This window comes from Triticum urartu, chromosome 5, assembly GCF_003073215.2.
Source record: "Triticum urartu cultivar G1812 chromosome 5, Tu2.1, whole genome shotgun sequence".
Taxonomy (NCBI): Eukaryota; Viridiplantae; Streptophyta; class Magnoliopsida; order Poales; family Poaceae; genus Triticum; species Triticum urartu.
The window spans coordinates 243,775,461-243,919,639 of record NC_053026.1 but is presented as its reverse complement, the minus strand read 5'-3'; the positions used below and the strand labels follow the sequence as shown (position 1 = coordinate 243,919,639).

Here is a 144,179-nt window from a genome sequence, read left to right as displayed (position 1 = left end):
ATTGCTAGTTTGTAGAAAAGAATCAAAAACAATTATACAATCTGAAATTGTGCAAGCACCTATAAATTGTGCAAGCACAAAAAATAAGAATATTGATGCTCAAACTTGCATGCATTTTTAGCACAATTTTTCTTTTGTTTGTATTGAGCTTATCGGATTGCATTTCGCCACCAAATTGTGCAAGATCCTAGAAAATTTAGTCATAATCAAAGCCACTAAGTTTCAGATTTTATAGATTTGGTTTGCTATTTTGTTTTCGAGTTTACTGTTCAGAGTGAGTGCAGTTTGCATGTGTGTAGCCACAACTTTTCCTAAAGGACAGGGTGGTGAATGCCATCGGAATGATGGTGCTGTGAGCTAACATATATCAGCATGTTCAAAATTGTATTTTATGAGTATAATAGGCATGCAAAAAATACAATGAATCGTATAAGAATTTTCATTTACAACATTATCTTCCGGTAGACTTTTTACTCAGAAGATGCAGATCCAGATGCAGATGCAAAATTCTTAGGAAAGGCAGAAAACATGCATGTCTAACTAGTCTCGGTGCGTAGAAAACAGTGCCGTATGTCAGTCATGATTCAACCAAGGTATACGTAACAAGAACTGAAGTAGTAACCGAAAGCACTACACTGTTTAGGATCACGAATCTGAAGCAAAACGCGAGATAAAATATTTTGAATCTGTTGAGAGAGAGAAGGTCAAAGTTGATGCTCACTTGTTGCTCGCTTGAGACAAACGAAACTTTGAATTGTGCTCTCTAAAAATATTTTGTTAATATGTCTAAACATGACCAATTTTTTCATGATTTTTCTGTTGGTATATGTACGAGGTTGAACTGTTTATTTTTTTGAGTGAAGTTTAAACTTTCTACATATGTAGGTTGAGCCAATTTCCTATTTGTACATATGAAGTTGAACATTTTTTCCCGGTTACTGAACCAATCATTTGACAGGGAGTTCAAAAGGGTGAAATTCAAATGTTTGGTACAAGAAAGTGCGCATCCTATATATTTTCACAAAAAAATGTGAATTTCCAGAACTACACTCATGTTCTATATTTTTGGTAGCACTAACATTTAAAAGGAAAAAAGTTTCATCGAGAAGTTCACATAGTACAGTCTCGGACGTAGTGCCTCAGACGTTCGAACGTTTGTTTCTGTGATGTTCATATATTGTCATCTGGTACATGCAATAACTTTGAGAAAAAGTACACATGTTTTTAACAGGAAAAGTTCAGATGGTCAAAACCTCTAGTTTATAGAAAAGAATAAAAAACAATTATACAATCTGAAAATTGTGAAAGCATCTATAAATTGTGCAAGCACAAAACATAACAATATTGATGCTCAAACTTGCGCGCATTTCTTAGCATAATTTTTGTGTTGTTTTTATTGAGCTCATCAGATGTCATTTCGCCACCAAATTGTGCAATCACCTACAAAATTTAGTAATAATCGATGTTGTTGCCCAACCCTAAACCCTAGCTCTACCTCTCTCTCTCTCTGCACCTCGCTCACTCTCTACGCTCGAGAGGGAGGAAGAAGAAGATTGGAGGAGACAGTGGACACAGGAGATTTCCGACGCACGAATGGCCCTTTCCTTTCCCTCGAGCACGAACTCGACGTGTCAATCCATTACAACGTCACCACGCGGCTATATAGCCCTGAGCCGGCGCCCTGGGCACGCACCCACGCCTCCGCTCGCCCGCGATCTCTTCCACGCCCGGCACACTCTGGCCGCGCCCATTACGCGCTCGCACGCGCGCGTCTCGCGGTGAGCACCAACCGAACGAACCCGATCGCCCCGCATGGCTCGCCAACAGACAACACACACACACCTATGGTGTACTAGGTCCACGGACACCCCCGTGCACTCCACACATACGCACACACTCGACCCGCCGCAGACCCGACGCGTCTAACATGTCCGGCGCGCGCCCATACACGCGCCCGGCTCGTTCGATGCATCGTCGCGGATTATTTCCCAACACTTCACCTCCTAAGCCGCGGTTTAGAGTAGGCCGGCATCCTCGACGTCGCCATCCACTAGCAGTGCACGCTCCGCCACTTGCGCTTTCCGCAGCAGCGGACACTCCCGCTTGAAGTGCCCACGTTCGCCACACTTGTAGCAGCGGCCGCGCCAGTTGCCTCCGTTGCCCGACGCCACACTCCGCACGTCGTCGTCATCCTCTGCACCGCCCTGCTGCTTCTCCCGCGCCCGCCACTGCGTGGCCGTGTACATGAGCTGCCCGTCAGCTCGCTCGCCGCCCGCCTGCCGCATCACCGTAACCGCTCGTCGAAGGCCTTCAGGCGACCCAGGGCCTCCTCGAACGCCATGGTGGAGACGTCGCAGAACTGCTTGATTCCGGCCACCGCCGTGTACAGTCGGTCCGGCACGGAGTCGAGCAGCTTCTTCACCAACGTCGTGTCTTCCAGCATTGATCCAATCCCCGCGAAGCGCACCGCCATGCCACCGAGCTTGCCGGCGAACGCGTCCAGTGTGTCACCCTCCGCCATGCTCAGCAGCTCAAACTCGCCGCGGAGAGTGCCCAGCCGCGCCGCCCGAACTCGATCGGCGCTGACGAACCGCACCTTCAGGCTGGCCTAGACCCGTCTTCTTGGACGCCACCTGCAGCAGCAGGTCCTCTGCTAGCGCCCCGAGCTGATACGCCCGCGCCAGCTTGTCCTTCTTCACGATCACCGCCGACGCCGCGTCCTCCGGCAGCACCGCCGCCTCCCACAGCCCAGCCGCGTCGAGGTTGGCCTCAGCCTTGATCGGCCACGCGGTGTAGTTCTCACCGGTGAGCATGGGCACCGGCTGCGGCAACGAGCTGCCCGCTCCGCCGGCATACGACACAAGCGACATCGCCGGCGAGCTCCTCCTGCAACGAGGCTCTGATGCCAATTGTTGTTTCCCAACCCAAAACCCTACCTCTGCCTCTCTCTCTCTCTCTCTCTGCACCTCGCTCACTCTTTGCGCTCGAACGACAAAAGAAGGAGGAAGAAGAAGATCGGAGGAGACAATGGACATAGGAGATTTCCGGTGCACGAACGCCCTTTTCCTTTCCCTCGAGAACGAACGCGGCATGTCAATCCATTACAACATCACCAGGCGGCTATATAGCCCCAAGTCGGCGCCCTGGGCACACACCCATGCCTCCACTCGCCCGTGATCTCTTCCACATCCCGCACGCTCTGGCCGCGCCCGCTACGTGGTCGCACGCACGTGTCTCGCGGTGAGCACCAACGGAACGAGCCCGATCGCCCCGCATAGCTCGCCAACAAACAACACACACACACACACAGACACCTATGGTCACTAGTAGAAAATGGGTCAAATGTGAAGCTCATTAGTGCCGGTTTGATTTTGAGCCGACACTAATGTGTGCGTTAGTGCCGGTTCCAATGGCTAGCCAGCCGCTCTCATTAGTACCGGTTCGTGGCGAACCTTTAGCACCGGTTCATGCCACAAACCGGTACTAAAGTGAGTGGTGGAAGGATGTTGTCAGTCTGGGGGCCCTCCAGCACTTTAGTACCGGTTCGTATCACAAACCGGTACTAAAGGTCGTCCTACATAAACCCTTCGTCCACCCGTGCTCGCTCTGTTCTTCCCCTTTCCCCTCTCCTCTCTGTTCTTTCCCTCTTCCTCTCAAGATCATCACACATTTTTCCCAAAATTTGTCAAGATTCGAAGGCCCCCATCCATTCAAATGATCACAAAGGTTAGCAACTTTGTCCTTTCACCTCTCATTGCTAGATTAGCTCTTGCAATGCTTTATATAGTGATTGATTTGTGAGTTTAGTAATTTGGGAGGAATTATATATATGTGCTAGTATGTGATTTATATGCAATTTGTGGTCAAAATAACACTTAGTTTGCATATGCAAGTGTGGTTTACTTAGTGCCTTCTAAATCTCCGTCGTAACCACCGTCGATCACCCGCAATGTCTCGTCGCCGGCACCACCTTGTGGCGAGCCTCTTGTTCATGGATGTTTAATATAAAAAAATTGATATTTGTGTGATTTGGATATATAGTTGCTCGTATAATTATCTTACCCATACGTTGTTTGTTATACATATTGCCATGGTTTTGATATCTGTCCCCGTCGGCCCTCATCCGGGTTATGATTCGGATGTGGTATATTCTCTTTTAAAACTATTTGTTGCATTTCGTGTTTATGACAAATTATGCCCATCAAGTTGACATAGATATTTGTATGTAGGAGGTAGTTGAACCGGAAATTCCAACCGACCCTATTGTCGAGAGGTTAAATTTAGTTGAAAGAGAAAACGAGGATTTGAAGGAAAAATTGAAAAGAATTGAGGGGGAGAAGATGGAATTGGAGTTGCATGTTGCCGATGTCGTCGACGATCACAAGATTAAGATGGAGAAAATGCGCTTGAAGATTAGAAAGATTATAAAATATGCCATTCATAGTGAGGCTTGGTATCATTATGCTGTTGGATCAATTGTTACCTTAGTTGCGATATTGATCGCATTTGTTGTTGCATTTAAATTCTTTAGCTAGAGAGTTATTTGTTTGTTGCATTTAAGTGTTGTATGAACTTTATGTATGAACTTGTATTAATTTGGTCTTTTTCGGTGTTGTGTAATGAAGATGAGCCAACAATGGATGTACGATGACCGATGCTCTACCAAGTTCATTAATGCCGTGCAAACTTTTCTGCTTGCGGCTGAGGCAAACAAGCGGGCGGATGGTTTTATGCCTTGTCCATGTGCTGGCTGTAAGAATGATCTAAATTACTCTAAGTCAAGAACCATTCACGTCCACCTGTTTAAGTCCAGTTTTGTGCCCCACTATAATGTTTGGACCAAGCACGGAGAAAGAGGGGTTATGATGGAAGACGATGAAGAAGAAGAGGACGACAACAGCTATCTTGGCCATGGGTTCCATGAATACGATGATACAACAATGGGGGAAGAAGCTGAGCCGGTAATGCGGGAAGAAGCTGAGACGGCAATGCGGGAAGAAGCTGAAGAAGAGGCATCAGATGAGCCCGTTGATGATCTAGGTCGGGCCATTGCCGATGCGAAAAGAAACTGCGCAGGTGATTTGGAGAAGAAGAAGTTGCAGCACATGTTAGAGGATCACAAAAAATTGTTGTACCCGAATTGCGTAGGTGACAAGAAAAAGCTGGGCACCACACTGGAATTGCTACAATGGAAGGCAGAGAATGGTGTATCTGGCAAGGGATTTGGAAAGTTGCTGGTAATGATAAAGAATATGCTTCCAAAGGATAATGAATTGCCCGAGAGTACGTACGAAGCAAAGAAGGCTGTCTGCCCTCTAGGGTTAGAGGTGCAAAAAATACATGCATGCCCTAATGAGTGCATCCTCTACCGCGGTGAGTACGAGGATTTGAACGCTTGCCCGGTATGCGGTGCATTGCGCTATAAGATCATCTGCGATGGCCCTGGTGATATCGAGGGCGAGCGGCCCAGGAAGAAGATTCCTGCCAAGGTGATGTGGTATGCTCCTATAATACCACGGTTGAAATGTTTGTTCCAAAACAAAGAGAATGCCAAGGCGATGCGATGGCATAGAGAAGACCGCAAGAAAGACGGAAAGTTGAGAGTACCCACTGACGGGCCGTAGTGGAGAAAAATCAAGAGAAAGTACGGGAAGGAATTTGCAGATGACGCAAGGAATGTATGGTTTGGTCTAAGCGCGGATGGCATTAATCCTTTTAGGGAGCAGAGCAGCAACCATAGCACCTGGCCTGTGACTCTATGTTTGTATAACCTTCCTCCTTGGTTGTGCATGAAGCGGAAGTTCATTATGATGCCAGTGCTCATCCAAGGCCCTAAGCAACCCGGCAACGATATTGATGTGTACCTAAGGCCATTAGTTGAAGAACTCTTATAGCTGTGGAATGGAACAGGTGTACATGTGTGGGATGAGCACATGGGGGAAGAATTTGACCTAAAGGCGTTGCTGTCCATGACCATCAATGATTAGCCTTCTCTCAGTAACCTTTCAGGACAAACAAACAAGGGATATCGCGCATGCACGCACTGTTTGGACGATACCGACAGTATATATTTGGCTAATTGTAAGAAGAATGTGTACCTGGGACATTGTCAATTTCTTCCGAGCAGGCATGCCGTAAGAAAGAAAGGCACGCATTTCAAAGGTGAGGCGGATCACCGGACGAAGCCTCGCCACCGTACTGGTGCTGGTGTACATGATATGGTCAAGGATTTGAAGGTAGTCTTTGGAAAGGGTCCTGGCGGACAATCTGTTCCGAATGATGCTGACGGACGCGCACCCATGTGGAAGAAGAAATCTATATTTTGGGACCTGCCCTATTGGCAAGACCTAGAGGTCCGCTCCGCAATCGACGTGATGCACGTGACGAAGAATCTTTGCGTGACCCTACTTGGCTTCTTGGGCTTGTATGGGAAGACAAAAGATACACCCGAGGCACGGGAGGACCAGCAACGTATGCACTGAAAAGACGGCATATATCAGGGTCATTCCAGCTACGCTCTTACCAAAGAAGAGAAGGAAATATTTTTTGAATGCCTGCTCAGTATTAAGGTACCATCTGGCTTCTCGTCGAATATAAAGGGAATAATAAACATGGCAGAGAAAAAGTTCCAGAACCTAAAGTCTCATGACTGCCACGTGATTATGACGCAGCTGCTTCTGGTTGCATTGAGGGGGCTTCTACCGGAAAACGTTCGATTAGCCATTGTGATGCTATGTGCATTCCTCAATGCAATCTCTCAGAAGGTAATCGACCCAGAAATCATACCAAGGTTAGAGAATGATTTGGTGCAATGTCTTGTCAGTTTCGAGTTGGTGTTCCCACCATCCTTCTTCAACATCATGACGCACCTCCTAGTTCACCTATGCGAAGAGATTATCATTTTGGGTCCTGTATTTCTACACAATATGTTCCCCTTTGAGAGGTTCATGGGACTCTTAAAGAAATATGTTCATAACCGTGCTAGGCCAGAAGGAAGCATCTCCAAGGGCCATGAAAATGAGGAGGTCATTGAGTTTAGTATTGACTTTATTCCTGACCTTAAGCCGATTGGTGTTCCTGAATCGCGGCATAAGGGCAGACTGGATGGAAAAGGCATGATAGGAGGGGATCAAATAATATGTATGGACGGACATTGTCTCACTGAAGCACACTACACAGTTCTACAGAATTCCGCCTTGGTGGCTCCGTATATGGAAGAACACAAGAATTTTCTATGCTCCAAACACCCGGAGCGGTCTGATGACTGGATTACACGTGAACAAACCAGGAGTTTCGCCAGCTGGTTGCAGACACGTACCATGCATGACGCCTCTATTGAAGATGACCTGTACTTGTTGTACCAGTTACCATCTTCGAATATAATGACTTTCAAAGGGTACGAGATAAATGGTAATACATTTTACACGATCGCCCAAGATAAGAAGACCACCAACCAAAACAGTGGTGTCCGCTTTGATGCAGCAACCAAGACGGGAAAGGAAACATATTATGGTTATATACAGGACATATGGGAACTTGACTATGGACGTGGTTTGAAGGTCCCTTTGTTTCGGTGCAAATGGATCAATACGACACGAGGCGGGGTAACGGAAGACCCGCAGTATGGAATGACAACAGTGGATCTCAACAACGGAAGACCCTGATAGTTCTTTCTGGGAAGAGAAACATCATGGGAGTGGATGACAAGACAGACATGTTAGGAGATTATGAAAAGTTTGATGAAATTGCTCCATTCACAGTGAATATTGACCCGAGCATCCCGTTAAATGATGAAGATTTTCCATGGTTACGATGCAAAGGGACACACGCGAAGAAAAAGTTTCACACCCAAAGATCTGGGATTTGATCGGCTTCACTATCATCACTTTCTTCTGTGTTTCAACCCAGGAGGGAATCTCTGTAATAGTTAGGGTAGTTATGTGTTTTGGCATTTGAAACGCGAAGAAATTTTATGTGCAAACAAATTCTTTCATGCATTTATTGATTTTTTCAGCTAAATTGAAAAACACTTCAAATGAACTCCGAAAAGGTTGAAAGTTGGCATGGTATCATAATTTCACCCACATAGCATGTGCAAAAAAGTAGAGAGGGTTATGGCAAAAACTGGATGCACTTCGTGTACAAAATGGACAATCTCTTTCGAACTATCAGGGTTTCAGACGAAAACTCATCTGTTACAAAGGCATTTCATTTTTTAAATAACCTAAGCATTACCAAATTGAATATAATGATAAAACAAACTAATATTAAACATAATAAAAAAGAATCACTGAAAAATGTATTCACAAAGAAACTCTAAATACAGCAAAAAAACAACTAAAAAATAAATAAAACAAAATTAATAATGCAGAAAAGAAAAAAAAGAAGAAAAGAAGTCCGCCTGCTTGGCCACAGCGGCCTACATACGACTAGAAACCCAACCTGTCGTTGGGCCAGGATGCAGGCCCGCAAGCCCAGTAGGCCCCACATGGCAGAGTAGCAGAGGTAGGCCCAGAAGGCCTGCATTTGAGAGGAGCTCAGTGCAGCGCCCGCGCCGGGGCTTATAAATTGGTCCTAGCGCTCCTCGACTAGCGAGGTGGGACTAAACATCTGCGCCCCTCGCCTGCCAGCGCACCCCCAATTAGTACCGGGTCGTGGCACCAACCGGTACTAAAGGGGGGGTCTTTATTACTGGTTGGAGCCACCACCCAGAACTAAAGGCCTGCCCTTCCCGCCGCTTGGCCTGGCCAAAACAGATCTTTAGTACCGGTTAGTGGCTCCAACCGGTACTAAAGGTCCATCCTATATATGAAAACACTTCGAAATTTTGCAGGTTCATCTCCCACTTTCTCTCTACTTCATCGCCGCCGCCCCATCCCGCGTCGTCGCCATCATCGCCGCGTCGTCCCCGTTGACTCCGCACCGCCCCCGTCCTCGTCGCGCCGCCCCCGTCGCGCCGTCCGTGTCATCGGCCCGTGCCCGTGTCCCCGTGCCTGCACCGGCCCGCATCGCCGTCGCCTCGACCTCACCCGTGCTGTGAGCCTCTGTCCCCCCCTCGCCGTCGCGGGCGTCCCCGCGCGTCCCCGCACTGTCGCCCTGCACACACACAACACATACACACACATGCACACACATACAGAATTTTTGATCTGTTTTTAGTTTTTAGTTTTTCTGTTTTTAGTTTTTAGTTTTCTGTTTTTAGTTATTAGTTATTAGTTATATATATAGAAATGTTAGTTTTTAGTTTTCTGTATTAATGTTAGAAATGTTAGTTTTTAGTTATTAGTTATATATAGAAATGTTAGTTTATAGTTATTAGTTTTCTGTATTAATGTTAGAAATGTTAGTTATATATAGAAATGTTAGTTTTTTCTGTATTAATGTTATAGAAATGTTAAAGAAATTTTTTTTATAGAAATGTTAGAAATGTTAGTTTTAGATATGGTCAATGTTTTTTTTGTTTATTATATTTTTAGTTATAAAATTTAGAATTTGCATATATGAAATCACAATCCATCATTTAAAAAATGTTACTTTACTTTTGCGGCATATAGTATTTGTTGTCGACGATGCCCGGCCCGCATCCTCGCCATCGACCCGTTCGCGACGACGTCCTGCTTCAGAGGACCCATGTCCGGGACTGGGCTCCGCCGGGCTGGCACTGGGAGGTGCTACCTTCAGGGGCGCGATGCTTGGTGAGGAACCCGGCCCCGGGTCCCATCGTCGACCCTGATCTCCTTTGGTGACGTTCGCATGGGCCACTTTCGGTGCGGAGGGAGCCGGCCCCGCCGGAGGTGGTACGTCGTCGTGTCAGGGAGGAGGACGAGCACGTCCATCGCTACATGGCTGCTATGGACATCAGGTTCTTCAATACCTGACAGGTTATTTGGGGAGATCACCCGAGCTATGATCTAGTGATGGTTCCTTCACTTTGGTTGTCCACCGCCCGTGCCTCAGGAACCGCGAGTGGCCTAGATTACTCTCTAGTATTCGATCTTTATTAGCTAGCTAGCTAGTGATGTATTCGATATATAATATTCAAGACGATTTATTCGAGATTATATATATTATTCGAGATGACGTATTCGAGATTATATCTATTTTTCGAGACGATGTATTCGAGATTATATTCGATGATGCTTATTATGTACTACGATTGATTCAGTTTTTCCTAATTAATTGATTGCATCCATGCATTGTAATTTGAATACTAGATTGTTTTGTATTTATTTTGGATTAGTTAAATAAAAGCTGTGGCGGACAATACCGGCAGAGAGGGAGAAGAGGCCATGTTCAATATCATACGCCATCCTCGCGAGCTAGATGATGATCAGAATGAAGAAGATTATGACGGCTCCGAATATCTAAACAACACCAGGGAGGGTGATATGATATTCGATCGCGATGACCGAATTGATGAAGTCATGAACTATGATTATGAACATGATAAAGAAAATGTTGATCTTGAAACAACAAAGACCGGCGAGGTATATTTATATAAGCAGGCATCTGGTGATCATCACATGTTTTAAATGACTTGAAGATATATTAACAAATCGATCTTTCTTCTTTCAGCCATCCGGATCGAGAAAATCTTCAGGCAACAGGACAGTACGAGGCCCGAACAAAAAGTTGAAGGAGGGCGTAAAGTACAATATCGAGGCCATCAAACCTAATGGCGAACCATTAGCGCCTAAGAAGATTGTGGACAAGTTCATTTGTTAGTGCGGAGTTCTTGTGAAGGACCAACTCCCGATCTCCCTTCAAGAATGGAGAGAGCCAGCAAAGCCATGTCCAGATCTTAGTTTTGTCGACGATAGAAAAAAAGTTCTGCTTTGGGAAACTCTCATGGAACATTTCACCCTACCAGATCATTTCACAGATGCAGATGTGGAGAAAGTCAAGGACGCTGCTCTTAGGAAGATGGCGGTTGCATTCAATAACCACAAGAAACGTGTATGGGACAAGTACGTCAAGGGAGGAAGGAAGACTCCAGTATTCAAGGGAACACTAGAGAAGCAAAGTGCTCATTGGGACGATTTCGTGAAATTCAAGGAATCGGAATTATCTAAGGAACGGTCGAGAATAAACAAGGCCAATGCCGAAAAAAAAGGATAAGTTCCATAAGCTGGGGCCAGGTGGCTACACGGTGGCAATGCCTCAGTGGGATAAGTCTGAGAAAGAGATGGAGGATACAGGTGTCACTCCAGTTACATTGAGCTGGCCCCCCAGGTGCAGGACTTGGTTCTATGCGCATGGGGGGCATTGGACCCGAAGACAGGCATAGTTTTGAAGAAGGCATGTCTGAACGGAGCCGAAGATAAGATACTTGTTGCAATAGAAGAGGCTCGATCGGGGGTGTTCGAGCCCAACAGAGAGAACGACGAGCTTACGCGTGCCCTGGGAAATCCTGAACACCCGGGAAGAACACGAGGCAAGGGCGTTATTCCGTGGTATGAGGGGTTTTTGGACTGGAACGCCGACTACAGGAGCCGTGCGAGAAGGAAGATTGCGGAGGAGAAGAAGAGGAAGATGGAGGAGGAGCAGAGGAAGCAGGACTATAAACACCTTCAATGCCTAGAATCAGCGCACGTGGACTTGGCAGTCAAATTCCAGCGGCAGCAAGAGCAGATTGACTCACTTAGCCAGCAAAGGTGATCTCAGAAGCGGCAGCAGCTAGCGGATGATCCAGCATTGGATAGCACCGTCCCATCCATGCCGAGAAGCAGCGTGGGTTCCGCCCCGGGCGACGCAATGCTGGATAGATACCCCATGGATGACATCATGGAGAACACTAACTGTGAGCTACACTTCAAAATGAAGAACATATCCATGAAGGTGGCGGACGCCGTTGCTTTTACAAATCCCCCTGAGGCAACCTTCCACTGCAACCCAATTCCAGCGGTCTATGCTCGTGTCTTGGTTGATGAGGTGGTGGACCAATATTCGGGGCTAGAGCTTGACATTCCTGGAGGTGACGAGGAGCACACACTGGGAGAGGCCAAACATCGTATCATCCTATGGAGAAAGGATTGCATCATCTTTCGAAGGCCACCGACACTGCGTCAGCCGACTGCTCGTCGAAGTCCGCCACTGAGTCAGCAGACTCCCGCTCCTCCAAGTCCACCAACGCATTAGGCCTCCTCCTCCTCCAAGTCCGGCAAAGCATCAGGCCACTCCTCCTCCAAGTCCGACACAACGTCAGACCACTCCTCCTCCAAGTCCGGCACAACTTCAGTCCACTCCTCCTCCAAGTCCGGCACAGCTTCAGGCCACTCCTCCTCCTCCAACTCAGCCACGTCAGCCGTCTCCGCCACCTCAGCAATTATGGAAGAGAGCCTCCGCAGCTATGGTGCGTAGCAGTACAAGTCGAGGTAGTACGGGAGGTACAGGCGGAAGCAAGCGATTTCAATATGGTCCAAGCCTCGCGCCTCTTCCGCAAAGGCCTTACGACAAGTCCGAGGAGGAAAACGCAGCCATAGTGAAGGCCCATGTGGAAGCCCATTTTGCACCGAAACCGCCACTGCCACCAACGGAGAAAGTGCCTGAGGAAAAGATTGACCACTTCATTCGTATGGCTAGACACTACTAGAAAAAGGGCTATAGATGGGATTGACACTAATGGCGCACCAGACAAGGAGTGCGCCATTAGTATATACTAATGGCGCACCACCTTCTGATACGCCATTAGAGCTGAAACTACTAATGGCGCACCTGGCCCAGGGTGCGCCATTAGTATCAAATTTTTTTTGAACTAGTGCGCCTGTCCAAACATACTAATGGCGCATCCAGACACAGTGCGCCATTACTAGTTGTAACTAGTAATGGCGCACCTGTCGGAAAGTGCGCCACTAATGTTGTTTTTTTATTATATTTTTTATTCCTTTTTTTGCAAAACTACTAATGGCGCACTGTTCGACCGTGCGCCATTACTAGTTTAAACTAGTAATGGCGCACTGTAGAACAGCGCGCCATTAGTATGTTTTTTTGCAAAACTACTAATGGCGCACCACCAGAAGGTGCGCCATTAGTAACCTGGATTACTAATGGCGCATTTAGAGTTGGTGCGCCATTAGTAAGTAGGCAGCAACAAGATATTTTGGACAGCCTCTCCTACCCACACTCACTTTCTCCCCACTTCATTATCTCCACCTCCTCCTTGTCTCGGGTGCCTCCTCTTTTTCACCTCATTTCCACCATAGATTCATTCAATTTAAGTGGTTAAATTACCTTGTTTTGATAGGTAAGTAAGGGGGAAGCTATATTTATGTTGTTCTCCCTACAACAATGTGCACATGCACTTTTTATGGCCTAGCTAGATCTATGTATGTTCGTGGTGTTGCATATGTTTGTGGTGTTGCATATGTGTTTGTGTTTGGAGGTGTACCGGTATTTGAAATGCGCCAATATTTTGCCGGAATGTTGATTCATTTCCGTTTCGGCGAGAATTTTGGCATTAAGCATTCTTTTTGGTCCTATTTTTAGGGAAAGTCATGACAAATTTTTTCTTGGTTCTAAAATATCATTTTGCTCTACCCCGCAGGCGACCATGGTCCGCATGATGACCGAAGGCATCGTGAATAGGTTTTTGAGGTCCGTGAAGGCCGAGATGCTTCAAAAGAACGAGACGGAGATAAGATGTCCATGTCGAAGATGCAAGCTGAAGAGCCTTATTGCGGACCCGGAATCCGAGCAGGTGCGGGACCACCTGCTCTTGCGTGGTTTCATGGATGGCTATCGGTGGCAAGGTGATGAAGATGACTACGAAGTCATCCATGGGGGCCGGACAAGAAATGAGGAAGGGCAGCAAGACAACCACCGCGGCTCGGGCGGGCGAGAAGACGAAGAATCCCCAGGAGATGATCACGACGGTGATGCTGTACACAGTCATCATGTAGAAGATGCAGGACATGATGATGAGGAAGATGCCAGAGCAGACGACGGGCATGATCATGAAGATGATGATGCCGGCAGAGCAGACGACGCTGGACCATCGATGGGCTGGGTGCAGGACCCTCATATTCAAGAGCTGCTTCTCAAGCAGACGGATAACGCAAGAGCTGCCGCCCGAGAGAAAGCCAAGATGGATCAACTTGAGTTAGACGCGGTTACTCCATTGTATGAAGGATGCAGGCCCGAGGATACCCGCCTGAAAGTAACGCTCATGGCTCTGGAGATGAAGGTAAAACACAAAATGACCGACGCATGCTTCGACGAGAACATGTCATTCTGGCACGAACGTCTTCCCAAGGGGAACAAGTGCACGACCAGTTTGGAGGAGGCGAAGAAAATCGTGTGTCCTCTGGATTTACCGCACGTGAAATACCATGTGTGCATGAACAATTGCATCATTTATCGGGACGAGCACGCGAAGTCTACCATATGTCCGGTGTGCGGCGTCACTCGATACAAGAAGAGGAAGAAAGCTCCTCGAAAAGTGGTGTGGTACTTTCCGATCACTCCTCGTCTGCAGCGGTATTTCGCGGACCCTAAGGTAGCAAAGCTCCTGCGTTGGCACGCGGATAGGGAGGAGAAGAAGCGAGAAGATGACGCAAATGATCCGGAGATAGATAAAAAGACAAGATGCTGAGTCACCCTAAGGATGCGAGCCAGTGGCAAGCGTTGAACTTCGAAGACCTAGAATTTGGGAACGATCCAAGGAACATCGTGCTGGGCGCGAGCACCGATGGAGTCAATCCGTTTGGCAGCCAGAGAAGCACACATAGCACCTGGCCTGTGTTTGTGTGGATGTACAACCTTCCCCCCTGGTTGTGCATGAAGAGGAAGTACATTCACATGAGTATGCTAATTGAAGGACCGAAACAACCAGGGAATGACATCAATCTGTATCTGGGCTGCTGAAAGAGGAGCTTGACACGCTGTGGAAAACGCGAGCCAATACGTGGGACGCCGCAGAGAAAGAATATTTCCCTATGAGAGCCGCGCTGCTCACGACGGTGCACGACTATCTCGGTTACGGATATGTCGCGGGGCAGGTGGTCCACGGATTTTCTGGATGCATCAGGTGCATGGATGACACAACATATTGCCAACTAGATAGAGATCCCGGGTCTTCGAAAACCGTGTTCATGGGACATCGAAGGTGGCTTCGCGACGATGACCCGTGGAGAAAACGCAAGGATCTGTTCGATGGTGAAACCGAACCCCGAGGACGCCCGCGTACGAGGAGCGGCGAGGAAATAGACGAGCTGTTGAAAAATTGGAAAGATTGCCCACTGCCGGGAAAGAAGCAAAAGGCGCCAGAGCCGGGGAAGAAGGGAAAGGCGCCAGAGCCGCTGGTGAAGGTATGGAAAACGAGGTCTGTTTTCTGGGACTTGCCGTACTGGAAGATCCACCGTGTGCCTCACAGCCTTGATGTAATGCATATCACGAAGAACGTGTGCGAGAGTCTGCTTGGTACCATGCTCAACATGCCAGAGAGGACCAAAGATGGGCCGAAAGCAAGGGCAGACTTGAAATCAATGGGCATCAGGCAGGAGCTTCACGCTATATATGATAACGATGAGGCGAAGCAGGACACGGAAAGTCGTCGCAAAGGCAAAAAGGCCAAGAAGACCGGAAATGACTACCCTCCCGCGTGCTTCACTCTAAATCAGGAGGAGATCGAGCAGTTTTTCACCTGCCTCCTAGGAGTAAAACTTCCTTACGGTTACGCGGGGAAGATAAGCAGATACCTAGACCCAGCGAAGCAGAAGTTCAGCGGGATGAAGTCTCACGACTGTTACGTGCTGATGACGCAGATACTTCCAGTTGCAATCCGTGGGATCATGGACGCGCACGTCCGTGAAACGCTATTTGGCCTATGCAACTTTTTCGACGTCATCTCTCGGAAGTCTGTTGGCGTGAGGCAACTCAGAAGGCTATAGGAAGAGATCGTGGTGATACTATGCGAGCTTGAGATGTACTTCCCGCCCGCATTCTTCGACGTTATGGTGCATCTGCTGGTCCATATCGTGGACGATATCATCCAACTCGGGCCGACGTTCCTGCACAGCATGATGCCGTTCGAAAGGATGAGTGGTGTCATCAAAGGATATGTTCGCAACATGTCACGTCCAGAGGGAAGCATAGCCAGGGGCTTTCTGACTGAAGAGTGCATCTCCTACTGCACGAATTATCTAGGCATCGAGAACCCCGTTGGTCTGCCCGTCAACAGGCACCTCGGCAGGCTCGCTGGATGGGGTCACCGTGAGGGTCGCCGCGAAATGCATGTCGACTTCGAGGGTCGACTCGCCAACTTTGAAAGAGCAAACCTAGTCGCGCTACAACACATAGACGTGGTCGATCCTTGGGTGGTAGAGCACAAAACCTTTATTAAGAAGACGTACAATGACCGAGGCCAACAGAGGACGGACGGAGATATACTCAAAGAGCACAACTCATGTTTCACGCGTTGGTTCAAGAAGAAGCTTCTGTCGTACCCTTTACATGAGGATTCTTCCGCGGAAGAACAACTCATATTCCCTTGTCACAGGGTGCCAAGCACAACCTGATGACCTATGAGGCGTACGATATCAACGGCTACACATTCTACACCGAGGCCAAGGACATGAAGAGCGATGGTTATCAGAACTCCAGGGTAACAATGGAATCCTATACCGGTAACGACAAGGACAGATACTACCGGAGGATCGAGGAGATCTGGGAGCTGAGCTACGCTGGAGAGAAGGTCCCGATGTTCCGTGTCAGATGGGCGAAGAGCGTCCTAAAAGAAGACCGGTATTTCACCACCATGGTTATACCCGAAGCCAAATCCAAGACCGCGGGTGCAAACGTCACCGCGAAAAATGAGCCATGGGTACTGGCTTCCCAAGTGGACCAATGCTTCTTCATTACCGACCCGTTAAAGCCCAGTCGTGTTTTCGTGAGGAGAGGCAAAAGGAAGATCATCGGAATGGATGGAGTAGCCAATGAGCAAGACTTCGACAAGTAAGGCGACCCGAGGATCAAACATGACGACGATGATGAAGTAGCAGCATACACCACAAGAAGAAGCAGGACCACCCTACCTAAAGGACGTCCGTTCCACAGAAGAACTCCGTTTGCGAAAAAGAAGGGCAAGAAGATTGTGAACAGATAGCTAGCTAAGATCGATTGTATTTAAATCGTAGCCTTCATTTCTCGATTGTATTTCATGGGCACTTTTTGAACTATCATGAATATTTTTAAATTTCATGGACACTCGATCTCGATCCCCCTCCATCTCGATCGCTATCCCACCTCGCCAGATCCGGTCCACCTCGCCGCTGAGCACCCCCCGGTCCACCGGCCGCCGCCGCTGACCCCCCGCACCCTCGATTGCCCTACTCAACCGCCGCCGCCGACCCCCCGCACCCCTCCCCTACTCAACCTCCGCCGCCGACCCCCCGCACCCCGCGCACCCTCCCCCGCTCCACTGGCATTACTGTTTGATGATATTTTTTAAAAAATTATTACCGTCTTATAAAAAAATATTACTATTATGATTTAAACAAGTTTGAACATATTTAAACACAAATAAGTATCAAACAGCATTTTAAATGCATAAAAAAATTGTGGAGCCTGGGAATCGAACCCAAGACCTCATGGTGTGAGAACTGGCTGCTAACCAGTCGAGCTAGTAGAGGGAACTTGTTGCGGATCAGGTCAGGTGGAAGATAACCTGTTGGCTCGAGCAGAAATCAAAAAAAAATACTAATGGCGCACCAGGGTGAGGTGCGCCATTAGTATGGATGTACTTATGGCGCACCGAGGGGTGGTGCGCCATTAGTATTGTGCCCTCGCCCTCGATCCCCTTCCCCTCTCCTATCCCCGGCCCAACCCTATCCCCTCTCTCGCCCTCGCCCTCGCCCTCGATCCCCTTCCCCTCTCCTCTCCCGACGCTGCTGCCCCACCGCCTCAACGCTGCCCCGACGCCGCGACGCCGCCCTCTCCTCTCCCGACGCCGCCGCCCCGCCGCCCCGTCGTCCTCGTCTCCTCGGCTCCGCTCTCCCCGTCCACACCACCGTCGCCGGAGCACCACCACCACCCGGACCTCGTCGCCTCCCGGACCTCGTCGCACCACCACCACCCGGACCTCGTCGCCCCACCTCGTCGCCCCGTCCACACCACCGCCCCCGTGAGCTCCCCCTCCTCCTCTCCCCCACACCACCGTCCATGATGCATTTATTTTTCTGGAAAACTCCATATATTTCCTTCCATGTAAGAAGTTTAATACAAGTTTCATAGACAAGTTCCTTTATTGGAATTAACTTTGTTGCTTAAGTTGCAAAGAATATGGGTCAATTTGAAGTTGCTAAATTTTGTTGTCCTAGACTTATTTCTGTCCCCAATTTTTGCCCGGTAGATATACATTTCTGGAAGACTTCCCAATTTAAATTGTCTTGACACATCTTGCTGACATGTAAGATCCACATGACGGTTGACTAGGCACCAAACGAAGTCATATTTGTATGTAATATTATCCATAGAAATTGCTAATGGAGCTCGAGCTACATGGAGCCTGAAATTTGATATTTTTCAAAGTTATAATTTTAAGGTTTCAAAAACTTCTAAAAAATGCCACATACCTATGGATTTATACCATTTGGCTGTAAAATACACAAATGTGCGAGCTAGGCAATACTAACAAAATCATGTATTTCTAGCACATGTACTATTCTCTATAGAAGTACATGATTTTTTTTGTACAACTCACATGAAAACTTACTTCATAATGAAATTTTACACACATCTAGTATACATCTATAAGTACTTGTGTATATTCTCAGATGTTTCTGAAACTTAGAAGGTCAATTTTTAATAAAATTCAGGCTTCATGGAGCCCGGGAGCCAAAAAGCCTCACTTTATACTGGCCGATCATTGTATGCTCATATCAGGTTAGGAATGGAGTGTTTAGAGAGCCATTTATCTGTCTTGGTGTAACTGTCAATTTTTTGACAGATGGCTATGGTAGAGTGTGAACGTATCAGGTGCACTGGCTCAATTCATGCACCAAATGCATTTGTGTTGTATGAGCAAAAACTGAGGGATATGGTCACGCTAGTAGATGGATTGTTAAAACAATGCAGAATAGTCCTTTTATTCCATCTCTTGCTGCACATCCTGCTCCAGTAGGGAATTGGCGTCGACAACAAATCCAACTGATACTTTCTTCTTCCTCAGATTTTTGGTTTGATCCTGCAATTCTTGCTCTTGCAGCTCATTTTGTTAGCCATTAAATAAACAATAGTAACAGAAGGAGCATACTATCTAGGGTGAGGATTGTATGAAGTTCCTGATCCATTAGTACCTTATTTCTGAGGTCAAATAGCTCATCAAGGAATACCTTATTCTCCAAAAATATGCGGCTTTGACATAAGCAAGGCAGAACCACTAACAACACTGTCATATATAGTGAACCTAACTCTATAGAATTTTTTTCTAAAAGTTGAGCTAAATCCTAACTACAGTGGATACATCACCATTTAGATGCTCTGGAGTAGGTTTTCACTAAGAGAATTCAAAACTAAGACATGTTCTTAAACTGAAGCAGTATTTGTATCACACAAAAAGTTCTGAAGCTCTTGAACCTTACCTTATGTAACAAGTTTTTTGCCTTCTTTGACCTGATATGCTTGACGATATTTCTGTTTGATTCTCAATTTGATCAAGCTCCTTCATGCTAAGTGGACCCATAAATACACCAAGTATATTGTACTACTATGACTGAGAGCTGATAAATTGGAGAAACATTGCAATATATATACAACAAGTAACTGTTCTGCCCCGTCTCTGTAAACTAGTACAAAGTAATCCTTGATGTTTAGACCCAAAATTTAAGCATCAAGTTTGTTCGACAAAAAAAGGCAAGGAACATCATGAACAACTCTCCATGACTTAATTTTCCTATATGCATTGGCCTGTACAGCAGGTTCACTTTTCCTATATGCATTGGCCAGTACAGCAGGTTCACTTTTCAAAACAAATTAGAGCAGACCTCATACACCCAAGAAAACCTGAAAAAAATGAAGTTCAACCCCTCACTTTTCCTATATGCATTGGCCTGTACAGTTGGATTTGTTTCTGATTTTAGTGTTTTCAGTCTATTTTTCTATTTCTGCTTTAACATAACGGAATAACTAATGGTGGCTGCCTAATGATGACAGACTAAGTTTCTGATTTATTTTCTTATAGAAGTGTAGATTCATTGGTAGCAATTATTTTCAGTGTCTCATGTTGCTTGTAGTGGTTTGTCCAAAATGTTGAATGATACTGCTTGGAGATGCATATATTGTTTCACCTCTTCACATACCAATGTATTTTCCATGTTGTGATGGAGGCCTTTTTTGCCTTGTCCACTCGAGAGGCCCTTGAGTTTGCCGGAATGTCGATTAACTTCCGTTCCGGCAAATTCGGGTACTCCATATGTCCTATTTTCAGCAAAGGTCATGCTGAAATTTTCCGTGAATTTTAGCATGACTTTGCTAAAAATAGGACATATGGGGTACTTGTGACTAATGCATGGGCCGGGGTATCTTAGTAGTTAAGTAAGTAGGATCAAGTGCCCCAGCGTACTTGTGACTAATGCATGGCTTTAAGGGTGCCTCCGTGTCGATAAAAACCGAAATGATGAAAGCTTAGGCTTTTAGGGTGCCTCGGCGTCGAAAAACCCTCAATGATAAAAGCTTAGCTTTTAGGATGCCTCGGTGTCGACAAACCCTAAATGATGAGACCATGATCTTGTTCCTTGACAATAACCAACTTTTTGACCAAACTTTGTTCCTATTTAGAGAGAAACATGGCCAACAACGATGAGGCCGGGGGTTCGGGCGGCAAGGCATTCTGGAAGCTGTCCCAGGAGATGGAGGAACAACCTCACTTGTATGAGGACGCCGCCTTCCCCACCGATCCTGAGACCACTGATGGTACCGCCGAGGATGACCCCACTGATGCCACCACTGATGGTGCCGCCGAGGATGCCACCACTGATGATGGCGGCGCACGCACAGATGGCAGCCAACCGAAGAGGCAACGGAAGGACCGGCGCCCGACCGTGCTCCGCACCCTCAAGGAGGAAGTTACTGAAGTGGACTCCGACGGGAATCCAACGGCGCCCGAACGAATAGTCAAGGGGTACTCGCTTCAGCTCGGGTGCATTCTCCGGAGCACCGTCTCGATCAACACCGAGAACCTGAGGCATCCTGACCGAGGGAATTTGCGCAACCTCCTCTTCACGAAGCTGCACGAACGATACAAGTTCCCCGCTGAATTTGAAAACACAAGCCTCAAAGGGAATAAAGTGAACAATGCTGCCCTCACGAAGATGAGCAAGGCCCTGTCTACTTGGAAAAGCAATGTGAAGAGAATGATCGAGAAAGGTGAGAGTTATGAGAAGATCAAGGAGAAAAATCCTTCGATCACCGAAGATGACTACAACGACTTCAAGATCAATTGCTCGAGCACCGCAAACTCCGAATCAAGTAAGTGGGGGAAAGAAATGCGGGAGCTGAACTTAGGGGAACACACACTTGGTCCCAGCGGTTACAGAGTGGCGGAGCCTATATGGGACAAGGAGGAGGCGGACCGTGCCGAGCAAGGCCTACCGCCCCTCTTCGATAAATACGGTGACAAGCAGACCAGGAACTTTGTCAGGGCCCGGTACAAGAAGGACCCGAAAACAAAGGAGCTTACCACGGATCCGAAGACCAGGGCGCTTGAGCTTGTTCTGGTAAGGAATACACCCCCGCGTAATTAGCTCCATATGGTCGCATTCTAATTAATGAAGCCAAATTTCTAAATGGTTCACATTCCTTCCGCAGGCGACTGAAAGCAGTAGCGCGGGGTCGACTAAGAGCAACCCTTGGGACACTACTCTAAATAGGGCGTTGAATGTAATGAAGAACAAGGATAAGCTCAGTAAGCCGACGTCAGCTGGTCGTGTGGCCGGCAAAGGCTTGTCGACAAAATGGTCGTCATACTATAACACTGGTGGGCGAAAGGAGAAAAAGACCAGCTCGGAAAGCCAGGCGCGCGAGGTTCAAGAACTCAGGGCACAGGTGGCGCGGATTCCGGAGATTGTCCAAGAGAAAGTGCAACAACAACTCGGAGCGACGATCACCGCCATTGTGCCTACCTTGATCTAGGGGATTAGTGCGTGGATTGCGGGCGACCCACAGGGGCCGCCCCCGATTCCTAGCTTCACGGCCAGCAACTCGCAGAACGCGATGGCGGGGCCATTGGTGTCTCTGGCGCCGGCACGGGAGCTTAATGCACCCGGGTGTACGCCGGCCGGCACCTCTGTAGCAAGCGGCCCCTCCGTCAACTGCACGCCCGCCGTTGGCGGTGCATCGACATTAGCCGAGCTCGACGCCATCATCATGGTAACTAATTAAGCCTCTCTCGGCCGAGGACTTCATCTCCTTGCCTTTGACTGGGCATCCCTGACGCCCTACATGTTTTCGCAGGGCGCCGCCGACGTTCCGTGCACTCTCCTGCACTTCGTGAACAACGAGTTGGTCGATGTCGCCAAGGGCAAAATTGTTCAACCAGGCAACCCCTTGTTCCACGGTACCCAGATGTCACCCAACTTGTTTAGGGTTCAACTGGTTCGGGTGCTGCCAGGCTGCGACGAGTTGTTACCTCCGATTCGACCCGTCGGGGCCGACGATGATGACGTGATGACCCTCAGCACCTGCCTGAGCTGGCCCCTGCTTTGGCCGAAGAGCCAGATTCGTTTGGGGGCGGGGGACACCACCCCAAAGACAACACCGCCAGTCATGCCGGCGCCAAGTCGGCCCCATGGCAAGACCGCCGCAACGGTGCCGGACATCCCTATGCCACTGGATCCAAACATGCATATGACACAGGATCAGAACGACGATGACGACGATACATTTGCCAACGTCGATCAGTACTTTGCCGATCATGGGTACGGTGGCGACTTCATGGGGCCTCCTTCTCAAGAACCCAACCCAACAAAAGACGTGCGCGATCTAGCTGGTACCGCGGAGAAGCCAAGTTGCAACAGGCGTCGTCTGCCGTTCAGCTCTCAGGAGACGCCTGCAGCTGCCGACTTCACCGAGCCTCAGATAGGCGAGGTGCGAAATATTATCAGCCCCAACAGACTCAAGAAGGCGGTCTGTGAGCAGAACTCGGTCCCATTACAGGAGAAGAAGAAGGCACGCAAAAGAAAGACTAACAAGGGTGCGGGCCAGCCGGCACCGAGTACGATCCGTGCTCAGGACGGGCCACCTTCACCTGAGGATATCTCGAGGAGGGTGCATGTGGCGGGTAGGCCGATGCTACCGAGAAATATGCTCGATGCTGCAACCGGTGCTATGCGGAGTCTGCATGACAGTGTTCTTTCTTTGGAGAAGCGGCGTCTCGGAGAGAAGGATGTGGCATACCCGGTTTTCGCGGCCAAGGTGCCAGAGGGCATGGGCTTTATGGATAACTCCATCGAGGGTACGATCGTCCTGCGGTTTGATGACATCCACGCTATGTTGAACCTTCATCCACTGCACTACACCTTCGTTCGGCTATTTTCGCTGAGTATGGAGATGCAGATCATTCGCGACAAGACCCCGGACATCGTGATAGTCGACCCCTTCTACATGCGTGTCAAGATCTTGGGCAGCGCTGGGGACCGGCAAGTCGCGACTTCTTACCTCGAAGGCGTCATTCTGGCAAACCAAGATAAGGATAACTTCCTCGTGCCTTACTTTCCTGAGTAAGTCCTCCCCTCAACCGCCCCGTAACATATGAATTCTTAGATTTCGATCATTTTTCTTTTAACATTCTGTGTTTTCTGCAGTGACACACATTGCACGCTCATCCTCCTAAGCCCCAAATATTCCATGGCCACGTATTTTGACGCGGACCGTCAGTCGAACGTAGACTACACAAATGTCAAGAAGGTTCTTGATGATGTTCTCCCCGGCTACGTCAAATCTAGAGGCACCTTCACCAGGCCTATTCATAAGTACGGCAAGCACGTGTTCTCGCACAATACGATGTTCTGCTGCGTCAAGCAGCCGCCTGGCGGTCAGAAGGGTGCCTACTACACCATCCATCACATGCGGGCGAACGTACGGGACCATCATCAACTTCTGCTACCGGGTAAACTCAAAGATTGGGCCGCGAGCGTGTCGGCAATCCAGGACGCGGACATCAGGCAAGAATTCTTTCGCATCCAGTCGGAGTTTGCGGAAATCATCCATCAAGATGTCCTTCGTACCTCGGGGCAGTTCTACCTCAGAAATCAACTGTCCAACAGTGACATCGACACAATGCTACAAATGCAGGCTGACAACGACCGTTATTTCATGACTCCCACGATAGACGGAGGCTTCATCCACGCTCCGATCCCTTGAGTCGAGTCAAAAGCAGTGATGCTGTGTCTAGTTCTGAAACATCGATTGGCTCATGTTGTAATTAAACTTTAATGAACTTGTAGTATGTCTCTTTGGTTTCGAGAGTCGTTCAACTTAGATGTAATCGATGCTACTAATGTCTTGCTTTTCTCTTCCGATCGTTCTGTTGCATACTTATATATTGCTTATGTATTGTCTGTGAATTGGTACTAACGTTTCGTTTGGCTACTGCATAGCGATGCCGTCGTATGTCGTGTACAAGGGTAAGGTTCCCGGAGTCTACGACGACTGGGAGGAGTGTCGGAGACAGGTTCACCGATTCAGCGGTAACAGTTACAAAGGGTACACCACTAGGGCCGAGGCCGAATCTAGATACGCCCGCTATCTAGCGGGAGAGGGGAGGGAGCGCTGGAGGAACCGGATGAAGACGAGTTTCATCGTGATGATGCTCATCGTGATGACCGCAGCTCTCTTCTATGTGATGGTAGTTTAGATGATCGATATCGACTTGTAATGTGAAGACAAACTCGCTACTCGCGGTCTCGAGACTTGTAATATAATGTTCTATCTTTCTTCGGTCTTTTCAATTTGGAGACTAATATGATGAATTGTATTCGGAGACTAATATGATGAATTGTATTCAGAGACTAATCTTCTATTGTATTCGATGAATCTGTTGTTGATGTGTGATGTCTATATTTTGTCCAATTATACATTTTGTAACCTGTGCAAAAAATAGAAAATTAAAAAATAAAAAAACCTAATATTCATACTAATGGCGCATCACATCACAGTGCGCCATTAGTATGCCAAAGGATACTAATGGCGCATCATTAAACAGTGCGCCATTAGTATGCCGAAGTTACTAATGGCGCATCTTGTTGTTGTGCGCCATTAGTATGCCAAAGCACCTGGGTATACATGGCCCCCTGGGAGGCATACTAATGGCGCACTGTTGTATATACTAATGGCGCATCTCATTAGTATACCGAATACTAATGGCGGCACACAGTGGTGCGGCCATTAGTAAAATATACTAATGGCGTGGCCACTAATGGGGCACCACTATGCGGCCATTAATGGCCAAATTAGGTGCGGCCATTAGTTAGGCCCTTTTTTCCTAGTAGTGAGCCCCAAGCCTGTTGACACAGACTATGAGCGCCACCTCAGGAAGTTAAATCGAGCACGTCTACAGAATGAGGCGAGCTCGAGCTCGAGCAAATCAGCTGGCAAAAAATGCGGTAAAACCGTTCCCCAGCTGGGAGAACAGGCGGTGCAATCAATCCCCCCACTTGTTGTGCGAACAACACATGAGAGCACACGCACCCAATATTATTGTGGGCAAACTGTTAACGTTCCCCAGCTGGGCGATGTGGTAATAACCGAGCAGCATATAACGCTCAAGAGCACTGTTGGACAACTCCTCGATATCGAGCCCATGTCTCCGCTTAGAGAGGAGGAAATAAAATGGAAATATGTCCAGGGCCAACCTTTGGTCGAGCCACACGAGGTCAAGAAGCTCCCAACGAGAATGTATGAATTACATCAATGGTACATGAACATTACCAAGATTTCCAATCGAGAGTCCCTCATGGTGAATGTCAAGAAGGATCATTACTTCCATGAGAAAGTTGTGTCCGTTGAATATTCAGAAGTATTTCAGTTATACAATCAAGACGCACTCGGCAAATCTCTCGTCAGTTGCTATTGTCTGTAAGTGATTTCTTTCTGTAATTTAAGTCTCAAGCTAGCTGTAGTGATCATTTTGATCAATCATTACCTGTAATTATCCTCACTATATTCTTTTCTGTGGTATTATGCAGGATGAAGATGTATGAAATGAAAAAAGGTGCACGCTATGGCATTGGGTTCATTGACCCAAATACCATTAATGAATACACATGGAAATTAGATACATATTATCGAGCAAGTGTAGAGGAAAGCATGCTAGAGTTCTTCAAGCACCTCAAATACAATGAAGATATACTACTTCCTTACAACTTCCTGTGAGTCACACTGTCTTGTACTACAAATTCTGTTTTTGCTTACTAGCTAGCTACATGTTTTTGCTTACATATATATGCCCGCTTAATTAAGACATGCAAACGTGTGTGCATGCAGTTTTCACTGGATCTTGTTAATCATTAAAGTTGATGAAGGAACAGTTGAAGTACTGGACTCACTACTTAAGAAAGAAAGTGACTACACCATCATGAAGGGGATAGTCGACAGGTAATTTCAATCATTATTAACTATATCTCAGCCTATTTAATTAGTTCGTCATTTCCTAATAACAACTATTTAATAACCCCTTTATTCATTTTCTTTGTCGGCGGGCAGGGCTTGGGCAAAGTTCATCAACGTCACTCCAGGCCAATGGAAACAAAAGCTGAAATGGTATCGACCCAAGATTAGTAATTAAGTAGTACTAGCTAGCTAGCTAGCTGCCATCTCTTTAATTATCATGCTTGATTAATTATTATCTGATCAAATTCCATTCTCGTAAAGGCCCTGAAGCAGGCGCCGGGGAATGATCTGTGTGGATACTACGTTTGCGGGAACATTCACATGATGGCGTTCGAAAGGAGCAGATCTCAAAGACAGGACTGGGTACGTTTGTTAGAACACTATTCACAATTTTTACACCATTATCGATATCTAGTCACACAACTAATACACATGCATATTGATCTCCTTCTTAATAGTTTAGAGAGGTGCGGGAGAAGCTCCTACCAACGGAGCGCATACAAGCAATTCAAGAGGAAATAGCGGGATTTTTGCTCGACTAGGTCATAGATACGAACGGAGAATACTATTACCTGCTACCGCCCCCATGAACCACTTCCAATTGTCATCGTGCTCCGAAGGCACCAATTAGGCTAATGCCACTGGCTCTGAAGGCACCAATTAGGAGAAATTGTATATAGCTAGCTAATTGTATATATATACATGTGTGTATGTGTGAATTAATGGTGGTTGTGAGACATTCGATGATATATATATATATATGTAACGCCCCGAGACCGATGTGCCAGGTGTCCTCTAGTTATTCGCTGTTGTTGCCTTGTCATTTCTTGCGTGTCATGCATCTCATATCATATCATCATGTGCATTTTATTTGCATACATGTTCGTCTCATGCATCTAAGCATTTTTCCCGTTGTCCGTTTTGCAATCCGGCGCTCCTATCTCCTCCGGTGGTTATTTCTACCTTCTTTTCATGTGTGGGGTTTAAACGTTTCCGGATTGGACCGAGACTTGCCAAGAGGCCTTGGTTTACTACCGGTAGACCGCCTGTCAAGTTTCGTACCATTTGGACTTCGTTTGATACTCCAACAGTTAACCGAGGGACCAAAAAGGCCTCGTGTGTGTTGCAGCCCAACACCCTTCTAAAGTGGCCCAAAACCCACCTAAACCTCCTCCATCATCTTGGTCATTCGATCACGATCGCGTGGCCGAAAACCGCACCTCATTTGGACTCTCCTAGCTCCCTCTACCTATAAATATGTGCTCCCCTCCTGAAATTCGCGGATGAACCCTAGATCTGCTCCTCTCCGCGCCACCGGACAAATTTCACACCGCCCGGACATGTCCAAACTCCGCCTCCGGTGAATCCGCCGCCGCCACTTGTCATCGCGCCGCCTTCCATCGCCGCGGCCCGCTCGGCCCGATGCGGGCCCCCGAGCCCATCGAGGCGCCCCGTGCCTGGAGCACCGCCGCCGCCGCCTGGCTCCCTAGCTGCTTTGCCGCCTTCTTCGCATCCGGTCGGCCGGAGCAGCGCCGGCCACCGCGAGCTCACTGCGCGCACCGCCCGCCGGCCGCCTTCCCTACCGCACCATCCGCGCTCCGCCTTTGCCCTGCGCACCGCCCCCGAAGGAGCTCCGCCGCCGCCCGCCGCCAGATCTGGCCACGGGAGCCCGAGCCCGGCCGGATCCACCGCCCCGCCAGCGATGACCTCGCCAGAGACGCCCCTCGCCGGATCTGGGCAAGGTGGACCAGATCCACCCACTCATCCAACCAAACACGGCCTGCCTCATCCCTGCACCACATCGTCCCGGTTGGAGTTGACTTTTGCGAGGGTATAATTTCGCTAAGTCCCCGAGATTTCCATGTTTCAAATGCCCTTATTCATCATGTCGTAACTTTGCATCCGTAGATCCGTTTTGGGCATATAGCATATCAAAATGTTCGCCTCAGAGAGCACATCATTTCATCTCATTGCATCATTTTCATTTGAGTTCATATTGGTGCCCACAATACTATTGGAAAAATGCTATTTGAGATAATTGCCAGATCTGCTGCCCCAAATAGCTATTTGTCATTTTTGCCATGATTAATGTGTGCATGATATGCCCCTGAGCTCTACATGAGTTTTGTTATATGCTTTGCCATCTTTCCAGAGGTGCAATCCATGTATTTTTTTTCATGTGTGAGGTAACTAGCACAAGCTTGCAAAGTGGTGCATTCGTTAATGCTGATTTCAGGGACTTAGCAATTCCACTAAGTCCTTGATCTGTTTATATCAATATGCCATATGTTCATGTTGTTTCCTAGTGATCCGTGCCTCTTTGAAGGATGATCAGTAAGGATGATTTGTTAATCTTGTAGTGCTCTATCTATCCATTTCTTTGTTTGCAATTATGGAGCACCCTAGCTTGAGTCAATCGAGCTCTACTTTTGCTATTTCGTGAATCTGGGCAGATTGTCTACTTGTTAGCAATTTTGCCGAGGATGTTGTAGTTGATCCGTGCATGCTATGTTATTGATCTTGCCATGTATAGCTTGTATAATGTGTATTCTTGATGGGTGTATGCTTATATTGTCATGACATGCTCTATAGTGAGTGCATCCAGCTCGTAAACATGCCTACTTGATATCTGATTTGCATTTTCCAGTTTTTCACCAAGTCTGAGAGTCTGATTATGTTTTTGCCATGTTCACATGCTTGCAATTGTATTTTGTGATACCTTTTGGCTCAAGGTCACTAAGGGACTTTTGTTAAGCTCTTTGAGTAGCTCCATGACATGCCTTACTTTACCATGTTAAGTTCCTGTAGCATATAGTTTTCATGCTTCAAAGTGTGCTACCTGATCTGAAATTCCAGACAAGTGTTAATTTCACCAAGTCTGAAACCTGTTTACCAATTGCACTTTTGCCATGCTTGTTTGAACCTGTTAATGGATGAATTGGCCATAGCTCAGTGTTCATCTTTTGTCGAGAATTATGATTGGATCCCTTCCATGTATTTTGTTGCCATGTTTGAGTGCTGTAGCATGTACATCTTGTTGCATTTAGATGGCCACTTGCTGTTTATCGCAGACCGGTGCCACATTTGAATTGCTTGCCATTTCCAAACCGTGCATCCGATTCCAGCGTTCTTTATATCGATTTCAACCGAAATCACCTCACCTTTCCGGTGGCACTCTTGGATTTCCAAGTTGAGGCCAGGTTAAATCATTCCTTTACAAATCATGCATATGCATCGCATACCGCATTCCACATATCATACCATGTTCATGTGTTGGTTGTTTACTATGTTATGTGCTTCTTTCTGGTGTTTGCTTCTTCGGGTCGGTTCCGGTAACGTCGCGTTTGTGAGGACCCGTTCGTCTACGTCCGTTTATCTTCTTCATGGACTCGTTCTTCTTCCTTGCGGGATTTCAGGCAAGATGACCATACCCTCGAAATCAGTTCTATCTTTGCTTGCTAGATGCTCGCTCTTTTGCTATGCCTATGCTGCGATACCTACCACTTGCTTATCATGCCTCCTATATTGTTGAACCAAGCCTCTAACCCACCTTGTCCTAGCAAACCGTTGTTTGGCTATGTTATTGCCCTGCTCAGCCCCTCTTATAGCGTTGTTAGTTGCAGGTGAAGATTGAAGTTTGTTCCTTGTTGGAACATGGAGATGTTGTTCCTTGTTGGAACATGTTTTACTGGTTGGGATATCACAATATATCTTATTTAATTAATGCATCTATATACTTGGTAAAGGGTGGAAGGCTCGGCCTGATGCCTGGTGTTTTGTTCCACTCTTGCCGCCCTAGTTTCCGTCATATCGGTGTTATGTTCCCGGATTTTGCGTTCCTTACGCGGTTGGGTAATAATGGGAACCCCTTGACAGTTTGCCTTGAATAAAACTCTTCCAGCAATGCCCAACATTGGTTTTACCATTCGCCACCTAGCCTTTTCTTTTCCCTTGGGGGTCGCGCGCCCAAGGGTCATCATTATTTTAACCCCCCCGGGCCAGTGCTCCTCTGAGTGTTGGTCCAAACCAGAGCCACTTGCAGCGCCACCTCGAGGCAACTCGAGGTTTGGTTTTAGTTGTACGTAGTGTTCATCCGATGTGCCCTGAGAACGAGATATGTGCAGCTCCTATCAGGATTTGTCGGCACATTCGGGCGGTGTTGCTGGACTTGTTTTGTCTTTGTCGAAATGTCTTGTAACCGGGATTCCGAGTCTGATCGGGTCTTCCCGCTAGAAGGAATATCCTTCGTTGACCGTGAGAGCTTGTGATGGTCTAAGTTGGGACACCCCTGCAGGGTTTTGAACTTTCGAAAGCCGTGCCCACGGTTATGGGCAGATGGGAATTTGTTAACGTCCGGTTGTAGAAAACCTGAAGTTGGCCTTAATTAAAATGTATCAACCGTGTGTGTAACCGTGACGGTCTCTTTCCAGCGGAGTCCGGGAAGTGAACACGGTGTTGGAGTAATGTTTGACGTAGGTTGTTCTAGGATCACTTCTTGATCATACTTTTACCGACCGTGCTTTGCCTTCTCTTCTCGCTCTCATTTGCGTATGTTAGCCACCATATATGCTAGTCGCTTGCTGCAGCTCCACCTCATACCTTTACCTTACCCATAAGCTTAAATAGTCTTGATCGTGAGGGTGCGAGATTGCTGAGTCCCCGTGGCTCACAGATACTTCCAAAACCAGCTTGCAGGTGCCGATGAGTCCGTGCAGATGACGCAACCAAGCTCAAGGAGGAGCTCGATGAAGATCTTGTCTTTTGTGTTGTTTCGTTCTAGTTGATCAGTAGTGGAGCCCAGTTGGGGTCGATCGGGGACCTTGTCGCATTTGGGGTTCTTCTTTTATTTTGGTTCCGTAGTCGGACCTTGATTGTATTTGGATGTTGTAATGCTTTATTCATGTATTGTGTGAAGTGGCGATTGTAAGCCAACTATGTATCTTTTTCCCTTATGTATTACATGGGTTGTGTGAAGATTACCTCACTTGCGACATTGCTTTCAATGCGGTTATGCCTCTAAGTCGTGCTTCGACACGTGGGAGATATAGCCGCATCGAGGGCGTTACAATATATATATATATATATATATATATATATATATATATGATCGGTTCTACTAGAAGTTCTATTTATATATATGCATAACGTGTATAATATGCAGTATCGTAAAATACCAGCAAACGAAAAAGAATTAAATGGAAAACACAAAATTAAATGAAAAAGAAATCATAAACCCCCCATCCTTTTAATACCGGTTGGTGTCACCAAGCGGTACTAAAGGGCTCCCTGCCCCCGGAGCTGGCTCGTGCCACGTGGTTGCCCTTTAGCACTGGTTCGTGCGGAACCGGTACTAAAGGGGGGACCTTTAGTCCCCACACTTTAGTGCCAGTTACCGAACCGGCACTAAAGGGCCTTACGAACCGGTGCTATAGCCCAGTTCTGCACTAGTGGGTGTACTAGCCCACGGACACGCCCGTGCACTCCACACACACGCACACACTCGACCCGCCTGTTGAATATATGGTTTTGTGCATGTATATTGTATAGCCTGGCCCACCTCCTAGTCATTGTATAGTTGAGATTGTGGCCCACCTTGTACTCCATATATACGTGTGCTTTGGACCGATCAATACATCGTGAAGCATTTCCAAACTCTCGCTTCCAACATGGTATCATACCTAAGATCCTAACCCTAACCCTGTGCCGCTGCCGCGATCTCATCACCGCCGCCACCCCCCGCCGCCGTCGCCACCGCGTACCACACGCCGCCGCGACCGATGGCCCGTGTGCGCCGCCGCCCCGCTTCCGCCCCCAACCTGCCGCGCCGCCCTTCGGTCGCGCCGCCTCCCATTCGTCGCGCCGCTTCTCGTGTGACGCCGCCTCCCTCGTCTCCCCATGGCCTCCCGTGGCTCCTTCGGCACCACCCGCAGCCGCCGCACCCATTCAAAGGCCCCGATCTCGTCGTCATCCGCGACCTCAACATCCTCGCTCGGGTTCCTGTCGTCCTCGACCAAGTCACCTCCACCTACTATGCATGGAAGACGTACTTCTCCCTTGTGTTCCGGGAGTACAACATCCGTGATCACATCGATGGCACCGTGGATTCCCGCTTCATGGAGGACGATGAGGAGTGGATGTCCATGAACGCCACCCTCATTTGTTGGTTCTACACCACCATCTCGAAGGACCTCTTCCACACGGTGGTCTCCGCCGATGATGATGCTCATGTCGTTTGGACTAAGCTCAACGACCTCTTCACCGACAACGCGCTCCAACGCAAGGTTTTCTTGCACGGCGACTTTTTTGGGTGCCAGCAGCTTGACTCGTGTGTCGATGATTACTGCATGCGCCTCAAGAAGCTTGTTGACGAGCTCCGTGACCTTGGTGAGAAGGTCTCCGATGAGCTCCTCCTCAGCACCCTCATCGCCGGCCTGAGCGACGAGTACGGGAACGCCGCCTCCAACATCCCCCTCATCACCAAACCGACGTTCCCCAAGATCGTCGCCTATCTGAAGTTGGAGGAGAAGCGGATGCGGATGTCACGCGCCCGGGCCACCCACACTGCCCTCACCGCCGGTACTCGCGGCGGTGCGCCGCCCTCCGCCCTGCCAAGGCCCGCCCCGGGCCCCTTCCCGGCGCCATCGCCACCCGGGTTCCCCTACCCGCAGCCGCAGCCGGCTCCTCCGCCGCCTCCTGCCGAGCAGCAGCAGCAGCGCCGTAGGGGCCGTCGTGGCCGCGGCGGCCGCAAACAGCAGCAGCAGGCGGCTGCGCCCGGCGGGGCGCCATGCCAGCAGCAGCCGCATCTCCCCCCGGCGCCCTAGCAGGCTGGCCAGAACCCCTGGACCGGGGTTGTGCACGCATATTCCATGCCTATTCCGCGTGCCACCGCTCCGAGCCTCTTCGACGCCCGCCCGACCGCTCATCAGGCGCTTCACGCGGCCCCTCAGGCATACCAGCCTGTGCCGCTCTATGGCCCCTCTGCGGTTTATGGGCTGCCTCCGGCCCGTTGGGTTTGTGGCGCCCCCGCCTCAGCCGGCGCCGTCCGCCCCGGCTCTCCCACCGGTGCTTTGGGACCCCGCGCTCCTCGCGGCCCTCCACATCACCCCCACGCCGCAGCAGTACACTGGCGGTGGTGACTGGTATATGCACACCGGAGCTACGGCTCACATGGCCGCCAACCCTGGTAACCTTCTCGCCGCTCACCCCATTCACACCGCTTCTTGCATTACCGTGGGTGACGGTCTTCCATGCCTATTACTCATGTCGGCCATGCTTCTTTTCCTTCTAACTCCATGCCATTATATCTTTCTAATGTGCTTGTCTCCCCTGACATCATTAAAAATCTTGTTTCCTTTCGTTCTCTTACATGTGAAAATCCTATTATCGTTGAATTTGACATGTTTGGCTTTTCTTTTAAGGATGACCGTACCCGGATGGTGCTCCACCGATGTGACAGCCCCAAGGAGCTCTACCCGGTCCACTCCTCTACCTCCTCCGTCGCTGCACCCATGGCACTTTCCGCTGGAGTGGACCTTTGGCATGCTCGTCTCGGTCATCCCAACACCGCCACCCTTCGTCATATTCTCCGGAGTTTTTCATTCACGTGTAATAAGATCAACGATCACACTTGTCATGCCTGTCGTCTCGGCAAACATGTACGTCTTCCTTTTAGCACTTCCTCGCATGTTGCATCATACCCGTTTGAGTTAATTCATAGTGATGTTTGGACCTCTCCTGTTGCAAGTAACACGGGCTATCTTTATTACCTTCTCATACTTCATGATTTTTCGCACTATGTGTGGACCTTCCCGTTGCGGCGAAAGTCAGACTCTGTTGCCACTCTCACTGCTTTTTACTCCTATGTCTCCACGCAGTTTGGACGTCCCATTCATGCGTTGCAAACAGAAAACGGGAAGGAGTTCGATAACCTTGCGATCTGCAACCTTCTCGTCTCACACAACACGATCTTTCATCTCACCTGCCCATACACTTCGCAACAAAACGGCCACGCTGAGTGTGTGCTTCGCACTCTCAATGATTGCGTTCGCACCCTCCTCTTTCACGCCAACGTGCCACCACGTTTTTGGCCCCACGCGCTCGCCACCGCATCACTCTTATTAACATTTGTCCTTGTCGCCCTCGCGGGAATTTTGCACCACATCACGTCTTGTTTGGCACGCCACCTTCCTATGCTGAGCTCCGCATTTTCGGTTGCCTGTGCTACCCCAGCATCGCTTCCACTGCTCCTCATAAGCTCGACCCTCAGTCTGTGTCCTGCACCTTTCTAGGCTACCCCCCCCCCCCCAACACCAAAGGCTACCGCTGCTATGATCCTATCTCACATCGGGTGATCACTTCATGACACGTTTACTTTGATGAGATGGTTTTTCTGTTTCAGCAGGTACCTTCGGATGTTGCAGCTTTGGCTGCTCCCGGTGACGGCCGCTCCCGTGCCTCTCTTGGGCCACCTCCCGGCTTTGAGGGTGCCCCCCGCGCCACGGGTCGTGTTTCTCCCCGGTTGGTTGCCCTATGGGCCGCACCTCCCTCGGTGTGACGCCCCAATACCGAAGATTCAGATGCCTTCCAGGGTTTCTGGGTTTCGTCGTGTGTTTTGTTTGGTTCGTTGCATTCATGTTTGCATCATGTGCATTGCATCATGTCATCATGCAACCCGTTTTAAAACTCAACAAAATAAACCGTATGGATCTTCCATCCATTTAAATCGAGGGATTTCACATGGTGCAATTCTCTTTATAACATATAAAAGTATCCTACTATTATTAGGGAGCTATATTAAATATTCCTTTAATTTGGAATTTATCACAACACACTTGCAAAAATAACCACATGCCTTTTCTGCTTCGAGTTGATCTCCAAACCTTGCCCAATATTTCTTTTCCCTTTTACCGGGGCTCCTCCAAAAATCCGAACATTTTTGGACCTTCCTTTTACCAAGTCCCAGTTCAAACAAATTTGAATTAAATTCAAATGAGTTTAAATTTATATCTTTCAATCTTGCCGTTTCTATTTTTCTTGGGTCAAATTCATTTTTGTGAGTCTGGGCAATTTATCCGCGAGTCCAACTTCGTTCCCTAACCCCCCTTCTTTCTTTCTTTTTCTTCTATTGTTTTTTGATAAAGAAAATAAGATGAGAGAGAGGGAGAGAGCCCAGCTGGGCCTCTCAGCAGCCATCTGTGGCCTTCTAAGGCCCAGCCGGCACCCTCCACACCGGGCCTCCAAGGCCCACTCTTTGCTAACCCTAGCCGCAGGACAGGCCTCTGCCCGATCCCATCGGCTCCTCCTGCTTTCCCTTCCGCTGCCACCAACCACGCACGCGCTCGCAGCCCTCTCCCCGACCTCCCTCTCTATCTCCCTCCAGCGCACGCCCCGTGCTCGATCCCTCCTCCCTCGATGTGCCGCTAGAGAGGAAGAGAGAGTAGCGCCGCACCTCCCTCTTCTTCCCCTGCTCCGGTCGACACCGAACCCCGTCCTCGGCTACCCCGTTCCCGCACGCGCCGTGGCGCCCTCCAGCCGAGCTGCGCCCGTCGTTCCTGCACCGCTGCAACGCCATCTTGCTCCCTCCTGCCGCGAGCTCTGCCTCCCATGGCGCCCTCACTCGCGCCACCCACCTCCGAACGCCGTCAAGCTCTAGCACCAGGACCCTCCGTGCTCTTGCCCGTTCCACCCTGCAGCCGCTTGCCAGCAGATGCTCCGCCGCCGTCCAGGACCCATTGCGGCGGCTTCCTGCTCCCTTCATCACCCCACGTTCGCTGGTGTCTTCAACCACCCAAGGTCCTCCTCCTCGCCACCGCTGCTCCGGCGAGCACCACCCGAACGTCGTCGCCCTGCCATCTCTCTTCCCTGCTCTCGCTATCTCTCTGCTTCTCTAACCCACAGATGTCGAGGCCGTCATTTCCCTCTTTTGACAGGAGTCCGTCCATGGCACCGCCCTTTCCCCACACCCGATCTGCTCCAGCCGCCGTCGGTTTATTCACTGATGCTGCTGTTTTGTTTCTATTGCTGCATCTCTGGCCGTCCCCGTCGTCCGTGGTCGACCGCGCCCGTAGAATCCTGCGATGCCTACTGCTGCCGCTGTTTTCCTCTATCAAATGAACAAAAACCTCCACCGGAGACCGCCAAGACTGTCCAGGGTTCGCCCAATACCGGTTCGAGTATGACTACCGCCGATGCCCCGAGGACACCAAGTGTACAACTACTCCCGGCGATGCGACAACTACCTCTGCCGTCAACCCTCGAAGGCATCATGGATGTCAAGTTCCTCGCCATGTACCACTACCATCGATGTGTATGACTACTATGTGAACGTGTACATGACGACCTCGGGGATTGATGTTGCGCCAAGTACGACGATGGCCGGAGCCCTCGGATCCATCAAGTTCGACTACCTTTGGGTGTACCACTATCGTCGCCCCGGAGACGTCGGAGTCATCAAGTACCTCTTCGAACGAACATTAACGACTACCGTCGCAAGAACGGGACCGGAAAGTCCGAAGACCCCAAGTACCACGACATCGATGACATGAACATCTACGGAAACGCGTGCTACGATAAACATGTACCACTACCACTGTCGAGATCGCGAGAACCTCTACCCTCGACCCTAGAGCATGCGAGAACGACTACTTCCACTACGAACGTCCCGAGAACGTCTACTTCCCCTACACCACATCAAACTCGAACCCCTCCGATAACGCACGTTTCGAAGGTATAACCCCGAGACGACCACCCGTGAACGAATGCATGTGTGATGTATGAGATGCTTGTGCTTGCTCCGTGCTTGAATTGTCGGTGCACGTTGCCCCTCTTTTGCCTTGTCACCGTTGTCGACCCGTGGGAAGCCGGTAACCGGGATCACCCCACCATCTTTTACACGCTCCCGCCACACTTTCTTTGGCACCGACGTCTCAATGATTTGTCGGTACCGGAACGTTGCCGTGGCACCGTTTCGTTATCGTCACCGTGGCACCCCTTTTGTTTCCGCCACGATGACAAATGCCTCATATCTTATCATGTCAACTTTTCCTTAAAACTTGCATAAACTTGCACATGTCATCCGCATCATGATAACAACATTTAAAATGGTTTAAATTGTTGTTTCCATTAATTTGCTAAATGTATATGGGGATTTACCGGAATTGTTGTTTGATATTTCCGGCCTCATTTAATATGCCTAACTGTGTAGTTTACTTTTGTTTCACCTCTTTCCATGTTAACCAACATTTAATTTTGTTGAGTACCTAACCGGGAGTGAACTAAACATTCGATGTGGTGTTCCATCAATATGCAACTCGTTGCATATTGGGCTCCACTTAACTTGTAGTTTTGTTTGTGCACTTTGCCATGCCATGCCTCTTTAAACCAGACATGCATCATACTTGGTTGTGCATCATGCCATGTTTATGTGATGGTTGTTTTACTATATTCTTTGCTTCTTTCCGGTGTTGCTTCTTCGGGTTAGTTCCGATAACGTCGTGTTTGTGAGGATCCGTTCATCTACGTCCATTTGTCTTCTTCATGGACTCGTTCTTCTTCCTTGCGGGATTTCAGGCAAGATAACCATACCCTTGAAATCACTTCTATCTTTGCTTGCCAGTTGCTCGCTCTATTGTTATGCTGCGATACCTACCACTTGCTTTATCGTGCCTCCCATATTTCCATGTCAAGCCTCTAAACCACCTTTCCTAGCAAACCATTGTTTGGCTATGTTACGGCTTTGCTCAGCCCCCTCTCTTATAGCGTTGCTAGTTGCAGGTGAAGATGAAGTTTGTTCCTTGTTGGAACATGATGTTTTTGTTGGGATATCACTATATATATTGTTTACTTTAATGCACCTATATAATTCGTAAAGGGTGGAAGGCTCGGCCTTATGCCTGGTGTTTTGTTCCACTCTTGCCGCCCTAGTTTCCGTCATACCGGTGTTATGTTCCTTGATTTTGCGTTCCTTACGCGGTTGGGTTATAATGGGAACCCCTTCATAGTTTGCTTTGAATAAAACTCCTCCAGCAAGGCCCAACCTTGGTTTTACCATTTGTCACCTAAGCCTTTTCCCTTGGGTTCTGCAGACTCAAGGTTCATGTTTATTTAAACCCCCGGTCCAGTGCTCCTCTGAGTGTTGGTCCAAACCAGAGCACCGTGCAGCGCCATCCCTTGGCAACTTGGGTTACGTCGGCTCCTGTATGCTTAGCTTATCCGGTGTGCCCTGAGAATGAGATATGTGCAGCTCCTATCGGGATTTGTCGGCACAGCGGGTGGTCTTGCTGGTCTTGTTTTACCATTTTCGAAATGTCTTGTAACCGGGATTCTGAGTCTGATCGGGTCATCCTGGGAGAAGGAATATCCTTCGTTGACCGTGAGAGATTGTGATGGGCTAAGTTGGGACACCCTGCAGGGTTTTGAACTTTCGAAAGCTGTGCCCATGGTTATGGGCAGATGGGAATTTGTTAATATCTAGTTGTAGAGAACTTGACACTTAACTTAATTAAAATGCATCAACCGCGTGTGTAGCCGTGATGGTCTCTTTCCGGAGGAGTCCAGGAAGTGAACACGGTCTCATGTTATGTTTGAACGTAAGTAGTTTCAGGATCACTTCTTGATCACTTCTAGTTCACGAACGTGCTTTGCCTTCTCTTCTTGCTCTCATTTGCGTAAGTTAGCCACCATATACGCTTAGTGCTTGCTGTAGCTCTACCTCACTACCTTTCCTTACCCATAAGCTTAAATAGTCTTGATCGCGAGGGTGTGAGATTGTTGAGTCCCCGTGACTCATAGATACTTCCAAAACTAGCTTGCAGGTGCCGATGATATCGTGCAGGTGACGCAACCGAGCTCAAGGAGGAGCTCGATGAAGATCATGTTCGTTATATTGTTCCGTTTCCAGTTGATCAGTAGTGGAGCCTAGTTGGGGCGATCGGGGATCTAGCATTAGGGGTGGCCTTCTTTTATTTTGGTTCCGTAGTCGGACCTTGATTGAATTCTGGATGATGTAATGCTATTTTATGTATTGTGTGAAGTGGTGGTTGTAAGCCAACTCTTTATTCTTTTCTTATTCAGTACATGGGATGTGTAAAGATTACCCCTCTTGCGACATGCCTACTATGCGGTTATGCCTCTAAGTCGTCCTCCGACACGTGGGAGATATAGCCGCATCGTGGGTGTTACAAGTTGGTATCAGAGTCTTCCCTGACTTAGGAGCCCCCTGCTTGATCGAATCATTGACGTTGTTGAGTCTAGAAAAAATGTTTCGAGTATTTTAGGATTATAAAAATCGGAGAGTAGGATTCTTTTTACTCCTCAGTCCCTTCATCGCTCTGGTGAGGCTTCCTGACATAGAGTTTTGACTCTTCTCTTCTCAAATTTCATGAATTTTTTTAGGATCATGCGGGTATCTTGGAATTGTTCCGATGGTTTTGTGACGAGAACATTGTTCTTGGTGCCTTCTGACATTTAGGGGTTGTGGCAGTGTCCCGGGGAGTTGAGCTCCGAGGTGTTGTCGTCACAATTTTATCGTTGCAGTTCTGGAATACCTGAGTTCCGCCGACATCGAAAATCTCTTTTATGCAGTTGTTGATGATATAACCTTGACACCACCCAGTACTGGGTCAGGAGTTCGGGAGTATTGCCATAACTCGTATAACGGATGCTTTTCGTGAGGTAAATGATTTCCGAAGGTTTCTTGGTTATGTGTTGAAGGATGGATACAGCTGGATGTAGGATTTGTTAGTTTTGGGTGAGATATTATGCTTCCCCTGTATCCCCAACACCTGATTGCATAACCTAAAAGTTTCAGGAGTTTATAAGTGGGAATTCCAGTAGCTCCTAGGATATCTTTCCGACAGATGTATGATATGAAATTGGGGTTCGACGTCTAGTGGTCCGCCTATCCACAGTTGGTTTTACAGTGGTCTCGTTGTGTCTTAAAGAGTCCTTGGCTATGCTGACTCGGGGACGCTTCGTAAGTCATGTGCACTGCCTTGTACATGATGTTGATGTATGATAGAGCCCGTGTGGGCCCCACCACGAAAACTTCGGAAGAAATCTCTATCATATGTTTGTTCCGGCTTATTCTGTAAGGCAATCCTTTGTTTTGTTTTGAGTTGTGGTATTCGAGTTGCTTCAAAGTCAAATGTTGATTCCATACCTTTCCTAAATGGTGTTCTCATACTTCTATGTGAATACCAATCCTTCTTGATCTTCGAGTTTGCCATCTCAATTTCTTCTGAACCGGTGTGTCTCTCTTCAAGTGGATCCGATCTTTTTCGACATCCGCAAGATCAACTCAAGTCTTCTCAACGTTGTTTGTTTCATCCGTTCCAAGTTGCTTTTGTTTTTCCCGCCCTCCCAACCCTTTTTCTTCAAGGACTCAGATTTCTTTTTCAAGTACCCTATTATTGATGGGAAGTCTCTCCATTCTTTTCTTTCAATGTTCTTATCCGGTGATTCTCATGGAGATTCTCTACAAGTTCATCAGTCTTCGTTTCTTTTATCTTCTCCGGTGGATTCAATGCAATCTTTCGGTGTTGATCATATCCTTTTTCCTTGTTTCAAATGATTTCTCATGTAGTGCACCTCTTTATCTTTCACCTCTCTTTATTCAATTGTTCTGGAGTGCTGAAGATATCTCATAAGATTCAAGTTTCCATTCTCTATTCGCTCAAGTTCTTTCGAGGTTGTTATCTCATTCAAGCTATTTTATTCAACCGGTACAATATCTTTTCAAATCCCTAAAGGGTGTATCTTTTGAGTGGGCCCTAACCCACAGGTCTTTTCCCAGGATCTTACATGACTCTTCTTATTTTCTCGGAGCTATCCTCAAATTTCTTTTCGAAGTTTGATGCAAGAATGAGTTATCATCAGTAATATGTCTTTATCCAAGATCTTTCAAATTCTTTTCACCATTGGTTCAACCTTTAAATTCGGCATCCCGTAGTATCTCAACAATTCTTGGTGGTGCTTTTCATCGTCGTTCTCAACATTTGTAGACCGAAGAAGAGTTTCTCTTAAATCTTGCTCCGTTCTCTTGAAGATTGTTGCCATCCTCTCATAATTGTTTTCGATTTTGAGAATTCTTTTCAACCATCCAGAGCAATTCAGAAGTATTTTTCAGTTTGATTTTTCGGAGGCCATCATCTCAGAATTATTCATTCCAGCTTTCAGCTCTCGTTATCCAAATCTTACCGGTGCATCGTTCAAGTGATCTCTAATCAGCTCGTGATCTCTTCGTTCTCATGTATCTAAATTCTGTCAAGTATCTTCATTCGTTCTCTAATTCTTTCCGTTGTTTCTTTCTCTTTTCTGCGTTCATTTTCAATTCTTATGGTGGTTTGCTCATGATTCTCTTCCATGGTTATCATACTTATTTATTCGTTCTTTCAAATCCTACCGGTGGTTTGGAGAAGACCTTCCCAAGTTGACGCTATATCTATCTTAATCCTTTCTACGAGATTAAGTAGTATGCCAAATCCGTTGCTTGTCATCAATTTAATTGATGAAGGATAAGCATAATGTAATTCTTATTCTTGTTTTCTTTCAAGCGATTAATTCCTTATGTCATGGGTTTGTCATGGCAGATGTCCTTGTGAAAGTACTTAGTCATGGAGCCATCGCAATGGGTTAGCTTAAATGGGTTAAACCGGACAAGGGGACACGGGGAGTTTTATACTAGTTCGGCACCTTCGATGAAGGTAAAAGCCTACGTCTAGTTGTGATTGGTATTGCTAGGGTTTCGAAGGCCAGGGAGTGAATCCGCTTTGTCTGGCTCTCGAGTTATTGTCTGTCCCCTCAACCGCTGCCGGGTAGTCCCTTTATATACATAGGTTGACGCCCGCCGGTTTACAGAGTCCCGAAGCCGGATCATAAACGTGTCCGGTTTGGTCTCTACACTTCCTATCTTACAATGCAAGTTACATAATTAAGTTAGTTTACATCTACATGCCTTAACTCGCCTCTGGGCCTTGGGCCTTCATAAAGCGCCATCATTCTGACGTCTTCATGGGCTTCTAATCTTTATAAAGCTAATCCGGCTACTCCTGGCCGGTTTACGTCCAGTAGTAGTATCCCCAACATTAGGCCCCGGATTGGTTTGAACTGGTTCATGTCGATCTTCAACACTTAGAAAAATTCTTCCTTTGTATTTTCACTTTAATCTTGTAAACCGCCATGACGTCATGCTCCAGGACCATAACAAACCGCCCTGACGTCATCTATTCGTTGAAGCTGAGGATTACCTTCATTAATGCATATCCAGTCATCGAGGCGACACCATTATTAATTATCCATTTTTGAGCTCCTCGATTCCCACACTTGTCGTTTTATCGCTTCGCCTTATAAATAGGGGCAGAGGACCCCTTTCTTTTCTTTCTGTTACCCCTTCATCCCTTCTTCTTCCTCGCGACGTATCCGCACTCGAGCGCCGCCGCCATCGTCCAGCCTCGTCTCTGCCTCACCGTCGGCCGCTGCATCAACCTGTTCGTACCAAAGCCCCGCAGCACACCTCCGCTGCTTCCGCGGCCACAGTAAGTCCTTTACTCCTTCCTTTCCAGATCCATTAGGGTTCCCGCAAGTTCATGGTGTTCCTTTCTCGTTCTTCGCCAGTCTTTTAGACAATAAACCTTAGGCTTGATATACCCCGTGCGATAGTTCTAGAGCTCCCTTTTCTTGTTTGTTTTAAATCATGCCTTTATGCGCATAAAAAAGAACCTTAATCTATGCTGTCATGAACTGCTCCAAGACCAACTTTTTTAGGTCTAAATATTTTTCTTTTCCTGACTTGTGGTAGATCCAAAATGCCCCTGTGATCCCGTGAAACCTGTTTTTACCTTACTTAACCCTCTTCTCCTTAGATATGTATCCTCTTTACCATCTAGGCGGTTTACCTTTGTAAAAACAATCTATCTCATACCATTAGTTCCCTAGTAAACCGACAAACCTTCTTTACGTTGATGGTAATAGTCCGGTTTAACAACACATGTATGCCCTTTATATAACCTTGTCATTCACTATTGTATTAGTCTCTGGTTTACGCAATTTCACATACTTGTATACATTTATTCCATTGCATCTTGCACTCCTCCATGAATGACTCGTAAACCGGCATTTCCTTTTCAGCTTTTCATTTCACAATGGCCAAACAGTTTGCCGCTTGCAACTGGGCTCCCTCCCGGATCACCAAAGAACAATTGAACGAAATGGTTAGTATCGGCACCTTGCCAAAGAAGACGGAGATCCGGTGGCGAGTCCCAGGAACAGAGAATCCTCCTACCCCGAGGCAGGGTGAGGTAGTGATCTTTGTCGACCACATGGGTTGTGGCTTCAAGCCGCCAGGGTCGAAGTTTTTCCGGGATGTTCTTGCCAGTTTCCAACTCCATCCTCAAGATATTGGACCCAATTCGGTATCCAATATCTGCAACTTCCAAGTTTTCTGTGAAGCATACTTACAAGAAGAACCCACTGCTGAGCTATTCCGGGATTTTTTTTCATCTGAACCGGCGTACAGAGTTTGTAAATGGCCCCAATACTGAACTTGGTGGTGTCTCTATTCAAAAGTGGAAGGAAGTTGAATTCCCTCATGCCAAACTGCACAGTCACCCTAAGGAATGGAACCAGACTTGGTTTTACTGCAGAGATACTTCTGAAGATGAGAATCCTCTTCCAGGCTATCGTGATCACCGGCTTTCCAACACCCATCCAATGCCGCAACGCTTAAGTTCTGCAAAACGGGCCAAGTATGCCCCTCAAATCGCCAAGCTCCGGGCCTTTATGCCCAACTTTTTAACAGGCGTTGATTTCGTGCGCTGTTGGATATCTTGGAGCGTCTTGCCGCTAAGCCGCCACCCCGGTTTAATGTGTGAGTATACCGGTGATGTTGAAGACCCCCAACTCCATATCAACATTAAGATGACCGATGAAGAGGTCACTGAAGGCGTAAAGAAAATTTTGAATGAATCGGAATCAGCCTGTCGTCAAACCGGCTTGAACCCCATCTACACTCAGAACAAACCGCCTGCTGTAAGCACTATACTTCCTTTTCATCTTTGATATCTTCAATTTGTTCAACTTGTAATATTTCTTTTGTTTATGTATGAATAGGGTGATGATCCCTTCTGGAAATGGAAATCCACAGATAAAGCGGTAAAGCCAACCGGGGATAAAGCGGTAAAACCATCCCGTCCCAAAACCGAAGTCGTCAAGCGGACCTCAAAGCGGAAAACGGCTGACCGGATCAACATGGAACTTGATGAAGATGTTGATGATCGAGAAGCTGAGGTAGAACTTGACTCACTTGGCTCCCTTTTCATGCACGTCATTAACAATGATCTTTATCAGGAGGACGTAGAAGGCAGCCAAGCTGATGATGTAGAGGTAATTATCCTTCCCTCCGGTTCAGACTCTATGCCAACACAAAAAACCCGTCAAGCTATCCGGAAAGTAAGATTTTCTCATCCTCTTGCTTACTTGGATCCAACATTTATTTTGAAGACACGGTAGCATGAAGCTCTCCGGACAACCCGGCACAGTGGCCAACTGGTCACTTCGGCCGGTTTACCTGATACCCCGGTTCGGAAGCGCCGGTCTAAGGTCTCTCCCACTTCTGACAATTCTTATCCCAAGGCAGGTTATTTCAGATAACCTCTTAATCCGTCCGATTCAAATTATCAGGTGACACCTCCCTCATCCTCTGGCGAGTCGGCAGCAACCCAACTCCCTCCTCTAAAAACTGTGGTTGGGTAAGCTTTCAAACCCTTTCTTCCAATGCGTTACAAACCTTGAATAAGATGCTAATCCTTTTTTAATTTTGTTTTCAGAGCCAAAGCCAGACCCAGCAAGAAATCTCAGGTCAACAATCCGTCAGAGGACCAGGCAGTTTTTAAAGAAGAGCAAAGAGGTGAACCAGACCAAACTCGTGAACCGGAGGGTCCTCATCCTGAAGCCGCCTCTGATGAGCCGCCCCTTCAAGATCGGAATACTGATGAACCACCAGAAGCTGATCCTGTCGTGCCTGACACTGAACCGGCAGCTCCAAACCGGGCTAGTCTGGTGAGAAATACTGAGACTCCGTCATCACCCGCTGAGGGAGTCCTGGATTAGGGAGTCTCCGGACAGCCGGACTACATCCTTTGGCCGGACTGTTGGACTATGAAGATACAAGATTGAAGACTTCATTCCGTGTCCAGATGGGACTCTACTTGGCGTGGAAGGCAAGCTAGGCAGTACGGATATGTATATCTCCTCCTTTGTAACTGACCTTGTGTAACCCTAGCCCCCTCCGGTGTCTATATAAACCGGAGGGTTTTAGTCCGTAGGACAACAAACAATCATACCATAGGCTAGCTTCTAGGGTTTAGCCTCTCCGATATCGTGGTAGATCAACTCTTGTACTACTCATATCATCAAGAATAAATCAAGCAGGACGTAGGGTTTTACCTCCATCAAGAGGGCCCGAACCTGGGTAAAACATCATGTCCCCTTCCTCCTATTACCATCTGCCTTAGATGCACAGTTCGGGATCCCCTACCCGAGCTCCGCCGGTTTTGACACCGACATTGGTGCTTTCATTGAGAGTTCCTCTGTGACGTCGCCGTAAGGAAGGATGCCTCATCTCGTTGTTAAAAACAACATTACCGCCGGGGGAGCCCTGTCTGTCGGCCAAACTCTCCGGCTAGGCAGTTTCATCATGATCGCCTGTTCGGCTGCTGCACCAACGATGACTTCTCGGGTCATCGAAAACAGCCTCCACGTCGGCTCGGAATTCGCCGAGCAGATGGATCCAATGGAGCTCTCTTCCCTAAACGAGCTCTTGGATTGTTGCCGCCTTGGGAGTCGCTACGGAGTATGATCGTATTGGGCTTAAATCCGATCAAAGGGAGATTAACTCTCCACCGGTCACCCATCATGTTGCGGTGGTGGAGGAACAATGCGGCGATTCTTCCTCTATCTTGAGGACTAACTATGTCCGAATTCCTGAGCTCTCCGAGCCGGATACCCGTTTACGGGAGGACATCACCCAAACCCTGAACCTAGAGTCAGGCAGCGGGCCAAACTCATCGGGCAACATACCGGAATCCGAACTTCCAAGATCGGAAACTCCTCGGCCCCTGGGTCTCAGATCGGGTAGGGGTTCGGACTCAAATCCACCCACCCACCTAGACCTAAATGATCTTTCCCACATCAGGCAAGAGCCCCATGAAATAGTACATCATTATTGGGCCAGATTCCTCCTTGTGATGAACAAGGTTAAGGATTGCCGCGAGGAAGACGCAGTCTCACTTTTCTACAATAACTGCACGGACAAGGGAATCCTTAACGCCATAAGTCGCCATGACATATCACGCTTCACTAACTTGGCGTCCATAGTACGAAAGTACTGTGCGATGGAAACTGCCTGGAAAACCGAAACGAAATTTGGAATAATCCGGCAACGAATATGCACCCAGTCCGAGGTAAAAGGGTGCACTATCATAATCACCCGAGTTAATTACAAAGAAGCAAAAACCCTCTATAAGGCACAGAACCGTATTGGAGGGATGGCTTAACGAACCCTGCAAAATTCATAGCATAGCGGATACCATACCAACGCACAGCCTTAGAGCATGTTGGATACTCCGGCAGGTGGCCAAAAGTGGTGAGGATCTTCTTATCCCAAATGCCACAGAGCACCATCCCATGGATAACAATATGGTATTAACAATCTTTGAGACCTTCGCATCAAATAATAGGCGCAAGCGAACACTCCGCAGCATTGCCGAAATCTGCCACGTGGCAGCAATAAATCCATGGAGTGACACGGCTATTAGCTTCAATGCCAGTGAAGAACCTAAATTCCGAACAACCCGAGCACCAGCCGCACTGGTCCTCAGTCCAATCGTGGATGGCTTTTGACTCACCAAAGTACTCATGGACGGCGACAGCGGATTAAACCTCATCTATGAGGAAACTCTTCAAAAAATGGAAATAGACTGGAACCGCATTGAGCAAAGTAGCACAACCTTCAGAGGAATCATCCCAGTCGGGAAGCACGCTGCGCTGGGAAAATCAAACTAGATGTGGTATTCGGCACGCCAGAGAACTATAGGTCCGAAGAAATTACATTTCAAGTGGCCCCGTTCAGTAGTGGATACCACGCCCTTTTAGGACGTGAGGCGTTCACGATCTTCCAAGCCGTACCCCATTATGGGTACATGAAGCTCAAAATGCCTGGGCCCAACGGAATCATCACTCTCGCTAGTGATCCGGACACAGCACTCCGCGCCGAAAACAAAACAGCCGCATTGGCCATCGAGGCATTATCTGAAGCCCTTTTGGCCGAGGAATTAACCACGCTATGCTCCACAGTGGACAGGGACGACGTGATACTCGACAAGAGATCCAAGTCCACCTCTTTTAAACCAGCGGATGAAATAGTCAAATTTCAAGTCCGCCCAACAGACCCTACAAAAACAGCCTCCATCGGAGCATAGTTAAACCCCGTCGTGGACGCCGCACTACGAGAGTTCCTGTGCGAGAATTGGGACATATTCGCCTGGCACCCATCAGACATGCCAGGAATCCCATGCAGGCCGGCCGAGCACAGCCTCAATATCCTAAAGGGATTCAAGCCGGTCAAGCAGGCTCTTTGGCGTTTCTCTGAACCTCAGAGACAGGCCATGGGAAAGGAACTAGCCAAGTTATTGGAGGTCGGATTCATCAGAGAAATAAAACACCTGGACTGGCTAGCAAACCTGGTGATGGTACCAAAGATGGATAAATCCTGGCACCTATGTGTCGATTTCAAGGACCTCAATAAAGCTTGCCCAAAGGATCCCTTCCCCTCCCCCGGATTGATCAAATTATCGATGCTACCGCAGGACACGAGTCATTGTGTTGCCTCGACGCATACTCCGGTTACCACCAAATCAAGATGGCGGAGTCCGACCAAGCCGCAACGGCATTCATCACACCATACGATCACTTCTGTTTCAACACAATGCCTTTTGGGCTCAAAAATGTCGGCGCAACATATCAGCGCATGATTCAGACATGTCTGGAGAAACAAATCGGCAAAACAGTAGAGGCATACGTAGATGATGTGGTCGTCAAAACCAAACACGTCGACTCTATAATAGACAACTTGAGGCTTAGATTTGACAACCTCCAAACATACGACATCAAGCTCAATCCGGAAAAATGCGTTTTCGGCGTACCAGCCGGAAAGCTCCTGGGCTTCATTGTCTCCAGTAGAGGAATTGAAGCTAATCCGGCCAAAATCCGAGCTCTGTCACAGTTGGCTACCCCAACGGACCTCAAACAAATCCAAAAATTAACTGGATGTGTGGCGGCTCTAAGCCGCTTTATCTCCCGCTTAGGAGAAAAGGCATTACCCCTTTATCGCCTCCTTCGGCGCACCGAACACTTCGAGTGGACGAACGCTGCCACAACTGGATTGGAAGAAATAAAAGCCATATTGGCAACCAACCCTATCCTGGCCACGCCAAACGTCGGTGAACCAATGCTATTATACATTGCGGCAACTCATCAAGTTGTAAGAGCAGTGCTCGTCATTGAACGAGAAGCGGACGGACACAAATTCCATCTTCAAAAGCCGGTATACTATGTATCCACCGTCCTCACTCCATGCAAATCACGGTACCCACATTATCAAAAGATAGCCTATGTGGTATTCATGGCATCCCGGAAGCTGCGACACTACTTTCAAGAGTGTTCAATTACAGTAGCCTCGGAAGTACCACTTAATGATATTATAAACAACCGTGACGCCATGGGCCGGATTGCCAAATGGGCCATTGAGCTCCTCCCGTTCGACATAACATACAAACCTCGGCGAGCCATTAAATCACAAGTATTGGCCGACTTTGTCGCCGAATGGATGGAAGCCGAACTCCCTAAAGAGTATGGTGCATACTCCAATTGGATCATGCACTTCGATAGTTCTAAAATGCTGGCTGGACTGGGGGCTGGCTCCGTCCTGACGTCCCCAACCGGAGATACAGTTCAATATGTACTGCAGATACTATATACAGACTCCAACAATGCAGCCGAATACGAAGCCCTGTTACATGGTCTTCGGATGGTAGTTTCCATGGGCATTCAACGCATGGAGGTGCGTGGGGATTCGAACCTCGCAATATCCCAGATAAATGGAGACTTTGATGCCAAGGATCCGAAGATGGAGGCCTATCGTAACGCCTTCCTAAGAGGAAGGGCGGAAACTTTTGGCAGAAATTCATGCCGGACTCGGCGGCCACCACGCCGCAGCCCGGGCTCTTGTAAGCAAGGCCTTTCGTACAGGATTCTATTGGCCGACGGCCCGGGCAGACGCACAGGACTTGGTCCAACGCTGCGCCGGTTGCCAGCTTTTTGCAAATCAAAGCCACATGCCACCCACCGCCCTCCAAACAATCCCCATTACGTGGCCCTTCGCGGTCTGGGGGCTTGACATGGTTGGACACCTTAAAGGGGGAACCCACAAGAAAAAAATACTTACTGGTCATGGTGGATAAATTCACCAAATGGGTAGAAGCCAAACCTGTTAAAACAGCCGAATCCGGACCGGTGATAGACTTCATATCTGGGGTCGTACACTGTTATGGCGTCCCCCACAACATCATCACTGACAACGGCACGAACTTCACGGCCGATGAGGTAAAACTCTGGTGCAGCAACATGGGCATCAAGCTCGATTATGCTTCCGTTAATCACCCACAAACCAACGGCCAAGTTGAGCGAGCAAATGGTCTTATCATGAGCGGCATTAAACCCAGATTAGTGCGGTCCTTAAAGGAGTCTAACACGCACTGGGTAGAGGAGCTCGACTCTGTACTCTGGGGGCTCCGGACCACGCCGAACCGTACTACCGGATACACACCCTTCTTTATGGTGTATGGCGCAGAGGCAGTTCTGCCCTGCGACATAATTCATGACTCACCTCGAGTGCACATGTACGAAGAAAGAGAGGATGAGCTCGATCGGCAGGACAGTCTGGACACCCTGGAGGAGGAGCGCGACGTGGCAAAAGCCCGTTCCGCATTCTATCAGCAGCAAGCTCGCAGATACCAAATGAGAGAAGTACTGGCCCAAACTTATAACATTGGCGAACTAGTTCTGTGCGTGCCGGATAAGAAAAAGAGCAAGCTCGAGCCCAAATGGAAAGGTCCCTTCATTATTGACCAAGTTCTGGCCAGTGGAGCGTACCGTCTGCGGGATGCATCGAATAATCGACTCGAGCCGAACCCATGGAACGCAGCCAGGCTCCAAAGATTCTATGCCTAGCGCCGGACTCTATGTTCGTCTCCTTCCTCTGTCCATTTTTTGCATATACATCATCTGTCTTGTTTTTCTTTCTTTCTTTCTTTTATTCTTTCTCTAGGCCTTCAAGGGCCAACTTGTGCCTCGCTTGCACACTATAGATGCGCTAGCCGCGCTCATCATACCTGGGGGCTTCTTACAAAGAAGCTTAATTGTTTATCTGGGGTTCATGCCCCGCACATGTGTTACTCTTCCGCATGTACCTTTTTTCGCCATTATATGCATCGATATGACTTAAGTTTTGGCCAAGATGGGTTGCCTGGCTCTTGTATTTATGCCCTACATTCCCGTTAATTTGGCTAGGGCATAAGGGGAGCACCTCTGCGATTATTACTGCCGGGTCAGCCGGATGTGTACCTCAGACTAGGTGAAGCCGAAAGCTAGCGTTCTTAAGGGAATATTCGGCCGGTGAACAAAAGATGATTTTTATTTATTTTCCATATGTGCCCCCAGATGTTTTTTCCTGCTTTTCCTCTCACAGTCCAGACATGCACTTTAGGGCATGCATACCCAGGGAAAGGAACCCTTAACGGAACTATTCTCCTTGGAAGATGTTTCTTACTACCCATGTAATATGACATAACTAGTTGGGCACTTGTCTGTTCAAGCACTAATGACCCCTACGCCTGGTCTCCATGCATACCCCGGTTCTTATATAACTGAGCGGGTATTCGGATACACTCCGGACTATCGGGTCCCGAGGTTTAAGTGAAAAGGTCCGCTAAGACAAATGATCTACAATCCGGCTACAAGGCATTATACATGTCACTTTAATTACATAGTCATGCAGACTGACTAAATTCCTCTTCTATACCATCCAATAGGTGGTCTAGCCTACAATCCTGTTGGGAATACTTTGCGGCTAATTCTACTTGCCCATAAACTAAGCTAACGGGGATCTCTTTTTCGTCGGGCCCGACAGGTCCGACCTCGGCCATGTGATTTGGGTCAGCCTTGGTATACCGCGTCTTCACCATGGCCCAGGCTTCCCTGGCACCTTGACGGCAGGCCGATATCTTCCACAATCGGAAGCGCCGCTGTGCTCCCTTGAGCTTCTCCGTAAGCCCTACAATGCCTTCTGGCAGGGAGACGGATGGCCACAAGGCCTGGGCAACACCTTACATCACCTGCCAAACTTGTTTATGCAGTTGTGAGAGCTCGGATAGAAGATCACCCGCAGACCCAGGCATTTCCTCCGCGGGACGACCCGTCAGCATACCTGCAGACATAACACTGTTAGCCGGCTTCTTCGCCGAACTCCTTCAAAAGGATTCGTTCAAGCACTTACTGAAAATGCCACGTCGAAGCCGCTTATTCTCCTTCTCGGAGTCTGCAAGATGGGCTTGAAAATCTTTCAGTTCCATGCTCAGCTTGGTATTGGCATCTTGGAGATTGTTTTTCTCCTGCCTGACCTCAGTCAGCACGCGTTCACCAGCCTTTAGCTGTCGCACGACATGCTGGTCCTCCGGATTTTCTCCGGATTCATCTGCAACATCTATTGTTAGATCTGCAGCCACGCCACACACTATATGGTAACCCTCATTCTTTAAAGCAAATGTTACCAGCGGGGGAATTTTTTTAGGTTCCTTCAGTGCGGCAACAGCGGCCCGGAGTTGGGTCTTGCATTCCTCCAGCTCCTGTGACAGCCGAGTATTCTTCCCTGTAAGAACTTGCACAATAAAGATGATCCTTAAATTAGTTCTGCTAACTGTTTCAAGTCTCAGGGGCTACTGATACATATAATCGTCATATTTACTTACCCGTACATCCTTTACATACTAGTTCGTGGCTCTGGCTAGACCATCTTGAGCAGCACGGAGGTACACCTCTCCAGAATTGAAGGCATCAAATGCCTCTGGTGAGAAGCAAGCGTCACGGAGTACGGCCCGGCGACGCCTATGATTCATGGTGATCTCCACTTCTGAATTTGTAGCGGATAATCTATCTGCATCCTCTGTAGGGGGATTATCCGGCGTCCGCCCCATATCGACTTCCGCCTCCATGTCCGGTCCTGGAGCCCGACTGGTGGAAGCGTGATCGGCAGCATCACCGGACATATTCTGGCGAGCATTTTTTTCTGTTAAAGAAACATGGACGTCATTACATTTCGAGAAAGACGACAACCACGGAGCGGTGTTTCTGTTATACCTTTGTGTCGGCGTCTCTGTCCTGACCGCCTTCCTTTTTGGCCTGCCCGGCCTCGGTGCCTCTTGTTGGCGAGTTGCTGCAGGTTCGGTAGGGCATCCCGAATGCCTTCCCTGTAAAAACACCATATGTATATGGTAGGTGAAGTGTCTAAAAGGGGATCCTAGTTTTTGGAGTTGGGATTTTTGGTTTTTCTTATGTGCGACGCAGGAAGCAGTCTGGGATAATCGGCCGTAATGGCCACCATGGCATCATCACAGCTTAAGTGATAGAACTGTCGGTCTATCAGCTCCACGAATATGTCCAGATCTTCTTCGAGTCCGGAATCGAGGGCCCGGTCAGGGTCCTATGGTTGTGGGGATGGGCTGCTGACCTCCTTTATGGCTTTTTGCAGTTCCTGCCGCAAAATGGCAAGGTGAGTATCTACTGAAGGAAATATGCCCTAGAGGCAATAATAGAGTTATTATTTATTTCCTTATATCATGATAAATGTTTATTATTCATGCTAGAATTGTATTAACCGGAAACATGATACATGTGTGAATACATAGACAAACAGAGTGTCACTAGTATGCATCTACTTGACTAGCTCGTTGATCAAAGATGGTTATGTTTCCTAGCCATAGACAAGGAGTTGTCATTTGATTAACGGGATCACATCATTAGGAGAATGATGTGACTGACTTGACCCATTCCGTTAGCATAGCACTTGATCGTTTAGTTTATTGCTATTGCTTTCTTCATGACTTATACATGTTCCTATGACTATGAGATTATGCAACTCCCGTTTACCGGAGGAACACTTTGTGTGCTACCAAACGTCACAACATAACTGGGTGATTATAAAGGTGCTCTACAGGTGTCTCCGAAGGTACTTGTTGGGTTGGCGTATTTCAAGATTAGGATTTGTCACTCCGATTGTCGGAGAGGTATCTCTAGGGCCACTCGGTAATGCACATCACTGTAAGCCTTGCCAGCATTGCAACTAATGAGTTAGTTGTAGGATGATGTATTACGGAACGAGTAAAAAGACTTGCCGGTAATGAGATTGAACTAGGTATTGAGATACTGATGATCGAATCTCGGGCAAGTAACATACCGATGACAAAGGGAACAACGTATGTTGTTATGCAGTTTGATTGATAAAGATCTTCGTAGAATCTGTAGGAGCCAATACGAGCATCCAGGTTCCGCTATTGGTTATTGACCGGAGACATGTCTCGGTCATGTCTACATAGTTCTCGAACCCGTAGGGTCCGCACGCTTAAAGTTCGATGATGGTTATATTATGAGTTTATGTGTTTTGATGTACCGAAGGAGTTCGGAGTCCCGAATGAGATCGGGGACATGACGAGGAGTCTTGAAATCATCGAGACGTAAAGATCGATATATTGGACGACTATATTCAGACATCGGAAATGTTCCGAGTGATTTGGATATTTTCGGGAGTGCCTGGGAGTTAAGGGAATTCGTATTGGGCCTTAATGGGCCATACGGGAAAGGAGAGAAAGGCCTCAAAGGGTGGCCGCACCCCTCCCCATGGGCTGGTCCGAATTGGACTAGGGAGGGGGGCGCCCCCTTCCTTCCTTCCCCTTTTCCCTTCCCCTTCCTTCCCTCCTACTCCTACTACTTGGAAGGGCTCCTAGTTCTACTAGGAAAGGGGGAATCCTACTCCCGGTGGGAGTAGGACTCCCCTAGAGCGCGCCATAGAGAGGGACGGCCCTCCCCCTCCTCCACTCCTTTATATACGGGGGCAGGGGCACCCCAAATACACACAAGTTGATCTTCGTGATCGTTCCTTAGCCGTGTGCGGTGCCCCCTTCCACCATATTCCACCTCGGTCATATCGTAGCGGTGCTTAGGCGAAACCCTGTGTCGGTAGAACATCATCACCGTCATCATGCCGTCATGCTGACGAAACTCTCCCTCAACACTCGGCTAGATTAGAGTTCGAGGGACGTCACCGAGTTGAACGTGTGCAGAACTCGGAGGTGTCGTACGTTCGGTACTTGGATCGGTCGGATCGGGAAGACGTACAACTACTTCCTCTACGTTGTGTCAATACTTCCGTTGCCGGTCTACGAGGACACGTAGACAACACTTTCCCCTCTCGTTGCTATGCATCACCATGATCTTGCGTGTTCGTAGGAATTTTTTTGAAATTACTACGTTCCCCAACAGTGGCATCCGAGCCTAGGTTTTATGCGTTGATGTTGTGCACGAGTAGAACAGAAGTGAGTTGTGGGCCATATAAGTCATACTGCTTACCAGCATGTCATACTTTGGTTCGGTGATATTGTTGGATGAAGCAGCCCGGACCGACATTACGCGTACACTTACGCGAGACTGGTTCTACCGACATGCTTTGCACACAGGTGGCTGGCGGGTGTCAGTTTCTCCAACTTTAGTTGAACCGAGTGTGGCTACGCCCGGTCCTTGTGAAGGTTAAAACAGCACCAACTTGACAAACTATCATTGTGGTTTTGATGCGTAGGTAAGAACAGTTCTTTCTCAGCCCGTAGCAGCCATGTAAAACTTGCAACAACAAAGTAGAGGACGCCTAACTTGTTTTTGCAGGGCATGTTGTGATGTGATATGGTTAAGACGTGATGAGATATAAGTTGTTGTAGAAGATGATCATGTTTTGTTGAAGTTATCGGCAACTGGCAGAAGCCTTATGGTTGTCCCTTTATTGCATAAGATGCAAGCGCCAAATAATTGCTTTACTTTATCGCTATGTGATAGCAATAGTTGCAAGAGCAATAGTTGGCGAGACGACCATGTGACGACACATTGATATAGATCAAGATGATGGAGATCATGGTGTCATGCCAGTGACGATGAAAATCATGATGATGCTTTGGAGATGGAAATCAAAGGCACAAGATGATGATGGCCATATCATGTCACATATTTTGATTGCATGTGATGTTTATCTTTTATACATCTTATTTTGCTTAGTTCGGCGGTAGCATTATAAGATGATCTCTCACTAAATTTCAAGATAAAAGTGTTCTCCCTGAGTATGCACCGTTGCCAAAGTTCGTCGTGCCCAGACACCACGTGATGATCGGGTGTGATAAGCTCTACGTCCATCTACAACGGGTGCAAGCCAGTTTTGCACACGCAGAATACTCAGGTTAAACTTGACGAGCCTAGCATATGCAGATATGGCCTCGGAACACTGAGACCGAAAGGTCGAGCGTGAATCATATAGTAGATATGATCAACATAATGATGTTCACCATTGAAAGCTACTCCATTTCACGTGATGATCGGTTATGGTTTAGTTGATTTGGATCACGTGATCACTTAGATGATTAGAGGGATGTCTATCTAAGTGGGAGTTCTTAAGTAATATGATTAATTGAACTTTAATTTATCATGAACTTAGTCCTGGTAGTATTAGCATATCTATGTTGTAGATCAATAGCTCGCGATGTTGCTCCCCGTTTAATTTTTATATGTTCCTAGAGAAAACTAAGTTGAAAAATGTTAGTAGCATTGATGCGGATTGGATCCGTGATCTGAGGATTATCCTCATTGCTGCACAGAAGGATTATGTCCTTGATGCACCGCTAGGTGACAGACCTATTGCAGGAGCATATGCAGACATTCTGAACGTTTGGCTAGCTCAATATGATGACTACTTGATAGTTTAGTGCACCATGCTTAACGGCTTAGAATCGGGACTTCAAAGATGATTTGAACGTCATGGAACATATGAGATGTTCCAGGAGTTGAAGATAATATTTCAAGCAAATACCCGAGTTGGGAGATAGGAAGTCTCCAACAAGTTCTATAGCTAAAAGATGGAGGAGAATAGCTCAAGCAGTGAGCATGTGCTCAGATTGTCTGGATACTACAATCGCTTGAATCAAGTGGGAGTTAATCCTCCAGATAAAATAGTGATTGACAGAATTCTCTAGTCACCATCACCAAGTTAGTAGAACTTCGTGATGAACTATAATATGCAAGGGATAACGGAAACGATTCCCAAGCTCTTCGTGATGCTGAAATCGACGAAGGTAGAAATCAAGAAAAGCATCAAGTGTTGATGGTAAACAAAAACCACTAGTTTCAAGTAAAGGGACAAAGGGAAGAAAGGGGAACTTCAAGAAGAACGACAAGCAAGTTGCTGCTCAAGTGAAAAACCCATGTCTGGACCTAAGACTGAAACTGAGTGCTTATACTGCAAAGGAACTGGTCACTGGAAGCGGAACTGCCCCAAGTATTTGGCGGATAAGAAGGATGGCAAAGTGAACAAAGGTATATTTGATATACAGATTATTGATGTGTATTTTACTAGTGTTCGTAGCAACCCCCCGATATTTGATACTGGTTCAGTTGATAAGAGTAGTAACTTGAAACGGGAGTTGCAGAATGAACAAAGACTAGTTAAGGGTGAAGTGACGATGTATGTTGGAAGTGGTTCCAAGATTGATATGATCATCATCGCACACTCCCTATACTTTCGGGATTAGTGTTGAACCTAAATAAGTGTTATTTGGTGTTTGCATTGAGCATGAATATGATTTGATCATGTTTATTGCAATACGGTTATTCATTTAAGTAAGAGAATAAATTGTTGTTCTATTTACATATATGGTTACATACCCAATGAAAATGGTTCGTTGGATCTCGATCGTAGTGATACACATATTCATAATATTGAAACCAAAAGATGCAAAGTTAATAATGATAGTGCAACTTATTTGTGGCACTGCCGTTTAGGTCATATTGGTGTAAAGCGCATGAAGAAACTCCATGCTGATGGACTTTTGGAATCACTTGATTATGAATCAGTTGAAGCTTGCGAACCATGCCTCATGGGCAAGAGGACTAAGACTCCGTTCTCCGGAACAATGCAGCAAGCAACAGATTTGTTGGAAATCATGCATACTGATGTATGTGGTCCGATGAATATTGAAGCTCGTAGCAGGTATCATTATTTTCTGATCTTCACAGATGATTTGAGCAGATATGAGTATATCTACTTGATGAAACACAAGTCTGAAACATTTGAAAAGTTCAAAGAATTTCAGAGTGAAGTGGAGAATCATCGTAACAAAATAAAAGTTTCTACGATATGATCGCAGAAGTAAAATATTTGAGTTACGAGTTTGGCCTTCAGTTAAAACAATGTGAAATAGTTTCACTACTCACGCCACCTGGAACACCACAGTGTAACGGTGTGTCCGAACGTCGTAACCGTGCTTTATTAAATATGGTGCGATCTATGACGTCTCTTACTGATTTACCGCTATCGTTTAGGGGTTATGCATTAGAGACAGCTACATTCACGTTAAATAGGGCACCACTAAATCCGTTGAGACGACACCGTATGAACTATGGTTTGGCAAGAAACCTAAGCTATCGTTTCTTAAAGTTTGAGGTTGCAATGCTTATGTGAAAAAGTTTCAACCTGATAAGCTCAAACCCAAATCGGAGAAGTGCGTCTTCATAGGATACCCAAAATAAAATGTTGGGTACACCTTCTATCGCAGATCCGAAGGCAAGATATTCGTTGCTGAGATGGATCCTTTCTAGAGAAGGAGTTTCTCTCGAAAGAAGTGAGTGGGAGGAAAGTAGAACTTGATGAGGTAACTGTACCTGCTCCCTTATTGGAAAGTAGTTCATCATAGAAATCTGTTCCTGTGACTACTACACCAATTAGTGAGGAAGCTAATGATGATGATCATGTAACTTTAGATCAAGTTACTACCGAACCTCGTAGGTAAACCAGAGTGAGATCCGCACCAGAGTGGTACGGTAATCCTATTCTGGGGGTCATGTTACTTGACCATGATGAGCCTACGAACTATGAGGAAGCGATGATGAGCCCAGATTCCATGAAATGGCTTGAGGCCATGAAATCTGAGATGAGATCCATGTATGAGAACAAAGTATGGACTTTGATTGACTTGCCCATTGATCGGCAAGCCATTGATATCAAATGGATCTTCAAGAGGAAGACGGATGCTGATAGTAGTGTCACTATCTACAAAAGCTAGAATTGTCGCAAAAAGGTTTTCGACAAGTTCAAGGTGTTGACTACGATGAGAGTTTCTCACTCGTATCTATGCTTAAGTCTGTCTGAATCATGTTAGCAATTTCCGCATTTTATGAAATCTGGCAAGTGGATAAAAAACTGCATTCCTTAATGGATTTATTAAAAAAGAGTTGTATATGATGCAACAAGAGAGTTTTGTTAATCCTAAAGGTGCTAACAAAATATGCAAGCTCCAGCGATCCATCTATGGACTGGTGCAAGCATCTCGGAGTTGGAATATATGCTTTGATAAGTTGATCAAAGCATATAGCTTTATACAGACTTGCAGTGAAGCCTATATTTACAAGAAAGTGAGTGGGAGCACTATAGCATTCCTGATAAGTATATGTGAATGACATATTGTTGATCGGAGATAATGTAGAATTATTCTGCAAAGCATAAAGGACTGTTTAAAAGGAGTTTTTCAAAGAAAGACCTCGGTGAAGCTGCTTACATATTGAGCATCAAGATCTATAGAGATAGATCAAGACGCTTGATAAGTTTTTCAATGAGTACATACCTTGACAAGATTTTGAAGTAGTTCAAAATGGAACAGTCAAAGAAAGAGTTCTTGTCTGTGTTACAAGGTGTGAAGTTGAGTAAGACTCAAAACCCGACCATGGCAGAAGATACAGAGAGAATGAAAGTCATTCCCTATGCCTTGGCCATAGGTTCTATAAATATGCCATGCTGTGTACTAGATCTATTGTATACCCTACACTGTTTTTGGCAAGGGAGTACAATAGTGATCTAGGAGTAGATCACTGGACATCGGTCAAATTATCCTTAGTGGAATAAGGATATGTTTCTCGATTATGGAGGTGAAAAAAAGGTTCGTCGTAAAGGGTTACGTCGATGCAAATTTTGACACTGGTGCAGATGACTCTAAATCTCAATCTGGATACATATTGAGAGTGGGGGCAATTAGCTAGAATAGCTCCGTGCAGAGCATTGTTGACATAGAAATTTGCAAAATACTTACGGATCTGAATGTAGCAGACCCTTGACTAAACTTCTCTCACAAGCAAAACATGATCACACCTTAGTACTCTTTGGGTGTTAATAACATAGCGATGTGAACTAGATTATTGACTCTAGTAAACCCTTTGGGTGTTGGTTGCATGACGATGTGAACTATGGGTGTTAATCACATGGTGATGTGAACTATTGGTGTTAAATCACATGGCGATGTGAACTATTTTGTTGACTCTAGTGCAAGTGGGATACTGAAGGAAATATTCCCTAGAGGCAATAATAAAGTTATTATTTATTTCCTTATATCATGATAAATGTTCATTATTCATGCTAGAATTGTATTAGCCGGAAACATGATACATGTGTGAATACATAGACAAACAGAGTGTCACTAGTATGCCTCTACTTAACTAGCTCGTTGATCAAAGATGGTTATGTTTCCTAGCCATAGACAAAGAGTTGTCATTTGATTAACGGGATCACATCATTAGGAGAATGATGTGATTGACTTGACCCATTCCATTAGCATAGCACTTGATCATTTAGTTTATTTCTATTGCTTTCTTCATGACTTATACATGTTCCTATGACTATGAGATTATGCAACTCCTGTTTACCGGAGGAACACTTTGTGTGCTACCAAACGTCACAACATAACTGGGTGATTATAAAGGTGCTCTAGAGGTGTCTCTGAAGGTACTTGTTGGGTTGGCGTATTTCGAGATTAGGATTTGTCACTCCGATTGTCAGAGAGGTATCTCTAGGCCCACTCGGTAATGCACATCACTATAAGCCTTGCAAGCATTGCAACTAATGAGTTAGTTGCGGGATGATGTATTACGGAACGAGTAAAGAGACTTGCCGGTAATGGGATTGAACTAGGTATTGAGATACCGATGATCGAATCTCGGGCAAGTAACATACCGATGACAAAGGGAGTATGTTGTTATGCGGTTTGACCGATAAAGATCTTCGTAGAATATGTAGGAGCCAATATGAGCATCCAGGTTCCGCTATTGGTTATTGACCGGAGACGTGTCTCGGTCATGTCTACATAGTTCTCGAACCCGTAGGGTCCGCACGCTTAAAGTTCGATGATGGTTATATTATGAGTTTATGTGTTTTGATGTACCGAAGGAGTTCGGAGTCCCGAATGAGATCGGGGACATGACGAGGAGTCTCGAAATCATCGAGACGTAAAGATCGATATATTGGACGACTATATTCAGACATCGGAAATGTTCCGAGTGATTGGGATATTTTCGGGAGTACCTGGGAGTTAAGGGAATTCGTATTGGGCCTTAATGGGCCATACGGGAAAGGAGAGAAAGGCCTCAAAGGGTGGCCGCACCGCTCCCCATGGGCTGGTCCGAATTGGACTAGGGAGGGGGGCGCCCCCTTCCTTCCTTCCCCTTTTCTCTTCCCTTTCCTTCCCTCCTACTCCTACTACTTGGAAGGGCTCCTAGTTCTACTAGGAAAGGGGGAATCCTACTCCCGGTGGGAGTAGGACTCCCCTAGGGCGCGCCATAGAGAGGGACGGCCCTCCCCCTCCTCCACTCCTTTATATACGGGGGCAGGGGCACCCCAAAGACACACAAGTTGATCTTCGTGATCGTTCCTTAGCCGTGTGCGGTGCCCCCTTCCACCATATTCCACCTCGGTCATATCGTAGCGGTGCTTAGGCGAAGCCCTGCATCGGTAGAACATCATCACCGTCATCACGCCGTCGTGCTGACGAAACTCTCCCTCAACACTCGGCTGGATCAGAGTTCGAGGGACGTCACCGAGTTGAACGTGTGCAAAACTCGGAGGTGCCGTACGTTCGGTACTTGGACCGGTCGGATCAGGAAGACGTACGACTACTTCCTCTACGTTGTGTCAACACTTCCGTTGCCGGTCTACGAGGGTAAGTAGACAACACTTTGCCCTCTCGTTGCTATGCATCACCATGATCTTGCGTGTGCGTAGGAATTTTTTTGAAATTACTACGTTCCCCAACATCTACGACAAAGAATGCGGGAAGAATGGGAATAAGGAGATATAACTCACCCAGCTTGGAGGGTTGTACATGGAGAATCCACCCCGTGGCTTGATGCATATGAACTCCTCTTCCTCTCCTCTGAATAGTTCGGAGAGAATTTTTGCTAAAGCGGCAGCATTGTCCGGACCCTTACACCCGCAACGGGTGGCATCATCTTCCCCGTTAAAACACCACAGGAGGTGCCCTCGATATTGAAGTGGTTGCACTCCCCGCATTATGTATATCGACATAACCTCGATTACTGTTAATCCTGATTGGGCCAGCGCTTTAATCTGGTTCATCAGGTACAGGACTTATCCGTTGTCTTCCTCTTGGGGGCTCCGTGGGCGCCAACTTCGGTGTTTCTTCTGAGGAGCATTGCTGAACTCAGGAAGACCCCGCCGAACAGGGTCCGGAAGGGGGACGTCCTCCATATAAAACCATTCCGAAGGCCAGTCTTCGGACGTCTTCTTAGGATTACCGGACAGGTATCCGGTTCCGGCGATGCGCCATATTTCGGCTCCGCCCACTTGCTAAAGTGACCCCTTCTGTGTGCATGGGACCAGGCAAAATAACCTTTTCCACAGCTCGAAATGAGCCTCGCAGCCCAGGAATAACTCGCAGAGGGCGACATAGCCAACGATGTGTAAAATGGAAGCAGGGGTAAAATTACGTAGTTGGAGGCCGTAAAACTCCAGGAGCCCGCGGAGGAACGGATGAATTGGAAATCTGAGTCCCCTTAATAAATAAGGAATAAGGCAGACCCGCTCCCCCGTAGAGGGGCTGGGGAAGCTCTCCACTTGCTCCCAGCCAATATAGGTGGCGAGCCCGGCTCGAACGGGCACCATGTATGCTAGAGGGAGAAATCCTTTAGTTTGTTGTTCGACTAATCGACTGTGTGGGACTGAACACATCTCCCAATCACCGGGCTTAGGGCTACGGGGGCGGGAGGAGGAGCTGCGGGGTTCGGCCATGCTGGAGTGGATCTTTCCAAAGCGCGCTCTGATGGATTCTCGCTGGGGGAGGATGGTATGGATCGGATCTAAGAATCCCCATCCCTTTAATAGGCAGTTTATTTATCTGGCTCGGGGGCAAATGTAAAAACCCCCTGGCGCCTCGTATTCATTCGATGCGTGGGAGATAGCCCGTATTGGGCGCAGAAGCCAAGAGGTCCAACATTTATGGGACCAGACACTGCTTAACAAACGTTCGAAATTTGGAGAAGAACCCGCCTTGCAATGCCGAAGACAACACTGCGTGCCGGACTCATCGTCATTGAAGCCTGGTTCGGGGGATACTGAGGGAGTCATGGATTAGGGGGTCTACGGACAACCAGACTATATCCCTTGGCCGGACTGTTGGACTATGAAGATACAAGATTGAAGACTTCGTTCCATGTCCGGATGGGACTCTACTTGGCGTGGAAGGCAAGCTAGGCAGTACGGATATGTATATCTCCTCCTTTGTAACCAACCTTGTGTAACCCTAGCCCCCTCCGGTGTCTATATAAACCGGAGGATTTTAGTCCGTAGGACAACAGACAATCATACCATAGGCTAGCTTCTAGGGTTTAGCCTCTCCGATCTCGTGGTAGGTCAACTCTTGTACTACTCATATCATCAAGAATAAATCAAGTAGGACGTAGGGTTTTACCTCCATCAAGAGGGCCCGAACCTGGGTAAAACATCGTGTCCCCTTCCTCTTGTTACCATCCGCCTTAGACGCACAGTTCGGGACCCCCTACCCGAGATCTTCCGGTTTTGACACCGACACCCTCCAAAACCACTGAAGGCCAAGGAGATGATGTTATCGTTACTGGCATGGGCCACAGCTCTCCTGGCCATCCCGTAATCTTGGTCCAACATAGTGCCAAAGAAGAGCGTGCTGCTAGGGAAAAGGGCAAATGGAGTACTGACTTATCAAGTTATGCCCATCTCAATGTTGAAGAACTTCACTCTAGTTTCTTAAACCTTCTGCACTCAAACCATGACTATGAAGCCGGTTTGGTGAACTTGATGAAGGAACATTATGAGGTATTTTCATCTCCCTTTACTTCTTGATTCCCAAGTTGAAATGCTAGCCCAAGTAGCCCCCAAGGGACGTTTTATGATGTTAGTCGTAAACCGGGTCTTTGTAACACTTTAAGTCTCTCCTACTGACCCTCAAAATGTCAGGTCCTTAGTGAAAACCAAGACCGATACTTTACCAATGTATTTATATAGCTTTCCTCAGTGTAGCCCCCAAAGGCCGGTTTAGCTTGGCAAGGTAATCCGGGTTTTAATCCATGTGTCCGTTTTGAACAGATGTACATTAGCCCCCAAGTGTCAAGGATAATGCTTGCATTGTTCTGGAGACTTATAAACGATGTAGTGAATCAGAGCAAATAGGCATTAGCCCCCAAGTACGAAGTGCATAACTTGTTAAACGCTTTGTACTTTAGAAAATATGTATCCTGTTTTTTGACATTTCTTCACTGTTGTAGGCTGAACTAAGCAATAGAGATGCCCGAACCGCTGATTTGCAAGAGAACGTGAAGTCCCAACAAGCAGAAGCTGCGAAAGCCAAAGAGGAGCTGACCAAAGCCCTGGCAGCGATGGAAAAGCTGAAAGAGCCTTTTAACAAAGATCGTGCTGACTGAGAAACCAAGAAAACTGGTTTAACCAAAAGAGCTGAGGATGCCGAAGCAGCCCTGAAACCAGTTGTAGATGAACTAGCTGGTTTGAAACGGCAAATCAACGCCATGACTTCTGCCGTCTTTGGTAAGTATCTCCTTATGCAGTTTGTCCAATTCATGGAACCTTATCATTGACCAGAATGCTGATTTTAAACCGTGACAGGCACTCGTATTGCTCATCTGGGCATAGATATGCGGATGAAGCTTAAAGCGGCGTATACCTTGATTGAACAGTTGTACTCTGGGTCCCAGCGGGCTATTTGCACTGCGGCTTACAATAAACCGGCGCCATCACTGATAAAGGAAACTCTTGAGAAGCTGGCCATGTTACCAGCCTGGATTACTGAACTGAAGAAGGCAGCTGCAAGAGCAGGAGCATTAACCGCACTAATCCGAGCCAAGGCATGGATTCTAGATCTTGAAGCGGAGGACATCATTAAAGGATATCCATGTGTAAAGGAGGATGGTTCAAACTTCGACAATGATGACCTCCGAAGGCTGACCAAAGAAATGCGGCCAATAGCCAGCAAACTGGCAGAGGACACAGACTTGTCTCATTTCCAACCGGCTTATGACGCAGAAGGGAAGAGACAGCCTGCCGAAATCCATGAAGTCGAAGAACTTGTGCCTCCAATCCATAAGCATACTTACGTTCCTGATATTAACACCTCTAGCCTTATCCATGAAGAAGCCGTGTTTCATGCTTTAACAAGAATTGATTGGTCGACGGTTGATTTCCAGCGTCTGGGGATGAAGAAGAAGTGATCACACCAACTGACCCTCAACCGTCAAACCGTCCAGACGAAGCGTCTTAAATCGGCAGCCGGTTTACTAGCTATTGTGTGCCAATGTTTAAAAACAACTATTCAATTGGAGCCATTTTGGAAGCTTCATGTAATAGGATAGCAAAAACTCCTTTATCTGTCATGCCATCGAGCATGTTTTATGACGCTTTGATAATGTGAAAACTTGCTCCACCTTTTGGGATCTATTTATGCATAACCCATGATGAGTTGTGTTCCTGGATACAAGAACTTGAAAAGTGTCCTAGTGGTTTACCACTGGACGGGTCATGATGCCCAAGAATAGACAATACTTGGATGGATAATCAAAGTTTGTATATAAAAAATAACATGTGCAACATACCTCGTTGGCTGACCAACTGCTTGTATGGTAAAGGTGTAAACACCAATCCGGAGCAGTGATAACTCCGTCCTTAATTTGCTGGATTATGATAATAAACCGTACCGGGATATGATAAACACCGGGTTTTCCTTATAATACTAGCGACTTGTTAGTCAAAACCAGACCGGGGTAATGAACGCCGGTTTATAACTGATCATGTACTAACAACTTGTAGTTGAAAGCCAAGCCGGGTCAAGGACACCGGTTTATCAGAACATATTATAAACCTCAATAAAGGCGAAAAGCTTAGCAAATAGGACTCAAAAAAGAAATATGCGAGGCTTTTTATGAGCTGCTAGGCTCCAAATTGAGGCTTTTCATGGGCTGCCAGGCCTCTGAGTTAAACCATTTAACAAAGCCTTTTAAGATGGGCCTCCAATTAACCAATCGTCGGTTTAATTTTGACAAGTTCAGGGTCTGTATAAGATTGACTTGTCAAACGTTCGGCGGGTCATACCAGGATTTACCTGGACAGGAGTGGCTTACTTGATGAAGGCAGGTTAACCCAGGGTTTTAGGTGAATACACTAGGCTACCAAGCCGTGGCTTGATAGCCAATTACAAGGGTCCTTTTAAACTCTTTGTTGCTTTGCACAAAGAGCCCCCAAGTAACTTTGTGAGCTGTGCTCAGTGGGTGCCCATGTTTGAGTTTGTGCTTTGTGCAACACTCTCTTTGGCCCCACATAATTTCCTTTGTGGCTTAAGGCCTATCAAGAGGTGTATCTATGGTGTGATAACAACCAAGCCCCCTAGTGAAATCCCTTTGTGGTGTTTAAACCGATCAAGAGGTGTAGCTATGGTGTGATAACAACCAAGCCCCCTAGTGATCTCTTTGTATCCGTGCGGCTGCAGAGACCGGTTTAACAAAATTTTGCTTTGTTAGCAGAAACCCTTGTAGGCACACACATGATGTAAAAATAACAGAGACCCCACTTTATTCGAGGCTCCAGTTTATTATATATTATATACATTGTCATAAATATGTACATATGAAGAAGCCTATGGCTTAAGTATAGTAAGGCCGAAGAAGAGCTATATTCCATGGGCCACTTGGTCTCCTCCTCCAATTTACGTGAGTCTTTGTGCTCTCGAACATCAATGAGGTAGTATGACCCGTTGTGCAGATTCTTGCTGACCACAAAAGGTCCTTCCCAAGGTGGGGATAACTTGTGCATATCAGTCTGATCCTGGATGAGCCAAAGCACCAAATCACCCTCTTGAAAGGTTCTGGTCTTAACCCGGCGGCTGTGATAACGTCGGAGATCTTGTTGATAAATCGCCGAACATGCTGTTGCAAGATCATGCTCTTCATCTAACAGGTCCAGGGAATCCTGACATGCCTTCTCATTATCAGTTTCAACATAAGCTATCACACGGGGCGAGTCTTGACGGATCTCACTAGGAAGAACTGCCTCCGCTCCATAAACCATGAAGAAAGATGTGTAACCCGTAGACCTGTTGGGTGTGGTATTGATGCTCCATAACACAGAAGGTAACTCCTCAACCCAACAACCCGGTGTCCGTTTTAAAGGAACCATAAGCCGGGGTTTGGTACCTCATAAAATTTCTTGATTTGCCCTCTCCGCTTGACCATTAGACTGGGGGTGAGCCACTGATGCTATATCAAGCCGGATGTGCTCACGTTGGCAAAATTCCTCCATCTCTCCCTTTGACAGATTAGGACCACTATCAGTTATAATACTGTGTGGAAAGCCAAACCGGAATATCACCTTTTTGATGAATTGAACCGCCGTGGCTGCATCACACTTACTGACCGGCTCTGCTTCCACCCATTTGGTGAATTTATCAACTGCCACTAACAAGTGGGTCTTTTTGTCCTTGGATCGCTTGAAGGGTCCAACCATATCAAGCCCCCAAGTCGCAAACAGCCAAGTTATTGGAATCATCCTCAACTCCTGAGCCGGAATGTGAGCACGGCGTGCGAATTTTTGACAACCGTCACATCTCTTGACTAAATCCTCCGCATCAGCAAGCGCTGTTAACCACTAATAACCGTGGCGAAAAGCTTTAGCAACCAAAGACTTTGAACCGGCGTGGTGACCACAATCCCCTTCATGGATTTCTCGCAAAATCTCACAACCCTCTTGAGGAGAGACACAACGCTGAATTGCTCCTGAGACATTGTAACGATGTAACTCCCCGTTGATTATGGTCATGGACTTGGAACGCCGGATTACCTGTCGGGGCAAGGTTTCACCCTCCGGTAACTCGCCCCGATTCATGTAAGCCAGATATGGGATTGTCCAATCCGGTATGACATGCAAAGCCGCCACCAATTGAGCCTCCGGATCAGGAATAGCCAACTCTTCCTCTGTTGGTACCTTGACTGACAGATTATGCAACACATCAAGAAAGACATTTGGTGGAACTGCTTTACGCCGAGAACCAAGGCGACTTAAAGCGTCCACCGCTTTATTCTTTCGCCGGTCTATATGGTCCACCTGATAACCCTTGAAGTGACCAGCCACTATGTCCACCTCTCGCCGATATCCAGCCATGAGTGGGTCTTTAGAATCCCAAGTGCTAGACACCAGTTGAGTCACCAGATCTGAATCCCCAAAGCACATAACCCAGCTTAAATTCATCTCCTTAGCCATCCGAAGACCGTGGAGCTCCTCATACTCAGCTGCATTGTTAGTACAAGGGAACATTAAATGGAGGACATAAGAAAACTTGTCACCTCTTGGGGAAGTTAGTATGACTCTAGCCCCTGAGCCCTCCAACTGTCTGGATCCATCAAAGTGAATAGTCCAATACGTATTATCTAGCTTTTCCTCTAGTGCCTGCAACTCCGTCCAATCATTGATGAAGTCCACGAGTGCTTGGGATTTGATCGCTGTGCGAGGTATATATTTGAGCCCGTGAGGTCCAAACTCAATAGCCCACTTGGCAATCCGGCCAGTTGCTTCTCTATTTTGAATGATATCTCCCAGAGGGGCTGAAATGACCACTATGATAGGATGGCCCTGGAAATAATGTTTAAGCTTTCGGCTTGCCATAAACACTCCATATACCAGCTTCTGCCAATGTGGATACCTCTGCTTTGATTCAATGAGCACTTCACTGATATAATAAATTGGCCGTTGAACCGGATACTCCTTTCCAACTTCCTTGCGCTCCACTACAATAGCCACGCTAACAGCTCGGGCATTAGCAGCCACATATAGCAATAACGGTTCTTTATTGATCGGGGCTGCAAGCACAGGCGGTTCAACTAACTGCCTCTTCAGATCCTCAAACGCTTTATCAGCCGCCTCGCTCCAGACAAAATCATCTGTTTTCTTCAGCATATGATATAAAGGAATAGCCTTCTCCCCAAGACGACTGATAAACCGGCTCAAAGCCGCAATCCGACTGGCCAAACGTTGAACGTCATTGATACAGGTCGGTTTAGCCAAAGATGTAATTGCTGAGATTCTTTCCGGATTAGCCTCAATGCCTCTGTTCGATACCAGAAATCCCAAGAGTTTGCCTGCCGGGACACCAAAGACACACTTTTCCGGATTGAGCATCTTCTTGTAAACCCGGAGGTTGTCAAAGGTTTCTCTCAAATCATCTATCAATGTTTCCTCCTTCCTGGATTTTATCACAATATCATCCACATATGCATGAACATTACGCCCAATTTGCTTATGAAGACAATTCTGAACACAACGTTGATAAGTCGTCTGGGCAATCTTAAGCCCAAAGGGCATGGAGACATAGCAGAAGGCTCCAAAGGGAGTGATGAAAGCTGTCTTCTCTTGGTCCTTAACTGCCATTTTGATCTGATGATAACCAGAATAAGCATCCAGAAAACACAAACGGTCACAACCCGCCATAGCATCAATGATCTGATCAATACGAGGAAAGGCAAAGGGGTCTGCAGGGCAAGCTTTGTTCAAGTATGTGTAATCTACACACATACACCAAGTGCCGTTTTTCTTAAGAACCAGCACCGGATTAGCCAACCACTCCGGGTGAAAGACCTCCACGATAAACCATGCGGCCAACAACCGAGCTACCTCTTCACTGATAGCCTTGCGCCTTTCTTCATTGAAGCGGCGGAGAAACTTCCGGACCGGTTTAAACTTAGGATCAATGTTAAGTGTGTGCTCAGCGAGTTCCCTCGATACACCTGGCATGTCACAAGGATTCCATGCAAAGATGTCCCGGTTCTCACAAATGAACTTGATGAGCGCGCTTTCCTATTTGGGATCCAGGTTAGCGCTGATACTGAACTGTTTGGACGAATCGCCAGGAATAAAATCAACCATCTTAGTATCTGTGGCCGATTTAAACTTCAACGCCGGATCATGTTCCGTAGTTGGCTTTTTCAAAGAAGTCATATCTGCCGGATCAACTTGGTCTTTATAAATCTTCAGCTCCTCCATGGCACAAACCGACTCAGCATAAGCCGCATCACCTTCCTCACATTCCAAAGCGATCTTCCTTCTCCCGTGTACTGTGATGGTCCCCTTATGACATGGCATTTTCAGCAGTAGATAAACATAACACGGCCTTGCCATGAACTTAGCATAAGCCGGTCGCCAAAACAAAGCGTGATACGGACTTTTGATTTTGACCACCTCAAAAGTCAATGTTTCTGACCTTGAATCATAGTCATCTCCAAAAGCCACCTCCAAGGCTATCTTGCCCACTGGATATGCAGACTTGCCAGGCACCACACCATGGAAAACAGTGTTTGACGGTTTAAGACTCTTATCTGTCAACCCCATACGACGGAAGGTATCATAATATAGAATGTTGATACTACTTCCCCCATCCATGAGTACCTTAGTGAACTTATATCCCCCAACTTGAGGGGCCACCACTAGGGCCAAGTGACCTGGATTGTCAACCCGGGGTGGGTGATCCTCTCTACTCCACAAAATGGGTTGCTCAGACCAGCGCAAATACTGAGGCACCGCCGGTTCAACAGAGTTTACTGCCCTCTTGTGAAGCTTCTGATCATGCTTACACAAGCTAGTGGTGAAGACATGATATTGCCCACTATTTAGCTGCTTAGGATTGCTCTGATAACCCGACTGCTGCTGGTGGTGGTTCCCCTGATGGTTGTAACCTCCCTAGTTGCCTTGGTGCCCTTGATTGATGTGTCTGGTTTGATTTCCCTGAAATCCTGAACCGGAACTGCCACCTCCGTAACCCGGCCCATAGAAACCACCTCATGAACCGCCGGGCGGGCCATTATCATACTAAAACATATTGGAGTTCTTTAAATCTCGCATGATATAACAATCCTTCCAAAGATGTGATGCCGGCTTCTCCTTGGATCCATGCTTTGGAGAGGGTTGATTTAACAGGCGCTCCAAATTGGGGCCTGAACCGCCGCCTCTCTGGGGCTACTTACCCTTACGGCACTGACCATTCTCCTGAGCGTTGGTGTTAGCCACAAAGTCCAAACTGTTGTCAGCCTTGTGCTTACCATTGTTGCCATGGCCTGCCGGATTATGCTGCTGCCCCTTGGTGTTGCCATTCTTTTTCCCTTTCCCCGGTTTGTCCTCCTTTGAGTCAGGGTCTTTGGTAGTATCCGAATCGGCGTATTTAACCAAAGCGGCCATAAGCGTCGACATATCATTGCAGTGACGCTTGAGCCTTCCTAACTTCTGTTTGAGCGGCAAAAACGGCAATTGCCCTCCAATGTTAGTACTACGGTATCTGCATTGATACGATCTGATGAATGCAAAATTGCTGAGACCCGCTTTACCCAATGGGTCTTGGACTCCCCCTCCTCTTGGACACAAGCGGCCAAATCCACAATTGACATGGGCTGCTTACAAGTATCTTTGAAGTTCTGGATAAACCAGTGCTTCAATTCGGCCCATGATCCAACAGAGTTAGTTGGTAAGCTCTTTAACCAAGTACGAGTTATTCCTTCCAACATCATGGTGAAGTATTTAGCACATACTGCTTCATCCACATCCAACATCTCCATTGCCATCTCGTAGCTTTCAACCCACGCCTCTGGTTGCAGATCGGCGGTGTAATTGGGTACCTTACGAGGTCCTTTGAAATCCTTGGGCAGTCTCACATTACGCAAAGCGGGGGTAAGACACGGCACCCCTAAGGAACTGAATACCACCCCTGGTTCGACTAAAGCGGTGGGGTGAACCGGAGTAGTTTGACGGGCTCCGTGCAGAGCTGCTAACTCGGCCTCCCGACGCGCGCGACCATGATCCACCACATCCTGCGCATTGGCACCTCCCCCTGCCGGGTTGTGTCCTCGTGGCGAGTTATGGCAATGTGCACTGCTTGACACGGACGGTTGATCCTCAACGTGCCTGCTGTAGCTCCGGCTTGGACGGGGGTGGAATGAATCCTCTCACGACTGTGCGAATATGCCTGCTGCTAGTTTATAGCTGTTTGAAGGAGATCTCTGGCCCGTCGTGCTTCAACCGCAATGGGTGATTCGCCGTCGGTTGGGAGGGCTTCTAACCGTGAAGCGGCGGCCACAATGTTGTCTAACGGGTTGGAATAATGCCCGGGAGGTGTTGGAACATACTGTGGCACAATGTTGTTCTGACGAGGCAGGTCCATCGTGCGCTGCTGAACCGGCGCTCTTGTTCCTGGCGCCTCCGTCCGCGTCCGGTTTAATATTGGCTGGTTACTAGTTCCTGCTCCTGGCGTATTGAAGAGATTTCGTGGATCATAACTTGACGGGAGATGCAATCGGTACCTTCTTCTCATGACTTCTTCGGAAGCGTTCTGATCCATCCTAATCTGGTAGGCCTGAGCTTCCAACTCGGTCCGTTCTGTAGCCATCCTAGCGTTCTCTGCCGCTAGGTCCGCTTTAGCCTGAGCTATCTGATCCTTCACCTTTGCAATCTCCGTGTGGTGCTGATCCCGGGCTGCTGCATCCACCTCTGCGGCCATCAATGTTGCCAAAGCGTCAAACAAGTCAGACAGGACTTGAGCTGGAGGCGGCGCAGAGCTTCCTGCCCCCGCTGGCGTGGCTGTTATTGAACCGGAGAGTATTGCTGCGGCAGTTGATGAGTGAGTCACCGACTGTGTACCGGCCATGAAGATAGCGGCCCGGTTTGGCAGATCAGGGGAGTCCGGAATACTGTTGCCCTCGGAACCTCCACTAATCCGGACATCCTGCAACTGATAGAGCGATTCGGTCTCTCCAGAAGACTCGTCGTCAGAACAGACAACAGTTTCTCCATCGAATGCCGGTCCGTCCTCGTATTCTGCTCCATGGATGACACCTACGTAAACATGCTTCGCCACGGGCTGAACCGGCGAAGGGCTTGCACGCTGAGCCGTTTCGATGATGTCGGTGCAGGTGTCCGTCTCAGGGCCCGGTTCGCCAATCTTGCCGATGAAGACGTGAATCCCACTAAAGGGGACCCGGTACCCGTATTCGATTGAATCGGCCTCGGGACCCCATCCTGCGTTGTCGATGTAGAGCTTGCCGCGACGACTCTTTGTCATCTAGCCCACAGCGTATCCCTTGAGTCCATCAAAGCTTCCCTTCAAGAACTCAAAACCATCGTGCGATAGCCCCACGGTGGGTGCCAACTGTCATGGGTTTGTCACGGCAGATGTCCTTGTGAAAGGACTTAGTCGTGGAGCCATCGCAATGGGTTAGCTTAAAGGGGTTAAACTGGACAAGGGGACACGGGGAGTTTTATACTAGTTCGACCCCTTCGATGAAGGTAAAAGCCTATGTCTAGTTGTGATTGGTATTGCTAGGGTTTCGAAGGCCAGGGAGCGAATCCGCTTTGTCTGGCTCTCGAGTTATTGTCTGTCCCCTCAACTGCTGCCGGGTCGTCCCTTTATATACATAGGTTGACGCCCGCTGGTTTACAGAGTCCCGAAGCCGGATCATAAACATGTCTGGTTCGGTCTCTACACTTCCTATCTTACAATGCAAGTTACATAATTAAGTCGGTTTACATCTACAGGCCTTAACTCGCCTCTGCGCCTTGGGCCTTCATAAAGTGCCATCATTCTTACGTCTTCATGGGATTCTAATCTTCATAAAGCTAATCCGGCTACTCCTGGCCGGTTTATGTCCAGTAGTAATATCCCCAACACCTTATTCCGGAGGTTCACCAAAATTCTTGATCTCATTTGTTCATCTTTCTTTCCGGAGTTCCAAGTTTTCTCGGTTATGTCTTTGCAGAGCTCCATCTAATCATTGCAGGCTTCTCCCGGAGTTTTTCTCAATTTCTCTTCCTTTTGATCATTCTTTTATTACCGGAGTTCTTCATGGAGGCTACATGATGGTTCATCAAGGATTTAATTCCATCTCGAAGTGTTCATCGAGATTCTTTTCAGAGGAGCTCAAGCATTCTTCATCTTGCAATCCGGAGTGCAATTGTTCTCCCTTGTCTTTTGATGTGGTAATATGTCATTCTTCATTCACAAGAGTGAGGTATTTAAACCATCACTTTCTTCCATAGAGTTATCTTGGTATAAATTTCACCTAAAGCCTTCCATTGGGAATGTTGCTCTTTGTGGTGATTATCTATGATCCAAGTCTTATCCTTATCACCTCGGTGAAAGAAGATTTCTATCTTTTTCTAGCTCCCAATCAAATCTTTTCCGTGAGTGGCAAGTTGTCACCTCATAATTTTGAGATGTCTTCTATAAGTCCATATCAAGCTTATCCTTTTTCATTGTTGGTTTTTCCAACAAATCCGTTTTAACTTGCTTGGAAGGGTGATCTTCAAGCTCACTTGGGGCATAAGTTGACCTTTTCTTCTCCATCCTTTAATTTGAATGATCTATATTCTTTCTTCTTACGGAGGCATTGTGATGTTCCTCTTTTCTCTCATCACCTCGAATGGTGAGGATTGTGTTATTTTCATGCTTATCAATTTAACCGGAGTGTTATCATAATTGATCTTTATTGTTCGTTGTTCATCTTGTTTCAACCGGAGTGCTTGCATGTACTTCTTGTCTATCGTAACCTTTTTATTATGTCTTTCAACCTACAAGGTTCCCGTAATGATTCCTTGTTCCTCTTTCCCTAACGGAGTGTTTTTATACTGTGTGCATCTTCGTTGTAGTCTTTCGTTCAATTTGTTCAATCTCTCAAGGCTCGTGGTTTCACTTGTTTGCCAAAGAAGAAACTTAGTTTTACCTCTTCTCTTCCTCTTCCGTTTCTCTCCGGTGCCATCCTAGATCTCGGGACGAGATCCTCTCATAGTGGTGGAGTGTTGTGACGCCCCAAGACCGGAGCTTCAGATGCCTTCCATGGTTTCTAGGTTTCGTCGTGTGTTTTGTTTGGTTCGTTGCATTCATCTTTGCATCATGTGCATTGCATCATGTCATCATGCAACCCGTTTTAAAACTCAATCAAATAAACCGTATGGATCTTTGATCCATTTAAATCGAGGGAGTTCACATGGTGCAATTCTCTTTATAACATATAAAAGTATCCTACTATTATTAGGGAGCTATATTAAATATTCCTTTAATTTGGAATTTATCACAACACTTGCAAAAATAACCCCATGCCTTTTCTGCTTCGAGTTGATCTCCAAACCTTGTCCAATATTTCTTTTCCCTTTTACCAGGGCTCCTCCAAAAATCCGAACATTTTTGGACCTTCCTTTTACCAAGTCCCAGTTCAAATCCATTTGAATTAAATTCAAATGAGTTTGAATTTATATCTTTCAATCTTGTTGTTTCTATTTTTCTTGGGTCAAACTCATTTTTGTGAGTCCGGGAAATTTATCCGCGAGTCCAACTTCGTTCCCTAACCCCCCCCTTCTTTCTTTCTTTTTCTTCTATTGTTTTTTGATAAAGAAAATAAGATGAGAGAGAGGGAGAGAGCCCAGCTGGGCCTCTCAGCAGCCATCCGTGGCCTTCTAAGGCCTAGCCGGCGCCCTCCACACTGGGCCTCCAAGGCCCACTCTTTGCTAACCCTAGCCGCAGTACAAGCCTCTACTCGATCCCATCGGCTCCTCCTCGTTTCCCTTCCGCCGCCACCAACCACGCACGCGCTCGCAGCCCTCTCCCCGATCTCCCTCTCGATCTCCCTGCAGCGCACGCCCCGTGCTCGATCCCTCCTCCCTCGATGCGCTGCTAGAGAGGAAGAGAGAGCAGCGCCACACCTCCCTCTTCTTCCCCTGCTCCGGTCAACATCGAACCCCGTCCTCGGCTACCCCGTTCCCGCGCGCGTCGTGGCGCCCTCCAGCCGCGCCGCGCCCGTCGTTCCCGCACCACTGTAGCGCCATCTTGCTCCCTCCTGCCGCGAGCTCCGCCTCCCATGGCGCCCTCACCCGTGCCACCCACCTCCGAACGCCGTCAAGCTCTAACACCAGGACCCTCCGTGCTCTTGCCCATTCCACCCCGCAGCCGCTTGCTAGCAGATGCTCCACCACCGTCCAGGACCCATAGAGACTCCTTGCTGCTCCCTGCATCACCCCACGTTCGCTGGCGTCTTCAACCACCCAAGGTCCTCCCCCTCGCCACCGCTGCTCCGGCGAGCACCACCCGAACGCCGTCGCCCTGCCATCTCTCTTCCCTGCTCTCGCTATCTCTCTGCTTCTCTAACCCGCAAATGTCGATGCCGTCATTTCCCTCTTTTGACAGGAGTCCGTCCATGGCGCCTCCCTTTCCCCGCGCCCGATCTGCTCTAGCCGCCGTCGGTTTATTCACTGCTGCTGCTGTTTTGTTTCTATTACTACATCTCTGGCCGTCCCCGTCGTCTGTAGGCGACCGCGCCCGTAGACTCCTGCGATGCCTACTATTGCCGCTGTTTTCCTTTGTCAAATGAACGAACACCTCCACCGAAGACCACCAAGACCGTCCAGGGTTCGCAAATACCGGTTCGAGTACGACTACCGCCAATGCCCCAAGGACACCAAGTGTACGACTACGCCCGGCGATGGGACAACTATCTCTACCATCAACCCTCGAAGGCATCATGGACGTCAAGTTCCTCGCCATGTACCACTACCGTCGATGTGTACGACTACTATGTGAATGTGTAAACGACGACCTCGGGGACCGATGTTGCGCCAAGTACCATGATGGCCGGAGCCCTCGGATCCATCAAGTTCGACTACCTTCGTGTGTACCACTACCGTCGCCCTGAAGACGTTGGATTCATCAAGTACCTCTTCGAACGAACGTGAACGACTACCGTCACAAGAACGGGACCGGAAAGTCCGAAGACCCCAAGTACCACGACACCGATGACATGAACATCTACGGAAACTTGTGCTACAATAAACATGTACCACTACCGTCGTCAAGATCGCGAGAACCTCTATCCTCGACCCTAGAGCATGCGAGAACGACTAATTCCACTACGAACGTCCCGAGAATGTCTACTTCCCCTACACCGCATCAAACTCGAACCCCTCCGATAACACATGCTTTGAAGGTATAACCCCGAGACGACCGCCCGTGAATGAATGCATGTGTGATGTATGAGATGCTTGTGCTTGCGCCGTGCTCAAATTGTCGGTGCACGTTGCCCCTCTTTTGCCTTGTCACCGTCGTCGACCCGTGGGAACCCGGTAACCGGGATCACCCACCATCTTTTGCACGCTCCCGCCACACTTTCTTTGGCACCGATGTCTCAATGAGTTGTCGGAACCGGAACATTGCTGTGGCACCGTTTCGTTATCGTCGTCGTGGCAGACCTTTTGTTTCCGCCACGATGACAAATGCCTCATATCTTATCATGTCAACTTTTCCTTAAAACTTGCATAAACTTGCACATGTCATCCGCATCATGATAACATGTAAAATGGTTTAAATTGTTGTTTGCATTAATTTGCTAAATGTATATGGGGATTTACCAGAATTGTTGTTTGATATTTCCGACCTCATTTAATATGCCTAACTGTGTAGTTTACTTTTGTTTCACCTCTTGCCATGTTAACCATATTTTAATTTTGTTGAGTGCCTAACCAGGAGTGAACTAAATATTCGATGTGGTGTTCCGTCAATATGCAACTCGTTGCATATTGGGCTCCACTTAACTTGTAGTTTTGTTTGTGCACTTTGCCATGCCATGCCTCTTTAAACTGGACATGCATCATACTTGGTTGTGCGTCATGCCATGTTTATGTGATGGTTGTTTTACTATATTGTTTTCTTCTTTCCGGTGTTGCTTGTTCGGGTTAGTTCCGATAACGTCGCGTTTGTGAGGATCCCTTCGTCTACGTCTGTTTGTCTTCTTCATGGACTCGTTCTTCTTCCTTGCAGGATTTCAGGCAAGATGACCATACCCTCGAAATCACTTCTATCTTTGCTTGCTAGTTGCTCGCTCTATTGCTATGCCCAATACCTACCACTTGCTTTATCGTGCCTCCCATATTTCCATGTTAAGCCTCTAACCCACCTTTCCTAGCAAACCGTTGTTTGGCTATGTTACCGCTTTGCTCAGCCCCCTCTCTTATAGCGTTGCTAGTTGCAGGTGAAGATGAAAGTTTGTTCCTTGTTGGAACATGATGTTTTTGTTGGGATATCACTATATATATTGTTTACTTTAATGCACCTATATACTTGGTAAAGGGTGGAAGTCTCGGCCTTATGCCTGGTGTTTTGTTCCACTCTTGCCGCCCTAGTTTCCGTCATACCGGTGTTATGTTCCTTGATTTTGCGTTCATTACGCGATTGGGTTATAATGGGAACCCCTTGACAGTTCGCTTTGAATAAAACTCCTCCAGCAAGGCCCAACCTTGGTTTTACCATTTGTCACCTAAGGCTTTTCCCTTGGGTTCTGCAGACTCAAGGGTCATCTTTATTTAAACCCCCGGGCCAGTGCTCCACTGAGTGTTGGTCCAAACCAGAGCACCGTGTAGGGCCATCCCTTGGCAACTTGGATTATGTCGGCTCATGTACGCTTAGCTTATCCGGTGTGCCCTAAGAACAAGATATGTGCAGCTCCTATCAGGATTTGATGTAGGGTAGAACCCTAGTGGCCCGATATTTCATGAAAGGAGCGGATCCCGCGAAGAACATGAAGAACACGACGGGAATCACGAGGGGAACACATGAGAGAAACAATCAAACCAACAAGTATGATCACACATGTGCTAGATCCTCGAAACACAAAGAGATACACGGTCCAAATCCAACAAAGCACGATACATAGGGTAGCCGGTTCTTCTCCGTAGAGGAGGTCTTGAATCCACAAGGGGATCTTCCCGTAAAGGGGTCTTGAATCCATGGGGGGATCTTCCCTTAGAAAGGGGGCTTGAATCCAAGGGGATCTTTTCCGAAGAGGCCGCGGTCTCTCGCAAGGAGGAGATCCGATATGGATGAGTGTAGCTCTATCTCTCAAATGAGCTATCACAACGCTACCCCTAACTAGGAGGAGGTGGGGGAGTATATATAGTGCTAGCCCACGAAGGGGTAAGTGAGAGGGGGGATACATGGGCCCTTGGCCCGAGTCTTTGCACGCGGGTAGGCCGGAAGTTCTGGGCTCCGGAGTTCCGAGCAGGTTCCGGCCGGGTTCCGGGCTATCCAGAGAGTTGGCGCGCTCGGGGCTGGTCTGGACTCCAGGGCCGGAGGTTCCGAGAAGGTCGGAAGGTCCGGGGGCCGGAAGTTCCGGGCGGAGGCCGGAAGTTCCGGACTTTCCAGAAGCTTGTCCTTGCTTCTTCTTCCTTCTCCTCTTCCATGCTTGGCCTTGGTCCTTGGATCCTCCATGGTCGTCTCGGTTGTACCTGAGTATATGCAAGGTCCATGCATGAGGTAGTAGCCATGTCTCATATGTGGAAAGTGACGGTTCGAAGAGGAGTGAGTTCACCTTGTGTCCAATGGCGTTTGGTCAAGGTCTCATCGTATGTCCTCTTGGGGCTTGGGGAGTAGTCGAAGTGTACATGGGATGATTGTAGGATGCTCCGCATCATCTCCCCTCCCTTGGGAAAGATCCGACATCAGATCGAAAACCTCATCACCATGGAAATGGTTGTGGTGGACGGACTTGTAGTTGGATGGAGTGGAAGACGTTGCGCAATCCAAGTACTCCAAGGTGTCGCCGGAGTGGTATACATGCAAAAAGAGCAAACACAAAGGACACTCAGAAATACAATGGTTAGAGCACACAAAGTGTCCATCATGTAAGAATGAGTCCGTGCAACAAGATTGGGCATGACAAGGTGCATGAAGCTTATCCAAAAGAGATGGAATAGTATGGAAAGCATTCATGGGAGCGAAAACATTCATTATGCACACAATTGTGTTGTGAAAATGATAAATGCAACCACGGTGCAAAATGATGTCATAGAGAGACGGTGTATCAAAAGCATGAACATGGTAATTGGTGCTCAATGTGACTATGTGATCATGCAATTGATGGTGGGCAATATGATCATGATGTATGAATATGCCATCAAGAAAGATCACAACAAATTTGCTAAGGAAATGTACAAGCTCATATATCATGGATGACATATAAAGACAAGATGCAACATGGCAATTATAATATGAGTCAGTCCATGCATAAGGTGCAAATTTTTTATGGGGATTGTTGTACCATAGCTCGATGTCGTGGTAGAAGTGGTGGTCCGGAGGCGCATCCACTAAGTCCAAGCACTCCTCAACTTGAAGGTCCATGGGGTCCATCTCCAATATCGCTCCTCCGTTTGCAAGATGTATCATGTAGACAACAAGAAGGAGACAACAATGAAAGAGTGACCCATCCAATATGAGTAATTGAGGATTGCTCAAAGGGAAGGAGTTCACCGTTAGTAGATTATCGCAAATGTTGGTGTTGCACATCGTGTATGCCTTCACATGACCAAATTGACTCATGACGGTATCGCCTTGTGAATCCTTCAAAAGGAAAGAACATGACAAACACTCGGAAAAACAAATGAGGTTAGCGGAAATGCAAAACCAGTCATTCGTGTGGTAAGATACCCAACAAGTGTATGCATCATGCTCATCATAAGAAAGGACAAGGGAGCATTTCATAGTATGGACGCATATGATGCAAGAACAACCAAATACAATAGGCGCAATCAAGAAAGCATGCATCACAAGTAAAGTGTCTAAGTCTCCAAGATCAATAAGCATATATGCAATAATTGGAGGCAAGCGACAATGAACAAGATGTATCATGTGAGAGGCACGAGCATATATGTCATCAACCCAAGAAAGCATGTAAGAGTTGAACATGGGTGATGCGACAAAGCAAGCAATCATAGTGATCAAGTCAAGCAAGCTAGTAGTGCGAAGATGCAACATACTAGAAGGAATCATGGCAAGCATGTCATGGGTGCAAATAGTGTGCATGAATAATTCACATGACATAGCACAAGCATGAAAGGAGGATATGAGCAAAATAGCATCAATAGCTTGAGGCACATGATAAACATGGCAATAGCAACAAGGATCTCCACCAAGCATGCAAATACACATAGGAGTAGCATAATGGTGAATCATGGGTAGATGCAAGCAAGGGTCACAATTGCATGGCAAAGGCATAGAAGCAAGCATAGAATGCAAAGTGAACACGATAAAATGAGCAAGAAGCCAGAAGCGGTATATAGCCCATAGACGTGTGAGAACCAATTGAGAGAGATGCGCGTAGTCGTTGCGGGAAGAGAGCGGTGGGAAGGGTAGTTCACGGGATCCCAAGTCATCTATGCTCTCAAGAGCTCTTTTCGTCAACTCTTGGGATTGAGAGGTTGACGAGTATACATGAGTACCTACACAAAACAAAGACAAAGGGAAAATTGTGTGTGCGTGATAGATGTACACATCATCCATCATGATGCGCACGTGCTTGTGTTGGTTAGCACAAAATAGCCCATGCTCAAATAAATGAGATGCGTGATATAGAAACATGTCATCCATCATGATAGGTTTGTTGTTATGTATAGCATAATGGAGACTCAAATTGTGTAATGCATCACAAGAAATATGTAGAGCATTGTTATTCATGGAATGCATACGGTGCAAGCAATTATGAGAATCATGCAATGTATGGAATGCATCAAAATCTCTTAATATGTATGAGGAAACTATGGGAGTCTCCTCATGATCTTTAATGGAAACATCACATGGAGAATATTGACAACATCCAAAACAATGCATATTTGGAACAATGTGATCATGGCATGGCATAGTAGATGAATTGCACAAATCATGTAAAGGAAGCATGGCAATATCATCACATGAAAAACAAAAGCCAATGACCATCATCTCGTCATCTATGCCGTAAGTGCAAATGGGATTTATGTGAATGGGGCATGCATAGTCACTATGTTGAGATTGAAAAGATGCAATATGGGATATCTCACGCATAGCATATGTAACGCCCTCGATGCGGCTATATCTCCCACGTGTCGAAGCACGACTTACAGGCATAACCGCATTGAAAGCAATGTCGCAAGTGAGGTAATCTTCACACAACCCATGTAATACATAAGGGAAAGAGATATGTAGTTGTCTTACAATCGCCACTTCACATAATTACATGAATAAAGAATTACATCATCCAAATACAATCAAGGACCGACTACGGAGCCAGAATAAAATAAGACTACCCCAAATGCTACACAGATCCCCGATCGTCCCGACTGGGCTCCACTACTGATCAACTAGCACAAAACAACACAAAGGACAAAATCTTCATCGAGCTCCTCCTTGAGCTTGGTTGCGTCACCTGCTCGGTTACATCGGCACCTGCAAACTGGTTTTGGAAGTAACCGTGAGCCACAGGGACTCAGAAATCTCACACCCTCGCGATCAAGACTATTTAAGCTTATAGGTAAGGATAAAAGGTATGAGGTGGAGCTGCAGCAAGCGACTAGCATATGTGGTGGCTAACCTATTCGCAAAAGAGAGCGAGAAGAGAAGGCAAAGCACGGTCGAGAAATCTATGATCAAGAAGTGATCCTAGAACAACCTACGTCAAGCATAACTCCAACACCGTGTTCACTTCCCAGACTCCGCCGAGAAGAGACCATCACGGTTACACACGCGGTTGGTGCATTTTAATTAAGGTCAACTTCAGGTTTTCTACAACTGGACATTAACAAATTCCCATCTGCCCATAACCGCGGGCACGGCTTTCGAAAGTTCAAAATCCCTGCAGGGGTGTCCCAACTTAGCCCATCACAAGCTCTCACGGTCAACGAAGGATATTCCTTCTAGCGGGAAGACCCGATCAGGCTCGGGATCCCGGTTACAAGACATTTCGACAATGGTAAAACAAGACCAGCAAAGCCACCCAGATGTGCTTACAAATCCCGATAGGAGCTGCACATATCTCGTTCTCAGGGCACACCGGATGAGCCAGACGTCGGGTGGGCCAGCCCAGAGTTGCCCCTGGTACCTCCGGACAACGCTCAGTTTGGACCAACACTCAGAGGAGCACTGGCCCAGGGGTTTAAAATAAAGATGACCCTTGAGTCTGCAGAACCCAAGGGAAAGGAAAGGCTAGGTGGCGAATGGTAAAACCAATGTTGGGCCTTGCTGGAGGAGTTTTATTCAAGGTGAACTGTCAAGGGGTTCCCATTATGACCAACCGCGTAAGGAACGCAAAATCCGGGAACATAACACCGATATGACGGAAACTAGGGCGGCAAGAGTGGAACAAAACACCAGGCATAAGGCCGAGCCTTCGACACTTTACCAAGTATATAGATGCATTAATTAAATAAGAAATATTGTGATATCCCAATAAGTAAACATGTTCCAACAAGGAACAACATCTCCATGTTCCAACAAGGAACAAACTTCAATCTTCACCTGCAACTAACAACGCTATAAGAGGGGCTGAGCGAAGCGGTTACATAGCCAAACAACGGTTTGCTAGGACAAGGTGGGTTAGAGGCTTGGTTCAACAATATGGGAGGCATGATAAGCAAGTGGTAGGTATCGCAGCATAGGCATAGCAAAAGAGCGAGCAACTAGCAAGCAAAGATAGAAGTGATTTCGAGGGTATGGTCATCTTGCCTGAGATCCTGCAAGGAAGAAGAACGAGTCCATGAAGAAGACAAACAGACGTAGTCGAACGGATCCTCACAAACGTGACGTTATCGGAACTAACCCGAAGAAGCAACACCGGAAAGAAGCAAACAACATAGTAACAACCACCACATAAGCATGACATGATGCACAACCAAATATGATGCATGTCCGGATTAATGAGGCTTGGCATGGCAAAGTGCACAAGCAATCCTACAAATTAATTGGAGCTCAATATGCAACTCCGTGGCATATTGACGGAACACCACATCAATTATTTAGTTCACTCTCGGTTAGGTACTCAACAATATTAAAAGTTGGTTAATATGGCAAGAGGTGAAGCATAACAAAATTATACTATCTAAACAATTTAAATGGGGTCGGATATAACAAACAACAAATCCGGTAACTCCCCATATGCATTTAGCAAATTAATGCAAACAACAAATTAAACATTTTAATTGTTGTTATCATGATGCGGATGACATGAACAAGTTTATGCAATTTTTATTAAAAGTTGACAAGAGCATTATGAAGCATTTGTCACCGTGGTGGAAAGGAAAGGGGTGCCACGGCAACGGTAATGAAAACGGTGCCACGGCAACGTTCTGGTTCCGGTAACTCGATTGAGATACCGATGCAAAGGAGAAGTGTGCGGTTGCGTGCAGAAGATGGTGGGGCGCTCCCGGATACCGGGTGTCCCACGAGTTGGCGACAAGGAAACGAGTGACAAATTGGACACAGTGCAATCACAAGCATCTCAAACATCACAAGCATTCGTTCACGGACGTCGTCTCAGGGTTATACCTTCAGAGCGTGCAAAGGGGACGGTTCTCGTTCGTAAAAGGAAGTAGGCGTTCTCGCGACGACGGTAGTGGAAGTAGTCGTTCTCGCTTCGTAGATGTTCACACTCCGTAGGTGTTCGGGGTCAACAAGGAACTTGTCGTCCACGAGTCTTCGAGGGTCGACGGTACATGTTCTGTAAACGTTCGAGCGGCGGTAGTGGTACACATTCACGGAGTAGGTCATACACGTCGACGGTCTTATCAGAACCTCGTCAATGTTCGCGATCCACCCTGGCGATCCGAAGGGGTACTTGGCGTCATGGTACTTGGGTCTTCGGACTTGCCGGTCTCAGTTCTTGCGACGGTAGTTGTACAAGGTCGTCGTGGGAGGTAGAGGTACTCGCGAACTTGTCGGATCCATGGCGACGGTAGTGGAACCTCACGGCTTCGTGGTCTCCGGGCGGTCTCAGTCTTGACGGTGGGGTACTTGACGCATCCCGGATATGTAGTCGTACTTGACGAATCCAAAATACTCCTGCTCGGCATGGGTGCAACGGAGGCATCGTCTTGCGTTTCGAATCTGGGTCATGTTCGTATAACCATTGGCATCAACAAAAAAAGGGATTCGTCTTGAGGTGCTCGGCCATGGGCGATGGAGCACACTGTGGACAAGGAGGCAGGGCGCGTTCATGGCGATGCAGGATGCTCGGCGAGGGGTGCCGGCCACCAGCGGGCAAGGCAGCAGAGCAGCTGCTACAGAAGACGGCGACTCCAGCCGGTTCGGGCACCCACGCCGAAACAGAGGAGGGCCGGCACAGGCAGGAGCTGCATCGGACGGCGAAGGCGCACGGGAGAAGAGCTCCAGTGAAGAAGCGGAACGGGGCTGCTCGGGTTCGAGCCTTTGCTCTCCCGAGCAAGGAGGCGGCGATGGTGGTGGTGCGCTCCGGCGCGACGGGGACGCGGGGAAGGGGTAGAGCACGGCAGGAGCCTCGGCATGACGACGGCGGAGGTAGCCAGCGGTGAAGGATCTGCGGTGGCAGCGTCGCAGGTTTGCTGGCGACCGGGAAGGAGGTGCAGGAGAGGAGAGTCCCGCGAGGAAGACCACTGGCAGGGGCGGCGACCGCCATGGACGAAGGAGGGGAGCTGCTCGCTGGCGACGGCCGGATGCAAAGGCACGTCGAGGAAGGAGGAGAGGCCGGCGTGGTCCTGGTGGTGCTCGGCAGTGGCGTCGCAGGCCGGCATGGCAGAGCCAAGGGGAGGGTGAGGATCCTCTAGAGTCGACCTGCAGGCATGCAAGCTTGAGTATTCTATAGTCTCACCTAAATAGCTTGGCGTAATCATGGTCATAGCGAAACGCGAGGGAGGGAAGATGGGATCGAGGTATATGGCTGCGGGCGCGGGCGCTCCTGGCAGCGCTGGGAAGATGCGAGGGAGGTGGGGGTTGGACCAGGGAGAGGTTTAGGGTTAAGTAGGAGGCTGTTGGGCCTAGGGGAGGTTGGGCCGGCGTGGGAGGTTGGCCTGGGCTCTCTTCTCCCTCTCTCTTTAAAAACTTAAACCTTAACAGAAAAGAAATTTGAGAGAGGAAAAGAAAGAGAGGGTTAGGGAAGGATTTTGAGCATGGGGATAATTTTCCCGAACTCACAAAAATACGCTTGTTTCGAGAAAATATAAAAGGCCAAGATTGGAAGATGTAAATTCAAACTCATTTGAATTTAATTCAAATGGGTTTGAACTAGGACTAGGTTTTGGAAGTGTCCAAAAATGTTGAGAATTTAGGTGGAGCTCCGGAAAATGACGAAAGGATATATGGGCAAAGTTTGGAGACCAAGAATTGAGATAACAAAGGCATGGGATATTTGCAAGTGTGTTGCGGTAATTTCCAAGGGATGGAATATTTATTATAGCCCCCTAATATTGGGAGGATATGTTATAAAGAGAAATCACCACGTGAATTCCCTCGGTTTAAATGGATCAAAGATCCATGCCATTTATTTAGTTGAGTTAAGAAAAAAATGACATGATGGCATGATGACATGATGCAATGCACATGATGCAAAGATGAATGCAACGAACCAAACAAAACACCAACGAAACTCGGAACCCATGGAAGGTATCTGAAGCCCCGGTCTTGGGGCGTTACAACACTCCACCACTATGAGAGGATCTCGTCCCGAGATCTAGAATGGCACCGGAGGGAAAAACGGAAGATAAAGAGAAGAGGTAAAACTAAGTTGCTTCTTTGACAAACGAGTGAAACCACGAGCCTTGAGAGGTTGAACAAATAGAAAAGAATAATACAACGGAGATAAAGAAAGTGGAAAACACTCCGTTAGCCAAGGAGTCAGAAATACGACGAAATAGACGAGCTTAAGTGACAAGATAGACATTGAAGCCACTCGGGTCAAAACAAAATAGAGAGGGAATAAGAATGATATAATTTGGACAGCACTCTGACTGAAAATGGAAGGAATTAACTAGAACTTTACAAGACGAGAGGATACTTGATGAAATCAACAACACACTACCTTCAGAACTAATGAAAGAATGGAACAAGGGGTAAGAAAGATCTCAGACAGTACTCCGGTTGAAAAGAGGTGCAAGGCTTGATAAGGCGAGAAGAACTTGAGCAAAAAGGTCACAACACTCCGGTTAAGTAGGATAAGCATGAAAAGATCATGATCTTGGCACACCAGATGATGGATTGAAGAGAGCAACATCACCATGCCTCTGGAACAAAAGAATAGACGATAAATAATTGAAATACAAGAATGGGGAAGAAAATGCCAAGTTGTGCCGGAATTGAGCTTGAAAAGGCATCCTTAGGAGAATGGTCGAACGGAGTTATTGGAAAGCCAACAACAAAAAGAATAAGCTTGATATGGTCTTATGGAGTACATCTCAAGTTATGAGGTGACAACCTGCCACTCACGAGAAAAAGAATTGGATTGATAAGAACAAGGAGACGAGAAGCTATCTCACCAGGAGGATAAATGAAGAACTTGGATCATTGATAAACACCATAAGAGCGACAATCCTTAGGAAAAGCTTTAGGTTAAATATAACCCAAGGTAACTCCAATGACGAGATTGATGGATTTAGAATACCTCATTCTTAATAATATGTGAATCATGAAACATGAACTCAAATTATCAAGAATGACATAATACCACCTCTGATAATATGGTAGACAGAATTTGCACTCCGGATTGCAAGATGAAGAATCTTAAGCTCCTTAGAAAAGAATCTTGATGAACGCTTCGAGAAGGAAATAAATCCTTGATGAACCATCATGTTGCCCCTTGATGAAGAACTCCGGTAAACAAAAGAATGGTCCAACAAAAGGAAAGAGAAGTTGAAAACACAAGTTGAATCCTTGTAACGATTTAGATGAATCTCCGTGGTGAAATGATTGAGAGAACTTGGGACTCCGGGAAAGAAAAGATGAAACAAATGAAACTGAGAATTTGATAAGCCTCCGGAGTAAGGAATTAATCTCTTGGATGAAACAAGAATAAGAATTACATTATGCTTATCCTTCACTAATTTAAATTGATGACAAGCAGCGGATTTGACATACTACTTATTATCGTAGAGAGCATTAAGATAGATATAGCGCCAACTTGGGAAAATATTGAACGAACCACCGGTAGGATAGAAATAACAAATGAATCGATACAATAACAAAGGAAGAGAAATCTTGAACGAGCCACCGGTAAGAATTGAAAACGAACGAAGTAAAAGGGGTGAATCACCGGTAAGAATTTGAAAATGGAATTGGAAAAAGGCACAAATCGCTGGGAAGAATTATAAAATGAACGAAGATGCTTGAGAGGATTTAGATACATGAGAACGAAGAGATCACGAGCCGATTAGAGATCACTTGAACGAAGCACCGGTAAGAATTAGAGTTGAGAGCTGAAAGCTGGAATGAATAAATCTTAGATGGTGGGCTCCGGATAATCAAACTGAAAAGACTCCTGAATTACTCCGAATAGGTGAAAAGGATTCTCACAATCGAAACAATTATGAGAGCATGGCAATAAGCTAGAATGACGAATCTTTGAGAGAATGGATAAGATATGAAGGAAAAACTCTTCTTCGGTCTTCAATACAGAGAATGACGACGAGAAACAACACCAAGAATTGTAGAGGCACTCCGGAATTAAAATTGGAAAGTTTGAGCCAACGATGAAAAGAATTCGACAGATCTTGGAGAAAAATATGAGACTGATGATAATTCATTCTTACGTTAAACTTTGAAATGAAATTTGAAGATAGCTCCGGGAAAATAAGAAGAGTCAGGTAAGATCCTGGGAAAAGACCTGTGGGTTAGGGCCCACTCAAAAGAAACACCGTAGAACGATAGCTTGGAAGAGAGATTTGCACCCGTTGAATTAAAAGGCTTAAATGATATAACATCCTTACAAGAGTTTGAACGAAAGCAGAGTGGTAACATGAATCTTCGAAATATCTTGAGCACTCTGGAACAATTGAATAGCGAGGAGTAGATGATTAAGAGATGCACCGGTATGAGAAGGTATTGAAATGAGGAAAAGATATGAACAACACCGAAATCTTGAATTGAATCCACCGCAGAAGAAAAAGAATGACGAATGATGAACTTGGAGCTCCATTAGAATCTTCATGAGAATCACCGGATAAAAACATTGACAGAAAAGGAATGGAGAGGCTTCCATCGATAAAATGGATAGTTGATTAAGAAATCCGAGTCCTTGAAGAAAAAGGGTGGGAGGGAAGGAAAACAAAGGCAACTTGGGAAGGATGAAACAAACACTGTTGAGAAGAACTGATACTTGATCTTGCAGGTGTTGAAAAATGGACAGGTCCGCTTGAAGAGAAGCACACCGGTTGAAAAGGTTTGGCATGACAATCTCGATTAATATGAAGGGGTTTGGTATACACATAGGAATATGAGAACACCGTTTAGAAAAGGTATGGAATCAACATTTGACTTCGAAGCAACTCAAATACCACAACTCAAAACAAAACAAAGGATTGGCTTGCAAAATAGCCGGAACAAACATATGATAGAGATTTAGTCCGAAGTTTTCGTGGTGGGGCCTACACGGGCTCGATCGTACAGCACCATCATGTACAAGGCAGTGCACATGACATACGAAGCGTCCCCGAGTCGGCATAGCCAAGGAATCTTTAAGACACAACGAGACCACTGTAAAACCAACCATGGATAGGCGGACCACTAGACGTCGAACCCCCAATTTCATATCATACATGTGTCGCAAAGATATCCTAAGAGCTACTTGAATTCCCACTTATAAACTCCTGAAATTTTCCGGTTATGCAATCAGGTGTTGGGGATACAGGGGAAGCATAATATCTCACCCAAAACTAGCAAATCCTACATCCAGTTGTATCCATCCTTCAACACATAACCAAGAAACCTTCGGAAATCGTCTACCTCAACCTTCGAAAAGCATCCGTTATAAAAGTTATGGCAATACTCCCGAACTCCCGCCCTAGTACTGGGTGGCGTCGAGGTTATCTCATCAACAACTGCACAAAAGAGATTTTTGATGTCGGCGAAACTAAACTCAGGTATTCCAGAACTGCAACGATAAAATTGTGATGACAACACCTCGGAGCTCAACTCCCCGGGACACTGCCACAATCCCTAAATGACAGGAGGCACCAAGAACAATGTTCTCGTCACAAATCGATCAGAATGATTCCAAGATACCCGCGTGATCCTAAAAAAATTTAGTGAAATTTGAGAAGAGAAGAGTCAAAACTCTACGTCAGGATGCCTTACCAGAGCGATGAAGGGACTGGGGAGTAAAAAGAATTCCTAAACTCTCAGATATATAATTCCGAAATGACTCAAAACATTTTTCTAGACTCAACTCGTCAGCTAATTCGATCAAGCAGTGGGGGCTCCTAAGGTCGGGGAAGGCTCTGATACCAACTTGTAATCCCTCGATGCGGCTATATCTCCCACATGTCGAAGCGCGACTTAGAGGCATAACCGCATTGAAAGCAATGTCGCACGTGAGGTAATCTTCACACAACCCATGTAATACATAAGGGAAAGAGATACCTAGTTGTCTTACAATCGCCACTTCACACAATTACATGAATAAAGCATTACATCATCCAAATACAATCAAGGCCCGACTACGGAGCCAAAATAAAAGAAGACTACCCCAAATGCTACACAGATCCCCGATTGTCCCGACTGGGCTCCACTACTGATCAACTAGCACAAAACAACACAAAGGACAAAATCTTCATCGAGCTCCTCCTTGAGCTTGGTTGCGTCACCTGCTCGGTTACATCGGCACCTGCAAACTGGTTTTGGAAGTAACTGTGAGCCACAGGGACTCAGAAATCTCACACCCTCGCGATCAAGACTATTTAAGCTTATAGGTAAGGATAAAAGGTATGAGGTGGAGCTGCAGCAAGCGACTAGCATATGTGGTGGCTAACCTATTCGCAAAAGAGAGCGAGAAGAGAAGGCAAAGCACGGTCGAGAAATCTATGATCAAGAAGTGATCCTAGAACAACCTACGTCAAGCATAACTCCAACACCGTGTTCACTTCCCGGACTCCGCCGAGAAGAGACCATCACGGTTACACACGCGGTTGGTGCATTTTAATTAAGGTCAACTTCAGGTTTTCTACAACCGAACATTAACAAATTCCCACCTACCCATAACCGCGGGCACGGCTTTCGGAAGTTCAAAATCCCTGCAGGGTTGTCCCAACTTAGCCCATCACAAGCTCTCACGGTCAACGAAGGATATTCCTTCTAGCGGCAAGACCCGATCAGGCTCGGAATCCCGGTTACAAGACATTTCGACAATGGTAAAACAAGACCAGCAAAGCCACCCAGATGTGCTGACAAATCCCGATAGGAGCTGCACATATCTCGTTCTCAGGGCACACCGGATGAGCCAGACGTCGGGTGGGCCAGCCCAGAGTTGCCCCTGGTAGCTCCGGAAAACGCTCAGTTTGGACCAACACTCAGAGGAGCACTGGCCCAGGGGTTTAAAATAAAGATGACCCTTGAGTCTGCAAAACCCAAGGGAAAGAAAAGGCTAGGTGGCGAATGGTAAAACCAATGTTGGGCCTTGCTGAAGGTGTTTTATTCAAGGTGAACTGTCAAGGGGTTCCCATTATGACCAACCGCGTAAGGAACGCAAAATCCGGGAACATAACACCGATATGACGGAAACTAGGGCGGCAAGAGTGGAACAAAACACCAGGCATAAGGCCGAGCCTTCGACACTTTACCAAGTATATAGATGCATTAATTAAATAAGAAATATTGTGATATCCCAATAAGTAAACATGTTCCAACAAGGAACAACATCTCCATGTTCCAACAAGGAACAAACTTCAATCTTCACCTGCAACTAACAACGCTATAAGAGGGGCTGAGCAAAGCGGTTACATAGCCAAACAACGGTTTGCTAGGACAAGGTGGGTTAGAGGCTTGGCTCAATAATATGGGAGGCATGATAAGCAAGTGGTAGGTATCGCAGCATAGGCATAGCAAAAGAGCAAGCAACTAGCAAGCAAAGATAGAAGTGATTTCGAGGGTATGGTCATCTTGCCTGAGATCCCGCAAGGAAGAAGAACGAGTCCATGAAGAAGACAAACAGACGTAGTCGAACGGATCCTCACAAACGTGACGTTATCGGAACTAACCCGAAGAAGCAACACCGGAAAGAAGCAAACAACATAGTAACAACCACCACATAAGCATGACATGATGCACAACCAAATATGATGCATGTCCGGATTAATGAGGCCTGGCATGGCAAAGTGCACAAGCAATCCTACAAATTAAGTGGAGCTCAGTATGCAACTCTGTTGCATATTGACGGAACACCACATCAATTATTTAGTTCACTCTCGGTTAGGTACTCAACAATATTAAAAGTTGGTTAACATGGCAAGAGGTGAAGCATAACAAAACTATACTATCTAAACAATTTAAATGGGGCCGGATATAACAAACACAAATCCGGTAAATCCCCATATGCATTTAGCAAATTAATGCAGACAACAAATTAAACATTTTAATTGTTGTTATCATGATGCGGTTGACCTGAACAAGTTTATGCAATTTTTATTAAAAGTTGACAAGAGAATTATGAAGCATTTGTCACCGTGATGGAAAGGAAAGGGGTGCCACGGCAATGGTAACGAAAACGGTGCCACGGCAACGTTCTGGTTCCGGTAACTCGATTGAGATACCGATGCAAAGGAGAAGTGTGCGGTTGCGTGCAGAAGATGGTGGGGCACTCCCAGATACCGGGTGTCCCACGAGTTGGCGACAAGGAAACGAGTGAAAAATTGGACACAGTGCAAACACGAGCATCTCAAACATCGCAAGCATTCATTCACGGACGTCGTCTCAGGGTTATACCTTCGGAGCGTGCAAAGGGGACGGTTCTCGTTCGTAGAGGGAAGTAGGCGTTCTCGCGACGATGGTAGTGGAAGTAGTCGTTCTCGCTTCGTAGATGTTCACACTCCATAGGTGTTCGGGGTCAACAAGGAACTTGCCGTCCACGGGTCTTCGAGGGTCGACAGTACATGTTCTGCAAACGTTCGAGCGGCGGTAGTGGTACACATTCACGGAGTAGGTCGTACACGTCGACGGTCTTATCGGAACCTTGTCAACGTTCGCGATCCACCCTAGCGATCTGAAGGGGTACTTGGCATCATGGTACTTGGGTCTTCGGACTTGCCGGTCTCGGTTCTTGCGACGGTAGTTGTACAAGGTCGTCGTGGGAGGTAGAGGTACTCGCGAACTTGTCGGATCCACGACGACGGTAGTGGAACCTCACGGCTTCGTGGTCTCCGGGCGGTCTCGGTCTTGACGGTGGGGTACTTGACGCATCCCGGATATATAGTCGTGCTTGACGAATCCAAAATACTCCTTCTCGGCATGGGTGCAACGAAGGCATCGTCTTGCGTTTCGAATCTGGGTCATGTTCGTATAACCGTTCGCATCAACGAAAAAAAGGGCTTCGTCTTGAGGTGCTCCGCCGTGGGCGACGGAGCACACTATGGACAAGGAGGCAGGGCGCGTTCATGGCGAGGCAGGATGCTTGGAGAGGGGTGCCGGCCACCAGCGGGCAAGGCAGCAGAGCAGCTGCTGCAGAAGACGGCGACTCCAGCCGGTTCGGGCACCCACGGCGAAACAGAGGAGGGCCAGCGCGGGCAGGAGCTGCATCGGATGGCGAAGGCGCACGGGAGATGAGCTCCAGTGAAGAAGCGGAGCGGGACTGCTCTGGTTCGAGCCTTTGCTCTCCCGAGCAAGGAGGCGGCGATGGTGGTGGTGCACTCCAGCGTGACGGGGACGCGGGGAAGGGGTAGAGCGCGGCAGGAGCCTCGGCATGACGACGGCGGAGGTAGCCAGCGGGGAAGGAGCTGTGGTGGCAGCGTCGCAGGCTTTCCGGTGACCGGGAACGAGGTGTAGGAGAGGAGAGTCCCGCGAGGAAGACCGCTAGCAGGGCGGCGACCTCCATGGACGAAGGAGGGGAGCTGCTCGCTGGCAACGGCCGGATGCAGAGGCACGTCGAGGAAGGAGGAGAGGCCGGCGTGGTCCTGGTGGTGCTCGGCGGTGGCATCATAGGCTGGCATGGCAGAGCCAAGGGGAGGGTGAGGATCGAGGAGAGGGTCTCCTCTGGTGGTGCAAGAGGAGGAGGGGGAGACGTGCGGGATCGAGTGAAAGAGAGAAACGCAAGGGAGGGAAGATGGGATCGAGGTATATGGCTGCGGGCGCGGGCGCTCCTGGCAGCGCTGGGAAGATGCGAGGGAGGTGGGGGTTGGGCCAGGGAGAGGTTTAGGGTTAGGTAGGAGGCTGTTGGGCCTAGGGGAGGTTGGGCCGGCGTGGGAGGTTGGCCTGGGCTCTCTTCTCCCTCTCTCTTTAAAAACTTAAACCTTCACAGAAAAGAAATTTGAGAGAGGAAAAGAAAGAGAGGGTTAGGGAAGGATTTTGAGCATGGGGATAATTTTCCCGAACTCACAAAAATACGCTTATTTCGAGAAAATATAAAAGGCCAAGATTGGAAGATGTAAATTCAAACTCATTTGAATTTAATTCAAATGGGTTTGAACTAGGACTAGGTTTTGGAAGTGTCCAAAAATGTTGAGAATTTAGGTGGAGCTCCGGAAAATGACGAAAGGATATATGGGCAAAGTTTGGAGACCAAGAATTGAGATAACAAAGGCATGGGATATTTGCAAGTGTGTTGCGGTAATTTCCAAGGGATGGAATATTTATTATAGCCCCCTAATATTGGGAGGATATGTTATAAAGAGAAATCACCACGTGAATTCCCTCGGTTTAAATGGATCAAAGATCCATGCCATTTATTTAGTTGAGTTAAGAAAAGAAATGACATGATGACATGATGCAATGCACATGATGCAAAGATGAATGCAACGAACCAAACAAAACACCAACGAAACTCGGAACCCAAGGAAGGTATCTGAAGCTCCGGTCTTGGGGCGTTACAGCATATGACAAGGTTAATGAATTGTCAAACATGATGTGACCAAAAGAATTTTCACATGATATCCTATGGAGCATAGCATCACAACTAGGCAAATCAACATGCTCATCATCATATTTATCATAAATAGGTAAGTCATGACATGAAGAAGTCGCACTAGCATGAAGCATGGGTATAGGTGTGTCAACATCATGCAAGCAATCATTCGTAAAATAGTCCACTAGTGGGACAAGAGAAGCACCATCACCTATGTTACCTTTGGAGCATCGCTCATGTGTTGTAGGTGAGGTGTCGAAGACCGAATCGTGGTCATCTTCATCTTGATGGAACCATGTGGGGGTGCATCATCGTCCACCATGGCCATCATTGTCTCCATTTGAGGTATGGACTCGTCGAGGGTAGGCATGTCGTCATGTAGGAGACCTAGCACCAAAGAAGAAAACACACTAGGAGTAGAGGTTAAGTCGTTAGAAATCAAAGTGGCCTCACATGTCGTGTCAACTACCTCACTCACATGTGGCTCACTCACTCCCTCTCGGATGCTCTCACTCATATGGTTGGTGGAGTCACTCAAATGGCTCTCAACCTCACATAGGATGTGTGGCATGCTCTCAAGTGTGGGGCTAGTGGTGGTCACACTCATCCTCTCATAGGAAATGCTCTCAATGTCACGTGTGGTGGAGTCACTCATGTCACTCATGTGGTGGTGGCTCTCCTCACATGGCAATTGGGGCATCTCGTCACATGTCGTTGTCGGAGAGATGTTGGTGCAAATGTCTCCATGCTCAATCATGTCGTGGTCGTAGCCGTGGATGAAGGCCGAATATGGCACATCATCACTCTCCTCGAAGACCAAAGATAAGGTCTCATGCGCGGTCTCGTAGCTTGACTCGGAGTATGAGTCCAATATGGGCGCCGTCTTCATGTTGTTGAAGCGGTTAGTGCGCGTCGCCGTGGTCGAAGGGGATGGCCCTTGCTCGACCTTCTTGTCATCGTCTTGTTGTTGGAGGTCCATATGATGTGGCACCTCATAGCTCGTCTCCATGACCGAAGGGAAATTCCCATGCTCGGCCCTCTTCCTTGAGGGGCTTCCGAAGATGGAAGTGTCGCCCTCACTTGTAGGTGGTCGCCTTGGACTTCATGAAGTCAATGTAGGTGTACTCGTGGGATGTAGGCGAAGATGCCGTACGTCCAAAGGCGAAGATGCCTTGATAGCACTTGGCGAAGATGCCGAAGTGGTTGTTGTAGCCGTAGCGTGCTCTTGGTGGTGCTTGTCTCGCGGTCTTCTCTTGTGGTCACGAACTTGGCGTGAAGTAGGGCTTGTTGGGACTTTGGACTTGGCGTGCTCTTTGGACTTGGCGTGAAGTAGGGCTTGTTGGGACTTGTAGGTAGGCGCATCTCGAGCATCTTCATGTTGATGGTGGCGTTGTCGCACTTGAGCTCGTAGTAGATGTCGTTCGTCGTCGTCGTGCACATGTTGCTTGGAGGTGACATGCCCTTCATGACGAGATGGATCACGAACGTGATGGTGGTCACCATGGAGTTGTGGACGTGGACAACTTGCGCTTGTGTCGCTTGGGCGCTCCGAAGAGGATCGATGTGCTTGCCGCCGCCTTGAAGATGACGAAAGGGAGGTAGACTTGATCAAGGCCCGAATCTCCTCCATCCTTGCATCTTGCTCCTCCTTTTGTGCGGAAAGCTTGTTGTCGATGTAGTCCCTTTTCCTCGCTTCGGAGTGGCGAATGTCAATGGAGAGGTTCTCGATGCGCTCTCGCAATCTTGATTGTGTGCCTTGCATTTGTCGTTGTAGATCGAAGATTGACGCTTTGGTGATGTCGTTGTTCACACCGTCGTTGTTGTCGAAGACCGGAGATGAAATGCCTTGCCTATCCATCACTCCAAGAGAAAAGTGTGAGTGGTAGAAAGAGAAGAACGAATACCAAATGTACCTTGACCGAAGTTGAAAGTGGATCAATGATCACTCCAATGTGGACAAGGAAATATCACAATTGGTACCAATTCTTGTCGGTTTCTCACACCTACACAAATAAGGCTTATGGCGGAGCTCGGTGAGGATAGTGGCACAAAAACTTTTATGCAAAATGTTAGCAAGAGTCCATAATGTTGAAAGAGATTCACAAATTCGCAAGTGAAACAAGTAGACCAATAGCAATATGTGGCACACGGAAACACACACACGGATAGATAAACGGGGTCGTGCAACCAAGGAATGAGCTCAAAATGTGGAATTCACGAAAAATGCTCTTGTTGCACAACTCTAGAGAGACGCTAGCACGATTTCTCAATAGGCGGATACGACACTTGTGCACAACCTATAGGAGACAAAAATGCAACAACTTCTATCCCAAGTATGCTATGTATATATGGTTCCCGGTGTTATGATCCAAGATGATCTTATATGACAATGTGGTATGATGCTATGGCACTTGCTTACAAGCTCTTTGTTCACTCTTTTTCTTTGCTTAAAAGCTTTATTCTCTTTTTTTGTATGGCCACTTTTGCACAATGCACAAACCAAGATAGCTATTGTGTATATGCGGGAACAAACTTGAGGCACACGAGATGATATGATAACAAGATGATACCTATGGTATGGTATGTATGCAATGGGAGGTGTAGCTCGATGATCACTAATGTGCACAAGTAACATTGCCGGCAATACTCAAATGGCTAGTCTCGATAGGCAAGTGACGCAAAATGGGCTAGGGGTTATCAATGCAATGGCAAAGGAATATACAATGGATGGATACCACGATACCAAGATGATATGGAGGTTACCGTCCGTGTCGATGATGAGTGGCGGTGATCTTGATGGAGATACCAAGATGATGGAGACTCGTCCCTAACTAGCCGAAACACCTTAGGAAACGGAAAAACCGCGAACTCAAAATCTCAAATGTCAAAATGGTGGTAGCGGGATACGGCGGTGGTGTTGCGGAAGCTCAATGGGATTGCGACAATGCAATGATGGGTTAAGCGAGTAGGCAATGCGGAAGTGGAGGGTTATTGGGTTATGTGAGTCGGAGTTGGAAGCACGGTCCCTAAGTAGCCGAAACACCTTAGGAGACACAACTCACAACACAAACAAAATTGGGTTAAGTTGGGGTGTAAGAAGTGTATGGTTGGTAAGCCTATGCGGAAGTTATGGTGGTGGTGGTGGTTGATGAAGAAGCAACCGTCCCTAAGTAGCCTAGACACATTAGGAGACTCAAATCACTCCTCAAGCAACCACATATGCGACGGGGAACAAAATTGGTTAGGTTGCGGAAGTCTGCGGTGGTGTAGCGGATGATGTGGTGGAAGCCCTAGGCAAAGATGCCAAAATGCACAAAATTTGATGGTGTCAAAAGGTGGTGAAACCAAGGTGAGGTCCTCGAGCACATCGATCGCTTCAAAACGAGCCAAAGAACACTCAAATCGGAGTTCGGAGCGAAAAGTTGTGACCAAAACGGTGAAAGAGGCTGATGCTGAAATTTCAGGGAAAGTTTCTGGTTAGGCCGGAAGTTCCGGGGGTCGCGGAAAAAGTGCGGGGAGTCTGGGGTTTTTTGGGGTAAACTTTCTGCTTAGTCCGGAAGTTCCGGGGCTGGGATGGAAGTTTCGGGGAACGGAAGTTCCGGGGTCGTGGAATTTCTTCCGGGACGAACCCTAAATTCCAGATCTAAGAACGGGGGCGGAAAAACTCGATTTCCAAGGTCAAAATTGGGAAGATTTCATGGATAGAAATGGGGGAGAAGATGGTGAATGCTAGATCCACTTATAACACAGCGAATCCATGGATCAAAATCAACAAAACATCATCAAAACCAACAAATCACAAAAAAAAATTGGGGCTATTTTTGGTGGGGATTTTCGAATTTAGGACGAAATCAACAAAATTAGGCTAGCAAACAAAGAGGGGAGGCTCCGAAATCGTGATCAACGTGGCTCATGATACCAAGATGATGTAGGGTAGAACCCTAGAGGCCCGATCTTTCACGAAAGGAGCGGATCCCGCGAAGAACATGAAGAACATGAGGGGGAAAACGAGGGGAATCACGAGGGGAAACACGAGAGAAACACTCAAACCAACAAGTATGATCACACATGTGCTAGATCCTCGAAACACAAAGAGATACACGGTCCAAATCCAACAAAGCACGATACATAGGGTAGCCGGTTCTTCTCCGTAGAGGAGGTCTTGAATCCATAAGGGGATCTTCCCGTAAAGGGTTCTTGAATCCACGGGGGGATCTTCCCTTAGAAAGGGGGCTTGAATCCAAGGGGATCTTCTCCGAAGAGGCCGAGGTCTCTCGCAAGGAGGAGATCCGATATGGATGAGTGTAGCTCTATCTCTCAAATGAGCTATCACAATGCTACCCCTAACTAGGAGGAGGTGGGGGAGTATATATAGTGCTAGCCCACGAAGGGGTAAGTGAGAGGGGGGATACATGGGCCCTTGGCCCGAGTCTTTGCACGCAGGCAGGCCGGAAGTTCCGGGCTCCGGAAGTTCCGGGCAGGTTCTGGCCGGGTTCCGGGCTATCCAGAGAGTTGGCGCGCTCGGGGCTGGTCTGGACTCCGGGGCCAGAGGTTCCGGGAAGGTCGGAAGGTCCGGGGGCCAGAAGTTCCCGGAAGTTCCGGGCTTTCTAGAAGCTTGTCCTTGCTTCTCCTTCCTTCTCCTCTTCCATGCTTGGCCTTGGTCCTTGGATCCTCCATGGTTGTCTCGGTTGTACCTGAGTATATGCAAGGTCCATGCATGAGGTAGTAGCCATGTCTCATATGTGGAAAGTGACGGTTCGAAGAGGAGTGAGTTCACCTTGTGTCCAATGTCGTTTGGTCGAGGTCTCATCGTATGTCCTCTTGGTGCTTGGGGAGTAGTCGAAGTGTACATGGGGATGATCGTAGGATGCTCCGCATCAGGATTTGTCGGCACAGCGGGTGGTCTTGCTGGTCTTGTTTTACCATTGTCGAAATGTCTTGTAACCGAGATTCCGAGTCTGATCGGGTCTTCCTAGGAGAAGGAATATCCTTCGTTGACCGTGAGAGCTTGTGATGGGCTAAGTTGGGACACCCCTGAAGGGTTTTGAATTTTTGAAAGCCGTGCCCGCGGTTATGGGAAGATGGGAATTTGTTAATATCCGGTTGTATAGAACTTAACACTTAACTTAATTAAAATGCATCAACCGCGTGTGTAGCCATGATGGTCTCTTTCCGGCGGAGTCCGGGAAGTGAACACGGTCTCGTGTTATGTTTGAACGTAAGTAGTTTCAGGATCACTTCTAGTTCACGAACATGATTTGCCTTCTCTTCTCGCTCTCATTTGCGTAAGTTAGCCACCATATATGCTTAGTGCTTGCTGCAGCTCTACCTCACTACCTTTCCCTACCCATAAGCTTAAATAGTCTTGATCGCGAGGGTGTGAGATTGCTGAGTCCCCGTGACTCATAGATACTTCCAAAACCAGCTTGCAGGTGCCGATGATATCGTGCAGGTGACGCAACCGAGCTCAAGGAGGAGCTCGATGAAGATCGTGTTCGTTATGTTGTTCCGTTTCCAGTTGATCAGTAGTGGAGCCCAGTTGGGACGATCGGGGATCTAGCATTAGGGGTGGTCTTCTTTTATTTTGGTTCCGTAGTCGGACCTTGATTGAATTCTGGATGATGTAATGCTATTTTATGTATTGTGTGAAGTGGTGGTTGTAAGCCAACTCTTTATTCCTTTCTTATTCAGTACATGGGATGTGTAAAGATTACCCCTCTTGCGACATGCCTACTATGCGGTTATGCCTCTAAGTCGTGCTCTGACACGTGGGAGATATAGCCGCATCGTGGGTGTTACACTCGGCGCCCGCGACGCCCCTGGCGTCCCTGACCTCGACCACTCTGGCAGCTTCGCCCACCTCGCCCGCGACGGCCTCGCCCGCGGAAGTTTCGCCCGCCGCCTCGCCTGCGGCCTCCCCCATCGCGGCCTCGCCCGCCGCGGTCTCGGAGGAGGCGGGCTCTTCTTCGTCGTCGCCCATTTCCACTCCGGACCCGCTGCACCGCCCGATGACTCGCTCTCGGGCTGGCACTCTCCGATCGAGCACGCGGTACCCCAGCGATGAGTACCTTCTCGCTGCTTCTGTCTCTGAGCCGTCTCCTCTCCCATCGTCAGCTTGAGCCGCCCTTTGGGATCCTCATTGGCTCGCTGCGATGCAGGAAGAGTTCGATGCGCTCCAGCGGAACCGTACCTGGCAGCTCGTCCCTCGGCCGCCCCGTGCCAACATCATCACAGGCAGGTGGGTCTTTTGGCACAAGACTCGTCCGGATGGCACTCTCAAGCGCTATAAAGCTCGCTGGGTGGTTCAGGGTTTTCGGCAACGCGCGGGCGTGGACTTCACCGACACATTGCCCCGGTTGTTAAACCGGGCACGATCCACGCCGTGTTCCAGCTAGCCGTGTCCCGAGCTTGGCCTGTGCATCAGTTGGACGTGTCCAACGCCTTCTTGCATGGCCACCTGGCTAAGCAGGTGTTCTGTGAGCAACCCACCGGCTTCGTCGACGCCACGCATCCAGATCATGTGTGCTTGCTCTCCCGTTCTCTCTACGGGTTGAAGCAGGCACCTCGGGCTTGGTACCAGCGCATCGCCGCCTTCCTGCAGACGCTCGGATTTACATCGACTCGCTCTGATGCGTCCCTCTTCGTGTATCATCACGGAGTTGGCACAGCCTACTTGCTGTTGTACGTCGATGACATCATTCTGACGGCATCCATTGTCGCGCTCCTTCAGCGGCTCACTGCTCGTCTTCGTGATGAGTTTGCCCTGAAGGACTTGGGTCCTCTGCATTACTTCCTTGGCATTGAGGTCGTTCGGCGGCCAGATGGGTTCTTCCTGCATCAGCAGCGCTATGCCCATGAGCTTCTCGACCGAGCTGGCATGCTTAACTGCGAGCCCGCTCCCATGCCCGTCGACACCAAGGCCAAGGTTACCGCTTTGGAGGGTTCGCCTGCATCTGATGCAGCATTCTACCGCTCCATTGTCGGCGCCTTGCAATACCTGACCCTGATGCGTCCCGACTTGCAGTATGTTGTTCAGCAGGTCTGTCTTCACATGCATGCTCCGCGTGACTCTCACTAGACTCTGGTGAAGCATATCCTCCGATACATAAGTGACACCAGCCCTTGGGACTTACGCTGACGGCCTCCGCCTCCACCGACCTCGTCACCTACTCTGATGCGGACTGGGCCGGCTGCCCGGACACACGGCGCTCCACCTCGCGGTACTGCGTCTACCTTGGGTCGTCCCTGATCTCTTGGTCCTCCAAGCGACAGCCCACCGTCTCCCACTCGAGTGCCGAGGCTGAGTATCGAGCAGTGGCTAACGCCGTTGCTGAATGCTCTTGGCTCCGTCAGCTGCTCCAGTAGTTGCTTTGTGATGTTCACAAGGCCACGCTCGTCTACTGCGACAACGTCTCCGCCGTCTACCTCTCCGCCAACCCGGTCCACCATCGTCGAACAAAGCATATTGAGCTCGATATACACTTCGTTCGTGAGCAGGTGCCTCTTGGGCGCATCCAGGTCCTCCATGTCCCGACGGCACAGCAGTTCGTCGACGTCATGACCAAAGGACTGCCTACTTCTGTCTTCGAGGAGTTCAGGTCTAGTCTTTGTGTCTCCGGCGACGCTTCGACTGCGGGGGGTGTTGAATATATGATTTTGTGCATGTATATTGTATAGCCTGGCCCACCTCCTAGTCATTGTATAGTTGAGGTTGTGGCCCACCTTGTACTCCATATATATGTGTGTGCTTTGCACCGATCAATACATCGTGAAGCAATGCCAAACTCTCGTTTCCAACACCGCCGCGGACCCGACACGTCCAACTCGTCCGGCGCGCACCCGTACACGCGCCCGACGTGTTCGATGCATCGCCGCGGCTTATTGCCCAACAATCAAAGCCACTAAGTTTCAAACAAAATTAGATTTGGTTTGCTATTTTTTTCTAGTTTACTAGTGGGTGCAGATTGCCTGGGTGTAGCCACAACTTTTCCTAAAGGACGGGGCGGTAAATGCCATCAGAATGATGGTGTTGTGACCTAACATATCAGCATGTCCAAAAATGGATTTTATGAGTATAGTAGGCATACAAAAAATACAGTGAATCGTATAAGAATTTTCATTTACAACATTATCTTCCGGTAGACTTTTTACTCAGAACATGTGGTATATAAAAAACAATCAGGGGGACTGATTAGTGACTATAAATTTCCATATAGTACATACATATGATATATGTCGTTTGATAGATGAGTTGCCATCTTTTGAACATATCAAAAACTTCATATCTTAATTGAACCCGAGAAATTGGTTATAAATGATAGAGCAAAAAGTTAAGTATATGTTATTGGATAAGTGTCTGGTTGTTTATTCGTTTGATGCTCCTGCAGGCTCAGTAATTTGAATGACCGGAAGCTTTTAAAGATAACTAGTCAAAGCATATCTAGAAAATCAGGGATGAACAATCTGCAACGAGGGTGATCTGAATATGGCATGGCATATTTTTGGACTAAAATACGGCTATATTTCATCCACTGCAATATCAGTATGTGAGGTTTGCACCATCTTATTTTTCAAGATATTTTTTACACTACTGAGAGTTTGCAATGAAAATAAAAGGATCTAAAATAGTGGTAAATTCATATGTGGAAGTAAAATGTAAATTACAGCTGTTCTTACATGAACTATAAACCTGCCTAAGGTACAAATAGCATATCCAGAATCCATTTTTAGAAAAAGCATGAAATGGGAGTTACGATCCCTGTGAATGAGTAGTATGAAAAGTAGCTAGGCACACAACACAAGCAATATAACTTGGCACAGTTAGTCCAGGAACACAGAACATCGAAGATGCAGATCCAGATGCACATACAATATTCTTAGGGAAGGCAGAAAACATGCATGTCTAACTAGTCTCGGTGCATAGAAAACAGTGCCGTATCTCAGTCATGATTGAACCAAGGTATACGTAACAGGAACTGAAGCAGTAAACGAAAGCACTGCACTGTTTAGGATCACGAATCTGAAGCAAAACGTGAGATAAAATCATAATACTGCTGATATTTATTAAGTATTCCGAGACACAGACAGTAAAATAGTCGATTGCAATCGGCAGCTTATATATTTGGCTCAGGGACTTGCCGGGGGTGGCGGCACGTCACCTTCCACCCCCTCGGTGTCTATATCTATCTCTTGTGAGGCTTCGGGAGGAGCAGGATCGGCGGCAGGCATAGGCAGCATGGCAAGCTGGTCCAGTGCAGCCAAGATCACTTGGTGGGGCACTGGGGGAACAATCTGCATTTCTATGTCGAGCAGTGCTCCAACAGTTTCCAGCCTTTGCATAAGTGGGTCCGCATAAATTTGACCCTGTCTTAATGCCCAAGCCAATACGTCTGCTGGGTCTGGGTGTTGATCATCAACCGCTGGCACACTGGACAACGGACATTAATTAGGAATCGCAAATACCTGGTAAGTAAGAAAACAATGATGAAGAAGAAACTTGAGCATCCAGGGGCTAACCTGTTGACCTCAACGTTGGCGACATCAGGGAGTACACCCTCTGGATTACCAGCCGCACCAGCAGCACCGAGCTCTGGCTTACTTGGGGAATTATCCATCGCAAAGCTATATAATATGCATGGGATGGATCAAAAAATAAGTAAATCAAGCAGCAGGAATAAATAAGAACAAAAAGAAATCAAGGACACTTTGCGATAGGTAAATAACCTGGACAAGCCCGTGACGGAGACCAAAAGCTGGATGTTGCAGATCAAAGAGAGGAACACCAGTGTTGTAGCAGCTAATGCGCTAACGCTCTGTGGTCTCATGGAACTTTGCAAGGTTAGGGGTTCAGCTGGGTTGAGAAATGAAAGATGGAGATTTATACAGAAAATCAAGGTAGATTGTAAACGCATTTAAATGCAATTTCTAGTAGTACCAAATAAAGCACTTTATTTAGCACATTTAATACTGGTGGCATATATGTTCTAAATCCTCCTCACTGACACTGGGTGCTAGCTAGGCCATTTAATACAAAATATAATTTTCATACTTCATATAGCGATGGAACCTGCAGTTATATTTTCTACAAAGATCGCATGGTGGAGACGACTGTGGCGTTTTGGTGGCCGAGCTACCTGAAGGCCAAAATCTGTGCCATCCACTATAGCATTGCGATGTGTACTTTGTTTTTCTGTGGATATACGCTGGCTGTTAAATTGCAATACAATGGTCCCATGGGCTGCGGCGCTGCGATTGTACATGGGCCTCGGGTACACAGCGCTATGCATGCATGTCATGTGCCTGCTGGGCTGTTTTCAAACTTGGACATGTAGCTCGCGGTAGGTTGGGCTGGTGGGAAATTTTATATTTGTATTATGAACATGTGGCGCTACAGATAGATTTACTTTCACGCAGTGCAAAACTTTTTTTGTCTGGTCAGACCATTCATCGCCTTCGCGTGGTAGCTGGGCGAGCGACCGTTCGCCATGGATGGCCTGGAGTTCTTCTTTGAGGTAGCGGATTTAGGGCAAAATATTGCTGAGTCTCGCAATTTAATTTATGTTTCCCCTTGTAACACTTTCGAACAAAAAATGTGTTTAGCTTGTATTTGCCACCGGATTTTGCTGCCATTTCTTTGCCTGGTTTGTCTGCATCTTGTTGTTGGATCTGATTCTGATGAGATGATAATCTGGGATGTGTTGCAGTTTGGTTCCTAGTCCTAGTGTGGATGCCGCTGACATTTTGGGGGCTGAAATAGCTGTCGTGGAGTCCATTGTTGCTTTTATCCACGAATCTCGTTCGTCCTATGTTGATATTCAGGATCAAGAGATACTAGATTCATGAACCTCTCCAGAACATCATTTTTTTGTTTGAATGGTTCAAAACTAGCAAGTAGTGCGCGGCGGCACGCCGCGCCACTTGAACTAATTAGCTATTTATTATAATATTTGATAAGTCGGTCCAAGACCTTTTTTGGCAAGGTAGTTTATACAAAAAAAGATAGATCTATTTGGTACATAATAGGTAGGAGATTATGATAAAGTAGTTCATAAAAATGAAACAGTTCATCTAGTCGGCACATACATAGAAGAACTACAACACGTAGTAATATAGTAGATACTGGGCATAGAATTGGGAAGGTCTCGTTCTCTTCTTAAAAGAGTGATGTTGATCCTCCGATTGGGTTTGGGTGATGTGCGGCTGGGAGGCCGTGAGTGCGAGATTCGGAGACTCGTGGCAGCTGGGAGGCCCTCTATGAGCGCATTGAGCGGGAAGCGGGGCACAGGATCCTCCCAGAGAGACAAATCTAGAGAACACTATGCAAAATATGTGCAAACCATCATTGTCCAGAAGGCCCGGCTAAAACGGCAACCGACCTGAAAATATAAACGTACAAAGAGGGCCACGGTCAAAGCGCCCACATGTACCTATCCATCACACACGTCATCCAAACATGAGCCGTAAAGCCATTGAGACCCTATGCAACTTGTATCTGGTGATCGTTTGGCTGGTGATAAGGGCATCTCCAGCCGTTGTGCCCCCAGGATTTCGGTCTTTTGGAAAGGCCCCGGCAAAAATTTTACACTGGAAACGAAGATTCTTCCAGCCATTCCTCATTCCAGCACTTCTTTCTCTTCTTTTCCCGTGCGCCATCTCTTCTTCCCCCGTACGCCCCTGCAACTCGCCGCGCCCGCACGCCCCTACAGCTCGTCCCGCGCGCGCCCGCTCGTCCCGTCGCGCCGGCCTGCTCGCCCTCCGCCGCCAAACTGCCTTCGAAGCCTCACGCGAGACCGCCTGGCCTCCACCACCGTCCCATCTTGCCCTGCTACATCCACGACCGTATCCCTGAGTCCCAGCTCGCGTTGACTCGAACGACGGCCGAGGCGTCTTCTGCGTTGAGCTACTTCACCCAGGCGCCACGGCCACGCGCGCCGCCTCTTCGGCGGCTACTCCTCGCCCGGCCACGCGCGCTCCTCCTCCGCCCCGGCCACGCGCGCTCCGGCCAGCGCCCGCCCCGGCCTCGCCAGCTCCCGCCAATGGCCTCCTCGAGCTCGCTGTATGGCGGCTCCAGCCAACGGCCTTCTCGAGCTCGCCCTGTGGCAGCTCCGGCACGCCCGGGCCGGCACGCGACGACCAGGGCGGCAGCGTGCAGTGCGCAGTGAGCAGAGGCCGCGCCTGTCCCGTGGCCGCGCGCGCCCGTGGCCGCCCCGGCCTTGCCTGCTCCAGCCTCGCCCGTCCCGGCCTTGCCAGCTCCGGCCACGGCCCCGCCTCGCCAGCTCCGGCCAGCGCCCGCCCCGACCGCGCACGGCGAGCTCCTGCCTCGCCCGCCCGTAGTACATGGAGAGTAGAACCGGGGAGAGAGGGAGTGTGGGCGTGGAGAAGAGAGAAGGAGTGTGCTGCACGTGGGTGGGCCTGGAGAAGAGAAAGGAGGAGAGAGAGGCTGGCAAGTGGGGCAGCGCCTGCAAAAAGCTAATGCCGGCGTCCCAGCTGCCCCCGGCGGGCTGGGTGCGTGGTGGGCGTGCCGACGCTAACTTTTGTTAAATCCGGCGTAAAACAACGTCTTGAGGCCCTGACTGGGGCATTTTTTACTCACCAGCGTCCAAAAAAGCGCCTGGGGGCTTCTTGGGGGCCTTAGTGGAGATGCCCTAACAGCATGCTATACTGGCAACTGGATATATGATATATTATGTGTCAATAGGAATATGATTGTATTTTAGAGACTGCCTTGGGCTTCATGACACGCACTACTAAAAATAGATACACACACAACCTACAGAAAGCCGAGTTCCACACACAATGCACTTGATATAGGATGAGTTTGCACTCCATACTGGGACCTCCTAATTTACTTTAAGAACTGACATTAAATAAAAATAATATACTTTTCTTCTCAGTACATGAATGCCAAAATAGATATTAATACTGCACCTACGATTGTAACTTCAGTTCCAAAGAAGTGATATCATTCCCACTTCCGGTTTGAAAAATTCACAGAGCAATGCAGCGTGTATAAATTTGCATTGCATTCAGAGCAATAGCTACCTGCAAATGAAATTGATCTGAAGAAAGAACATCATTTCTTCACGACAGTCATTCAGAAAGTGTTTTTCGACAAAATATGTTTAGGGAGAGTGACATTCAAGACTGCTAGATGCTTACATGATCATCGATTCGAGGAGGCTGGTGTAGCTTCACTCAGTAAAAACAAAAAGATATTCCTAACAACTGCGGTTCTCATTCCGGTTACAATCAGCCTACAAAATCGGAACAACACTATGCAAAGAACCAGAGTGCCGACCAGAAGAGAAACAGGGACGGTACAGCACGGACATGTCAGATGCTTCTCTTAGTACATATAAAGGAACGGAGGGAGTAGATTATAAGATCACATTGCACAGGGAGCAGAGATCACCCCAGACCATCAGAACCGGAAACCAAAGACGGAAATAAAAAAATCGTCAGGTCACACTACTCGACTGCACAGCCGGTCAAATACCTGTAAAAAGGATTAAAACAAAATAAGAACCCAAATAAAGAACAGTCACATTTAAATAGAAAATAGCCCGTATTCACCACGAAAGGAACCAGCTGGTCGCTTTCCACGCCGAACTTCTTGCCATCGCCAGCGCGCTTAAATTGGAGGCATATCCAATGAAGAAACTACAAGACCATCCAAGGACAAAACAAAGAATCACCGATGAGGAACCATACTAAAACAGACACCACTAATGAAGCATTTTTCTTCAGAAAATCAGGACAGCATACCAAAAGCAGCAGCAAAATACCCACGAAGAAGGGGCGCCTCAGAGTCCCACGTCCGGAACAATCCCCGGCCACTTCAACGGACCGAAGAACGAACCTATGGTGGCCGACCAGAGCGTCGTTCAGCAGGCGAACCATATGAACTCCAAAAGGAATGAAAGCACAGGATACAAAGACAAGAAAGGCAGCATGCACCTGATTCGCTTCACAAACGCCTGTCAAAGCGGCAACCACCTAAAACAGAAGCAAGCAGCAGCGGCTGAAGCCCTATACAAAATAATATGGAGGGGCTCACCAGTGAGGACTAAAGACCGCACCCAAGGCGTTCGTGTAGCGGAAGGGGAGATGCAGACGGGGTCGGGGCATGATTTGGAAGATGAACTGCGCTCTGCTGATGACCCGCAGCAAACTGCCGGTGCTGCTGGAGCTGCACCTCGATCAGAAGCTGAGGCTGAGCCGGCCCCATGGCGGACGCCGGCGGTGGCCGGAAGGCCTCCCCCTCTCCGTCATGCTTCAACAGGCGCAACTCAGCATCGACCTCTCCCTCAAGGGGCCCTACATCTCCACCGCGTTTGCGCCGATGGCGAACGTCCTGGCCGACGTCGCCGGAGTCGCGATTAGAGAGGAGAGGCGCCGACTGCCCCTGAAAGTCACCGACGGCAACGGTGTGGACGACCCTCTTGAGAGGGCTGGCCTGCTCCTCATCGCCGCCGAGCTGCTCCAACCCTAGCTCGATGAACGACGTCGCGCAGGGGCTGGCCGGCGACCAGGTTGAGGAGGATGGGGGTGCGCGCCCGTGCAGAGATGGAGGAGAGGGAGCAGCGGCCAGCCGGCGACCAGGTTGGGGAGGATGGGGGTGCGCGCCCATGCAGAGATGGAGGAGAGGAGGCAGCGGCGGGGTAGTGCTGGGTTGGGAAAGAGAATGGTCGGATGATTTCTTGCGGGGGCGTGAATGAACACCAGGCAAACAAGTACTTATAGACAGACAAAAGAAAAGAAAAAAATGAAAATGAAGCCGCCCAGAAAAGCCTAGAAGGCAACGTGTCAATTGATGAACTGCTAGTCAATGGCTTGTGAGACAAACATAGGGACGTGTCAATTGGTGAACTGCTAGTCAATGGCTTGTGAGACAAACATGGGGACATGCATGGTCCATGCAGCATGGAGCAGAGCCAACTCAGGAAATCTAGAAGGGCCATGTGAACTGGACCAAGACATGCATGCTGACGCGTCGAATGAAGCAAACCCAAAAAATCTGGAGTGGCCACGTGACTTTGACTATGCAAAAACATGCAGTCAAACAAATATTAATAAGAAAACAAAGAAACTCTTTCATAGGATGCATTGCAGACGCAGAATAGACAAGGCACATACGTGTCGTTCAAACAACATGAGTAAAAAAAATTCCAAAAAAATTAGAAAAATCGAACCCTTACGGGCCTAGTCTTCTTAGTATACTAGCCGAATTATGGATAATTCAAATTGCTCTTGTCATTACTCGGAATAACATTTGCCCTCATCTTTTACGCATGCATCATGCACATGCTTTCCCCATTATTTTTGGATCATATTTTAATATATTTAATATATATTCTTTTTGGTTTGACGGGTTAAAAACTTGCCTTCAAATTGTTTGACTTTACTTTCATATTAGCGATTTATTTGAAAAACAATAGTCTCTAGTAGTAAGAATTCTCGTACGAACTGAAGGGCACATCCTCGTTATGTTCTTCGATATCATATCATCACAGCCTCTCATGACAATGCCATGCCAATGAGTGTACTAATCAGTGTTTTCCAGAGGTGAAAACACCAAGGAACTCTCATAGCTAAAAAAACAATTACCGGAAACTCGCCAGAAACAAGATAAATCATGCATACAAAATGATATATTTTTCTATTTTTTTTACCAAAGGTCGCAATCCGTATTATTATCAAGTATCAATACCCTTCAATTCTTAAACCAGCCACACTTAATATCAAGTATTTCTTAATCAGCATTTTATAATGACATTTTCCAAAAAGAATGTAAAAGGAATAAAGCCCTACCTGATGCCATCCTATTATATTTATTTTTATATAAATCGTTTACATGTATCAGCTAACTAATTGATTTTATTTTATTTTGTTTATGTCAAGCACTGTGTTATGTTGTTCAGAGATTTGCACTGGAACCCGTTTGTGTGCTTCATATCTTCACACTAGCTGTGCAAGAGCATTAGTTAGAGCATCTCCACTAACCTTCCCAAGATGCCCCCAGGACACCTTTTTAGGCTCGGTTTTAGGCTCGGACGGCACTTTTCGCCGAAAAACGGCCCAGCCACGTCCCCAACGCCTCTCAGAACGTCAAAATAGAGCCGGCAAACCCAGGCGAAACCCGGCGCGCTGGGGTCTCTTGGGGACGTCGGCACAAGTTTCGACGAGTCTTGTCTCACCATATATCCTTTTTCTTAGCCCACTTAATCATTCTCCTTACAAATTTTTGCTTGGTGTAGGATGTGACTGGGAAGACACTCTCTTTATTTTGTCGGATTTCGCCAAATGACCTCCAAAACATCAACTTTTTTGGTTCGCATAATGTTCCTGGGATGCTAACGGCTGGAGGATGCTCTTAGCTACTGGCACCTGCATGCATGACCTCACCGGCGTGAACCCTTTCCATCCTTGTTGCGCTAAAAAAACCTGCTTTGACGCACGCCGCAGTCGTACACACGATCGGTCTCTATCATGATAGTACATGTGTGGCCGGTGATGGCAAGTGTGCCCGTACTGTTGTGCCGACTCATGTACGCGTGAGCTGTAGCTGTTTATTTGCCAGCAAATACGGGCACTGTGCTCTTCGCAAAAAATAATATATAAAAAATACTGGCACTGTGCAACGGCCAAAACTGAAAATAGGGTAGCTGCATACCCGCTCGGCGCTGATCATGACGAGTACTGAGGAATGTGATAACGGCCTAGCTCGGAAACCAAAGCGCATTTTGGTGATGGAGACCCTCGAAATACTCTTTTTCTAGGAAGACCGGGAGCATATAGTGAGCAATTTTGGCTGTGCTATTAAGGTTATATATTCCCCCCTCCCGCCGCCGCCCCTTGCGGGCGACTCGGGGCGACCCACCTCTCGCTGGTGTAGCTCCCTCTCCCCTCTCGACGCCACACACGGCTCGCGCTAGGCAAGCCCGTGCCGCAGCCGGGGACTGTGGCGGCGGGGCATGTGCTACCCCGGCCGCTTCGGAGGGTGTTGGATCTGGGGCGGCAGTCCCTCCGGCAAGGGCCCTCTGTGTTCCGCCGCGAGCAGCGGGGTGGGCATGGTTTCATCGATCTGGTTGGGCGACCGACAAATCCATGGTGGATTGGGGCCTGGCGTGGCAGCTCCGGCGGCTAGAGGCACCAGATCTGGCCATTGTCCTTCGTCCCAGCGCGGCGTGCTTCTCTCCTACCGGTTCCTGGCAACGCCAGGGTGGCTAGCCGGTTCCCGAACTGCGGACGGAGCTGGTTGTGGAGATCCAGACTGGGGGAATCCCCTTGGCTGACTCCGGCCGGCCGCGATGACATGACGCCCGCGGCCGCCAATTCCCTTTTCTTCTTGAAGACGTCGGTCAAGGTCTGCTCTTCAATTACCCACCTCCCTGCCGCTCAGGTGAAAACCCTACTCCGATGGGCGGCAGCGGCGTCCTTGACGCCATGACCTTCTTGAAGGCGTCGCCTTGAGGGCTAAGCGGTGGTGGGCGATGTTTGGGTCATTGACAGTTGCTGGCATTGTTGAGGAAATCGTTAACTGGTAGCTGGTCGGTTGGCTAGCGAGTAGGGGATTAATCGGCTAATCGGCATGTTAATCGGCCATTTAATCAATTAATCGGATGATTTTTCGGTTTATCGGCTACTCGGTGACCCTATGAGTAGGGATTAATCGGCAAGTTAACTGGTTAATCGGATGAATTCTTGAACAGGGGTTGCTGGTGGCGTTCTTTTCTCCGTCCAAGCCTTGCTTTTCCTCCTGCGTGTTCTAGTTGTGGTCGGTGCCGCGTGCCTTGCACTGGAAGAGCCTCGGAGGCACAGTTGGTGCATTCTGATCCGCTCCTAGGGACGGTTAGGCGGCTCCCATCCATGGTCATGGTGACTTTCCATTCTTCGACGATGCGGCGCCTGGCAATCCAGGCGAGGAGGTTGTGGCCTTCTTCGGAGATGGAGTTGGATGGGTGTGTCATGCTGAGGTCCTTAGTCTTTGGTGACGGCGTGCCATGTCGGTGCATCTTCACTCCCTCTACTATGCCAGCATCGCTTCCATCTTGGTTTAGTCGCGATGGAGGGTCTCGACTTCTTTAGCTATGTGTTCCATTGTAGATCCTTCCTGTGTGAAGTGTTTGAGGCTTTGTACGCTGCTTTCCAGCATCTCTGTATCTCACCATTTTCTCTTCTTGCTCTCTGTTGTATGTTGCTGTTGTATCCTGGCCGGTTGATGGCTTTGTTAATTCAAAGTTGGACTAGGCTAGAGCCCTACTCGGGCTTAGCTGCGTCTTTTCTCTAAAAAAATTAAGAGAGAGAGATGAGTGTGGTGACCACAAAAAGAAACAATACTAAGCGCGGGAACCTAGAAAAAACACTTGAACGAAAGAAGCCCATCAATGCATGAAGAACTTTAGTTGCAAAATCATTAAATGAAGGATACTTAGCTACAATAAGTTAAGCACCTATGCATTGGGGATTTTAGTTGCTAAAGTTTTTAATGTGCTTAGCACCTCATGTAAGCACGGTTGCATTGGAAGAGGCCTAAGGGTACTACTTTTTCACATCTTCTCTCTATGTCTTTATTCATATTTATTTGTATCGGCCTAGAAATCCGCAAACAGCTAGGCTCTTGCATGAGAGCTCAGTGCCCTTACTTTTTCATGTCTCTCTCCTCCATATAGAGAACATTGCCATGTAAGCAGGCTATAAGCCTACTACTGTACTTTCTCTCAGGGGCAACTGCTTTAGCGAATGCACGGGGTTGCCACCTCCGTCCCCTGCTGATGTCGGTTGAACTACGTCAGTATTTCCCCAAACAGGAAGGGATGATGCAGCACAACTATGGTAGGTATTTCCCTTAGTAATAAAGCCAAGGTATCAATCCAGTAGGAGAACCAAGCAACACTATGTAAGTGGTACCTGCACACTAAGAACAAATACTTGCAACCTAACGCGTAAGAGGGGTTCTCAATCCCTCCACGGTAAAAAGATAGATTGATTTGTGGTAGATTGGATAAATAGATCTCGATAAAACGCGAATAAAATAAGTAATAAAAATTGCAGCGAGGTATTTTTCGATTTTGGAATAATAGATCTTAAAATAAAAGTGGCGAATAATAGATCGGAAAGCAAATATGATAAAAAAATAGACCCGGGGGCCGTAGATTTCACTAGTGGCTTCTCTCAAGAAATAGCACACGGTGGGTAAACAAATTACTGTTGGGCAATTGATAGAAAATCGAATAGTTATGACGATATCCAAGGCAATGGTCAATATATAGGCAGCACGTCTAAGATTAGTAGACCGACTCCTGCCTGCATCTTCTATTATTACTCCACACATCGACCGCTATCCAGCATGCATCTAGTGTATTAAGTTCATGGAGAAACGGAGTAATGCAATAATAACAATGACATGATGTAGACGAGATCTATTCATGTAGGAATAGCCCCCATCTTTTTATCCTTAATAGCAACAATACATACATGTCTTGCCGCCCCTTCTGTCACCGGGAAAGAAAACCGCACGATCGAACCCATCACAAAGCACCTCTTCCCATGTCAAGAAAAATCAATCTAGTTGGCCTAACTAAACCAAATATTCGAAGAAGAAATACGAGGATATAAATAATCATGCATATAAGAGATCAAAAGAAGACTCAAATAATATTCATGGATATAGATCTGATCATAAACTCAAAGTTCATCGGATCCCAACAATTACACCGTAAAAAGAGTTACATCAAATAGATCTCCAAGAGATCATTGTATTGAGAATCAAGAGAGAGAGAGAGGAAGCCATCTAGCTACTGCATATGGACATGTAGGTCTATGATGAACTACTCACACATCATTGGAGAGGCACCAATGAGGATGATGAACCCCTCCATGATAGTGTTTAGATTGGATCTCATGGTTCTAAAACTTGTGGGAGCTAGAATTGTGTTTCGTCGACTCCCCTAGGATTTCTAGAATTTTGGGGATTTATAGGGAGAAGAGGCGGTGCGGGAGGCCACCGAGGTGGGCACAACCCACCTGGATGCGCCTAGGACCCCAGGCGCTCCCTAGTGGGTTGTACTCCCCTCGGAGCCTCCTCTGGTACTTCTTTGGCCCAACAGGTGTCTTCTGGTCTAGAAAAATTCTGCAAAAAGTTTCGCTGCGTTTGGACTCCGTTTGGTATTGATTTTCTGTGAAGTAAAAAACAAGCAAAAAACAGCAACTGGCACCGGGCACTATGTCAATAGTTTAGTCCCAAAAATGATATAAAGTTTCTATAAAATGATTGTAAAACATCCGAGAATGATAATATAACAGCATGGAACAAGCAAAAAATTATAGATACGTTGGAGACGTATCAGCATCCCCAAGCTTAATTCCTACTCGTCCTTGAGTAGGTAAATTATAAAAACGGAATTTTTGATGTGGAATGCTGCCTAACATGTTCATCACATATTCTTTTCTTTTGTGGCATGAACATTTGGAATTTTATATAGTTCAAAGCAATAGTCTAGTTTTGACATGAAGATTTCAATACTCAAGCATGTCAAGAAGCAACTATGTCTTTCAAAATATCAACAGTAAAGAAAGTTATCCCTAGCCCATCATGCTTAATCATTGATCCATTCATGAAACATACCCGCATATTAGCTACATCTAATGCTCAAGTACGATCATAGTGCCCCTTAGTTGGTGCTTTATATGAGAAGATGGAGACTCAAATAAAAATAAAAATTGCATAAAGTAAATAGATAGGCCCTTCACAGAGGGAAGTAGGGATTTTTAGACGTGCGAGAGCTCAAAGCTTAAATTGAGAGATAAATTTTTTGAGAGGCATACTTTTCCTGTTAAAGAAAACGTCCGAGTAATTCCCAAAAATTTCCATGCTAGATATATCATAGGTGGTTCCCAAACATAAAATAAAGTTTATTCCTTTTTCCACCATTATTTGACAATCCATGGCTAGCCGTATTCACGGGTGCCTTCCATACCAACACTTTCTAAGAAATTTATTATTTGACAACATAAAGTAAATTTATTTTTCATTTCGGGACTGGGCATCCCTATTACCGCCATACTCTCGTGCAATGACAAGTGAATACACACTCATTTTGAGAATAAAACATCTAGCATGGAAAAAATTGGCCACCCCCTGCCGCTTCATGAGCGGTACGAACACACAAAAATGAACATTTATTTTGAAATTAGAGATGACACATACAAATTTGCTTAGAACAGCACGGGAATACCGCATATAGGTAGGTATGGTGGACTCATATGGCAAAACTGGGTTTAAGGATTTTGGATGCACAAGTTGTATTTCTACTTAGTACAAGTGGGGCTAGCAAATAGATTGGGAAGCAACCAACCAAGAAACGAAAAGTCACATAAGCGAGCATTAAGCATAACTAACACCGAATAATGCACCACAAGCAGGATGTAATTTTATTGCATAACTATTGACTTTTGTGCTTGCATAGGGAATCACAAACCTTAACACCAATATTCTTACTAAAGCATAGTTACTCACTAACATGACTCACATATCACTATCCTCATATCACAAAACTATTACAAAGAATCAAGTTTATTTTTTCAACTGATCTTTAAGAAAGATTTTGTTATATCCCACTTGAATATCTATCACGTTGGGACTAATTTCATATGTTTCTTTTGATAAGCTCAAACAAGTTTAACTGAAGAACATGAGCATAAAATTTTTCATCTCTCGAATAATATAAGTGAAGCATGAGAGAATTTCTTCAAAAAATTACTAACTCTCAAATAAGTCTAAGTGAAGCATGAGAGAAATTCTTCAAGAATATTAAAGCACACAGTGCTCAAAAGATATAAGTGAAGCACTAGATCAATTACAGAGCTCAAAAATTTAAGTGAAGCATAGAGGGCAATTCTAACAAATCATAGCACAATTTTGGCTCTCTTAAATAGGTGTGTCCAGAAAGGGTATATGGCACAAACTAAAAAGCAAAACAAGCAAAGACTCATATAATACAAGATGCTCCAATAAAAACTCATGATATGTGATATAGCTCCAAGTAAAATACCGATGGTCGTTAGAAGAAAGAGGGGATGCCTTCCGGGCATCCCCAAGCTTAGTTGCTTGTTTCTCTTTGAATAATAACTTGTGGTGCCATGGGGCATCCCCAAGCTTAGGCTCTTCTTACTCCTTATTCCTTCATCCATTGTGATCTCACCCAAAACTTGTAAACTTCAATCACACAAAACTCAACAAAACCTTCATGAGAGCCGTTAGTATAAGAAAGCTAATCACCACTCTAAGTACTATTGAAAACCCATTCATATTTTATTTTTTTATTATATCTGTATTCTAACTTTAGCATGACTTATACCCCCCTATAAAACCCATAGATTCATCAAAATAAGCACACAATGAAAATAAAATAGAATTTGTCAAAAACAAAACAGTGTGTAGTAATCTGAAAACTTCGTATACTTCTATAACTCCAAAAATTGTGAAAAATTAGGACAATGTAGGCAATTTGTGTATCAATCTTGTGTAAACAATTCAGAATTTGTCGTCGCTTCTATGATTTTTAAGAATTATTTTACTGGACGCAAAAGTTTTTGTTTTCCAACAAGATGAAATCAACTATCACCAAACATAATCCCAAAGGCTTTACTTGGCACAAACACTAATTAAAACACAAAAACACAATCATAACAGTAGCATAATTGTGTGAACATAAAAAAATAGAAAGAATTTTTTATTATTCATTGGGTTGCCTCCCAACAAGCTCTTTCTTTATAGCCATCAAGATAGGCTTAAGATTTCAATGATGCTCACACGAAAGATAAAAATTGAAACATAAAGAGAGCATCATGAAACATATGAGAAACACATTTAAGTCTAACATACATCCTATGCATAGGAATTTTATAAGCAAACAAATTATCAAGACAAATAATATCTAGCATATGCAAAGGAGAGGAACAAAACATTGAAAATCTCAACATAACGAGAGGTAATTTAGTAACATTCAAATTTCTACAACCATATTTTCCTCTCTCATAATAATTACATGTAGGGTCATAATAAAATTCAACAATATAACAATCATATAAAATTTTCTTTTCATGATCCACATGCACGCAAAGTTGACACTCTTCCACTATAGTGGGATTATCATCAAATAAAGTTATGACCTCTCTGAACCCACTTTTATCAAAAATTTCATAATTTTGAACACTCTCCAAATTTGTGGGATTATTTTTACCTAAAGTTGATGCTCTTCCAATCCCACTTCCAATATTATCACAAACATATTCATCGTGAGGCTTAAATAAATTTTCAAGATCATAAGAATCATCACCTCAATCATGATCATTGCAGCAAGTAGTGGACAAAACAAAATTAGCATCCCCAAGCTTGGGGTTTTGCATAGTATTAACACAATTGACATTAATAGAATTTATAATAACATCATTGCAATCATGCTTTTCATTGAAGGAGCTATCGTGAACCACTTTATAAATTTCTTCTTTTAACACTTCGTCACAATTTTCAGATTCACGAATCTCAAGCAAAACTTCATAAATATAATCTAGAGAACTCAATTCACTAGCAATTGGTTCATCATAATTGGATCTTTTAAAAAGATTAGCAAGTGGATGAGGATCCATATCAATAGATTTTTAGCACGCGAAGATTCAAGCAAATAGAAGGCACATGGCAACACAAGCAAACATAAGATCGAACGAGAAAAAGGCAAATGAAAAGAAGGCCAATATTTTTGTGTTTTACGCAAAAAAGTTCTAGAAGTAGGGGATATGAAAATGAGAGGAAAATGACAAATAATGTAAATTGAAAGAAGATGAGATTTGTGATTAGGAACAATTACCGACGATATCGAAGGCAATGATCAATATATAGGCATCACATCCAAGATTACTAGACCGACTCCTGTCTGCATATACTACTATTACTCCAACGATGACATGATGTAGACGAGATCTTTTCATGTAGAAATAGCCCCCATCTTGTTATCCTTAATAGCAACGATACATATGTGTCTTGCTGCCCCTTCTGTCACTGGGAAAGAAAACCGCACGATCGAACCCATCACAAAGCACCTCTTCCCGTGGCAAGAAAAATCGATCTAGTTGGCCTAACTAAACAAAAGATTCGAAGAAGAAATATGAGGATACAAATAATCATGCATATAAGAGATCAAAAGAAGACTCAAGTAATATTCATGGATATAGATCTGATCATAAACTCAGAGTTCATCGGATCTGAACAAACACACCGCAAAAAGAGTTACATCAAATAGATCTCCAAGAGACCATTGTATTGAGAATCAAAAGAGAGAGAGGAAGCCATCTAGATACTGCCTACGGACCGGTAGGTCTATGATGAACTACTCAAGCATCATCAGAGAGGCACCAATGAGGATGATGAACCCCTCTGGGACGGTGTTTCGATTGGATCTCTTGGTTCTGGAACTTGCGGCGGCTGGAATTGTGTTTCTTCGACTCCCCTAGGGTTTATGGAATATTGGGGGATTTATTGGGTGAAGAGGCGGTGCGGGAGGCCACCGAGGTGGGCACAACCCACCTGGGTGCGCCTGGCCCCCAGGCACACCCTGGTGGGTTGTGCTCCCCTCGGAGCCCCCCTCTGGTACTTCATTGGCCCTACAGCTGTCTTCTGGTCTAGAAAAATTCTCCAAAAAGTTTTTTTTGCGTTTGGACTCCGTTTGGTATTGATTTTCTGCGAAGTAAAAAACAAGCAAAAAACAACAACTGGCACTGGGCACTATGTCAATAGGTTAATCCCAAAAAATGATATAAAGTTGCTATAAAATGATTGTAAAACATCCAAGAATGATAATATAATAGCATGGAACAAGAAAAAAATTATATATGCATTGGAGACGTATCACCCACCCAAGCTGTTGACGTGCCTATTGACTCCATCGCTATCCTCATCACCACTTCAACCACCTCATTCCCTAGTTATAAACCATTTATTCTTTTTTAGAAAGAACGATCTTGCCCGGCCTTAAACTGAGGCGCTTACAAATCCAACATGTCTGCCAAAGTGCCACAAGGTTTAGCGAGCAACAAAGCAAAAGAGATACATGTCCGAAGGCAGACACATAGCGACGCAATGCTAGAAGGGACTATAAAGTAAAAAAACTAAAGGCTATCGCGGTAGCGAGGGGCGACGATTTGCCGGTGGTGTACCCTATGTCAAACGTCGAAGCTCAATGCACCTTGCTCGCACCCTTGAGATGAGCTCCTCCACGTGCCCTTTGTCCTGTGATTTTGCCAGAAGCTTCCATAGCTGCAAGGAAGACACCAATTTGTATAACAAATCAGATGGATGTTTGATGAATTGTCCCTCTATCAAAGCTTTATTCCTCATTGTCCAATGTGACCATGCGATAGCCCCAAAGCCTAGCCACGTGATCCTCCTATCTCTCCCAGTAGTGGATGGTACCAAATGTAGAACTCTGAGAACCCACTCGGGTTCCATGAGGAGCCCATTACTGCTCATACGGCACTCGACACAAACATGGCCATGATGCATCTGAATAAGATATGATTACGATTTTAACATTCCCCACGCCAGATGCATTTTCCATCACCCGAGCCTTTTCTTTTCTACACCTGGCCAACACTCATTATTCTATAGTGTGCCACTTACCACAAAAAGATTTTTATTTTGGCACGCAACCTTGCCTTCCATACCCTGGATAGGGCACAAGGGGTCACATATTTGAAGATCTCCTTGCATAAAGAACCTGTAGAAAATTGGCTAGATGGCTACAAACGCCAAACCACCTCGTCTCTTCCCTGACTAGCTAGTACCCTTGAAGTTTATACGCATTTTCCCACTCTATGACTTCTGCATCCCCCAAGGATCGGCGGAACTATGGTGCCCATCGACTATGTTGACATACATCCGCAACCTTGGCGGTTTGGTCGTCGGTGATGGCAAACAAGGTCAGATAAAGGTCGCGGAACCTACAATCTTCATAGCAAGTATCCATCCAGAAGCACATTGCTTTGCAATTGTGCACTATAAATTTGACACCTAAACGAAGGAGACGCCGCACCTTCCTAACATCCCTCGCAAATTGTGATAGTTTTATGTTCCTCATAAAATCCACAACCCCATGGACTAGATACTTTCGTCTGAATATATCTAACCATAAGTCACCCTACCCGGTTAGGATCTTCCACGCCCATTTTGTCATGAGACACCAGTTCATTATTTTGGTGTTGATTACACCTAAGCCGCACACTTCCTTAGGCTCACCATGTGGTATTTCCATTTCACGCTTTCTTTCGCCCAGAAAAAACAAGATCACACCTGGTATTTCCATTTCCCGCTTTCTTTCGCCCAGAAAAAACAGGATCACACCTTATTTAGTTTCTCATGGATGCCGTCTTGAAATAAGTAAAACCCCATATTGAACAACAGAATGTTCATTAGGCAGTCGTTAATGAGGACTAGCCGACCATCGCAAACTAATAATTTGCACTGCCATGGTTCCACCCTCGCAGATATTTTGTCCACCACCTGTTGGAAATCCCCCATAGTTAATGCTCTCGTGGATACGTGCATACCCAGATATTTCACACAGATGGACCCCAATTCACAATTGATCATATGCGCAGCCCGCAACTGGGATTCAGGTCACCACCCATGACCATGGCCTCACTCTTCTCAAAGTTTGTTTTTAACCCCGACATCTCTTCAAAGCACACCAAAAGAAATTTGAAATTTACTATCTCTTGCTCGGAGTTCTTGATGAAAATGAGCATGTCGTCGGCATATTGGATGTGGGATAACCCCCCGGGTATAATACAAGACGCCACCCAAGATATGTGACCTGCCGCATTGGCATGGTCGAGAATGGAAGCCAGGGTGTCCGCAAGAATATTAAACAATAGAGGGGAAATCAGGATCTCCCTGCCTAACCCTTCGTTTATTCCTAAAATATGGTCCAATCTCCCCATAAATATTTACCGCCGTCTGGCCACCCTGGACCAATTGCCGCATCCAGCTTATCCATAATTGATCAAAGCCTTTTGCCCTTAAGACCTCCTCTAAAAATTCCGATTGAGCCCTATTGTAGGACTTCTCGAAGTCAATCTTAAGGATAAACACCTCTTCTTTGGTTTTCTTAATCTCAAACCTAACGTAACACCGCAATGCCATCCAAAATACTTCTCCCACAAATAAAGGTCATTTGGTTCCGATCAATTATTTTGTTAGCTACTAGAACCAGGCGAGTCTCAAATCCTTTTGCCATGAGTCTAAAGCTCACATTTATGAGGTTAATTGGGTGGTACTGTATAATGTTGTTCGCACCCTAGACCTTAGGCAGTACTGCCAGCACCCCATAAGTGAGGCACTTCACATCAATCTTTCCCATTGCAAATTCATGCACAAAAGTAAAGAATTGGGACCCACTAGATTCTAGAACTTTTTATAAAAAGAACCGGGAACCCATCATGTCTCGGTGCCGTATATAACCTCATAGCTTTTAAATTATTTGTTATTTCCAAGAACGAGAATGGGCGAATGAGTTCCTGGTTGTCTAGCATGGACACTCTCATCTCCGACTCCCACATATTAGGACCAAGGGATGCTGCTCCGCCCGAAGTGGACCCCAACATAGAAACCATCAATATGGGTCCGCAATTCCGCTGCCCTGGAATAAATATCATCCCCTCTCTTGGTACTCTAATTGCGCATCACCGACGATGCTCATTAGCAATGCATGGAAGAATTCCATGCTTGTGTCTCCTTTTAGAATCCATCATTGTTGCCCTCTTTGTCTCTAGTAAATTTTCTCACACGTCAAGACAAAAATCATTTCATCTTCCAGCGCGTACCTCCTATCCCACTCATCATGGGATAGGCCACTAGTATCCGCCTTTGTGTTAAGCAATTTTTTTCCAGGCATTATTGTGTTCTTATGCACCCTCATCTGGCTTCCCACATTTGCCCCCCATCCCTTAAGATGATGTCATGAACGATGAATACAATGTTGCCATTCATCTAGGGCATCACACAATGGTCCATACTGATGTGGTCGTTTAGCCCACGCCTCTCCCCATATGTAGTTTACCCTCTCCACAAACCCATGCTTTAAGATCCATTGCTTCCCAAAATAGAAGCGCTCTGGTATTCGGCGGTACGACTCCCTAGAGTGTAAGTGAGGGGGGAGTGTTCAGATCCCAAACGTGTCTCAGCCATGAGGGAGCACGTCAGGAATTTAGTCTCCCACCCAGTTGATACGAAGACCCGGTCCAACACACACCTAATCGGGTTTTCTTGGTTGTTGGTCAATGTGAAGTGAGCACCCACACGATGTAGCTCAATTAGCTCCAAGTCTTCCACCCACCCATTGAACATTTTAACTAGGCCCTGGTCATTTATTATCTGGTTGCTCTTGTATTCTACTAATCACAACATATTACCCCCTCCCCAATAATGATGGGTTTTAGTGAATTTGAGACCTTGAAAAAAAAATTCCTCCAAAAATCGGGTGATCTAGAGTGGTCGGCTGGTCTATACACCACTAGCAGACCCCATTTAAAGTTATTGTGACATTGAATCAACTGAACACCTAGAAAAATTCTCCTTGAAGGAAGAGATAACCTCGAATTTCTCCTTGTTCACACCTAAAAGGATCCCTCGCGACCTGTCGGCTGCCCACACCCATTCCCAGTGAAATGGCATGGATCCAGCCAATGAATCCACTTCCACTTGAGAAAAAGAAGCGCGTATTATTTCTTGTAGGCTAACAAAATCAAGGGTTGATCACTACTATATTCGATCAATTGTCGCATTCGGTCTTGATGTCTGAACCCCCTTAAATTCCAGAAAATGCCCCTCATTGCGTCACCGAGGGGGATCGAGGGCCCGCCCCATTAGTCATGTAATCCACCCGGTTGGTGCCCCCCATCCGCGGCCACGACTGCGTCCATGTCCTCCACCACGCCCCTGCTAGAGGCGGCACGACTTGACGATGTTGTCGTCTCCCTGGCAGGACCGTCTGGCTCGTGTGTCCGTGGTTCGGTCACCGCCATTCTTGCCAAGTCCTGACAGGCAATGGCCTCAGTGATTCTTTTGTCATGCCATCTTTTAACTTTTTCTTTAAATAACCTGGTATTTTCATAAGCTTGGGTTTTACATTCATCTAGAGAACTAATGTCAAATAACCTCTTTTCACCGGCAAGTTTAAAATCATAGTTAAGTTCTTTAATTACCCAATAAGCTCTATATTATAATGAGGTAAGTGACATGCTTTTCCATAGACCATTTATAAGGAGACATACCCATATCATTTTATAAGCAGTTCTATAAGCCCATAATGCATTATCAATTTTCTTAGACTAATTCTTTCTAGATCTATTAACGGTCCTTTGCGAGATTAATTTTATTTCTCTATTGCTCAATTCAACTTGACCACTAGACCAAGGATGATATGGGGATGCAATTCTATGGTTGACATCATATTTAGCTAGGAGTTTGCGGAATGCACCATTAATGAAATCTGAACCACCATCAGTCATTAAATATCTAGGGACTCCAAACCTCGGAAAGATAATTTCTTTAAGCATTTTAATGGATGTGTTGTGATCAGCACTACTAGTTGGAATAGCTTCTACCCACTTAGTAACATAATCAACAACAACTAAAATATGAGTGTACCCATTAGAGGAAGGAAAAGGTCCCATATAATCAAAGCCCCAAACATTAAATGGTTCAATAACAAGTGAATAACTCATAGGCATTTCCTAACGTCTACCAATATTACCAATTCTTTGTGCATCTTTGAAGAGAGTAGGTTAATAACAACTAGACTATAATAACCGATGTGTGGTTCTGTCTCCTACATGGTGCCATTCGTATACTTCGGAATGACACTTTTGTAAGATTTTCTCCTGTTCATGCTGAGGTACACCTTGTCTAATAACACCATCTACTCCTTTATATAAATATGGGTCATCCCAAAAGTAATGTCTTAAACCGAGGAAGAACTTTTTCTTTTGTTGGTATGTAAAGGTAGATGGTATATATTTAACAATAATGCAATTAGCATAGTCTGCATACCAGTGATTATTATGAGAAGTAGAAATATATATAAAAACTAATTTCTCATCAAGAAAACTATCATCAATAGGTAGTAGGTCATCAAGAACATTTTCCATTCCAGACAAGTTATGTTCTACAGGATTCTCAGCTCCTTTTCTGTGAATAATATGCAAATCAAACTCTTGTAATGAAAGGACCCACCTAATCAGTCTAGGTTTAGCATCTTTCTTTTCCATAAGATATTTAATAGCAGCATGATCAATGTGAATGGTTACTTTGGAATCAATAATATAAGGTCTGAATTTATCACATGCAAAAACAACTGCTAAAATACTTTCTTAATAGTAGCATAATTCTTTTGAGCACTATATAGAGTCTTACTAGCATAATGAATAACATTTAGTTTCCCATCAACTCTTTGACCCAGAACATCACCAATAGGATAATGACTAGCATCACATATGATTTCAAAGGGTAGGTTCCAATCACATGGTTGAATAATAGGTGTAGAAATCAAGGCTTTCTTAAGTACTTCAAAGGCTTCTATGCAATCATCATAAAAAAGAAATGGAACATCTTTTTGCAAAAGATTAGTAAGAGGCCTAGAAATTTTAGAGAAGTCTTTTATGAACTTCCTAGACAAACCAGCATGACCAAGGAAACGTCTTATACCTTTAATATCTTTAGGACATGGCAGTTTCTCAATTGCATCAAATTTAGCTTTATCTACCTCAATACCTCTTTTATAACTTTTATGCCCAAGGACTATACCTTCGTTCACCATGAAGTGGAACTTCTCCTAGTTCAAGACAACATTAGTCCCTTCACAACTCTCCAAAACTCGGTCAAGGTTGCTTAAGCAGTCATCGAAAGAAGTTCTGTAAACGGAAAAATCATCCATGAATACCTTAACGATATTTTAAAAAAAATCAGAGAATATAGCAGCATACATCTTTTAAAGGTAGCATGTGCATTACATAAACCAAAGCCATGCGGCCATAAGCATAAGTTCCATAAGGACAAGTAAAGGTGGTTTTCTCTTGATCTTCTTGTGATACAGGTATTTGAGAGAAACCAAAATATCCATCTAGGAAGCAAAAATGTGTATGCTTAGATAATCTTTCTAACATTTGACCAATAAAAGGCAACGGATAATGATGTGTTCTAGTCGCTTTATTCAATTTTCTAAAATCAATTACCATCCTATAACTAGTTACAATTCATTGTGGGATAAGTTTACTTTTATCATTAGGCACAACAATAATGCCTCCTTTTTAGGGACACAATGAACATAACTTACCCATCTACTATCAGCTATAGGATAAATTATACTTACTTCCAAAAGCTTTATTATTTCAGTTCTTACTAGATCCTTCATTTTGGGATTCAGACAACGTTGATGATCACAACTTGTTTAGAATCAAGCTCCATATTATTCTTGTGTTGACATAAAGTGTAACTAATGCCCTTAAGATGATCAATAGTATATCCAATTGTAGCACATTGCTTCCCCAGAGTTTTAAGTAATCTCTTTTCTTCATGCTCTGCAAGGTTAGCATTGATAAAAACAGTATATATCTTCTTTTGATAAAGATAAGCATATTTCAGTGTATTAGCCAATTTATTTAATTCAAATACATGTTCACTCTTACGTGGAGAGGATCTCCCAGCGTTTCAACAGGAAAATTATGCTTCAGGATAGGTGCTTTTTTAAAGAATATCTCATCTATTTCATTTCTTTCATTCATATACATATCATTTTCATGGTCTAGCAAACATTGTTCTAATGGATTAGTAGGAGGTACAACAATAGAAGCAAGACCAATGATTTCATCTTTACTAGACATTTCTTTCTTATGTGGTTGTTTACTAAACTTGGAGAAATTAAACTCATCAACCTTGTCTTTAACACAATCAATTTCAGCATTAACCGTATTCATGAAAGGTCTACCGAATATAATGGGGCAAAAATTATCTTTTTGTGATCCAAGTACTAAGAAATTAGTAGGGTATTTGATCTTACCACACAAGACTTCAACATCTCTAACTATCCCAAGTGGTGAAATGGTATCTCTATTTGCAAGCTTAATAGTAACATCAATATCCTCAATCTCAGTAGGGTGCAATGTCATTCACAACTTATTGATATTAGATAAAACAAAATAGCACTTACAATAGCACCCATATCACATAAACCATGATAGAAATTATCTCCAATTTTAACAGAAATAGCAGGCATGCCAACTACAGGCTTATTCTTGTCTAACATATCTTGTTCATTTCTAGCAGGTTTGACAATTCTAGCAGCCTCAAAACAAAAATAAATAATATGCACATCAACATTATCGACTAGGAGATCTTTAACCATTGCAATATTAGGTTCCATCTTAATTTGTTCAGGGGGTTTAGGTGTTCTAATATTACTTCTATGAACCATAGTTGTAGCTTTATCTTGTTTCTTAATCCTAACAGGGAAAGGAGGTTTCTTAATATAAGCAATAGGCACAACTGGATTAACATTATAAATGATGGTTTCATCTTTAGCTATAACAAGTTCCTCACAATTTTCTTTAATAGGTGGATGAAAGGTAACCATTTCTCCTTAGGGAGATCAACATGAGCAGCAACAGATTCACAAAAGTGGCTACTATCTCAGAGTCAAGTCCATATTTGGCACTAAACTTATGTAAACCAACAGTTTCTGTCATGGACTTAACACGGCAGATGTCCTAGCGAAAGGACTTAGGTGTGGAGCCATCGCAACTAGGTTAGCTTAAAGGGGTTAATCGGGACAAAGGACACAGAGAGTTTATACTGGTTCGGCCCCTCATGATGAGGTAAAAGCTTACTCGAGTTTGTGGTTGTATTGCTAGGGTTTCGATTACCGGGGAGCGAATACGCTTGACCTAGCTCTCGAATTGTTGTTTCTTGAGTTAACCCATCGCTAGGTCACCCCTTTATATACACAGGTTGATGCATGGCGGCTTACAGAGTCCCGACCAGCTCATGCACAACGTGTCCGGCTCGGAGACTAACTAATCTTGCCTTACAATACAAGTTATACATATGGCAGTTCATCCTCTTGGGCGAAAGTCTCCTCTAGGTCTTGGGCCGTCAATAGGCTTGCCATGACCCGCCATCTTCATTTATAAGTCGCTAGTGGTATGACCCGGCCCCTCCTGGGCGGGTCATACCCAATAGTTATATCCCCAACATTAGGCCCCAGGTTGATTTGAACTTGTTCACATCAATCTTCAATATCCGACTTAGCAGAATCTGTCATCAACATTTTTTATGAATTTGCTATAACCCGCCATGATGTCAGCTCCCAGAATCTTATTAACCTGCCATGACATCATTTCGCATGAGGCCCAAAACATCTTAACTAATCCTTATCTTTAATGAACATCCCGAAAATCTAGGCATCCACATAGCCACATGATGATTTCGGCCTCCTCGATTCCCGCGCATGCCTTGTATCCATCCTCTTATAAATAGGGACATGGGTCCTTTTTATTTCCCCCTCTCCTTCTCATCTTAGTCTTCCTCCTTCGCAATACCACACGCGCACTCGAGCTCCGCCGCCGTCGACCTCCGTCCGTTGTGTCAACTCAGGCCGCTGCATCAAACTGACTGGACCAGAGAACGACAGCGTGCCACCGCTGTTCATTAGTACCCGTAAAGCACTTATATCCCTGTACCTCAAATCTGTACTAGGGTTAACGTTCGTCAATGTTCTTCCCCATTCTTTGTCTTGTCCTTTAGACCGAGTAGTTTCCAATCTAAATATAGTACAAAACTTGTGCAGTAGTAGCTTAGCACTCGTTCTTAATATCAGAATACTTCCTCTCCATATAAGATCTCACCTGAGCACACGCACTTTTCTGCTGCCACCACCTTAGGTTTAGGATTTACCTCATTTTCCGAACATCAGTAGATCCAAAATTATAGCTCCAGTCTGTGAAATCTGTTTGTCCATCACTTAGAAAAAATTTCACTAATAGATTTGGAATACCATAACTGCCATGGCGGCTTATACCATAAACCATGATCCACCACATAACATTAGGCCCTGCTTAAGCCGCCATCATACGCTTTATAACCTGCATAACCTGGGAATATTCTCCGATTTAACCATGCTTGCTTATTTATCCTCATAATTTGGTTCTGCACAATGTATTTGACCTTTTAAATTTTGGCCAGCTTAACAACATAATCCTTAGTCCGGCAGGTACCATTAGTCCCCTTTTAAGCCGCCAATAGGAATACCCGCGTACTTCAGTGTTCATCTTTTGGCTTAACATATTGGCCATTTATAGCACTTTTACCTTTGAATCATTAGTCCAGCTTAGCAATTTAATCTTAAACCGGCAATATTTCTTTCCTTTAGGCCTTTATCCTCAAAATGGGCAAGACTGTCACTGCCTGCAACTGGGTCGTTTCCCGGATCACCGAGGAAGACTTAGACGAATATGTTCAGACAGGCGTTCTGGCCAAAAAAAGATGTCATCCATTGGAGGATCCCAGGTGTTGAAACCCCTCCTGAGCCCAAGGATGGTGAAGTAATTGTCTTCATTGATCACATGCTTCGAGGCTTCAGCCCTCCCAGCTCAAAATTCTTCCGTGATGTGCTGCATTTTTTCAAGCTCCATCTGCAAGATATCGGACCAAATTCCGTTTCAAATATTTGCAACTTTCAAGTATTCTGCGAGGTGTACCTTCAATAGGAGCTCACCGTAGAACTATTCAGGGAATTTTATTATTTAAACCGGCAGAACGAGTTCACAAACGGGCCCAGCCTAGAGTTAGGCGGCATTTCTATACAGTGACAGAAATAAGCCACTTTCCCAGTCGCCACTCTGCCCAGTCATCCCAAAGACTGGAACCAAACTTGGTTTTATTGCAAAGACACTTCTCCAGAAGGGTAAAATCCTTTGCCGGGTTATCACACCAGACGGCTTAGCAACAGGCATCCTCTTCCAGACCGCATCAGTACAACATAATGGGAGAAATATATGCTAATATTTTCCAAGATCAGAGCCTTGATGGCAAACAGTTTGACTGGAATCGATCTGGTTCAATGTTGGGTCGCTTGGAGAGTCTTGCCCTTAAGTCGCCGCCCCGGCTTAATGTGCGAGTACACTGGCGAGTTAAAAGATCCTCAATGCCATTGTCAGATTGAATTGACTGACGAAGACATCAACAATATGAAGAAGTCTCTATTAAATGAGAGCTTGGAAGACTGCAGTAAAATCGAATTGAATACTTCCTGCGTTCTTAACAAACCGCCAGTTGTGAGTTTTTAACCAACTTCACAACTGAATCATACCTTCACTTAGATTGCTTTTTCATACCCATTTAATTTTTTGTAGGCCGATTCACCTTTTTGGAGTAAGAAGCTGCAGGATAAGCCGGCTAAGAAAACTTGGACAAAGACGAACGCTACAAAAAAGCATGTCAAGAAAAAGACCAATCGCGCCGTATTATTCAACATGGATGATAATGATGATGAGTCGGAGGTAGAACTTGATTCCCTTGGCTCATTTTTTATACATCTTATTGACAATGACCACTATCAGGATGATGCGGAGGCCAGCCGTGCAGATGATGAAGAGGTAATTACTCTTTCCTCCGGCTCAAAACCTCTGCCAACAGAGAAAACTCGACAAGCATGTCGGAAAGTAAGATTTTCTCACCCTTTTAGCTTACTTAGATCCCAACTTTATTTTGAAGAAACATCAGCATGAAGCTCGTCGCACAACCTGGAATAGCGGTGGTGGGGTTTTATCCTCCGGCTTACCCAACACACCGGTTCCTCATAAGCGTCGTGCCGAGGTTTCACAAATTTCTGACTTACCTTATGCCTAGGATGTCATTTTCGTCAACCTATTAACCCTTTTGACTCAAATTATTAGGGAACATCTCACTCCTCCTCCGACGACACAATAGGAACTCAAATCCCAGTCTTCAAGATCATGCCTGGGTAAGAATGTTAAGACTATCCACTTTGAATCATGCATTTAATTGTCATATTAACTCTGTCTTGTACTTCCTTTTCAGCGCTATGGCAAAGTCCAACAAGAAGTGGAAAATAGACAAACCGACTAAAGAGCCCAAGATTAATGATCTGGAGAATCATGCCACATCCGAGACTTTGCATCAAGTTCCAGAAGATGCTATGGATGACCCCCCCTCCACAGGAACACCCTGTCACCAAAGACAACATGGACATTGACCCGGAAAATGATAAACCGCCCAGTCCTGCTCAACCAGTTCAAGAAACTGAGGAGATAATGATTACTGGGACGGCTTACAAAGCCCCATGGCAACCCCACTATCCTATCAAAACACAGTGCCAAAGAACAATTTTCTGGAGTTGATAAGGGAAAGTGGAATTTGGATTTGGAAAGCTATGCTCAATTTAATGCCCAGGAGCTTCATGCAGGCTATTTGAACCGCCTACACACCAGCCGTGACTTTGAAGCCGGCTTGGTCAACCTGATGAAGGAGCGCTTTGAGGTAAACATTATCATCTTCTCCATATGTATATATCCGTCAGCCGCCAAGTCTACTGGATATGATAAACTTGAATATGCTGTAGACTTTAAACATTCTTGTTGAACTTGATATCCATGTCATAGCCTGTTAGGACTGTAGAATCAACAAGTAGCCCCCAAGAGCCGGCTTAAGCTGTATAGCTAAAGCCGGGTCTTCAAAATACGGCTTTTAATTTCACATAAATAGCTCGCCAGGATCGACTTGCATTAACAAGTTAAGCTGGAACTTCAAGTAAAAACAATCAAATTTGTACCTGTAGTCCCCAAGGGCTGGCTTAATCATCATGAATAAGCCGGGACTTATCACCATTAGTTATGAATAAAATCCAGCTGCGTAGCCCCCATGAGTCGGCTATAGTCATGGCAGTGTAGCCGGGTCATCATAGAATTGTCTTCAAAAGAGCAATATGCATTAGCCCCCAAGTGCCAAGTAAAATACTTGTATTGTGCTTGGGACTTCAAATAATATGATCATAATGCTTCCTATCTTATTCATGTTGCAGACTAAATTAAGCATGAAGGAATCCCAAGTCAATGATCTGAGGGCCAACATTGAAACCCAACAATCTGAGACTTCAAAAGCCAAATCAGAACTGAAGACTGCATTGGGAAACATAGAGCAGTTGAAACAAAATTTCAGTACTGATAAAACCGGCTGGGAGACCGAGAAGGCAGCTCTATTAAAAAGAGCAAAGGATGCCGAAGCAGCCCTTACACCGGTAACTGACGAGTTGTCCGGTTTAAAGCATCAAATCAACAGCATGACGTCGGCCATCTTCGGTAAGTAAAAAAATACTCTCCTTTGCACCAATAGTATATCATAATCATCTGCTGGTTTGCCAATATTTTTACTGATGCAGGCTCCCGAAGCGTGAAGCTAGGTTCAGACATGCACATCAAGCTTAAGGTTGTCTATACTTTGGTAGAGCAGCTATACATTGGCGCTCAATAGACAATGTCTGCTGCTATTCATAAGAAACATCCGCCCTCCCACATCAAGGAAACACTAGAGAAGTGATAGGTCTCCAACGTATCTATAATTTTTGATTGTTCCATGCTATTATATTATCTGTTTTGGATGTTTATGGGCTTTATTAGACACTTTTATATTATTTTTGGGACTAAAATATTAACCCAGAGCCCAGTGCCAGTTTCTGTTTTTTTCCTTGTTTTAGAGTATCACAGAAAAGGAAAATCAAACGGAGTCCAATTGACCTGAAACTTCACGGAACTTATTTTTGGACCAGAAGAAACCCAGAAGACTTGGAGTGCACGTCAGGGAGTCAACGAGGAAGCCACGAGGCAGGGGGCACGCGCACCCCCCTGGGCGCGCCCTCCTCCCTCGTGGGCCCCTCGTGGCTCCCCTGACGTACTTCTTCCACCTATATATCTCCATATACCCTAAAACGATCAGGGAGCACAATAGATCGGGAGTTCCGCCGCCAGAAGCCTCCGTAGCCACCGAAATCCAATCTAGACCCGTTCCGGCACCCTGCCAGAGGGGAAATCCCTCTCCGGTGGCCATCTTCATCATCCTGGTGCTCTCCATGACGAGGAGGGAGTAGTTCTCCCTCGGGGCTGAGGGTATGTACCAGTAGCTATGTGTTTGATCTCTCTCTCTCTCTCTCTCGTGTTCTTGATGTGATACGATCTTGATGTATCGCGAGCTTTGCTATTATATTTGGATCCTATGATGTTTCTTCCCCCCTCTACTCTCTTGTAATGGATTGAGTTTCCCCTTTGAAGTTATCTTATCGGATTGAGTCTTTAAAGATTTGAGAACACTTTATGTATGTCTTGCCATGCGTATCTGTGGTGACAATGGGATATCACGTGATTCACTTGATGTATGTTTTGGTGATCAACTTGCGGGTTCCGCCCATGAACCTATGCATAGGGGTTGGCACACATTTTCGTCGTGATTCTCCGATAGAAACTTTGGGGCACGCTTTGAGGTTCTATGTGTTGGTTGAATAGATGAATATGAGATTGTGTGATGCATATCGTATAATCATACCCACGGATACTTGAGGTGACATTGGAGTATCTAGGTGACATTAGGGTTTTGGTTGATTTGTGTCTTAAGATGTTATTCTAGTACAAACTCTAGGGCTGTTTGTGACACTTATAGGAATATCCCAACGGATTGATTGGAAAGAATAACTTTGAGGTGGTTTCATACCCTACCATAATCTCTTCATTTGTTCTCCGCTATTAGTGACTTTGGAGTGACTCTTTGTTGCATGTTGAGGGATAGTTATATGATCCAATTATGTCATTATTGTTGAGAGGACTTGCACTAGTGAAAGTATGAACCCTAGGCCTTGTTTCAACGCATTGCAATACCGTTTACGCTCACTTTTATCACTTGCTACCTTGCCGTTTTTATATTTTCAGATTACAAAAACTATTATCTACTATCCATATACCACTTGTATCACCATCTCTTCGACGAACTAGTGCACCTATACAATTTACCATTGTATTGGGTGTGTTGGGGACACAAGAGACTCTTTGTTATTTGGTTGCAGGGCTTCTTGAGAGACCATCTTCATCCTACGCCTCCTAAGGATTGATAAACCTTAGGTCATCCACTTGAGGGAAATTTGCTACTGTCCTACAAACCTCTGCACTTGGAGGCCCAACAACGTCTAGAAGAAGAAGGTTGTGTAGTAGACATCAAGCTCTTTCTGGCGCCGTTGCCGGGGAGGTGGGTGCTTGAAGGTATATCTTTAGATCTTGCAATCAAGTCTTTTAGTTTCTTGTTTTAGCACTAGTTTAGTTTATAAAAGACAACTATAAAAAATGGAATTGAGTTTGCCTCATATGCTTCCTCTTTTTAATATCTTTCGTGAGTATGATGGAAAGGAAAATTGTGCCAAAGTGTTAGAAGAAGAATGCATTAAAATGTTTGGCACTAAATATTTGAATGATGAGCATGATTGCAATGTTGTTAGTACAAATTCTTTGAATATCCATGATACTAATGATGATTGCACTAGTTATGATGAAAATGTCTCCTATAAACATGTCAATTCTGGTGGAGTGCATTGGGTTTGTAAGTACACACCAAATAGGGAAGATAGATATTGCAAGAGACATAAGTACTTAGAAACTAAATTGTTGCAAGAAAGGCTAGATGATTGTGCTGAAAATTTAAATTTTCTTAGCCGTACTTGTGGACTTTGCAATGAAAGCGGTCATTTAGCTATCCGATGCAAATTGTTTCATGATCTAATCATGTCCAAAAATTGTGATGAGTTGATTTCCCTTGCACATTATAATGAACTTAGCTTGGTTATGAGTTGCAAAGAAATGAAACATATAACTGGGGATCTTCCAGAATTTGCTCGTTATAAACTGCTTGGCTTTGATCTAGAGGAAATTTATATGTATTTTGCGGTGAATTGCATTGAAAACCCTTATATTGCCAATTACATAAAGAAAAGAAAACAAATAGAAAATGAAGAGAATACTAATGAAAGGGAAGAGACTTCCCAATACCCTCCTATTATTTCTTATGATGAATCAGTTAACAAGGAGGAGCCTCCTCTTCAACCAATTTCATTAATAAGGAGCTCCAAAAAGAGGATTGAACCCACACATGATGTGGTGAAGAAGAAGAAAAGAAAAAGGACAAGAGGTAAAAAGATATCTCTCCCAAATAATGCTGATCCTATTACTATTGTGCCTCATGAAAATATAATTGTGGAAGATAATGATACTTCTTATGATCTTGAAAATCTTTTTGGCACTTGCTTGGAAGAATATGATAATTGCTATACTATTGGTGCTATCTATACTATTAATGATGAGAGTGATTATGCTTATGATATGAAAAGGCCCAAGCTTGGGGATGCTATGTTTGATGAAGATGATGTTTTTCAGAATATATTTGCTGCAATTAATGTTTGTCCCAAGCTTTGGGATGCTACGCTTAATGAAGATGATATTTTTAGTCTCCCAAGTTTTGATATGCAAATTTATAATGATGATAGCATGCCTCCTACTTATGATAATTATTGTGATGATACATATGCTATAAAAAGTAGTGATGATACATATGCTATAAAAAGTAGTGATGATTATATTTATAAAACTTTTCATGATTATGATTACCCTTTTTCTGAACTTTACTCTTTTAATGTGGAAACAATTTATAGTATTCAAGTCTCTTATGATACTCCCACTATTCCGAATGAGAAGAATTTTGCTTATGTGGAGAGTAATAAAAATTATATGCTTGTAGATCATGAAAAGAATGCTTTATGTGCTGGTTATATTGTTGAATTCATTCATGATTCTACTGAAAATTATTATGAGGGAGGAATATATGCTTGTAGGAATTGCAATAATATCAAGTTTCCTCTCTATGTGCTTAAAGTTTTGAAGTTATGCTTGTTTTGCCTTCCTATGCTAGTTGATTATTGTTCCCATAAGTTGTTTGCTCACAAAATCCCTATGCATAGGAAGTGGTTTAGACTTAAATGTGTTAGTCATATTCTTCATGATGCTCTCTTTATGTTTCAATTCTTATCTTTTATGTGAGCATCGTTGAAATCATCATGCCTAGCTAGGGGCGTTAAACGATAGCGCTTGTTGGGAGGCAACCCAACTTTGTTTTTCTCCCTTGCTTTTTGCTCCTGTTTAGTAATAAATAATTCATCTATCCTATGTTTAGATGTGGTTTTATGCTTTTAATTAGTGTTTGTTCCAAGTAGAACCGTTGGGAAGACTTGGGGAAAGTCTTGTTGATCATGCTGTAAAAAACAGAAACTTCGGCGCTCACGAGAATTGCTGCCTGTTTTTATTGGAGAGTGCTATTGAGTTAATTCTTTTTGCATATGATTAATAGATAAATTCCTCAGGTCCACCAATTTATTTCAGAATTTTATGAGTTCCAGAAGTATACGTGTGATCCAGATTACTACAGACTGTTCTGTTTTTGACAGATTCTGTTTTCGATGTGTTGTTTGCTTATTTTGATGAATCTATGAGTAATGTCGGAGGGTATAAACCATAAAAAAGTTGGAATACAGTATATATTACACCAATATGAATTTATAATAAGTTCAAAGCAGTACCTAGGTGGTGATTTATTTTCTTATGCTAACGGAGCTCACGAGTTTTCTGTTAAGTTTTGTGTTGTGAAGTTTTCAAGTTTTGGGTAAAGATTCGATGGACTATGGAATAAGGAGTGGCAAGAGACTAAGACTGGGGATACCCAAGGAACCCCAAGGTAATATTCAAGGACAAACAAGATCCTAAGCTTGGGGATGCCCCGGAAGGCATCCCCTCTTTCGTCTTCGTTCATCGGTAACTTTACTTGGAGCTATATTTTTATTCGCCACATGATATGTGTTTTTCTTGGAGCGTCATCTTATTTAATCTTGTTTTGCTTGCTGTTTGAATAAAATACCAAGATCTTAAATTCTTAAATGTTAGAGAGTCTTCACATATTTGCGTAATTATTCAACTACTCATTGATCTTCACTTATGTCTTTCGGAGTAGTTTGTTGTTGCTCTAGTGCTTCACTTATATCTTTTAGAGCACGGTGGTGGTATTATTTTATAGAAAATGATGAACTCTCATGCATCACTTATATTATTTTGAGAGTCCTAAACAGCATGGTAGTCTTCTTTGGTTATGAATTTAGTCCTAATATGATGGGCATCCAAGAGGGATATAATAAAAACTTTCATATAAAGTGCATTGAATACTAGGAGAGGTTTGATACTTGATGATTGTTTTGAGATATGGAGATGGTGATATTAGAGTCATGTTAGTTGAGTAGTTGTGAATTTGAGAGATACTTGTGTTAAAGTTTGTGATTCCCATAGCATGCACGTATGGTGAACCGTTATGTAATGAAGTCGGAGCATGATTTATTTATTGATTGTCTTCCTTATGAGTGGCGGTCGGGGACGAGCGATGGTATTTTCCTACCAATCTATCCCCCTAGGAGCATGCACGTAGTACTTTGTTTCGATAACTAATAAATTTTTGCAATAAGTATGTGAGTTCTTTATGACCAATGTTGAGTCCATGGATTATACGCACTCTCACCCTTCCACCATTGCTAGCCTCTCTAATACCGCGCAACTTTCGCCGGTACCATAAACCCACCATATATCTTCCTCAAAACAGCCACCATACCTACCTATTATGGCATTTCCATAGCCATTCCGAGATATATTGCGATGCAACTTTCCACCATTCCGTTTATTATGACACGCTTCATCATTATCATATTGCTTTGCATGATCATGTAGTTGACATCGTATTTGTGGCAAAGCCACCGTTCATAATTCTTTCATACATGTCACTCATGCATCATTGCACATCCCGGTACACCGCCGGAGGCATTCATATAGAGTCATATCTTGTTCTAAGTATCGAGTTGTAATTCTTGAGTTGTAAGTAAATAAAAGTGTGATGATCATCATTATTAGAGCATGGTCCCAGTGAGGAAAGGATGATGGAGACTATGATTCCCCCACAAGTCAGGATGAGACTCCAGACGAAAATAAATAAATAAAAGAGGCCAAAGAAGCCCAAATAAAAAAAGATAAAAAAAGAGGCCATAAAAAAGAGAAAGGCCCAAATACAAAAAAGAAATGAGAGAAAAGGAGAGAAGGGGCAATGCTACTATCCTTTTACCACACTTGTGCTTCAAAGTAGCACCATGATCTTCATGATAGAGAGTCTCCTATGTTGTCACTTTCATATACTAGTAGGAATCTTTCATTATAGAACTTGGCTTGTATATTCCAATGATGGGCTTCCTCAAAATTCCCTAGGTCTTCGTGAGCAAGCAAGTTGGATGCACACCCACTTAGTTTCTTGTTGAGCTTTCATATACTTATAGCTCTAGTGCATCTGTTGCATGGCAATCCCTACTCACTCACATTGATATCTATTGACGGGCATCTCCATAGCCCGTTGATACGCCTAGTTGATGTGAGACTATCTTCTCCTTTTTGTCTTCTCCACAACCACCATTCTATTCCACCTATAGTGCTATGTCCATGGCTCACGCTCATGTATTGCGTGAATATTGAAAAAGTTTGAGAAGATCAAAAGTATGAAACAATTGCTTGGCTTGTCATCGGGGTTGTGCATGATTTAAATATTTTATGTGGTGAAGATGGAGCATAGCCAGACTATATGATTTAGGATAGCTTTCTTTGGCCATGTTATTTTGAGAAGACATGATTGCTTAGTTAGTATGCTTGAAGTATTATTGTTTCTATGTCAATATTAAACTTTTGTCTTGAATCTTATGGATCTGAATGTTCTTTCCACAATAAAGAGAATTACATGGATAAATATGTTAGGTAGCATTCCACATCAAAAATTCTATTTTTTTTATCATTTACCTACTCAGGGCCGAGCAGGAATTAAGCTTGGGGATGCTGATACGTCTCCAACGTATCTATAATTTTTGATTGTTCCATGCTATTATATTATCTGTTTTGAATGTTTTTGGGCTTTATTAGAAACTTCTATATTATTTTTGGGACTAACCTATTAACCCAGAGCCCAGTGCCAGTTTCTGTTTTTTCCTTGTTTTAGAGTATCGCAGAAAAGGAAAATCAAACGCAGTCCAATTGACCTGAAACTTCACGGAACTTATTTTTGGACCAGAAGAAACCCAAAAGACTTGGAGTGCACGTCAGGGAGTCAACGAGGAAGCCACGGGGTAGGGGGGCACGCCCACCCCCCTGGGCGCGCCCTCCACCCTCGTGGGCCCCTCGTGGCTCCCCTGATGTACTTCTTCCGCCTATATATCTCCATATACCCTAAAACGGTCGGGGAGCACAATAGATCGGGAGTTCCGCCGCCAGAAGCCTCCGTAGCCACCGAAAGCCAATCTAGACCCATTCCGGCACCCTGCTGGAGGGGCAATCCCTCTCCGGTGGCCATCTTCATCATCCCGGTGCTCTCCATGACAAGGAGGGAGTAGTTCTCCCTCGGGGCTGAGGGTATGTACCAGTAGCTATGTGTTTGATCTTTATCTCTCTCTCTCTCGTGTCCTCGAGGTGATACGATCTTGATGTATCGCGAGCTTTGCTATTATATTTGGATCCTATGATGTTTCTTCCGCCTCTACTCTCTTGTAATGGATTGAGTTTCCCCTTTGAAGTTATCTTATCGGATTGAGACTTTAAAGATTTGAGAACACTTGATGTATGTCTTGCCATGCGTATCTGTGGTGACAATGGGATATCACATGATTCACTTGATGTATGTTTTGGTAATCAACTTGCGGGTTCCGCCCATGAACCTATGCATAGGGGTTGGCACACGTTTTCGTCGTGATTCTCCGATAGAAACTTTGGGGCACTCTTTGAGGTTCTATGTGTTGGTTGAATAGATAAATCTGAGATTGTGTGATGCATATCGTATAATCATACCCACGGATACTTGAGGTGACATTGGAGTATCTAGGTGACATTAGGGTTTTGGTTGATTTGTGTCTTAAGGTGTTATTCTAGTACGAACTCTAGGGTTGTTTGTGACACTTATAGGGATAGCCCAATAGATTGATTGGAAAGAATAAATTTGAGGTGTTTTCGTACCCTACCATAATCTCTTCTTTTGTTCTCCGCTATTAGTGACTTTGGCGTGACTCTTTGTTGCATGTTGAGGGATAGTTATATGATCCAATTATGTTACTATTGTTGAGAGGACTTGCACTAGTGAAATTATGAACCCTAGGCCTTGTTTCAATGCATTGCAATACCGTTTACGCTCACTTTTATCACTTGCTACCTTGCTGTTTTTATATTTTCAGATTACAAAAACTATTATCTACTATCCATATACCACTTGTATCACCATCTCTTCGCCGAACTAGTGCACCTATACAATTTACCATGGTATTGGGTGTGTTGGGGACACAAGAGAATCTTTGTTATTTGGTTGGAGGGTTGCTTGAGAGAGACCATCTTCATCCTACGCCTCCTACGGATTGATAAACCTTAGGTCATCCACTTGAGGGAAATTTGCTACTGTCCTACAAACCTCTGCACTTGGAGGCCCAACAACTTCTACAAGAAGAAGGTTGTGTAGTAGACATCAAGAAGCTATCGGTGCTGCCCCAAAGAATTGAGGATTTAAAGCGATCAGCCGCCAGAGCCGGTGCCATGACTGCCCTAAGCTGGGAAAAGGCCTGGCAAGCCGATCTTGATCCAGAAGATTTACCCACTGGCTGCCCTAGTGTGAAAGAAGACGGGTCTCCCTTCAGCACTGATGATTTTGCAAAAATAGCAAGGGAAATGCATCCATTAGAAAGCAAGCTGGCTGAAGACATAGATCTATCCCAATATCAGGCAGCTTATGACGCTGAGAACAAGAAGGTGAAGGTGCCGGTTCATCAGGAGGTGGATCTCATCCCGTCGACTCGTAAGCACACCTTCGCTCCTGGCATTGATCCATCAAGTCTTATAGATGACGAGGCTGTGTTTAGAGCTTTGACCGTTATCAACTGGGCTACGCCTGACTTCCAGCCAATGGGTAGCCAAGAAGAAGAAGAAGAAGAAGAAGAAGAAGAAGAAGAAGAGAAGAAGCGGCGCAGGATGATCCGGAGGCTTCAACCCGCCAAGACTAGAATACTTAATTCATGAGCCGGTTTACCAGCCATAGCATTTGGATGTTGTATGTCTCAAAAACTCCTATCGTTTTGTGGCCATTTGATGCCTTGTAATAGGCTAGTTGAAAAAACAATGATCTGTCATGCCATCGTGCATGTTGATTTGCATGATACTCTTAAACCGCTGATCTGATGTTTGAAGATCTGACACTTATGCTTTATAATGGCCACAATTATGCAGTCCATGTGTATCATTTTTCCCGCACATAAACAGATAACAGGTGCCCTGGCGGCTTACCCCAGGGCGGGTCACAATACCCCATATAAAAACCACTGGTGACTGAATAATCCATAACCAGGGCGGGTTTATCAAAACCTCATATAATCATAACAAAATAAATACCATATCTGTGATATTTGTTCACACCGCCAGCTTATCATGCGACGTGCAGTAAGGGTAATATCCCAAAGATTGAGAGCACAGCGCCTTGTTCAATTTATTCATAATGTTGGCTTACAATGCTATATGCAGCAAGGGGTAATATCCCAGAAACATGAGTGCAACACTCCAAGCATTGAGTGAGCATACTGGCGACTTAACGTCCAAAGCCAGCCGGGTCATCAAAACTCAGGATAGATTCAAATATGAGTTATAAAGATCAAGGCAACATGGCCTAAATCAATTTTAAACCATATATCAATATGGTACAAAAAGGTGAACCCAAACAAATTTCAAAACAAATAAAAAATCGAGGCTTTCATAGGCGGCCAGGCCTAAATCATCAAGTGCTTTTCATGGGCTTGCACAAGCCACTAAGTTAATCCTTCAGTCAAACCTTGTAAGTCCGGCCTCACATGACCAACCACCATTTTAACCTTAACAAGTTTAGGGTCTTAATAAGATTGACTATCAAGAGTTCAGTGGGGCATTCCAGGATTACCTGGGCGGAGTGGCATACGTACAAGGAAGGATCAATTGCAATTTTTTGGGTGTATACACCTGGCGTTTCAAGCCAATCAAAAGGGTTATCAAAGCTATGTTCAATGAACAGGGAGCCCCCAAGTGATATATATTGAACCATCAGGGCAAGGAACCTATGTTTGAGTTGTGCTCTGCAATAGACTCTCTTTGGTCCCTATAACCCGGGCATGAGGCCTCCAAGTAGGTTGTAGCAACGGCGTTCAAGCCGGATCAGTAGGGTAGTCATAGCTATGCTCAATGAGCAGGAAGCCCCCAAGCGACCGCATGAAGTGATAATAAAGACTCATATTCTTAGAAATGAAATGATAGAGGCCCTGAATTATCAGGGATGCCAACTTTATTATATGAATCATAATATATACAGTGATAGAGCTATGTACATCACAAGAGCTGGTGGCTCAGGTGTAATAAGGCCAAAGATGAGCAATATTCCACGGCCGGCAGGTCTCCTCCTCCGATGTGCATGAGTCCTTGTGTTCTTGAACATCGATAAGGTAGTATGACCTATTGTTCAGATTTTTGCTGGCCACAAAAGGCCCTTCCCAAGGTGGGGATAGTTTGTGCATATCGGTTTGATCCTGGATGAGCCGGAGCACCAAATCTCCTTCTTGAAAGGTCCTGGTTTTAACCCGGCGGCTATGATAACGACGCAGGTCTTGCTGATAAATCGCCAAACGAGCCGCCGCATGGTCACACTCCTCATCCAACAAATCAAGATCGTCCTGACGTGCTTTCTCATTATCCGCTTCAACATAAGCCGCCACACGGGGTGAGTCATGACGGATGTCACTAGGGAGAACCGCCTCTGCTCTGTAAACCATGAGCCGGGGTTTTATGCCTCTCACAATTTCTTGATTGGCTCCTTTAGCTTGACCATTGGACTAGAGGTGAGCCACTAATGATACATCAAGACGAATATGCTCTCGTTGACAAAATTCTTTCATAGAGCCTTTAGATAGATTAGTGCCATTATCAGTTATAATACTGTGAGGATAGCCAAATCGGAAAATAACCTTTCTGATGAATTGAACCGTTGTCGCCCCGTCACACTTACTGACAGGCTCTGCCTAAACCCACTCTGTAAACTTGTCAACCACCACCAAAAGGTGGGTCTTTTTGCCCTTGGACCTTTTGAAAGGTCCAACCATATCCAACCCCCAGACTGCAAACGACCAAGTAATTGGAATCATCCTCAATTCCTGAGCCGGTACATGAGCTCGTCTTGAAAATTTCTGACAACCATCACATTTACTGACCAAATCCTCTACATCAGCATGAGCCGTCAGCCAATAAAACCCATGACGGAAAGCCTTGGCTATGAGAGACTTAGAGCCGGCATGATGACAACAATCTCCTTCATGAATCTCTCGTAAAATCGCACAGCCTTCGTCAGGAGAAACACAATGTTGAAACACCCCTGTGACACTGCATCGATGCAACTCTCCATTGACAATAGTCATTGACTTAGACCACCGGGTTATCTGCCTGGCTAAAGTTTCATCTTCAGGTAACTCGCCCCGGGTCATATAAGCCAAATATGGAACTATCTAATCAGGAATAGCATGAAGGGCCGCAACCAACTGTGCCTCCGGGTCAGGAATAGCGAGATCTTCCTCCGTAGGCAATTTGGCTGAAGGTTTATGCAGAATATCAAGGAAAACATTAGGTGGTACCGACTTACGCTGGGACCCTAGCCGGCTCAAAGCATTAGCTGCCTCATTGTTCCTTCGATCAACATGTTCCACTTG

General features: G+C 46.1%; 1 protein-coding gene across 1 annotated transcript; it reads right to left on the bottom strand.

Annotated features, from left to right (window-relative positions):
- Positions 1-104,270: 104,270 nt before the first annotated feature.
- On the bottom strand, positions 104,271-105,108 carry LOC125555853. The gene is made up of 3 exons (XM_048718677.1): positions 104,935-105,108; positions 104,728-104,832; positions 104,271-104,638 (listed from the first exon to the last, which is right to left on the bottom strand). Exons 1-3 carry the CDS (start codon positions 105,033-105,035, stop codon positions 104,338-104,340), a joined length of 507 nt encoding a protein of 168 aa, XP_048574634.1. The 5' UTR covers positions 105,036-105,108; the 3' UTR covers positions 104,271-104,337.
- Positions 105,109-144,179: the final 39,071 nt, after the last annotated feature.

Bases quoted from the DNA above. Each gene is read 5' to 3' on its own strand.
- LOC125555853 (XM_048718677.1), bottom strand. From the start codon at position 105,035: ATGAGACCACAGAGCGTTAGCGCATTAGCTGCTACAACACTGGTGTTC. The intron at 104,833-104,934 runs GTTATTTACCTA...CATATTATATAG, and splicing joins TCCGTCACGGGCTTGTCCAG to CTTTGCGATGGATAATTCCC. The intron at 104,639-104,727 runs GTTAGCCCCTGG...TCCGTTGTCCAG, and splicing joins GCCAACGTTGAGGTCAACAG to TGTGCCAGCGGTTGATGATC.